A 126,517-nucleotide genomic window follows, 5' to 3' on the forward strand; every position below is an offset into this window, starting at 1 on the left:
AGGAACCAGGATCTTCCTCTAGGTCTTCCCATGTGGGTGCAGGGACCCAAGGACTTGGGCCATTTTCTACTGCTTTCCTAGGTCACAGCAGAGAGCTGGATTAGAAGTAGAGCAGCCGGGATGCATTCAGACCATAGCAACAAAATTCTGTGAGCTTTTTGACTGAGTCCTCACTATTCCTCTCTGTAGAGTGGCTTTCTTTCACTTCCACCTAACATCTGACCCTGAACATGATCAATACAACTAAAATGAGGCTTTGGTTTCCTTACAGAGTAGCTCTTTTTGTTTGGTAGTTATTAAATGACGTTATATCATTTTTCAATTCCCAAACCATGTTTGGGTTTCTACTAACTGTGTTGCAGGAATTCAGACTTAAGAAGACATGGCAGGCGGTACTCAGGGGTAAGCAGGGTAGTGAAGGCCAGGGTATCTGACAAGTTGAATGGGCTATCACGGAAATCCAGTGTGTAAGAGATTCCTGGAAAGAGGCTGGTCTCCCCGCCGGGGGCTGCCAGTTGAGCTTCGAAATCAGGGACAGACAAGATCTGACCTGGGGAAATGAAGCACACGCCACACCAGGCCTGGAGGGCACACAGCAGAAAACAACATCATTTTTTTTTTTTAAGACTTATTTATTTACTTGAAAGAGACAGAGATTTTTCACCCACTGGTTCACTCCCCAAATGGCTGCAATAGTCAGGGTTGAGCCAGGCAGAAGCCAGGAGCCAGGAGCCTCTTCAGGGTCTCCCACATGGGTACAGGGGCCCAAGCATTTGGGCCATCTTTCACTGTTATCCCAGGCCATTAGCAAAGAGGAGCAGCCGGGACACAAACTGGCACCCACAGGGATGCCTGTGTTGCAGGCGGAAGCTTCACCTACTATGCCACAGTGCCACCCCACAACATGGGATTTCTCCCTCCACATGGTTCCAGCGCTGCTCCTCTGGGCGCAGACTCTCTGAGCAGGACATCAGGGAGACATCCAGCAGGCCCTTGTCCCTGCTCGCCCCACGTCCTCCTTTCTGTCTACCACGCTCTAGCACAGACGTACTTCTCTAGAAGGCTTCCTCACATTGCTTTTCATCCACAGTGAGGTCCAGTGTCAGCTATCTAATCACCACATCCTTTTGGGACATATTCAGTCTTTCCTGCAGACCAGGCTGCTCAAACGCCTGGGAAGTGACCACCATTCCCTCAGTGGCTTTGCCTGGATAATGGTTTGAAAGTCCAAGAATGCTGGAACCAACCAGGCCCTTGGCCATTTATCGGCTAATCTGACCATCTGGTCCAATGACTGTTACACTGCCCAAGGAGACAGGCAAGTTCTGGCTGCATTTTGCCTGTGGCGATGTTAATCACTCCTTTCTTAAAATGCCTCTGCCTTGGTTGTGGATCCCTGCTCCTGGACCTTTCTAAATCCTTCTTCTCTCCGTTTCCATCCAAACCTGCTCTCTTCGCCCACTGGAAGCTGATGTTTCTCCTCTCCACCCCAACACCCCGCGCTTGGCACTCAGTTCACACTGTGTAAATGTTAGGGGTTCAATTAGGTCCAACAACCCCAGATTCATATGGTGACGTCCTAACCCCCAATGCCTCACAATGCGGCCCTATGTGGAAATAAGGTAGTTTCCAAATGGAAATGGAAATAAAGGCAGGTGTAACTGGTTAAGATGAGATCAGCTAGGCTAATCCTCCGCCTGCGGCACCAGTACTACGGGTTCTAGTCCCAGTTGGGGTCCCGGTTCTTTCCCGGTTGCTCCTCTTCCAGTCCAGCTCTCTGCTGTGGCCCGGGAGGGCAGTGGAGGATGGCCCAAGGGCTTGGGCCCTGCACCCACGTGGGAGACCAGGAGGACACACCTGGCTCCTGGCTTCGGCCTGGCCCAGTACTGGCTGTTCTGGACATCTAGGGGCTGAACCAACAAATGGAACATCTCCTCCTCCCTCTGTGTATGTAACTCTGACTTTCAAAATAAATAAGTACATGCTTACAAACAAAACAAAACAAGATGAGATCATCCTGGAGTGGGGTGGGCCCTGGTCCAATGTGGCGGGTGTCTTCCTGAAAGGGGGACCTGGACACAGGGACCACTGGGAGAGCACCATGCACAGGTTACAGTTACATTGCAGTGAGTCTGTTAGAGATCTGGGACTGCTGCAGGGGAAGAGATCTTCCCTGAGAGCCAGACCTCTGGTCTAGGACTCACAGCCTGCAGAACTGGCCGGCTGCACATTCCCGTAGTGCCAGCCATGCAGTTGGGGGGGTGCCCACGTTGCTATGGCAGCCCTGGCAAACTAACTCGGCGAATTTTCCTCTTCTCAGTCTTTCCTCTTCTACTTATAATCAGACAAGTGCCAAATCCATATCGCCCTGCCAGGGCACGTGACTGCCTTGTCTGTATTCATTACGTTTCTATAGCCCATGAAGCCTCCCACTCAGATGTCTAAACTCAACTTCTCCCTTCTCGCGGTCACACCTGCAGCTTCTCTTCCCTTGTTCTCTCAGAGAGCTGCAGCTCCACCTACCCACCCTGCTGCCCAAGGCAGAATCCTGGAGGATTGCCTGAACTCCCCCCAGCTCCCTGGCACCAGGCGTCAAATCCCAAAGGCTCTCCCTCTCCCTGTCCTTAGAGTCCCCTCCTCCCTTCCCATACAGCCCTCTGCTCCCTCCCCAGGTTAGCCTCTTTCCACATGCCTCCCGCAGTCACCTGCCTTACACACAAACCTCATCCAGCCACTTGCCCACTTCAGACCTCTGAGGACCCTCATGGCTTCGGACGAAGGTGACGTAACTCCTTCTGCTCGGGGTAACCCGACCCAAGCACCGCTTACATTTGCTCCTGCTTCCCACACACAGGGGCAAAGTTAGCTCTCCCCACCCCCACCTCTCTGCTCAGTCTTGAAAAATCTCAATCACAGGGCAGGTGTCTGGCCTTGTGATTGAAACACCAGCATCCATATCAGAGTCCCTGGGTTTGATGCCTCGCTCTGCTCCTGACTCCAGACGCCTGCTAATGTGCACCCTGGGAGGCAGCAGTGACAATTTAGTTGGATTACTGCCACCCATGTGGGGGACCAGGATTGAGTTCCTGGCTCCTGGCTTCAGCCTGGCCCAGCCCTAGCTGCTGCGGACATTTGGAGAAGGAACCAGCAGATAGGTGCTGTCTCTTTGTCTCTCAAAAACAGAATTCAGGAGTGGCATTTGGCATAGTGGTTTAAGATGCTACTTTGGGGGAGAGGGTGTGCTGTGGCACAGGAGGTTAAGCCATGGCCTGCAACACCAGCATCCCATATGGCTGCTGGTTCCAGGTCCCGCTGCTCCACTTCTGATCCAGCTCCCTGCTAACAGTACCTGGGAGGCAGCAGGTCTTGGCTGAAACACTTGGACCCCTGCTACCTATGTGGAAGACCTAGATTGAATGTGGCTGTTAGCTTCTGCCTGGCCCAGCCCCAGCTGTTTTGGGACTCTGGGGAGTGAACCAGTGGATTCTCTCTCTCTCTCTCTCTTTCAAATAGAAAGAAAATTTAAAAACTCAAACGCAGCCTCCTTTGGGAGGCCTTTCTTGGTTTTCAGCATGATTTACAAGCTGCTTCTCTGTTTCCGATAAGCGTCTGGGCATACGTCCTTATCTTAGGGATTTTACAGTGTCTGGAATTGCAGTCTCCACGACAAACCTTCCTCTTCCAGGCAGTAAAGAGAAGAGAAACCTCCGGCTGCTACAGGAGCGCTCATCAAGTGTGGAAAGAGGGGCGGGAGGCGGAGACCCTGTACTCCAAGCTATTTACAGGGTGAAAAAAACTAGAGACAGCGATGTGCCATTATTTTCGGTGCTGATGTATAAAGCGTTGACCCATTTACTAGAATTCACTTAAACGCGGAGGTGTCCCCCTCGCTCAGTCTCGGGAGTGTGCCGGGTTCTGATAAGGCTTTGGGGGGGGGAGGAAGGGCGGGCCCCGCTGGGCCCCCAGATTCCCGCGATTGGCGCGCCCCGGAGGCTGGCCGGGGGCCGGCAGTCCTCGCGTCGTGCGTCCCGCGCTTCTCCGGGGGATTAGCGGGCCTGCTGGGCGCTGGGAGTGCCTGGGAGCTGGGCAGCCCGTAATCCGGATCTGCCTCTGCCTTCGGGGCTTATGGAAAACAGATGTCTCCCCGCTCTGGGACCGAGCACGCCATGGGCGCGACCAGGCTGACAGCCACTTGGAACCGAGGACGCCGAGCGGCGGCCCCGCGGGATCCAGCCAAAAGGCAGCCGCTCGTCCTCGGGCCTGCGTGCGCCGCTCGGGCCAACCGCGCACAAAGCGCCAGGCCCTAGAGCGGCTCCCCCTCCGGACCCGCGCGGGCGGAGCAGCGAGGAGCTGGCGCCGGGCTCGTCGGCCGCCGCCTGAGGTCGCGAGCGAGCGAGCGTGCGAGCGGCGGCTGCCGGGCAGGGGCGCCCCGACGCCCCCTGCGGAGCGCGCATCCCCGCGGAGCCTGGCACCGTCTCGCAGTAAGTCCTGCCCCGGCCTCGCCTCCCGGCCAGGGCTGGGCGGCCCGAGGCGTGCGGGAGCCATTTGCAGACCCTGGCTGCGGGGTTGGAGCCGGGCGGCCGCGCAGGCTGCGGGCGCTGCGGAGGGGCCGAGCCTTGGCGCCGCTCCCGGGCCCCGCGCGCCCTGGCGGGCCTGGACCTGCCCGCCTTCCAGGTCACGTTGCGCCCTGGAGAAGAGATGCCGGGCGATCTTAAAGAGCAGCGGCGGCAGGAATGGTGTGGGAAAGACGAGCTCTTTTCAGAAAAAGTTGTGGTGGCTTTCCCGGGACTGTTCAGTAGATTTCTTTCCTGGTGGTCCCCACTCCTGCCCACTGCCCAGGCGCGAACGATGGAGGAGGAGGTGTTGGTGTTGAAGGGGTGGCGGGGCTCCGTGCGATGGGTGTATTTATTCTGGAAACATTCGCCCCCTGTCGAAAGCTGCACGCTGCTGACAAACTGGGGCTGGCGATGGAGGCTTGCCTCCCTACTGCCTGTCAGAGCCGGATTCGGCGCCACCGGCAATCCCACCCCATAGATAAACGGGTTTCCTTCGTCTACACCTTGCTCCTGCCCCGCGGGAGCCACCTGCTATAATCTGCGGAATGGAGACAGCTTGCGATTGACATGCTTTTCAGTAGTTACTGTGAGAGCGCTCAGAGGTCCACACTGAGGTGATGAGATCCGGCCCCAGTGGAGTGATGAGATCCGGCCAGGGGGGGTGGGGGGTGGAGGCGGGGGGGGGGGGCTGCTGTGCTTCGGTTGCACCCACGTCTTTTTTTTTTTTTCACGGTAGTTTCCAGCCTGTTTTTGTTCTGAAGGTGGAGTGCGCAGAATGTGGCTGAGCTAGGTGCAGGACTTGTGTTTCCGGGTTCCTTTCGCCTGCAGTGGCGGGAGGAGGAGGAGGAGGCATTGTGCTTGGGTCACTCCCTCCCTGCCCTACTTGACCTCTAGTCTCAGATTTCCACTTGATTTTACCCTTGGCCTTTGGCTTCGAGACGCAAAGAGCAGGAGTGATTCAGAATGCTTTGATCGCCACAACCTTAACCTAACTGCAAAGCCGTCTGATGGATTCTTTATGACTCACACTGTATTTCCTTCCCCTTCAAACACAGGTTCATATAATGATTAAGAATCAGTTGCAAAACCCCACCTCCCTCCTCCCTTAGGGCAAATATGCATGTGGTTGGGGTAGGCAGGGCCATCTGCACTAGTACAGTCATCTGGGCTGGGTACCCAAGGGTTAACACCACCTCTCCCTCTTAGCCTCCCTTTGCTGTAGAATCTCATTTAACTACCTACTGTGATTCTGTTTTGGATCCTGGAATCTAGGATTTATTCTAATAAACCTTTCATTGTCAAGGTTGGCTTACTTATCAGTGTCCCCTATCAGTGTTCTCTGAGAGCATTTTTTCCAGTCCCTGCCTTTATGTTTCTGGAAAAATCTATTAAGTCGCTCATTGGGAACTCCATTGTAGCTGTCAAAAATAAATGTGCCACTTACATCTGGAATTCTGTTTCTTGCATTATCGTTTTAAAAAAAGCTGACTTCAGTGGGTTCCTGGTTGTTTGGTCAGTTTGTCGTTTCTGCCTCGTGTTGGAGCAGAACTGGAAGAAACTTCTTCTAAGACACTAAATATAAACGGGCTAGAGAGTCTCTCTGAGAATTAGCCTCTTATGCTTTGACCTTCTCTTTGGTCTGCCGTTGGGTTGCATTCTGTCCTTGGAGTTTCTGTCCACTGATGACTCTGGATGGTTACTTTGTGGATCTTTGCTGGCCATCTCCCAGCAGCAGTAATTTACCATCTCTGGGAGTGCTATGTGGTGAGCAGCTGGCGGAGTGAATGGAGATGACCCAGCCAGGTAACATAGCAAAGCCCAAAGAAACCTGTGAAAGTGGTACCTTGAAATCCCCGGGGAGCTGACGTTAATAGGACTTTCTCTTCTCACCACTCCATTAAAAATGATACTGCTTGGTGTACGCCAAGATCTCCCTGGGCTTAGGAATTCTCAAAGGCAATTTTAGCTTGATCTGCACAGGCACTGACAGTCTGTGCTGGCAGGGGCTGGGCATATGCTTTTATATTGTTGCTAATGATAAAGACAGGAACAGTAGTTTTCCTTAAAAAATACATTCCAGGCGTTTGTTTGAGAGACCTCTCTGAGAGTGTTGTCTTAAAATGCTTGAGGCGAAGGCTGAATTTTCCTAATACTTCCGCATCACCAATAACCCCTCCATATCTCAGGATTCACATCATAAAATTTAATCAACTGGGTGAGAATTGTTACATTGTTGCTAACGTGTACCACCTAGGTAGGCCTGCAAAGGTTGATGAATTGGCACAGATTTTTTTCCCTTGTCATCATCCCCTAAACAATACAGTGAAACAATTACTTGGGTAGCAGTCACATTCTCTTAGGTATTGTAGTAATGCAGAGACCAGTTAGAGTAGGTGGGCAGGTGTGCGTGGGTTCTGTGCAAACGCTACATTAGTTTATGTGAGCGATTTGAGGGCATTCTATAGACAACTGTATTTCTTATGTTCTTCTGTACTGGGCCTCAGACTGAGTTGGCAAGTCTGAAAAGGTCCCTGCATGTCATCTATGAGGTTAACATGTTGTCATCCCTGGATAAAATGGTAGGTCCCTTGATATGGGTAGTGTTTAGGCTTAGAATTTAAAGAATTGGTGGGGCCAGCGCTGTGGTGCAGCCCTGGCCTGCAGCACCAACATCCCATATGAGAACCGGTTCGTGTCCTGGCTGCTCCATTTCCGATCCAGTTCCTTGCTAATGGCCTGAGAAAGCAGCAGAGGCCAGCCCAAGTCCTTGGGCCCCTGCACCCATGTGGAGACCTGGAAGAAGCTCCTGGCTCCTGGCTTCAGAACTGCTCAGCTCCAGCTGTTGCGGCCATTTGGGGACTAAACTAGTGGATAGAAGACCTCTCTCTCTCTCTCTCTCTCTCTCTTTCTCTGTAACTGTGTCTTTCAAATAAATAAAATAAATCTTTAAAAAAAAGAATTTAAAGAATTAGCAAGTATAGTCTAGAAGATAAAGAAGTAGAAAAATCAGGAGAGTGAGTCTAGTGACACTGAGCTTCTGTTGATTGGCCAGCCAGCTTTTATGTGATTTTAGAGGGTTTGGTGGAAATGCCATCTCAGAAACAGAACTTTTGTTGGCATATATTTTATGTTACTAATAATTGTTCCTTCCTATGTGAAATTATTATTTTTGTGTGTCCTGCTTTTGAATCTCCTCTGAACCTTGGATCAGAGAAAGCCTCTCCCTACAATTTTCAGTGCATTCTTGTTTTTATGTCACAACCGTGTGCCTCAATGAAATTCATTTCTGCCTGTTTTGGAGGGTTAGAATGTGTCCTTGAGTCAAACAAAGATTCTGCCAACATCTTTGTTACCTTCTGACAGCTATTAGACGTGCTGAAATAGTTGCTGTGGGGGCAGGTTTCGCTGGTGAATCAACCCACATCATGCTGCCTTTTGGAACCAGAGAGATTTATAGAAGTACACTGGGGACAGCGGAGTTCTGGGAGGTGATTAACCTTTTAAGTCAGCATCTCCGCCGTGTAGATGTTTTTCCGGGTTCAGAACGTCTGTGGTTTGAACGTCTATGCCTTTTTCTGGCTTAACTGTAGACATTCATTGATTTAAACTTAAATATCCCGAGAGGCCTAAGGCCTTGCTGACCTGCTTATCAGCCCATTAGGATCAGGGCTAGCACTCAAGGCTTAAGGGAGGATGGCTTCGAGGACTAGGAAGCGAATAAAATGGCAAATCTGTGAGGTGAAGACCCCCTGAAAAGGCAGATCTAATAAGAAGACCAAAAATGTGAAAAAGGAGAACAAGTTTTGCATTAGATTGTTCCACCCAGTCAGGCAGAAGGAAGGGAAGACACTGTCCAGTGCATACCCCAGTCTGCCAGCTGACACGGATTTATTGGGCCAAGATTCTGTTTTGAGGCCGCTGCTATATGACCTGGAAAGGAACGTGGCTTCAAATGGGGAGCCTAAGCCTTGAAGGAGTTTTCCGGCCTTGGGGGCGCCTTCGGATGTGTTGAGCATCCTTCTCCCACCTGCTCACCAGTTCCTCAAAGTCTTCCCTCGGCTGGGAATTCAGGCCTAGGGCTGTGGCAGGATCCTTTTGTCCAGCGACATAACACTGAAAGGTGTGTTCCTGGCTCTTTCAACTTGACCTGAGCGAGGTGGCATTTGCTACCTGCCTGCAAACCTTCTGCTCAGCTCATGGTTCTATTCCTATAGTGGTCCTGCTTCCCCAGCACTGTGCAGTTCAACAGAGGTCATGGGCAGCACCAAATGACCAACCAAGGGAGCCTCGCTGGGGGTAAATGATAGATACCCTGGAGTTTTGCATTACTTAAGAGGATGAGATCAGATCTCTTTAATCATGAAAAGAGCCACTCAGACTAAACAAAGATGTGCTGGTCTCTTGCGCTGACTACATGCAATTTATTTAAATTAGTGTTGCCCATCCAACAATGGCTGCGGGGCTATGTTATAAAACCAATGAAGAGCATGAGTTTTCTGGGCCTTTGCTTAGAGATAAAAAAGGCATTAACCACATTGAATGGAATTTGCATCTTGTTAGCCTGCCTCTATGCCCTTGACCATGGGACACAATGGAGGGTGCAGGTCTATCTTTTTAGTATGCAGTCTGCCTCAGTGACAATTCCGCTGGGAATTAGGATAGTGAACTGGAAGCATCAGTGGGGGAAGAGGAAGGGTGCTCCAGGGACAGGAAGCTTAGGGCAGGTGTGCTGCCTCCCTCAGGACTGAGGGTGCATTACAACAGCAAAGCCATCTCAGTATGTGGTGATCTGGTATTGGTGTGTGCATGATCTTGCAAATTTGGGACAATTGGCTCTCCTTTGCATTCAGCATATGTCCAAGGCTTCTTTCACTCATGCAGTACATTGGATCCTGCTTATGGAACGCAAAGTAACTACTCTGTTAGAGACAGATTATAAAAGCAAACCCTTTATGTGATATATGTCTTTTGGGTACTCCTTACTTAGCATGGCCAGTAAGAAGTCACCTACTGAAAGTGGGTGAAAGTGTTAGATGGTTGGGTCCAGGTTGTTGTCTCCAATGCAAAAAAGACATAGGTTGGCCGGCGCCGCGGCTCACTAGGCTAATCCTCCGCCTTTCGGCGCCGGCACACCGGGTTCTAGTCCCGGTCAGGGCACCGATCCTGTCCCGGTTGCCCCTCTTCCAGGCCAGCTCTCTGCTGTGGCCAGGGAGTGCAGTGGAGGATGGCCCAAGTCCTTGGGCCCTGCACCCCATGGGAGACCAGGAGAAGCACCTGGCTCCTGCTATCGGATCAGCGCGGTGCGCCGGCCGCAGCGTGCTACCGCGGCGGCCATTGGAGGGTGAACCAACGGCAAAAGGAAGACCTTTCTCTCTGTCTCTCTCTCACTGTCCACTCTGCCTGTCAAAAAAAAAAAAAAAAAGACATAGGTTAAGGTTAACAGAGGAGTAAGCTTTATAGTTATCAAAGCAAAAGTACAGGTTAAGCTGCTGTCTGAAACGCTGGCATCCCACATGAGCGGTGGTCAAGTCCTGCCAGCTCCGCTTCCATTAGCTCCCTGGAATGTACCTGAGAAAGCAGTCGAAGATGGCTCAAGTGCTTGGGCCCCTGGCCACTCACATGAGAGACCTGATTGGAGTTCCAGGCTGACTTCGGCCTGGCTCAACCCTGGCCATTGTGGTCAGATGGGGAGTGAGCCAACTGATGGAAGCACTATCCTACCCTTCTCTGTCTCTCTCCACCACCCCACCACCACCCCTGTATGTAACTCTGGCTTTCAAATAAATAAATAAATAAGTCTTTTTAAAAGATGTACACACTCAAGAGGGAGTGCAGGCATGTGTGAGAGTGAACTATACCCAGTGAGAGGTATTGTTATCCCTTTATATGATCAGACGAGATCGGGTGTGTTCAGGGTGGTATGGCCGTAGACCTCTTTATATGATCTGGGGGAACTGAATATTCATAGGGGTTGTGTTTGGAACAGGGTTTAATTTTATATTATAGGAGGTGGCGTTTGAGGTGGGATTTGAGTGCACACATTTTCTCACTTTTTTGGGAAATTTTATCGGGACATCATGGGAGTAGAAGTGTCAGCCATGATAATTTTATTGTAGTGCTATTATAATTAGCTGTAGGGCATCGTAAGGCTGCTGTTAGCAGTCACATTGGGTATTTTTGGCTGGCACAGAATCTGAGTGATGGTTTTTTAGAAATAGTGGTTTTCCACTGTACAAAAAGAAGGAGGTTTACGCAGAGTAGGCAGAGTCACAGGGGCAGGCCGCTGACCTCAGCTCTCTCCTTGTTAGCTACTTCTTTTTGCTTATTAAAAAAAAGTGTACTCTGGGACTGGTACCTGGCGCAGTGTGTTAATCCTCCGCCTGCAGTGCCAGCATCCCATGTGGGCGCCAGTTCTAGTCCCAGCTGCTCCACTTCCAATCCAGCTCTCTGCTGTGGCCCGGGAGGGATAGCCTAAGTGCTTGGGCCCCTGCACCCACGTGGGAGACCATGAAGAAGCACCTGGCTCCTGGCTTCGGATCGGTGTAGCTCTGGCCATTGTGGCCATCTGGGGAGTGAACCAATGGAAGGAAGACCTTTCTCTCTTTTCTCTCTGTGTCTCCCTCTCACTGTCTGTAACTCTACCTCTCAAATAAATAAAATCTTAAAAAAAAAAAAAGTGTACTCAAATGGGCTGAAGGGCACAGGGTCAGCATTGTGTGTATTAACCGTGACACCCATATCAACCCAAGACCTCTGCCTGACTCTCTCCCTTCTCCTTCCAAGTTTGAATCCTACTCAGCACTCCCATTTCTTCAGCACTCACATCCTAGCCATACGTAGTACGTGGTACCTGTGAGGCTTCCAGAACAGGTCCTCAGCCTCTGTGTGCCCCAGATGAGCAGACCTGAGTAGCTTTAAATGCCTTAAAGTTTAAGCACAAAAACCAACTCCAGAGAGGAGAAAGTACTGCTGACAGAATGCTCACGCTTCAGTCCGTACAATTTCGGAGAAGCCGTCCCGGCGGTTAGCGTCAGAACTGGCTGTCTTCCTCCTGTGAATCTTAGCCACTAGTGGAGTCGGCCACCAGCCACACGTGGCACCAGTGGCTGAGCGTGAGCTGCAGACTTGTGCCCCGTTACCCACAGCGCTGTTTGCACATTGTAGGAACAGGGCTTTGTCCATCTGTGGTGGGGCACACTCTGTGCGAGTGAGCCTTCAAGGATAGATTCTCTGCTGTGCACCCGGTCTTGGTACCATCACACAGGCAGTGTATAGTGAAGTGACCGGGTACCACGTGCTTACGGCATGAACCATACACTTGTTGTTTGTCCCTATTTGCTACCATCAAGTGGCACTCACCCCTTAAATGTCCTTGCCTTCCGTCACCCTCACCTCCTCCTCCCCTGCAGATGGCTCAAGCCAGCTGAGTAATTGGTGCCTGAAGGCAAAACCCCACTCAGGGCTGCCCCAGCAGCCAGGAAAGCAGCTTCAGGAAATGATCTGGGAGCTCCCCAGGGGAGGGGGGGTGCGCCTGTGCAGGCTGTTTTTTCTTCTGACATTAACTCTGATGTCTGCTTTGGCTCCAGATCTGGCACAGGAAGCAGGTTTTAGTCATCATTAATACAACTTCATTAAAAGACACAAAACAAAAAACTATTGGATTTCTCAGGGATTTCCTCTAAAAGGATTTTACTTGTAAACAGTTTTTGCTTAAACAAAGGTTTCAAATTGTAATAGGCGTCCGTTACATATTCATATTGCTTTCTAAAAAACCTTTAGACATCAAGGAGGGAAAATCGTTAGCTAAGAATGTGCTTGAGTGAAAGCAGTTTCCCATAGGAGGAGGACAGAATTTGTGGGGTTATGAGATTCAGAATTCCATCTGCAGGGGAGCCGGTTTTCATTTGTAATTCAGTACAAAATCTTCTCGGCATGTTTGGGGCTTATTCCACACGAGAGGCACCAGGCCAAAGCGAAATCTGATAGAAATAAATGGTAGAACTAATTTCTTTTCCTCCATGCGTGTTTTCCGGAGCCGTTTCCTCTCCATCGGGTTCCTTGGAGAAACGCATTTGCCCAAGTGCCGCCTGGGCTTCCTGGGAATGGTGGGGTCTGCAGTCTTCTGGGTCAGCCATCAGCTGCTCTCCATCCATGAGGTTCAAGGGCAGCAGGAGCTCCCAGCCGAGCAGAGGGAGAGGCTGTCTTTGTCCTTGCAGGTGGAGAAGCAGCCCAGACTGCCTGCCTGTGTGCTCGTCTATTTTTTTCCAGTCCCTGGAAACTCAGGGTCTGGCTTTCAGGGACTTTCACACGTGATGGCCACTACAGTGCTTAGAGTCTTTATGCGTGTGCTATGTTTGGTGCCCACAGCTTAAGAATGATCCCTTCATGATTCACTGGCCAGAGTCTTCTGTTGGCCAAGGTGTACAGTTTGTTGAACAGATACCAAAGGTGAAGTTTCAAAAAGTAAGTTAATGAAACTCCTTGAAAATAGAAACGGGGCCAGCACTGTGGTGTAGCAGGTAAAGCCACTGCCTGCAGAGCCAGCATCCCATATGGCTGCCAGTTCGAGTCCCGGCTGCTCCTCTTCTGATCCAGCTCTCTGCTATGGCCTGGGAAAGCAGTAGAAGATGGCCCAAGTCCTTGGGCCCCTGCACCTGTGTGGGAGACCTGGAAGAAGTTCCTGGCTCCTGGCTTTGGATCGGCACAACTCCAGCTATTGTGGCCATCTGGGGAGTGAACCAGCAGGGACATATGGGATGCTGGCCCTGCAGCCAGTGGCTTTACCCGTTACACCACAGGGCTGGCTCTGGAGGTGAGTGTCTTAATCCAAGTCTTAACCACTAGACTAAATGCCCGCCCCTCCTCCTTGGTTTGATATGCTCGTAGGATGAATCATATTGAGATTCTGAGCCGGATTCGTTTTTTTTTTTTTTTTTTGTATTGTAGGTACATTTAGCGTGGTAAGCTTTCAGTCTGACATCAGGTAGACCCTCCAAACATTAAGCTCTCACTTAGGTATAATGGATTTATTGCACACAAGCTGGTTATGTTTGGGAACTGTCAGTTACTGCCGAGAGCCTGGAATCCCGCGTGCCTAGAAGCAGATTGAGGTGGCAGTCTGCTCTGGACCTTTTGTTCATGAAGCCAACCCTGTGGGCCCCTGTGCTCTGCAGCTCCATCCATCCCTCCTACCATTAGAAATTTATGGGGCCCCATGGCGCGAATCCAGAACAACCTGTCACTCGGTTCAGGCCCATCATTTCATCAACACAGCAGCTGACTCGCTGAGCTCGCTTGGCACTAAGAGACTTATAATGATTTAATCTCACATTTGAGAAAAGCTTTAGCTTTTGAAAATTAGTTTCACCTAAATCATTCCATCTTATCTTTACAGTGACTCTGAGAGGCACTATATATATATATATATATATATATATATATACACACACACACATACATATATGATTTTATTTATTTATTTGAAAGACAGAGTTACAGAGAGAGGCAGAGAGAGAGAGAGAGAGGTCTTCCATCCGCTGGTTCACTCCCCAAATGGCCACAATGGCCGGAGCTGTGCCAATCTGAAGCCAGGAGCCAGGAGCTTTCTCTGGGTCTCCCATGTGAGTACAGTGACCCAAGCACTTGGACCATCTTCTTCTGCTTTCCCAGGCCATAGCAGAAAGCTGGATTCCAAGAGGAGCATCCAAGACTAGAACCGGCGCCTACGTGGGATGCCGGCGCCACAGGCAAAAGATTAACCTACTGTACCATGGCTCCGGTCCCAAAGCACTATATATTTTTTAATTATTTACTTTATTTGATTGAAAGGCAGCATTACAGAGAGAGAAGGAGACACACACAGAGAGAGAGAGAGAGAGAGAGAGAGAGAAATCTTCCATCCCAAAGGCCAGGGCTGGACCAGATGGAAGCCAGGAGCCTGGAACTCCATCTGGGCTGCAAGGTAATATTTTTTTTTTTTTTTTGACAGGCAGAGTGGACAGTGAGAGGGAGACAGAGAGAAAGGTCCTCCTTTTGCCGTTGGTTCACCCTCCAATGGCCGCCGCGGTAGGCGCGCTGCGGCCGGCGCACCGCGCCGATCCAATGGCAGAAGCCAGGTGCTTCTCCTGGTCTCCCATGGGGTGCAGGGCCCAAGGACTTGGGCCATCCTCCACTGCACTCCCTGGCCACAGCAGAGAGCTGGACTGGAAGAGGGGCAACCGGGACAGGATCGGTGCCCCGACCGGGACTAGAACCCGGTGTGCCGGCGCCGCAAGGCGGAGGATTAGCCTAGTGAGCCGCGGCGCCGGCCTGCAAGGTAATATTTTTAAAGATGAAAAGGAACCAAGGCTCTAAGAAGTCCAGTGAGAATTTCATCAGTAAAGGGGGAATCCGGATTCACCCCCGTTCTCAGAGAGCCTTGATTGGCTGATGTGCGATAAAATAATACAGGAATTGTGGGGTGCTCTGGATAAATGGATGCTTTGTGGAGAAGAATCCAAAGGTGCCTGGCAAAGCGGTTTCCAACAGAGATGAGCCACCTGACGTTTAACTCGAGGTCCAAGAACATCGTGAGAAACTCTGAGGGACCCATGTGAACGCGACGTGACCACATGTCCACTTAACAAAATGGGTAGCAAACCCAAGGGTGGTTCAGAGAGGAGAGAGAAAGCCACAGGCAGTGCTAATGGAGGAAAAGAAGCTGCAGCAACCTAGAGCTGGGAGGAATGTGGAAGACCCAGGTGGAAGACAGAAGGGGGAGGGCTCGCTGGGGTGTGGAAGGGGAGAAAACCACATTTCAGGGAGGGCCTGGGATGGAGGTACACCTGCCGGGGGCCTGGGGCTGCCCGGAAGGCCTAGGCAAGAAGGCCTGAGTGTTTAGGCCGAATAAGGAGATGGGCATGAGTTGGAGAGGCCTGGACTGATTTTGGGCACCGTGGAGTGTGAGTGCAGCACCAGTGGCTCCTGGGGCCGTGAGGGATCGCTGTGGGACTCTCCCAGCGTCTGGTGGCCTCGGGTGGCCTTGGCTGTACTGGGGTTCCCCCTGAGTCTTCATTGTCCCTCTGTCCAGTCCTATTGGAGTGGGGCCCAGCCTAATGATTTAATTTTGTTTACCTCTGTAAAGACCTGTTTCCCAGTAGGGTCACCTGCGGAGGAACTGGGAGACTTTCAGCACACATTGGGGGTGGGGCCCACAATTCAGCCCCTCACAGGTGCATCTGGAGAGTCCTGAGCAGCAAAGGGAGACAGAAAATGTGTTCAGGGAAAGGGGAACTGGCTGCCAAAGACAGAGGATGCCAGGAGCTGTCGGCCAGGGAGGGGACAGAGAACCCGTAAGTGAAACCTGGAGACATTTCAGAGGAGGCTGTGAGTGAGTGAGACTGCAGCGGGTGGCCGTGAGTGTGGAATGTGCTGTCCACACAGCGTTTCCATGCATGCTGCCTTGATCCGGGAGACTGATCCCCTGGTGAGTGGCTGCTGTCTTCACAGTTTCCAGCCTGCGAGAAGGACCCGTGGCAAGGATGTCCCCGCTGGCCAAGGCCAGGGTGCGAGATTCGGAGCTGCACCTGCTGGACTGGGGGCAGTGACGGAGCCACGTGGAGATGGCTGGAGGCCACCGGAAACTTGATCACACTGTCCTCCCTCTCAGACAGGGGATGGAGAGTCAAATCCCAGAGGTTGCTAAGAACAAGGCCAAGAACAGTTAAAGGAGAGGTGAAGCAGTGGTGTTCTCTCCCTCCAAAGTGAAGCAAAAAGTTTCCTGGGGCCAGCGCTGTGGCATAGTGACGTGACCTGCAGGCACCACTGCCTATGGTGCCGGCATCCCACATGGGCACCAGTTCAAGTCCTGGCTGCTCCACTTCCGATTCAGCTCTCTGCTATGGCCTCGGAAAGCAGTAGAAGATGGCCCAAGTGCTTGGGCCCCTGCACCCACGTGGGAGACCCAGAGAAAGCTCCTGGCTCCAGGCTTCGGATTGGTGCAGCTCCGGCCGTTGCAGCCAATTGGAGAGTGAACCAGCAGATGGAAGACCTCTCTCTCTCTCTGCCTCTCCTTCTCTCTCTGTGTAACTCTGATTTTCAAATAAATAAATAAATCTTAAAAAAAAAAGTTTCCTGCAGAAGTTTTGTTGCCAGCAGTCATAGGAAGGTGCGAGGACAGGCTGAGACGCGCTGAGGGTCGATTCGGGGAGACTTTGGTCTGAGCTACAGTGAAGACACTAGGAAGAAAGAATGCAGGGGAGGAAGGAATGGAATGGGGTGATGGTCACAGGGCGGGAGGACTGACAGAAGTGTCTGGGGGGCTTTCATCTGAACGTCATGCTTTTAGAAGTAAGGTTTTCTTAAAATGCTATAAAATCCACCCTTTCTAGCATTAAATGTTGTATGTTTTTAAAACATTTTAATTTATGTATTTAAGAGGCAGAGAGAGACAGATAGATAGAGATAGACCCCGACTACTGGCCAAATGGCCACAATGGCCAGCTCGGGCCCAGCCGCAGTTGACAGCCAGGAATTCAATCCGGGTCTGCAATGTGGGTGTGGCAGGAACTCAGCTCCGTGAACCATCACTGCTGCCTCCCAGGGTGTGCATTGGAAGGGAGCTGGATCCGGGAGCTGAGCTGGGACTCAGGCCTGGCTACTCCAGTAAGAGACTTGGGCGTCTCAGCTACTAGGCTAACTGCCAGTGCCTGTTCTGTGAGCTTTGATAAATGCCTAGTCGTGTAACCATGGCAACTATCAAGATGTAACCATGACAGCGATCAAGCCGTAACTAGTTACATCACACCCCAGATTCCCTCATGCTGAGGTTTTTTTGTTGTTTTTTTTTTAATGGAGGAAACCAATGTATATGTGAAGGCAAAAAGGAGAAGATGAAGTGTGGGTGTTTGGTGCTGTTAAGATGCTGGGATGTCTGTGTCCCATATCAGAGCACCTGAGTTTGAATCCTGCTCTCTCTCTCTCTCTCTCTTTTTTAAAGATATATTTATTTATTTGAAAGGCAGAGAGAGAGAGAGAGAAAGGTCTTCCATCTGCTGGTTCATTCCCCAAGTGGCTGCAACAGCCAGAGCTGGGCCGATCTGAAGCTAGGAGCTTCTTCCAGGTCTCCCATGCAGTTGCAGGAGCTCAAGCACTTGGGCCATCTTCCACTGCCTTCCCAGGGCATAGTAGAGAGCTGAATCGGAAGTGGAGCAGCTGGGACTCGACCCAGTGCCCATATCAGATGCTGGCTCTGCAGGCAGTGGCTTTACCTGCTACGCCACAGCCTAGCCCCTCCAACTTCTTCATGATTCCAACTTCCTACTAATGTGTACCCTGAGAAGCAGTAGCTGATGGCTGCAAGTACTTGGGCCCAACCACCCCGTGGGAGGCCCAGAGTGAGTTCGGGTTCCCTAGCTTTGGCCTGGGCCGGCCCTGGCTGCTACAGGTGTTTGGGAAGTGAACCAATAGATGGGATGCCTGTTTCTGTCTGTCTCTGTCTCTTTCCCTCTCTGCCTCTTGAATTAAATAATGAATTTTTTAAAGTTAAAATTATTTTTCCCATGAACTTGGAGGAAGGATGAATGCGTATTTTCGGGGTCTGTGATATATTTCGAGGGTGAGTTCCCAAAGTCCTGCCAGCAAAGCTGTTTTCTGCTGAGCAAGATGTTCAGTGTCATATTGCATAACTTCCACTCAGGGGTATAGTTTCCCCGCTTTACCTCTGTCTGCAGGAATTACATTAGAGTGGGTATGCAGGTGCAGGGCTGCTCGCTTTCAACTGTGTGCCCAGTCCTCCTGCCATGTGAAACTATAGCAACTCTAGAATTAACAGCTAAAATATTCTCCAATGTGAAGTGCACATGCCTCTTTTTCCGTACCTTAACTGGGGGAGAACTGGGCAGCAAAGATGGCTTCAGTCCCCAGAAACACGTGGCAGCCGTGAGTGACTCACTGTGGAGCGCTCTGCTTCCATGTGTCCTTGGGGCATGATTTGGTCCAAGGCTTTGCTTTGCATCGCATTATGCTCAGGACTTAAACTCACCCTGAAGTGCTCTCCTTAGCTTCTGCGTTGTCACTCAACATTTCTGTTGCCATCAGCCCCGGTTGGGGTGGGAGGCAAGAGGGTGCTGAACAGCCGTTCTCAAGCTGTGGGTTTCGTGAGTGGGCTGTGAGTCAATTAGCGAGGTGCCGTGAGTTTATTTTTAAAAATGAAATGGAGTAGAATAGAAAATAGTGGAGGACAGAGGCCAAGCGTGATCCCGTGCACGCTGTGTTTCAGTGAGATATGTCTGGACTGGACTGTCACATCAGATTTGTTTCTACTCTGCATCGCACTCACCAAAGTTTGGGAAATTCAGGTACAGACGTGCATGGATCCTTTACGACTGCTGTTGTTGGACTGTGTCCCTGAAATTTTGTGTGTGTTAGAAACTTGGTCCCCCAGTGCAGCGGCATGGAGAAGTGGGGTGGATCAGAGAGGGGGTAATTGGGTCCTGGGGGCTCTGCCCGTGTGAATGGATTCATGCATTCATGGAGTGATAGATTCACGGTTTATCCGAAAGTGACTGGGTTATGAAAGCAAGCTCTCTCTGGCACGCTTGCTCTGGCTCACAGTGTCATGCCCTCTGCCAAGTATATGGCGTGGCAAGAAGGCTCAGCACACCTGTACTCCACTCCCTGTGTGCCTGTCACACTGACCCTCTCTTTGGAAACATCTAACACCTTTCCTGCCTTTCTTTCGCTCACTCATCATCTATTTGCACAACCCTTTGAAGCCCTCCCAAATGCTAGCCATGACGATTCCAGAACTTTTCCCAATCTTTTTCTCACTTAAAAATTCTATGTATTGATTTATTTATTTTTGTGTCAAAGAGAGTTAGCCCAGCATGAAGCTGGGAGCTGGGAACTCAGTCTGGGTCTCCTATGTGGATGGCAAATGCCTACACACTTGAGCCATCATCTGCTGCCTCCCACAGTGCCCATTAGCAGGTAGCTAGATCAGAAGTGAAGGAGCCAGGTTTTGAACCAATGTGAGATGCAGGCCAAATGCGCACCCTTCGTCCACCTTTTTTTAAAAAACAAAACAAAAAAAAACAATTACTTTATTTATTTTGAAAGACGGAGTTACAGAGAGAAGTAGAGCCAGAGAGCGAGAGAGAGGTCTTCCATTCCACTAGTTCACTCCCCAAATGACCGCAACGGCCAGAGCTGGATCAGAAGAGAAGCAGCCGGGACTGGAACCGGCGCCCATATGGGACACTGGTGCTGCAGGCTGGGGCTTTAACCCGCTGCGCCACAGCACCGGCCCCCATCCACCTTTTAAGAAACAGAAGTAGATGCCCTCAATCCTGCCTTACACCTATGGCAGGATGGTGTAGATCTCTGTCGTGGAGAAGATTGTCCTTGCTCTAGTAATTTCTTGACATCTATTTATTTATTTTCAAGATTTATTTATCTGAAAGGCAGAGTGACAGTGAGAGAGAGAGACAGACAGACAGACAGATCTTCCATCCCCTGGTTCACTCCCCAGTTGGCCACAATGGCTGGAGCTGCGCCAATCTGAAGCCAGGAGCCAGGAGCTTCTTCTGGATCTCCCACGTGAGTGCAGGGGCCCAAGGACTTGGGCCATCTTCTGCTGCTTTCCCAGGCCATAGCAGAGAGCTGGATTGGAACTGGAGAAGCCAGGACTTGAACCAGCACTCTAGTATAGGATGCTGGTTTTGCAAGCTGTGGCTTAATCTGCTGCACCAGCATGCCAGCCCTAGCATATTTGTTTTTTGGTTTTTGGTTTTTGTTTTTGTTTGTTTGTTTGTTTGTTTGTTTTTGTTTTTGTTTTGACAGGCAGAGTGGACAGTGAGAGAGAGAGACAGAGAGAAAGGTCTTCCTTGGCCGTTGGTTCACCCTCCAATGGCCGCTGTGGCCGGTGCATCGCGCTGATCCGAAGCCAGGAGCCAGGTGCTTCTCCTGGTCTCCCATGCGGGTGCAGGGCCCAAGCACTTGGGCCATCCTCCACTGCCTTCCCAAGCCATAGCAGAGAGCTGGCCGGAAGAGGGGCAACCGGGATAGAATCCGGCGCCCCAACCGGGACTAGAACCCGGTGTGCCAGCGCCACAAGGCGGAGGATTAGCCTGTTGAGCCATGGTGCCGGCCATATTTGGTTTTGATGGCAAATTCTTTGAGTCTGAGGATTATGACAGAATCTAGAACTTTAATGTTGCTTGTTATTTCTTGTAAGTGTTTGAAGAAGCAAATAGAATTGAAAATCAGCTGGTTTGGGTTCTCCTTTCTGCTTGTTGATTTACTTCTGGGGTCTGGGAGATTAGAATTTAACTTGTTCTTCACCTCCATAATCCATTTCATCAACTTTACATTAGCACAGTTTTATAACCACATTGTACTAGGCATTCAATACAAATTTTTGATTAATTGATGATTAGTTGACAGTTTGGTTTCTTTTAGAACTGATATACCTTTTTTTAAAAAGAATATGTGTTTTATTTATTTGCGAAACAGATAAGCATAGAGAGACTAGGACAGAGTGAGCACCCATCCACTCATTCACTCCTCAGATGCCTGTAGTGACTGAACTTGGGCCAGGCTGAAGCCAGGAGCCAGGAACTCAATCCAGGTCTCCCACAGGGTGGAAAGGACCCAACTGCCTGAGCCGTCACCTGCTGCCTCCCTGGATGCATATTAGCAGGAAGCTGGAATCAGGAGCAGAGCCGGGACTGCAACCCAGGCACTTCCATCTGAGGTGTGGACATCCCACCCGCTTAGCCAAATGCCTCAACTAATATACCCTTGAGTCTGGTGTTTATGGTGCATAGTCACTCAGCAGTGTGCATCCTAATAAGAGTCAAAGTGTATGAAATGTGAAAATACTAATACACAGATTGATGGGTGGTAATTATATAAATACGTATATGCTTTCTTTTTTTTAAGATTTTATTTATTTATTTGACAGGTAGAGTTACAGACAGTGAGAGAGAGAGAAAGAGAGAAAGGTCTTCCTTTCTGTTGGTTCACTCCCCAAGTGGCTGCAACAGCCGGAGCTGCACTGATCCGAAGCCAGGAGCCAGGAGCCTCCTCCTGGTCTCCCATGCCGGTGCAGGAGCCTAAGGACTTGGGCCATCCTCCACTGCCTTCCCAGGCCACTGCAGAGAGCTGGACTGGAAGAGGAGCAGCTGGGACTAGAACCGGCGCCCATATGGGAGGATTAACCTAGTGTGCCACAGCGCTGGCCCCTGTATATGCTTTCTATATTATCAACCAATAAATTCATAATATCAGGATGGTCTGTGAATGGCCTTACAAATATTGAAGCCCAATTTTAGCTCTATTGTAAAGAATGGAAGGCTTGTCAGTAGTCTGTTCTGCAGCTCCACTCACCTGTGTCTTACACATTCCCAATCGTCCAGATGCGTCTGACTTGGAGTATGTGGTGCGTGGTGTGCCTTGGTGGGGAATGCCAGTGGTGTGACTGTAAGAGCCGCATTGGAGCCGGCGCCGCGGTTCACTAGGCTAATCCTCCGCCTTGCGGCGCCGGTCGGGGGCACCGGATTCTGTCCCGGTTGCCCCTCCTCCAGGCCAGCTCTCTGCTGTGGCCAGGGAGTGCAGTGGGCCCTGCACCCCATGGGAGACCAGGAGAAGCACCTGGCTCCTGCCATTGGATCAGCGCGGTGCGCCGGCCGCAGCGCGCTGGCCGCGGTGGCCATTGAAGGGTGAACCAACGGCAAAGGAAGACCTTTCTCTCTGTCTCTCTCTCTCACTATTCACTCTGCCTGTCAAAAAATAAAAAAATAAAAATAAAAAAAGAGCCGCATTGGGTCCCAGTGGATCAAAGCTCCGTTTCTTCAGTCCACGGGAACCTGAGCCACTTTCCTGCAAGAAAGCTAGCCCAGGATCTTGAGCCTGCTTATTTGTTTGTCCTTCTGCCCTTCTCCCCATGTAACCTCCAAGTGAGGGTGAGCAGTAAGGGGATGGTGACAGTCGCCAGCAAGCCTCAGAAAAAAGCTGACAAACCAACTAATGAGCACATAGGTTTTTGGGAAGGTCTGCCAGTTCATGGTTGTTTACCTGCTTTGTGGGTATTAGCCTCCAAAATTAATAAGGCCAGACACGTGGCATAGCACATTTCACAATGTGTACCCAAGCAGAGTTCATGGAGGTGAAGGTAGTGAATTGGCCGCTGCGACCGATGACTGGAGCCAGGAGAGCATGTCGAAAACTGACTCCTGATTGCTTTTGAGATTCTCCCTGGGAAACCACACAAGCAGAACTATAGAAGATCATTTATTTGGGAATCTAAATGGCAGAAGCATTCAAATAATAGGATTATTTTTAAAGACTTGTCTCATCCAACTTTCGGGAAGTCATGCCAACATGATAGTTGAAGAACATTTGCTCCCGCAACAATACAAGCGGTGATGTTCTGGTTCACCGGCTACAAAGACCAGTGGGTGGTATCCCAGAGCACAGTCTCCAGTGCAGACTGGGTAGAGTGGCTCATGGGGAGCGGCTTCCTGTTAATACCTTGTTGATGGCTCTTGGTCACTTACATGTTTTGGTACATACAAGCTATGCTACTATGTTGAATTTCAGTCTTACATATATACATGTTCCTTTCAAAAGCACCATTTTCAATCATTTTGCTTTTTCACTATTAACTAAGTTCCAAAAAATATTACCAACCCAAAATAAATCAGGAGAGTCTCTTGACATTTTGGGGAAGTACTCTTATTTCTAATAAGATGAGTTTTTGCTCTCTGTTTATTCGAAGTTGTCTTAAGAATCAAGTAGGGGAGCCGATGTTGTGGGGTGCCGGCATCCCATATGGATGCTGATCTGAGTCTTGGCTGCTCCACTTCTTTCTTTTTTTTTTTTTTAAGAGTTATTTATTTATTTGAAAGTCAGAGTTACAGAGAGAGAGAGAGAGAGAGAGAGAGGTCTTCCTTCCAATGGTTCACTCCCCCAACTGGCCGTAACGGCTGGAGCCAGAAGCTAGAAGCCAGGAGTTTTTTCCGGGTCTCCCACGAGGGTGCAGGGGCCCAAGGACTTGGGCCATCTTCTACTGCTTTCCCAGGCCACAGCAGAGAGCTGGATCAGAAGTAGAGCAACCGGGTCTTGAACTAGCGCCCATATGGGATGTCAGTGCTTCAGGCCAGGGCGTTAACCTGCTGCACCACAGCGCCGGCCCCGGTTGCTCCACTTCTGATCCAGCTCTCTGCTAATGTCCTAAGAAAGCAACGAAAGATACCCATGTCTTTGAGCCCCTGCACACATGGGGGAAAACCGGATGGGGTTCCAGGCTCCCGGCTTTGGCCTGGCCCAGTCCCGGCCATTGTGGCTGTTTGGAGAGTGAACCAGCCTGTGGCAGAGGCAGAAAGAGAGAGAGAGAGAGAGAGAGAGACCTTCCATCTGCTGGTTCACTCCCTAATTGGCCGCAATGGCTGGAGCTGTGCTGATCTGAAGCCAGGAGTCAGGAGCCTCTTCTGGGTCTCCCATGTGGGTACAGAGAGCTGGATCAGAAATGGGGCAGCCAGGACATGAACTGGCGCCCATGTGGGATGCCGGCACTGCAGGTGGTGGCTTTTTTACCTGCTACACCACAACACTGGCCCCCAGCAAAAGCTTTTTAAGGCTTGTTGGAGGGCAAGCCTGGAGTAGCCATTCCAGCTCCAACTGCATGCATTGAAGTTGCCGTGCCCGAATGTCCTGTGGGTGAGGCTGGGCTCTCCTGTGCCCAGCGAACTGAGGGGGCCTGAATGTGAAGGGGCCTGAATGCTCTGGTCGCTGTGAGGAGGCCCGGGAGACGGGCTCCTGGAGACAGAAGACACAGACCCTGTACAAAAACCTCAGAGCTCCCCCTTATGGACTGAGTGTCCGTGTTCCCCAAATTTCATGTAAGAAGCTGCTTCAAAAAGTTCCTGGGGGAAAAAATGGAACTTAAAGAAAAAATCAGTTTATTTTGGTGCCCAAAAGAAAATGTTTTTTGTAATATGTGACAAACAGGTATTGTGGAAAAAAAAAAAAAACAAACAAAAAAAAACCCTCTGCATAGATTTTTACAAGTTTTTTGCACAAAATAATTTTAATGTTTTTAATTCCATTTTCCAGGAACTTTCTGAAGTCCTCCCAGTTGGAGCCCTAACCACCAGTGTAGTGTGTTCATAGCCGGAGGTGATCAGGGTCAGATAAAGTCTGGAGTGGGGGGGTGGCTTTTGCAGGATTAGTGCTCAGTGTCCCCAGTGAGAAAATAACTCTGGCTTTGAGAGTTGTTTGGAGATCCTATCATAAAGATAGCCCTCTTTTCTTTTGCCTTTCTGATGTTCTCTTTCTATTCCCTTCTGATCTAGAGAAAACCTTATCTTCTTATTTCCAATTGCCAAAGAATGCAGTCACCACCATACTGTTGGGACAGTGTGGGAGCCCCCCGTGCCTCCTAAGCAGTGGCACGTACAAGAGGAATGAATGAGTGACTGTCATAAAGAAATGGCCTGCATCAAGTTTTCCTGTCGCTTTTTTCTTCAACGAACAACATGACTTTTGTTAGGTAATACTGCTGTTGTTCATCCTGGTCTTGATTAGGAGCAAAATTTTAGAGCACTATCAAATGTCCATGCATGACAGAGCGCTAACTTTAAATTATTATTATTCTTTTTTGAATTTTTAAATTTGAGAGCAGAGTTAAATGTGTTGAGCACCCTGGAAAGAAGCGGTGAGCAAGCAGGTGAGGTAGGGACCGACAGCTGGTGCCGCGTGCTTTTTGCAGGAGCAAATAGTCACTGGTTAGAAATTGAATATCATACCCCTGTTTCATTACTTGACTTAAGCAGAAAAGATGATTGCTGCCTAGCTGTGTATAAGGATTTTAGCTTATTTTTTTTTTAAGATTTATTTATTTGAAAGGCAGTGTTACGGAGAGGTGGGGGGGGGGGGGAGGGGTCCTCCAGCTGCTGGTTCACTCTCCAGATGGCCACAATGGCTTGAGCTGTGCCAATACAAAACCAGGAGACAGGAACTTATTCTGGGTCTTTCACATGGGTGCAGGGACCCAAGGACTTGGGCCATCTTCTCCTGCTTTCCCAGGCCATAACAGAGAGCTGGATCGGAAAAGGAGCAGCCAGGACTTGAACTGGTATCCATATGGAATGCCGGCACTGCAGGCGGTGGCTTTACCCGCTATACTACAATCTGGGCTCTTGTTAGCTTATTAAAAAAAAAAAAAATGGTTTCCTCTAGTAATACTGCAAATGCTTAAGGCCAAGCAATACAGAATGAGAAGACACAGTATCTTATTTGGCAGGGTTTTCTTTCCAGTATTGTTTTTAGATTCCTGCTTTGAAGGGAGAAGGTCTACATGGCAGTCTGATGTTTGCTTTCAAAGCTACTGTATTACATTATCGTATAAACTACATATATTTATGCATGAACAGTAGGGTTTCTTTCCTTAAAATAAAAAAAGAATATCAAAAACATGTAATGATGACTCTACCTTCTCCCACTGTGAAAGGACTTGGTGTGGGAGTAAGTGATGTCCTCTCCTACGCCACTTGCATCCTCTGTAGGAGGTTACTTTACATATTGAAAGAACTCACTAATGCAGAATCCGGGAAAAAGCAGCAGTGAATTACAGAACATGTCAGAGCTGTCTATTGTTATTTCTAATATTTGCATGTACCCACTAAGCAGACAACCATGCCAATGCACTCTGAACACATGTGATTGACTGGGCGAGACTGTTTTCAGTAAGTCCTATGGAGGGAGACCTCTCCCTGTAGACTCTGTGCCACTCTTACACAGCCTGTGCTGTTCTGGTGGTTCACCGTTTTCCCAATAGGTCCCTTCTACAAACAGGGCTCACAGGGGTGTGTGGCCGATGCCTGGTCCTAGCAAGTATTTCTCAGGTGTTTCACCTGTGAGGCTCGTTAGTGAGACTGTTCTCCAGCGCAAGGCTAGTCACATGGCCCTAGACAATGTCCAGGCAGGCCCAACTCAGTCATTCTGCATCACACACTGTTGCAAGCCACGTGCCAAGGTTGCATGTGTGTCGTGTCCTTGTTGGGGGGGAGGTGATTCTATCTCCCACCCCTTGTGGATTCCACAGGGTGGTGGGGGTGACAGCTCTGACCAATGGGGATCTTCAGAAACTTCATAGAGGGAGCCAGTGCTGTGGTGCAGCAGGTAAAGCCACTGTCTGCAATGCAGGCATCCCATATGGGCACCGGTTCAAGTCCTGGCTGCTCCTTTTCCCATCCAGCTCTCTGCTAATGTGCCTGGGAAAAGCAGAGGAAGATGGCCCAAGAGCTTGGACCCCTGCATCCATGTGGGAAACCCGGATGAAGCTCCTGGCTGCTGGCTTCAGCCTGGCTTAGCCCTGGCCCTTGTAGCCACTTAGGGAGTAAACCAGTAGATGGAAGGTCTCTCTCTTGTCTCTGTAATTCTAACTTTCAAAAAAAAATTAAATAAATAAATCTTTGGGAAAAAAATTTCATGGAAAAATGCATAATATGAAAAAAAATATGCCTGGATTTCAGAATTGTGCCAAAGTACAAATCATAACATCCCAATTTCAATGACCCCTTTGGAATACCCTCATGTCATTATAAACTGAGACAATTGTCATGGAGGATTCAAACAGGGTCCAATGATAGATAACAAAGGGGAACGCCCACTGGAGATAGGAGGGTCAGGAGGCCATGGGAGGAGGCACCATTTGAGCAGAGACAGGGAGCCGGGGCTGCAGGAGCAGGAACCGCGCACGAGGAGCACACCGTGGCCCTCAGGAAGAACTGTTAATTTGGCCATGAACTGCAGAGAGGTGGCCTCCTTGAGGTAATGGGTTGATGGATTTTTTTTTTTAATTTAAATTTATGAATGTATTTGAGAGGCAGGGAGAAAAAGAGAGTGAGAGCACCATAGACAGAAATCTGTCTGCTGGTTCCCTCCCCAGATGCCGGCAATGGCTGGGGCTGGGCCAGGCTGAAGCCAGGAGCTAAGAACTCAGTCTGGGTCTCCCACATGGGTGGCAGGGATCCAAGCACTTGAGCCACCACCTGCTGCATCCCAGAGTGTGAATTAGAAGAAAGATGGAGTCAGGAGTGGAGTTGGGTATTGAACCCAGACACTCTGATATGGGATACAGGCATCCCAGTGGGCATCTGGACCGCCAGGCCGAATGTCTGCCTGATGTTCAAAAAGCCAGAAGCAGTGGCAAGAGCAGAAGCAAACAGAAGCAAGAGCAGAAGCCCTGGAAAAAGTTCTCAGGATGCTGCCACCAGAGCCCTGAAATGGGAAAATAGGAATAAAAGCTATCTCTGAATGAGTAAGTTTTGTGGACAAGTTTAAGTGAAGACTGGGTTTTCGCATTCATGGGAACAAAGAAACATGTTTGGATAGGTTTTAAAAAATAGGGTAGAGGGGGCTGCGCTGTGGCATAGTGGGTAAAGCCACCGCCTGAAGTGCCAGCATCCCATATGGGTGCGGGTTCAAGTCCCGGCTGCTCCTCTTCCATTCCAGCTCTCTGATGTGGCCTGGGAAAGCAGTAGAAGATGGCCCAAGTCCCTGGGCCCCTGTACTCACATAGGAGGCCCAGAAGAAGCTCCTGGCTCCTGGCTTCAGATTCGCTCAGCTCTGGCCATTGCAGCCATCTGGAGAGTGAACCAGCAGATGGAAGACCTCTCTCTCTCTCTCTCTCTCTCCCTATCTCTTTCTCTCTCTCTCTCTACCTCTGCCTCTCTGTAACTCTGCCTTTCAAATAAATAAATAAATCTTTAAAAAAAATAGGGTGGGAATTCTACTGGAACCCATCAGGGGACAGGAGAGGGGTATCAGGTGCTGGAACGCGCAGGCCACCTGATGGCAGCCAGGTGTGAGTTCCTGGAGTAAATCTTTGCTTTATCCCTTCTTCCCGCTCACCAGCATGACTGCTTACTAGGCTGCATGCGCAATCCGTGTGACTGCTAATGCCCTAACCTCCACTCATCCATGTTTGTTTTAGCGTCAGAATTTTATTGTCAAGGTCATTCCGAGGCTACACAACTCCATAACTGCAGGAAGTTGGCATTTGGTCTTGGGCCGCTGTGCTCTGTATAGTTTTTCTTTTCTATTCCCAGGAGTCTGCCTTCTCCTGTGACTCCCCCTCCAACAGGATGTCATGGTTTATTTTTTTCCCCTGCCCTCTGCCCCATGGACGGCTGGATTTTTAACCTTTTAGGACTGCATGCCTTATTAGTACTCTCCTCCTTGGGGAGAGGGGGTCCCTGTTCCTCTGCTCTGCCTGGAACTCCTGCTGTTTGCCTCTGATGTCTGCATATTCATAGACTGTAAACCATTAACTCCTGGAGCAGAGCTGCTGTGCTAGAGAGCTTTTTGCAGGGGGTTCTGCAGCACAGTTTTCTAGACTCACTTGGCGAGACGTTTTCATTTCCAAGCCTTTCTGTTGTACAACAGTCTGGAGAGAACTAACTGAAATGCAACTCAGCCGGCCGACAAAGGGCTCCACGCCCAGGTCTGCCAGTGACAGGAGGACCGTGGGCCCGGTGGAGAGAGGCTGGCGCTGGGAATCAGGCCTGAGCTCTGTGAATGGCTGTGCCATGGTGTTGTGTGGCCTGGGGGCGGTCACATCATGTCCCCAGACCTGTGTTGCTTCCTCTACACAGTGCGGGGCGGGAGGGGGGTGTCATATGACTGAATATGTCCACCAAGCCCATGTCTTCTGCAGAGATGTAGGGGGTCCTGGCCTGAGTGAGAGGGGAGAATGTAGGCAGGGCCCAGCACCTGGAGCATTTTGTGGTCATATCATCTTTGAGGTGCTTTCTGACGTCAGAGGCCTCTGAGTCTAGGAGAGGATGGGAGCCTTGTGCCTCCCTGCGTCCAGCGATTGGTTGTGCAAAGGCCCTGCTAGGGCAAGGAGGGTGTGGATCAGGAGCCAGCTTGAGGGCTTGGAGCTTCCCATCAGCATCACCAAATGGAACTCATGTGCCCTGTGGGATTAGAAAGCGGGGGCGTTTATGACCTCGTCCAGCTTGTTGGGTCTGAGATGGAGCAGCCACACGCCAGGGGGTGACTCTTGCCTTGGGGAGTACCAGTGCCACAGCCTGAGGCAGCAGGCGGAGAGGAGAAGACAGTGTCGGGTTCTTTGACCTGAGGCCCGTGACTTTTTAAATAATTAATTTTTATCCATTTGAGAGTCAGACACACACACACACACACACAGATCTCCCACCGGCTGGTTGATGCCCACAATTGCTAGGGCTGGGCCAGGCTGAAGCAAGGAGCCTAGAACTCAGCAGCCTGGGTCTCCTGTGTGGGTGGTAGGGACTCATACTTGAGCCATCATCTGCTGCCTCCCAGGGTGAGCATTAGCAGGAAGCTGGAATCAGGAGCAGAGCTGGGACTTGAGCCTAGGCACTCCCATACAGAATGTAGGCATCTTAACCATTGCACAAAGTGCCGGCTTCTTGGTGGGTAGGGCAGGAGCACCGGGCAGCTGGGCTCCTTCCCAGATCACAGACTGTCCCCTTTCCCTTTCTAAAGAACCCTGGGGTCTTTATTCATTAGGTGCAAGTGGAAACAAAAGAGCTATTCTGTAGGGATCCAGCTGGTTACCTGTGACTCAAATCTTAAGGATGGAGGTGTCTGTTGTCTGGGCTTCGTTCTTCCCAGAGGAGAGTCCCCACGAAGGCAGAGGTGTTATTATAACACCTGACCTTGCCATTGCCCGACACCACAATCAAGCTGGCTAAGCAAATTCTTTATCTAGTAATATTGGCTGGACATGGATAGCATGCCACTTTCTAAAGATGTGTCAGGGTGGATTGAATTTTTGAAATGGCTTTATTAGAAAGCTTTGCCTTTCCTCTGGGCCAATGGAAACAGGTTTAATTATTAATTACAATGTCTCTGGAATATGTAGGCATTTTAATATTATTAAAGAAGAATTTTCTGATCTGTAAGGAATTTTGGCTCTGCGGTTAAGGCGCTGGTTAGGAAGCTTGCCCCCCCCACCACCCCACCCCCCCCACCCCACCCCACCCCACCCCCCCCGTCAGAGAGCCTGGGTTCAATTCTTGGTTCTGGTTCTGGAGTCCAGCTTTGTGCTAATGTGCACCCTGGGAGGCAGTGTGATGGCTCAAGTACCCGGGTTCCTGCAGCCCATGTTGGAAACCTGGATTGAGTCCTGGCTCCTGGCTTCCACGCCCTGGCTGTTATATCCATTTGAGGAGTAAAACAGTAGATGGGAGACTCTCTCTCCCCTCTCTCTCTCTCTCTCACCCCTCGCCCCTCGCCCCTCGCCCCTCGCTCCTCTCTAACTTTCACATCCATACGTAGTGATCAGCTTTCTATGTCGGTGCTACCCCTCCTGGTTCCAGCAGATTCCTCCTGCCCTCTTTTCCTCTATCTTACTTAATTCAGTGCACACTCTCTCTTCTGCCATTCTCGGGGCTTAAGACCCTCTGCACTTCTCTGCACCCAGTGCTGAGAAGCAAAGTACACACATAGCCAATGCTTGCACCTGTCAGGAGCAGCTTCCTCTGTGTGCAAAACACAGGGTGTTGGTGCATTTAAGGAACTGATTGACTTTTCCAGCTCTTATCTTGTGCACACAGGTAAATGGTGAGTATCACTAACTGGCTTGTGTTGGCTTCTGCACAAGGGAGCTGTAGGTATTGTTTTTCTTTATGAGGTGTTCGCTGTCCTTGGGTTAGTATATAACCTTGTTCGTCAATCCAGCCTGTTGTCTTCATGTCCAGATGTTGAATTTTCTGGTATTATGGACCCAGCAAATGGATTTTCCTCTAAAGCAAGATCCACAAAGGGAAATGCCAGCACTTTCATTAGGTTTGAGCAAGAATAGGCAAGCTCTGGCCTGCAGGCCAGATCAAGGCCACTGCCTGTTTTTGCCATAGCCTGGGAGCTAAGAATGGTTTTTACATTTCTTAATGATTTGTAGAAATCCAAGAGAAAAATGTTCTATGATGAGAAAATCATACAAGATTTCAAATTGCAGTGTTTATAAATGCAATTTTACTGGAATGTAGCTGCAATAATTCTCTACTTATTTTCTCTGTTTTTATACTACAGTGGCATTGAGAGGTTGCAACAGAAACTGACCCTTCCCAGAAAAAGTTTGCTACCCTCTGGGCTTGAGTCATTAAATCAGCAACAACAATTGGCATGTTTTGAGCCATTCATACATTTCTTTTCTTTTTTCCTTTTTTTTTTTTTTTTTTTTTTAAAGGCAGAGTTACAGAGAGAGAGAGGGGAAGAGGAGAGAGACATTCTCAGGCTTATTCCCCAGATGGCTACAATGGCCAGAGCAGGGTCAGGCCGAAGCCAGGAGCTTGGAGTTTCTTCTCAGTCTCTCATGCAGGCACAGGGGCCCAAGCATTTGTGCCATCCTCCACTGCTTTCCCAGGCCATTAACAGGGAGCTGGATCAGAGTGGAGCAGCTGGGACTTGAACCAGTGCCCATAGGGGATGCCAGTGTCACAGACAGTGGCTTAACCTTCTAAGCCACAGCACTGGTCCCCAGACACTTCTTGTTTAAGCCTGTAACTGCCCTGTGAGGTGATTCTCTTTTTATCACCATTTTACAGATGTGGAAAAGGAGTTCTGAGAACTTCGGTGATTTGGCCCAAACCACCACACTGGTCAGTGTCAGAGCTGGCATTTGTACCCACAGTCAGCTGATTTTAGAGCCTAGACCCTTATCCCTACCAGACAGCACCCCAGTCAGCTGGGGCAGCATGCACACCTCTGCAGGGGCTTAGGAAGTTTGTAGAAAGATGGAATTATAAGGTCAGAGGCAGGCCTAGTGGTTAAAACACCAATATTCCATATCAAAACCTGGGTGGAACACTTAGCTCCGCTTCCCACTCCAGCTTCTTGCTAATGCAGACTCTGGGAGGCAGCAGGTGATGGCTCAAGTATTTGAGTCCACGCCACTTATGTAGGAGACCTGCACTGAGTTCCTGGCTCCCAGCTTTAGTCTCTACCCAGCCCTGGCCAATTTTCAGCATTTGGGGACGTGAACCAGTGGGTGAGAGATCTCTATCTCTCTGCCTCTCAAATAAATGGAAAATTTTAAAAGGACAAGTTTATCTTGGTGCAAAAAGTTTTGAAAGCTGTGCACAGTTTTTCCATAACATGCATTTTTCGTGTATTTTTTAAGACTCCTCATATGCATGGGTTTCAAAATTTTTTGCACTGAAATACGTTTATCTCTTAACTCCATTTTCCACAAAATTTTAAAGTGTGAGGTAGAAGGAACCCATCAAAATAGTTTACTTGAAATTCCATTTGTTCACGAAAGTAAGTGCTTTACACACAGAAGCTAAATTAAAAAGTTTGTTGAATGAAGTGGGTGGAGAGGAGGGAAGAGAGCAGGACAAAGGGGCCAGAGGACAGATGTTGACAAGAGTCAAGGTGCCCTTGGCCTTGGCTCCCGGGTGGCTCTGCTGGGCCCTGCAGCTCACCCTGCACCAGGGCTCCCAGGCACTGGCAGACCCAGGCTGGCCTCTGTGCATACTTCTGCTTTCTTGTCCCTGGCCGGGACCCAGAGCAGTCCTTGAGGGGAGAGAGCAGGGTGAGTGAGAATCGCTATAGACCGCGCCCATTCCCAGGAGGATGAGAAAGCTCGGCCTCCCGGCCACACCACCGGGCATGATGCCCGGCGTCAGAGGGCAAACCCGACTCTGGGAAGCGATCAGACGGAGTTGTTGGTCTCCGTTTCTTTTCAAGAAGGCTGCTGGCTCTCAGGGGGAGATGCTGGCATCAGAGGGCTCATTTCCGGTGACCAGTGTGACCTGCACAAAGTCACAGCTCTCTTTCTCACAAGAACAAGGGGCACGGGGGTGTGAACAGAGACCCTCTCCCTTCCTGGGACTGGCCTGGCATTAGTGAGTATTTGGATTTATCTAGAGCAACAAAGTAGCCTCCAGCCTCTCGACCGTGTCAAAATCAGCTGGGAGTGGGGTTGAGAGAGGGACGCACGGCCAAGAGGAGGCCGTGCCATTGGATCTGATGAAATCGAATAGGCCGTGCCTTCTTTTTTGCATCATTCTGCCCACTTGAGTTTATTGGTTTATTTATTCTAAGAAAAGGGACTGGGGAGAGACACATTATTAGTCTATTCATCCATTCAAAAAGCAAATGTTTATTGAGTACTTAAATGAGCCCAGCTCTAGGAGTTAAAAAAAAATCATTAGGCCGGCGCCGCGGCTCAATAGGCTAATCCTCCGCCTAGCGGCACTGGCACACCAGGTTCTAGTCCCGGTCGGGGCACTGGATTCTGTCCCGGTTGCCCCTCTTCCAGGCCAGCTCTCTGCTGTGGCCAGGGAGTGCAGTGGAGGATGGCCCAAGTGCTTGGGCCCTGCACCCCATGGGAGACCAGGAGAAGCACCTGGCTCCTGCCATCGGATCAGTGTGGTGCGCCGGCCGCGCCGGCCATTGGAGGGTGAACCAACGGCAAAAGGAAGACCTTTTTGTCTCCCTCTCTCTCACTGTCCACTCTGCCTGTCAAAAAAAAAAAAAAATCATTAGTCATTCCTAAAGGACCTCATAAATTTAGTTGTGTCTCTGATAACGTAGGAACTAATTGCTTACTGTGTATCTGACACTGTGTCAGATCCTTTCAATAAATGAAGCCATTTACTTCTCACAACAGGAGTTCCCATTATGATCCCATTACACTGGCAAGGAAATCGAGGCGCAGAGGTTTTAACTTCCTTACCAGAGTCATACTCTTGGCCATGGCTAAGCCTTGCCTCTGGGGCCTCTTCTTAGCCCCTGTGCCACACGGCTTCTCAGTACACAAGGACACTTCAAAAAGCCTGTGGAAAATGGAATGAAAAAGATGTGTGTGTTTTGGGGGCAAAAATGTTTAAATTCATGCATAATTTTTTTTTATCATACACATTTTAACTTTTCAAAGACTTTCGTAGTTACCTGAGACTGTGTGTTAGGCGTGGGGCTAAGGCACTTATACACTAGACCATTTAACCTTAGAAGGTAGCATTTTTTTTTTTTAAGATTTATTTATTTGAAAGGCAGAGTTACAGAGAAAGGGAGAGGGAGGTCTTCCATATGCTGGTTGACTCCCCAAATGGCCTCAACTGCTGGAGCCGGGCTGAGCTGAAATCAAGAGCCAGGAACTTCTTCCACGTCTCCCATATGGGTGCAGGGGCTCAACGACTTGGGCCATCTTGTACTGCTTTCCCAGTCCATAGCAGAGAGCTGGATAGGAACTGGAGCAGCCGGGACTCCAACCGGTGCCCATCTGGGATGCTGGCACTGCAGGCGGCAGCTTTACCCACTGTACACAGCGCTGGCCCCAAGAAGGTGGTGTTTTAACCAACTGAGGCAAATAGCAACCTGAAGACCCAGTAGTCTCCCTTTAAGCCTGATTTTGCTTCCCACTTTTTGAGTTGCCCTTGGCCAGCTGCATTCCAAAATACCAAATGGAAAATCTCAGAAGTAAATAATGCATGTATTTTAAATTTTATGCTACGCTGAGTAGTACAGTGAAATCCTGAGCCATCCACCCCATCCCACTCTGGACGTGAATTGACCCATCGTCCGGTGTATCCTCCGTGTATACACCATCCGCCCAATAGCCACTTGGTAGCCATCACGATTAGTAGTTGGACTGCCGTGGTGTCAGCGTTTGTGCTCAGGTAACCCTTGTTGTGCTTTTTTTTTTTTTTTTTTTTTTTTTTTGACAGGCAGAGTGGACAGTGAGAGAGAGACAGAGAGAAAGGTCTTCCTTTTGCCGTTGGTTCACCCTCCAATGGCCGCCGCGGTAGCGCGCTGCGGCCGGCGCACCGCGCTGATCCGATGGCAGGAGCCAGGTGCTTATCCTGGTCTCCCATGGGGTGCAGAGCCCAAACACTTGGGCCATCCTCCACTGCACTCCCTGGCCACAGCAGAGAGCTGGCCTGGAAGAGGGGCAACCGGGACAGGATCGGTGCCCCGACCGGGACTAGAACCCGGTGTGCCGGCGCCGCAAGGCGGAGGATTAGCCTGTTGAGCCACGGCGCCGACCCCCTTGTTGTGCTTTCTAATGGCCCCAACGTGTGAGAGTAGTAACCCGGGCAATTCAGGTACGTCCTGGAGATGCCATAAACTGCTTCTTTTAAGTGAAAAGGTAAAAGGACATGAAGGTATCTTGAGAAAGAGGGAGGGGAACCACACACGCATAACTTTTATTATGTTTTGATGTATTTTATTATTAGTTGGTGTTAACGTCTTACCGGGCTTTGTCCTAGGTGTTATTTATATGCATAGGAGAAAAACAGAGCATATATAGGGTCCTCTTGGCAGCTTCTGGCATCCCCGGGGGGCCTTGGAACTTGCCCTGTGGGGATGGGCTGGGGTACTGCTGAGCAAGCTTGGCTAGGTCTCTGGGTCACAGGTGCATGCTGATACTCTGATTCGGAAAGTGGGGAGGAAGCGAGGCCTGGTGCCCTGTGGGCGGCCTTGGGTGCATGATGGCAAGCTCCCCGGTCCTCAGATTAATCTCCCTCTGTCCGGGTAAACCCAGGCCTGTTAGCCTCGGGGAGGGAGAGGCGGTGCCGGGACCCCGAGGGCCGCCGCCCAGGGGACGGGGGAGGGCCGCAGCGGGGAGCGCGCACGGCGGTGGCGGCGGGCGGGCGGGCCCGGCCGGGGTCCCCACGGCGCCCGGCTGTGAACGCCGGCCTGACTCCCCTCCCCACCCCACCTCGGGCGTCCGTTCTTCGACAGAATGGCCCTGCGTCCCGGTAGAGAAGGGGGAACGGAGGCTCCGAGTCTCGACATCTCGGTGGGGCGGCCCCGGCCTGTTTTCCGGAGCCGGAGCGGAGCCGCCTCCCCGGGGCGGTGCCTGTTGCCGTGGAGACAAGGACCCGGCTGTGCCGCCGCCGCGGTGAACGCTGTCGGGGCTCCGGCGAGCCTGGCGACCCGGGGCCGTCTGCAAGTTGGCCGCACCTGTGATTATTGCCGTAGCTGACTGTCACCTGATGGAAGCACTCCTCACGGGCTTAAAACTCGTCCATTTTAGGGGCCAGAGCGGAGAGCCGGAGAGGAACAGGAAGTCGGGAGCTCAGCTAGGCATTGCTAGCCGCGCGCCCACCCCGGCCGCCGCCTCCCGGCGTCCGCGCCCGCTGGTTCCGCTCCGCTCTGTGGAGTCCCTGACTAACATCCAACTGCGTGGCCGGGACCACCGCGGGCGCAGGCGGGAGCCTGACGCCGCCGTGACTTTAAAGAGAAAAGTGTGATCCCGAAACCGCTTAGGAGAGGAGCCTCCCTCCCTGGATCCTGAGGCGAACCTCAGTGGAGGCCGCCGGCCCGGGTAGTGAGGAATCCAGAGTCGGGCCCGGGAGCGCGGATTCCTGGAGTCCTCAGGGTGGGCGGTCAGCTTGGGCTCGTCCGGGCCCACCCGCGGCAAACAAAGGAGCGTCTGGTGGGTGAATTTGGCTCTTTGTGCTCTTACAGTCTGCTCACGACAAAGAGAAGGCAGGGTGGCCTTGCGGCTGCAGGCAGTCGCTGGGGCGGGGCAGAGCCCTGGGCTTTGCTTCAGGCTGAGAAGGGGCTTCTGGAAGTTCCTGGGATAGGAGCTCAGACCCGCCCGGTTGCGGTGTGCCCAAACAGGCTGTACCCTACCGTGGTGACTGAGCCTCAGCGAAGGGTGGAAGGCAGGAGAGACAGCACCTTGGGGGACCCAGAAGCTACCTTTGCCCTTCACGCATTCAGCGAGGAGATCCAAGGTGCGGGGATCACCTTGACACACACACAAGTTACAGCCTCCTTCCCACCAGTCTCTCCACACAGCTCCATCCGAGGCAGACACAGCATTTCTCATTGTCTTACCTCTACTGTATTTCTGGGGACCAGGTCATTCTGAGGCATCAGCCCAGGCCTTGTGCTAACCTTTTACCCACAATAGGCACTCTGGGTTGAATTGCGGACTCCAGAAAGCTATAGATTGCAGTTTTAAATCCCAGTACCTGTGAACGTGACCTTATTTGGAAACAGCATCTTTGCAGGTGTCATCAAATTAATCATGGTCATGTAAGAGTGAGTCCTAGTCCAATATGACCCATGTCCTTAGGAGAAAACAGAGACTCGGGGAGAGCGCCATGTGAGTACGCAGACGCCCGGGAGGAAGAGGCCAGGTAACAGCAGAGAGAGTGGAGGGCTGCGTCTTCTTGCTGAGGCATGCAAGGGACAACCGGGAGCTGGGAGGTGCAGGGAAGGTCCTCCCTCAGAGGCTGCAGAGGGAGCATGGCCCAGTCAACAGCTGGACTAAGGACTTATGGGCTCCAGAACTGTAGGAGAATACATTTCTATTCTCTTTAGCCAGGCCACTTTGTGGTTCTTTGGTTTACTGCAGCCCTAGGGAATGAATACAAAAGGGAAAAGTGATTTAAGAGAAAATTCAGTTGTTCTGAATAACTTTGTGTCCTGGCTTCAACAAACCACATTCCAGGTTTCTGAGAGAATCTATAGCCAAGATTGCCAGATCACAGTCTCTCATTAGGGAAAGAAAAAATTCACTAAACGTGGACTCCAGAAAATGTACTTTCTTTACCAAAATGAAAACAATGAGACCCACAAATGATAGATTAAGGAATTCAATATCAGGCCTAATTATAGAGAAGAAGCATTAACAGCATGGTTTGTAAGCACCTAGAAAAGACAGCATTATAAGTTCCATAAGAGTGCATTACAACAGACCCGTGGAAACTCCTTTTTGGTTAGCGTTTCAGGACGTGAATTTTTGTTGCCTGTTGGGTATGAGTCAACATGAGAAAACTGCTTTGATAAGTACAGTGAATGCCAAGGTCTTTAACAAAAGAATAGGCCTGGAGCGAGGAAATCGATGGTCTCGCTTTGCTCTGTGCTGGGCAGATCCGACCTTAGTCTCTCTCCAGTTTGGGGCAGCACCTGTGGAAGCACTCTGATGGGATGGAGGGAGACTGAGGGGGTGGGGCAGAGTCAGGGGCGATTGACCTGGGTCACCTTTACTACACACACTGCCTGGCTGCCAAGGGCTGTCCTGATCCCTCAGCCCTAACCACTGCACCTGCTAATTGGAATCAGTGAACTCCGCCTCCAGGCGTGATTTCGAGACGTTCAAGTCATGTCTTTTTTTTTTTCTCAAGTCATGTCTTTTTTTTCTTTTTGTGTCATCATTACCTTCTGCCCCAAAGTGCACATAATCGTTCGTGAAAAATGTAACTTTTATTTTACTTTATTATTTTTTAATGTGTAACATTTAATGGCAACCCCAAGGCTGGCCCAGTGCTGGTGTGAGAGTTCTTGGGTTGGAACTGGCTCAGCTGCTACCTCAGTTTATCCACATAATCCCAGTAGGTTAAGGCCAACTTGGACCTTCTCTCTTCCTAAGGACACTTAGGGAAAAGATACTTTCTGCTTCATCCGCCATAATTTTTCTGCCATCTTGTTTGCTCTAGGACCTCCCAATAGCTTCTAAAGAACTTCCTCAATGCCCCTGGGTGGGTGGGCATTAGAGAAGAAGCCACCTGGGGTCCACTCCAAACTACTCAGACCAACTGGCTGCAGAGGCTCTGGGCTGTCTAGAAGGAGTTTGATCTTGAGGGGCCACACCTGGAAAAGCAGAGTCTGAAAGTCAGCTTAACAATATCTCATCTCCAGTTGCTCGTGCCTGCACCCCAGGCTGAAAATAAGTGTCGTCTACCATCCTCTTTCATGAGACCATGGGGCAGGAAGTTTCATGAAGCTCTTTGAAAGCAGAGAAAAATGAAATAATGATTGCATTGGGCAGCGTTTGTAATCTCCTGATTTCAGGTTTCCTTCTTCTAGTTGATTGTACTTACTTCTCAGTGAGACACTTCACCTATCTAATCAGCTGGCTTTGTTTCACTCTGGAATTACCTGATTACTGTTCCTGTTCTTTCCCATTCCGGAGGGACACTGAACACTGAAAGGCGAACTGGCTCAGCCATAAGACCTGGACTCTGGGTCATCTTGACTACATAATGGCTAGTCCACCCTGGGCTGGCCACTTAACCTTTCTAAACTTCAATTTCCACTAAAATAGTAATGCTCACTCTACACATTCCTGGGTTTGCTTTGCGGATCAAAGAGAAAATCTATTATGAAGGCAAATTTTAAATGAGAAGCCAATGATCAGAAACGAGGAACTGCAGGGCTGCATTGTGGCAGAGCATGTAAAACTGCTACATGTGACACTAGCATCCCATATGGGTTCATGTCCGACTACTCCACTTCCAACTCCACTTCCCAGTGCTAATGGCTTGGGAAAAGCAGTAGAAGATGGCCTAAGTGTTTGGGCCCCTGCCACCTGCATGGGCCTAGATGACCTAGACCTAGATGAAGCTCTTGGCTCCTGGCTTTGGCCTGGCCCAGTGCTGGCCTTTGCCACCATCTGGAGAATAAACCAGCAGATGGAAGATCCTCTCCCCCTCCCCCACTCTTTGCCTCTTCCTTTCTCTGAAACACTTTCAAAATAGGTAAATATTAATTTAAAAAAAAAAAAAAACAAACAACTGAGGAATTGCTTTTCCCAACTGCTCTCCAGTCCAACTATTTTCAAATTCTGGAACAGACTCTTACCTTTATGTCATAATTTGTCATACTCATCTTTCCAGGAGTTTTTGTCATTCTTTCATCATTGGTACCTACTTTGTGATGGGTGTTGCACTAGAAGTGGAGAGATACGGGAGAAAGTGGATGGACTCTTCAGCAGTTTTCATGCAGGAGTGCTTTGGAGCACACAGGAGTGCTACCCCGTCTGGTTTGGGGGTAGAAGGGTCTGGATGTTGAAGGACGAGTCAGAGAATTCTCCTCAGAGTAGGTGGTGGCTTTGCCGAGCTCTGGAGGAGTCAAAGGAGTTCATCAAGGGCAAGAGGTGGGAGAGGATGAGAGGTTCTTGGCAGAACAAGTGCTGTTTAAACCTAGAGATGGGTGTTTCTCACAGGGGGTGCATGGGCAATATGAGGAGACCAAGGACCTGTGTGAAACTCTCCCAGCCATGTATTGGCAGGTGTTTGGCAAGCCTGGCCCCAGGCACTCAGTGTTAGTAGTATAGCCTTCCCTCACCCACACACACAGTGACAGCCAGGAACACCCCTTTACATTTCCACGGGCATACCCTACCACTACAGGGAAGGGATTGGTACCTTCCTTTGTTGGGATCCATTGCTAAAAAAGCTCATGATGAATGTCTTAGGAGCTGGGGTACAATGGGGGAGGGCAGGAGGTGGAAACAAATGAGAAAGAGGCCAGACCATAAAGTGCCCTGTGTGCCATCCTAAAGAGTTTCCTTTCTGCAGGAAACTTCCTCCATCAGGCATAGGTAGACTGTATATAAAGTGTTTTGGATCAGTCAGTCAGTTTTGGATTGCTCCCAGGATCCTGCCACACCCAATTTAGCAGCTTATAGGCTGTTCTCATGCATATGCACTGTCTGTATGCTTTCCATGTCAAACTGGCTGATGACCTTTAAGGCTAATGGCCATTCAGCCGGGGGAAACAGTGGAGAGGAGCAAGACAGCTCCAAGAACTCAGCAGGGGGTGCAGCAGCCTTAATCCCAAAGATTTTAGGCTCTTCTCTGCTCCTCAAATCCCACATTGGCCCTTTGAGGTCTTCATCTAGGAAAACTCCAGCTCATTGAGAAACACACCATCAACCACTACCACCATCTACCTGTGGCCAGGGATGCCAAGGGGAAGATGCTGTGGCCTGCTAATTGTCCGACAGTAAGCAATGTAAACTGTGATTGCTAGGTTCCCAGCCAAGCCCTGAAAGCCCATGTAACCCATACAGTAGCAAAGACATAATGATAAGGGTATTTGGAACACAACCAGCCTGTGTAATCCTATTTCCACAGAGGAGGAATTCCCAACTCCAAATGGAAGACAAGAAACAAATATGACCCCCAGTTGTTCTGCCTTCACCCCACTCTGCAGCTATTCTTTGCTTATGCTGTGTTCTGTGTCTTAAATGTGCCCCCACCTCACCCTACCCAACATAGCCCACGTGTGGGCACCCAAAGTATCCATGTTCTCTTGCTCTCAAATGCTCTCCACTCCACGTTGCAATTTCCTGGTTACTGATCCATCTCCCACCCTATAGCCTAACCTTCCTAAGGACTCAAAAAACATTCAACTCTTCTTTGCATCCTCAATGGCTACTCAGTGCCTGGAATACATAACTCAACAGTGTTCTCTGGAATAAATGATTGAATCAGTAAGGGAAGCTTCTCTGTCTTACCAACCCAGCAACAAGACCAAGAATCTCTCTTCTGATAACAGAGACTTGTTCCAGTTGTACATGCCAAGAATTTGGGTTGTGGGAGGAAGAGAAGGAGGAAGGTCAGAAGAAAGGATGTGCTGGGGGAGGGGTCAGCATTCGAGGAATTTGGCTTGGGCTGGGCCCAGCAGCAGGATGGGAAGAGGGCACCCCTATCCTAGCAAACCAGACACCCCTGTGATGACCTATCTTGGGAGGAGATCTTTATGAAACCAAGTGGGAGCAGCCCAACTGCCTGTAGGAGTTAGGTCCTAAATAAACTGTTCTTTAAGAACAATTATTTAATTATTTGAAAAACAGAGACAGAGTGAGAGGGAGACACACACACATACACACACACACAGAAAGAGAGAGAGAAATCTTCCATCCACTGCCTTACTTCTCAGGTGACAGCAACTGCCAAGTCTGGGCCAGGCCAAAGCCAGGAGCCAGGAACTCCATCTGGCTCTCCCACATGGGTGCTAGGGCCCAAATACTTGGACCATCTACCACTGCCTTCCTAGCTGCATCAGCAGGAAGCCGAATCAGAAGTAGAGCAGCCGGGACTCAAATAAGCACTCCCACATGGGAGGCCAGCATGTCAAGGGGTGGCTTAACCTGCTGTACCACAACACTGGCTTCCCTAACTAAAGTATTCTAGAGCAAAACGTATGTCCAAACTAAAGTTTGGACACAAATATTCACAGTGATATTATTCAGAATAGCCAAATAATTCCAAAGTCCATTAACTGATCAATGAATGAGCAGAAGGTGCTACATCTGTGCAGTGGATCAGCCATCAAAAGGAATGAGATATTGATGCATCCTACAAGAGGGACAAACTTTGGGAGCACAGTGAAGCCGGCGAGACGCAGATGGCCACATGCTGTCCGACACCATTTGTGTGACGGTCCACGACAGGGGGATCTGTAGGGACAGGAAGTGGACTGGTGGTTGCGTGGGGCTGTGAGGTTAAGACAAGGAAGGGTGTGATGGCCAAGGGTGCCACCGAAAAGGCATGTAAAATTGGCATTGCCAGGGTGCCTTGATTTCCTTGGGTTCTCTGTGTCCGCAGGTGATAACCATCACTGCTCTTCAGAACTGTATCTTCAAGGCACTGCTTGACTACAGGGAACAAATGTGATAGATATGCATAGTCTTATTTAAATAAAAATTATTAATCATCACTCTTAAACTGGTAACTGACTGGGGCCCACATTGTGGTGCAGCAGATAAAGCTACAGCACCAGTTTGAGTCCCAGCTGCTCCAGCTATGATCCATCTCCTTGCCAATGTGCTTCGGACAGCCGTGGGAGATGGCCCAAGTGCTCGGGCTCCTACCACCCTCTTGGGAGACCCAGATGGAGTTTCAGGCTCCTGACTTCATACTGGCCTAGCTCTGGCTTTTGTGGCCATTTGAGGGAGCGAAGCAGTGGATGGAGGACCTTTCTCTGTCTCTCCCTCCCTCTCTGAAACTTTGCCTTTCAAATAAATAAATCTTAAAAAAAAAATACTAAGTTAGTAACTGACCACCAAATAGAACACAATAATATTGCCTGCCTTTATTTCTGTAAAAAAGAGAATGATTATGAATTCCATTCTAATACATGTAAGATTTTCTTCATTCAAATTCATTATTTGTCATAAGAGGACCTACTCTTCTTATCATTTTATGCTATTAATGCCTTTTAAAATTTAATTGAATGACTGTAGGAAATCAAGCTATATGTATATGTAAAGTATGTCAAATTTCCCAACCTTTAACTGAAAGCATCATCAGAAAAAGAACAGAATCTGGTTATCCTCTGAATCAACTTAATGTACCTTTTTTTGTTTGTTTGTTTTGTTTTCTGATAATGACTGGAGCCACAGAAAGCAGAGAAATGTCGTTTGTATGTTTGGCCTGTGGCTCTGTATTTCATAGACCGTTTTCTGGGAAAACACCGTGAGGAGGAGAGGCAGTAGAGACTGGAGTTTTTGCATTTTTAGAATTTACTTTTGTGTTTCCGGCGACTTGAGATACCTAGGGAAGCTGCCTGCTCGCCTCTTCCGTCAGCGTGTGCTCTCGCACCCACCCCCGGCACGCCTCCAGATGCAAACTTGTCCCCTTGGGGGTGTGCGCTCGCCCTCCTGGCCCTGCGTCGCGCTCCGAGGGTCGCAGCGCAGCCGGCCAGCCCCGGGCTAAACCGGCTGCCGCGTTCTGGGCTCGGGAGCGTGGCAACAGCTGACTGCTGACTCAGAGGGGAAAGCGAGCCACCCGCGAATCTCAGCGCGGCTCGCTGCTGCATCCCCATCCCATAATCCCTTGCTTGGTTCGCTGCAGTCTTTTCAACAGACGCTGAGTGAGAGCGAGATGTTCTGTAAGATAAAGATGGATCGGTGTGACTACCGAAGGGGGTCTCCCACTTGTTAATGACCCGGGAACACTGCTGCCTCCTGAGCCTTCTCTGGTTTCCTCCATTTTTCTCTTCCTCTGTTCTGTTCATGAGCTGGCACATCACTACTTAGAGCAGAAGATATGCTGGGCTTCTGATGATGGCTGCACTGCATGGTAGGGAATTTTAACCAGTCTGTTTGCATGGTGCTTCTAAACTTGAGTCGCTAGCAGAAATGTGCATTGTTCTTTTGGATTGCCACGGGGCTGCAGCGACAGGCTTGGGAGGGTCTCTTCCTTTTCCTGGTGGTTCATCTGTTTGTCTGCAGAAATGGGTAGGTCTCCCTGCTTTTTCTGTTCTATCGGCCCTCCTCTCCTTCCCTCTCTGGGTGCTACTTCATGCTCTGTAACTGTAAAATAGCAGGAGACTCACTCTTTGCCTAAACAAAGACACCAGATTTAACAAGTCGGGGGAGAAAGTCATGAGAGATTTTTCTTAGGAAGTTCTAATGCAATCTCTCTGGGTTCCTTTTTTTTTTTTTTTCACTAGTTTTTATTTTCGTGTGTATCTTGGCCTGTTTTAAAGAGAGGAATATTTCGCTGTGTTGGATAGAAAAATGAGGATGAGATATTTAATTTGCAGGATTCCTCCCTGGCTCCCCCAGGGTGGAGGAGCTCCGACCCTTCCCCCACCCACCCTCTGTTGGAGAACCCTGGGGTTGAGTTCCAGGGCTGTCAGTTACCGTTGGAGACCCGTTCATTATGAATGCATGACTGGACCCTCTGCATGCTGAATGCCAGTGAGGGCTGGCAGACAGATATGCAGTCAATGATTTGCTTTTTTTTTTTTCCCTGACAATTTCCCCCTGCCTTTGAAGTGCAATCAAATCTGGGTGGAGCTCAATGGTAGCATTGCACAGAAGAGGGAAGAAAAAAAACCCTCCAGTTGGCCCTTAGGTTTGCCTCCTGAAACCACGGGTATTATTTCTGTGTAGAGCTTTTTCTGAAAGTCTGCCCACCCTGTCTTTATTCCTGATTTTAGGGGATTGGAGAGCAAGTCGGAAGGCTGTTTTAAACGAAAAACTGAATGTTAATAAATGGATTCCTGAACCAAAAGATAAAGTATCTTTGTCTTAAGAAAAGATGGTTTCCATGTCATAGCTTCAGAATGGAGATGAGACATTTAAAAATTACCAGTTTATTGCTTTGGCTTCGATTGCATGATGGCAGTTTTGCTGCTTGTGAATAAATTGTTGGAGGTTAAGAAAAACACAATGTGCAAGGAGAGCTGCTTGTTCACCCAGATTATTAAATTGCTTTCTTAAGTATTAAGCAGCAGTTCTGCCTAGGTAAGCCTATTTTCTGGTGCCTTTCAGTATCTGGGGGCAGACATTTGGGCAGCACTGTTTGTAACCCACTGTCATGTTAAATAACACATACCCCTCCCCTGTGAGCCATCGAGCAGGAGCACACAATGAGAAGTTTCCTGTGTGCTGTGGTGTTAGAAAGCAGCTTTCTGTCTCAGGCATCTGCCGTAGCCCTTCCCAAACCCCTAAGTATTTCTTTCCAGTCTCCTCCTAGAAAGACAGTAGCCAGTTGCGTGGGAAAGGTTAAAACACAGCTGAATGTAAAAGTGCCCTCTGATTCAAGATGTATGAATGCAGCAGACTTAGCCTACACATGTTTAAATATGAGAATAAAACCTAGACACGTTTTCTGACACAGTCAACGGGATAATCCTGACATGACTTCAGATTTTAAAACGCATGTGATAACAAAAGATCACCGGATTTGGATGCTTGTGAAATAAAGTAAAAACAGCCAGTCTTTGTCTTATTAAGAAACAAAAATGTTCGTTTGGATTTTTAAGGTGTTAATTTCTTCTAACTCATGACTTTCTTTTATGTGTCTTTATTAAATAGAAAATAATCCTAAGTATGTAGCAATCTTTAAGAATGTAACTAAGCTAATTTCTAAGACTCTGTTAGTTCATTCTCTCTCCTATAAAACCAACATGAAGATTCTCATGACCACTGTTACTGAAATACACAGAAAGGAAAGACTTTCAAACTTTAAATCATTTACTGCCAAATTATTTACTATCGTAGCTCTGTCTTCCAAAACATGTATCAGTTGCTTCTAAATTGTGGCAAAATGATAATTTGCACACACCTATAATTTTTTTTAATGTTTGATGTCATCTGTGTCCCTTCATTACATATGTAAGGTTTTAGTGTCACTCTATAGTGGGTAGGTTATTAGGGTTCTTTGAATGTTTTTGCTGTGCAGTTTGTCTGAATTGAACAGGTTTACTCCCACATTTGGAGTTTTAGATCAGAGAGCAAGAACAAATGAGCTAAGTATTCAGCCGTCATCACTGGGGGAAACGTGTGTTCCTGGGTTTTGTTTGCTGGTCTGTCTCTCCTCTTAAACTTCACCCTCTTCTGCCTTCATAGTCTCCATTCAATGCTTTGCGTTATTTGTCAACAGCAGAATGAAAGAGTGCTTTCAATACTGCTGGAGTGAAAAAGGGTTTACAATAAGCTTGTGTCTTTTGGAATTCTAATGGGAAATTAGTTTTTCTTCCTCCTTCTTACAAGTCTCTCCCAACTCCCAGAATTGGTCCTTGGGGTTTGTGGCCCTGGGTGCCCCTGCCCTTCTTGTGGTCCCATAGTGTTCATCCTCTTTGTATTATCCCCAAAGCAAACAAGGAAGACTTGGCAAGTGATGCATGTGTGGGCAAGGAGACCCCACTCACCTTGACCACCCCACAGTCCTGTAAGGTGAGTGTCAATTAGCCTGACCACTTAACACTATCACACAGACACAGGCTTCTGGAACTTAGGCAAAGCTGAAGAACTTACTACAGGAGGACTTCTCACTATCTAGCAATCCTAAGCAAAAAGGCAGGAGAAATAGGCACACCTATCGTAAAGACAAGTTGGAGGTGCAGCTTGCAAATTAACGTCCACGTGGTGAAAGCCTACATGTCCAGGGAAGCTGCCATCCTTGAGGCCGTGGAAATATGAGAAACTTGGAGAGTCTGGGCACGTCCTTGCCTGGAGACAGAAGTCCAAGTGGGTGACTTCAGACTCCCTCTCCCCAGACACACACACACAGATACACACAACACAGGAACACACGCACACAACACATACACCACCAGGAAAGAGAATGCACCCAGTCTTGTAATTTACCAAAGGGCCTATCTGGGATGGAGGCTTGATTAACTGGAAATGGGTCACCCTGTTTTAATGTCATGGAAGATTGTCCTCTTTTCATTCTTCTGGTTGAGTCCTTAGTAACATTGCAAGTTCAACTGCAGGTGACTGACAGTAGGCTCATAATGTAAAATCGTTGAGAGCACCTTGACTCTTGAATTGTGTTTTAGCCTGTGGCTTGAGCTCTAACTGCTGCCTGTCTTGGCAGGTCAAGGCAGCTTGTCATCTGTTACGGATAACCCTCATGGTTCCTGTTATAAATGGACCAGTACATTTGCATCTGCTTGGGAAGCTGATTTTTTGCATGACTGAATCATTGTCTTTGTTCCAAGACAGTTCATTTTTAGATATTTATTTATTGAATTGAAAGGCAGAGTAAAGAGAGTGAGAGAGGGAGACAGAAAGAGAGAGAGAGAGAGAGATCTTCCATCTCCCCAAGTGACTGCAATGACCCAGGCTGGGCCAGACCAAAGCCTGGAGCCTGGAACTCCATCCAGGTCTGCAACATGGGTGCGGGGGCCCTAGCACTTAGACCATCTTCCACTGCTTTCCCAGCAGCATTAGCAGGGAGTTGGATCGGAAGTGGAGCAGCCAGAACTCAATCTGGTGCTCATATGGGATGATGGCAACACAGGTGGCAGCTTAACCCACTGTGCCATGATGCTGCGGCCCCCCCCCCAACATATTAATTTATTGATTCAACTAAAGTGGAAAAAAGAAGCAGCAACCTCAGAATGCTGTGAACCACGATAGACATGGAATTGGGTTCTTCTAGGATGATGTATAATCAAGCACGCTGACGTTTGCCCACAAATCACATGTTAGATTCTCACTTTTCAGAGGAATCCTGGCGTCTGTTTCCAGACTGTGTTCCCTAGACAAGCCGGACAAGTTTTGCCAACTCCAGGGTGGTTTCACTGTGGCTTTTCTCTTCCTTTCTCCGTTCCTGGTCCTCCTCACTCAGTGTCAGCAGCAGAGAGTTTGGGTAGTCTTCTGAGCTAAGCGGTATAATCTGGGGTGAGAACTGTGGTCTAAATCTCAGAATTGTGGACACTGGCATTTTTCTCCCATTTCATCTCCCGCTATCAAGTTCTCTTCCATGGGGACAGTCATTTCCCCCAAGTCGTAGGAGATTTGGGAAAGGGGCCAGGAAAAACCCAGAGATGCTGCGAGGGAGGGAGTGCTGGGGCCCGATTTCTCTGTGCCCAAGGGTTCTGTGATGGCTGCATTGTTTTTTTCCCCCAACAACAAGCTGTGTCTATTGCCAAGTCCCCATTAATGAGGAATCGGTGCGCCAGCTTCTCAGACGCCTGCTTCCATGCACATGTGTTCACAGTAGCTCCCAGTTGCCTTTCCTGCACTTGGAACGTGTTAAAATGTGTCACTGAGATTTACTGTCTGGGTGACGGCTGCCGTTGCTAATATTTGGACTATCACACGGAAGGCGGGGAATGTCTGACATCAAGTGACGCCAATACTCTCCGTGGTGGAATTCAGCAGTGCCGCTCTTTCCTGCTGCTGTACCCAAGTCTACTTCCACGTTATAGGTCACTGGTTTAATTCATTAAAAAAAAATAAGCAGTGTCCACCATGTGCCAGGCACGGTGCTGGGTGCTGGGACTCCTGCAATGGGAAATTGGACAAAACCCCGGGTCACATGAACTTTATATTGAAGCAGGGGGTTCCGGGGTAGAAAGACAACATGGAGAATAAATGACGTACTGCCTGTGTTTCACGGGACGGGGAGGGTTCCAAGTTCAGCCTGATACAACCCGATTGGGTAGCTTAAGCAAAACAAATGCGTTGACTCGGTTTTGGAAGCCGGCGATCTGAAGGCAAGGTGGGAGCTCTCTTCTGGGTTTTGAGTCTAGTGGCTCTTTCCTCATTGTAACCTCCGTGTCAGGGAGCTGAGCGAGCAAGAAGGCACTGTCCCTCCTTCTCTCCCACGGGCAGTGATGCCGTCCTCAGCTAGGTGCTCCCAAAGGCCCCACCTCCCAACCCCATCACGTTGGAGGCTCAGACTTCCGCATAGGAACTTTGAGGGGGTCGCAAACACAAGGGCCTAGGAGAAGGCGGCCAGCGAGTGCTATGGAGGAAAACACAGCAAGGGCAGGGAAACTGGGAAACTGGGACCAAGAGAAAGGCGGGACCGAGCAGGTGACCCAGAGTGGAGCGCACACCTGGCCCCCCACCCCCGCACCTCCCTGGAACCCGAGCTCTTCTCCCCACGTGAACCCTCTTAGGCTGGTGAATGTCCACATCAAACTCCCTGCAACTATGGATGTCTTTCAAAAATGGCTCTTCCCACCTTCGCTCTGTCAACATCCAAAAGCACTCGGGCTCCTCCCCAAAGCCCACCCTGGTGTACCACTGCGCTACCCTGGGGGTCTGTGGGGGTGGAAGCCTTCTGTGTCGCTCCTGGGAGTTCTAAATCACCCAGATGCCTTCAGCAGGTCACTGGTGACAGAGATGTGATATTGTGATTTTCTGTCAGTGTTGATGAGTGGAGGTCATTAGTTTGCCATGTCCATCAAGGATACTATCAAAGATTTGCCCTCACTCCCCATAACTATCATAAAATTAGACTGAAATGTTTTCATTTTCATCTTTAAAGCATAAAAATGGCACCTTTCGAAATTTCATTCAGTCAGCATATACGAAGGGTCTTCAAAAAGTTCATGGAAATGTTTATTATGAAGAAAAAAACAGTTGCATGGATTGTTTTAAAAATAGCCCCAAAATAAAGTTAACTTTTAGTTTTTCATTCATTTATTTATTTCATTTTATTTGAAAGGCCGAGGGACAGAGAAAGGCAGAGTTTTTCTGTTCCCTGGTTCACTCCCAAGTGCCAGCACAGCCATGGCTGGGCCAGGCCAATGCCAGAAGCTGGAAGTTCAATCTGGGTCTCCACATGGGTGGCAGGGACCCAAGTACTTGAGCCATCACCTGCTGCTGCCCCCCAGGGTGTGTATTAGCAGGACACTGGAATGGGAAGCAGAGCAAAATCCAAACCCAGCCCTCTGACGTGAGATATGGGCACCCCAAGTGGCGTCTTAATGTTGCACCAAACTCCTGTCCCTGTCCCCCCATGTATTTTTTTTTAACTTTTATTTATTTATTGACAGGCAGAGTGGACAGTGAGAGAGAGACAGAGAGAAAGGTCTTCCTTTTCCGTTGGTTTATCCTCCAATAGCTGCTGCGGCTGGCACATCGTGCTGATCCGAAGGCAGGAGCCAGGTGCTTCTCCTGGTCTCCCAGGGGTTCAGCGCCCAAGCACTTGGGCCATCCTCCACTGCACTCCCTGGCCACAGCAGAGAGCTGGCCTGGAAGAAGGGCAACTGGGACAGAATCCAGCGCCCCGACCGGGACTAGAACCCAGTGTGCCGGCGCCGCAAGGCGGAGGATTAGCCTATTGAGCCGCAGCGCCAGCCTATCCCCCCACGTATTTTAAAGTGCTATGTATCATTCAATTAAGACAGATGTTTTTCTTGCCTCAAATCACAATTTCTAAGGTTAATAAAAAGAGGAAATGATGTTTTCTCTTTGCCTACTTCAAACTTGGTGTGACTATGATTATTTCGAAGGATAATGTGACAAACTTTAAAAGCTATTCAAAATCAAATTATTTTTAATTGGTTTCAATTGAAAAGTTAATACCATATTTTAGGGAAAAAAATGAACCACTTTACAGCCTTGCATACCATCCTTGTACATGGGCTATACCAATCTTCTCTGGATCGTTCAAATTTTACTGCTGCCAGGGTGAGCACCCTGTCATTTTCAGACCACACACACACACACACACACCCCTCAGCAAAGCGTTAAACTTGTTTCAGATTAGGTATCCTCAGCTTATTGGGTAAGAAGGAAAACGTGAAATCAGAGCTTTCTGACTTCTGATTTTACTGCATGACCTTGGACTGCTCATTCAAACCCTCAGCTTGGGTTTCCTTATCTCCATCACAGGCGAATCCACCCCTCCCCTGTGCTGACGTCATAAGGATGTGGTTAAAAGGGCAGACAGTGAGCCAACATCTCGTTCTCCTGAGACAGGGGCTGCACGTAACCCAATCACTGAATGGCCCTCCCCACTCTGGCTCTCTGCAGACACACACCGTGCAGCCCAGCAGACCCCTCCCAGCCACACTGTTCATGCAGAGTTCTGCCCAGCGTGGCACTGCTCAGGTGCAGGTGCTTCCCCAAGTTTCTGCCCGTCTATTATCCATCCCTGTAGTGAGATTATGCAGAAGGTAAAGGGCTGGAAAGTAGGGGTGTCATCTATATGGCTGTATTCAAATACGCAACAATTTTCCTAATACAAGTTGAAATGTTTTTCAAAAAATTTGGTGATTTGGTGGAGAGTAAGAACTGTCATTAAGATTTTGAAAAGAGTGTTTCTTTTAGAAGCATAGAATTGTTGATTCCGTGACTATGTTGTGTTTCCCAGCTTCAAACACAGGTCCCAGGCCAAGTGAAAGCGTCCAAGCTTCCATAGCATAGCCTTCTTCTTTTTTTTTCCCCAAAGATTTATTTATTTATTTATTTGAGAGGCTGAGTTACAGAGAGAAAGAGAGAGAGACAGAGACAGAGAGGTCTTCCATCCACTGGTTCACTCCCCAAATGGCCACAACGGCTGAATCGGGGTCAATCTGGAGCCAGGAGCTTCTTCTGGGTCTCCCATGTGGATGCAGAGTCCAAAGCATTTGGACCATCTTCCACTGCTTTCCCAGGAACAATAGCAGAGAGCTGGATATGAAGAGGAGCAGCCGGGACTCAAGCCAGCGCCCGTATGGGATGCCGGTACCACAGGCAGAGGCTTAACCTACTACACCACAGCTTCAGCCCCCCATAGTACAGCCTTCCTAAAACACAAGGGTCAGGCCTGATGATGATTTAGGGAGTGGAAAGTCCATAGATTTAGAGACAGACACACCTGAGTTTACATTCTGGCAAACCTCTTGACAGAGTCTGTTTTTCTAAATCCAAAAAAATGGGAATAATAATATTACCTCCTACCAAGGTCATACTGAAGATTAGTCTTGAAGATGGTGTCATCAAGAGTTTGGAGCTGGCATTGTGGTGCAATCAGTTAAGCCGTGGCCTATGAGGCCAGCATCCCAGATGAGCACTGGTTCGAGTCCCGGCTGCTCCATGTCCGATCCAGCCCCCTGCTAATGTGTCTGGAAAAGTAGTGGAGGATGGCCAAGTCCTTGGGCCCCTGCCACCCATAGGGGAGACCAGGATGGTGTTGCAGACTCCTGGGCTTTGGCCTGGCCCTGCCCTAGCCGCTGCGGCCATTTAGGGGAATGAAGCAGTGGGTAGAAGATCTTTCTCTCACTCTGTCTCTTTCCTTCTCTCTCTGTCACACTGCCTTCCGAATGAATAAATAAATCTTTTCTTGTTTTAAAGAGTATTCTACTGGGAATTGGACGGCTATGGGTACCTTACCAAATACTTAGAAAATTGAGAAGTGAATTTTAGCTCAGCTTTGGTTTTCCTTTTTAGGATCGAAGCCACAAGTTCTTTCTGTAAATTGTAAATGGAGCAGTGTTTTTAAAAATAAAAAAAAAATATTTTAAGCTTATTTGAAAGGTAGAAAGAGACAGACAGAGATATCCAGAGATATCCTTTATCCATTGATTCACTCCTCTAACGACAGCCAGAGGTGGGGCTGGGGCTGAACCAGGCTGGAGCCAAGAGCCAGGAGCTCAATCCAGGTCTCCCTAAGGGTGCAGAGAGGCAATTACTTGAGTCACCACTGCTGCCTCCCAGGGTGTGCTTTACCAGGCAGCTGAATTGTTGGGGTAGCCAGGACTCGAACCCAGGCACTTGGATATGGGATGTGGATGTCCCAAACACTGTCTTAATTACTGAGTCAAATGCCTTCCCCAAGCAGAGTTTTATGTTGTAACTTTCCCCTCCCTTATCTCTTTGCTTCCTTCTCTATTGCCCAATTGGTGTTTTCCTTTTCTGGAATGATTCCTGACATTTTGAAACTTTCTCCCAATTAATTCACTTCATCTGGCCCTGCAAATGCCTGTGCATGAATCCCAGTGGACATTTCTTTACAACCATGGGGATGACTGATACAACTTAGACTCAAATCTGCAAACCTTTGGTTCTGTAGAAAACTCTCTGAACCACATATGATGTTCTTAAGTAAAAAATTCTAGTTATCACCATCATACATATTAATAAGGTATAAAAGATGAGAAGCTCTCCTTTGGTCCTTTTAAATTGTTTGGCTGGGGGCCGGGGCTGTGGTGTGGTAGGCTAAGCCTCGGCCTGCAGCTCCAGCAACCCACGTGGCACCAGTTAGTGTCCTGCCTGCTCCTCTTCCAAACCAGCTCTCTGCTTATGGCCTGGGAAAGCAGCAGAAGATGATCCAAGTGCTTGGTCCCCTGCACCCACATAGGAGACCCAAAAGAAGTTCTTGGCTCCTGGCTTCGGATTGGCTCAGCTCTGGCCATTGTGACCATTTGAGGAGTGAACCAGCAGATGGAAGACCTTTCCTTGTCTGTGTCTCTCCATCTCTTTGTCTATAACTCTACCTCCAAATAAATAATAAAATCTTAAAAAAAAAAAAAAAAAGTTTTGTGCCTGGTACCTGTGAATTAAAGTGACAAAAGACAAATTAACAGAAGAAAAGGAGACAAGAATTTTATTGATGTTAATCTTCTGCATCTTACAGAAACAGGGACTTGACAGAAAAGGAGTGAAAACTCAAAGATGTGGTTAGACCTGGAGACCTATATACCATTTTAACAAGAAGTGATAAATTGCGGAGAACTGATGAGACAAAGGAAGGAGGGGTTCGGACTCTGAGGGGCAGTGAATTGTGGGAAGAGGAATAGGAAGTGTGTGGCAGATAGATTTGTTTAGCAAAGCTGGTGTCAGACTTATGTGTGTATTCTCGATTAAGTCTTTTCCTGGTATCAGAGAGAGGGGCGTCTTTAAAAATAGAGGTTTCCTTTACAAAAAGGACATTGGTGCCCTGCTTTTAGACAGATGGAGGAGGATAGAGAGCTCCCCTGGTGTCTGCTGTTTCTCAGTAGCTTTCAGTTCAAATTAATTCTTAATGCCAAAGTGTCGTATGTTGGGGTGGCATAATCTGATGCCTTCAAGTATGACAACTGGAATAACATAATGAATTTAATAAGAATATAAAAGGCAAACATGGAATAAAATATGGTCACAGCTGGAGACACAAACATAGCCAAATAAGTATTTATTCCCACAGCCACCACTGCTTTGAAACATTATATATGTACCTCTTTACTTTTTTTAAAAGATTTATTTATTAAATTTATTTATTTATTTATTAAATAAAATTTATTAATTAAAGAGTTACAGAGAGAGGAGAGGCAGACCGGGAGAGAGGTCTTCTGTCCACTGGTTCACTCCCCAAATGGCTGCAATGGCTGGACCTGGACTGATCCACAGCCAGGAGCTTCCTCCAGGTCTCCCACTCTAGCGCAGGGGCCCAAGGACTTGGGCCATCTTCTACTGCTTTCCCAGGCCATAGCAGAGAGCTGGATCGGAAGTGGAGCAGTCAGGACTTGAACTGGCGCCCATATAGGATGCTGGCACTGCAGGCAGCGGTTTTATCTGCTACTCCGCAGTGCCAGCCCCATGTATCTCTTTATACCACACATCTTCCCTCCTCTTCCTCCTCCTCCTCCTCCATCTTCTTTTCATTTGAAAGGCAGAGAGACAAAGAAACAGATGGAGAAAGATCTGCCATCCACTGATTCATTCTCCAAATGCTCACAACTGCCAGGTCTGGGTCAGGCCAAAGCCAGGAGCCCAGAACTCAATCTGGGTCTCCCACATTGGTAGCAGGGACCCAAGTACTTGAGCTGTCGACTGCAGAGGGTGTACATTAGTCGGAGACTGGATCAGAAGCAAAGTAGCCAGAACGCAAGCCAGGGATGCAGGTGTCCCCACAGGTGACTTAACTGCTGTGCCAAACACTCGTTCCCAAAACAGCCTCTTTGTTCTGATGCGTGGTGATCGTGTGCTTATTTTATTGCTGTATAAAACAGACAACAAGCATCTCACTGTATCCTTGTACCACAATGAGGATTGGCGATGGTCAGGTTGAGATGGCTGATGTTAACCACTACTGTGTTTATCAAGCAGCACCTGTATTGAAAGAGCCAGTGACTGGTTTGCCTTTACAAATTATTACATATTTTCCTTTTTTTCTGTCTGACAGCAGCAGCGTGCAGGGTCAAAGACAGCCGGCCCCCCATGTCAGTGGTCTAGGATGGCCAGTGAAGGCGCCAGCATCCCAAGCCCCGTCGTGCGCCAGATTGACAAGCAGTTTCTGATTTGCAGTATATGCCTGGAACGGTACAAGAATCCCAAGGTTCTCCCCTGTCTGCATACTTTCTGCGAAAGGTGAGCCTCCTTTGTGCTCCAGCGAGGGAGCTGTGCACATTGACCTCTGACACCTTCCCCCACCCCGTGCTTTCCCAGAATTCTGTGGTTCCCAGTGGGAGACGCTGAACCTCTTCTTGTGGATGTCTAGAGGCAGAATCACCAATGGCAGTAATTTACTTTATTTCTAACAGTTCCAAGTGGGAGGAAGCAAAGCAGTAACTCTTGTTGATTCATTTCTACAAGAGCATTAGATAAATATTTGAAGAAGAAAATTTTTATTTTAATTTCCTTTTGTTCTTTTTTTTAAAAAAAGATTTATTTATTATTTGAAAGGCAGAGTTATAGAGAGGCAAAGGGGGAGAGAGGGAGAAAGAGAGAGAGAGAGAGAGAGAGATCTTCCATCTGCTGATTCACCCCCCAAATGGCCGGAACAGCCAGAGCTGGGCCATTCCAAAGCCAGGAGCCAGGAGCTTCTTCCAGGTCTCCCATGGCAACTTTACCCACTGTGCCACAGTGCGGGCTCATCCCTTTCTTTGGGAAACAATTTTTGCCAGCAGCAGCTCCCTCGCAGAGAGGGTCTTTGGTGAGGGTTAGTTAAAGACCTACCATTTCCTTCCATGTAACAAGTTGGGGCATGCATCCACATGGATGAAATAGCGCTTCCTCCCCAAAGACCTCCCATGTATACTAATGTCACACTTGAACACCAGGATGTTTTAGATGAAGAAAACGTGACATACCATATACAAAGTAATGATAAATTTCCTCACTATGTCATTTGCTACATATGTAAAGTAATCCATAGAAGTAAAATTGACACTTGGAGATGTGATGACTTTGAACAGCCCTTGACTCCACTGGTGAAGAACAGTATATTTTGTTTGTTTTAATGCTATTTGTTGAACTCTGTACTTAGTGTAGGGTTAATATTATGTGTATAAAGTTAATTGAAAATAAATCTTAGTAAAAAATAAGAATGAGAATAGGAGAGGGAGGAGGAAGAAGGGTGGGAGTGGGGGGGGGGGAGGGGTTGGGAGAATCACTGTGTCCCTAAATTTGTGTTTGTGAAATGCATGAAATTTGTATACCTTAAAGAAAATATTTCTGGGAAAAGAAAAGATACTTCCTTATTTATCCTTTTTTTTAATCTTTCCTTTTTTAGAAAGATTTATTATTTGAAAGACAGAGTTACAGAGCGAGAGGGAGAGACAGAGAGAGAAAGAGAGAGAGAGAGGTGAGAGCGAGAGAGAGAGCTCTTCCATCTATTGGTTCACTGCCCCAATGGCCACAAAGGCATAGGCTGGCCCAGCTGGAAGCCAGAAACCTGGATGCCATCCAGGTCATCATATGTATAGCAGGGGCCCAAGTACTCAGGCCATCTTCTGCTTTTCTGGCGCATTAGCAGGGAGCGGGAATGGAAGTGAGCAGCCGGGTGCAGGAGGAGGCTCAACCTCCTGCCACAACACCAGCCCCATGTTTATCCTTCTTAAGAGGATATCATTTTTTGGAAAAAGATGTTAAGTAGTTATCAGAATATACTTTTACTCATTGTTTAACTCACCATTTAAGCCACTAAGCATAAGAAGTTTATTAGTAATTAGTTTATGACCTAATTGAAGTATTGTTTATTAAGGTTACATATTTTTCTTAAAAGTAAATATATTATTGGGGCTGGCACTGTGGCATAGTAGGTAAAGCCACCACCTGCAGTGCTAAAATCCCATATGGATGCCGGTTCGAGTCCTGGCTGCTCCACTTCCAATCCAGCTCTCTTCTATGGCTGGGAAAGCAGTAGAAGATGGCCCAAGTTCTTGGGCCCCTGCACCCATGTGGGAGACCCAGAAGAATCTCCTGGCTTCTGGCTTCTGATTGGCGCAGCTCTGGCCATTGTGGCCAATTGGGGAGTGAACCAGCAGATGGAAGACCTTTCTGTCTCTCCTCTCTCTGTGTAATTCTGACTTCCAAATAAATAAATAAATCTTTTTTTAAAAAAGTAAATATATTATTAGGTGTTATAATATTTTGTTAAATACTTTTCCTATTATATTCTAAAAATTATTAATTTGTTTTAAGGGTTTGTTTTTTTTTTTTTTTTTTTTTTGAAAGACAGAGAAATAGACAGCCATCTCCCATCTACCGGTTCCCTCTGCAAATGCTTAAAACAGCCAGACTGAAGCCAGGAGCCAGGAACTCAATCCAGGTCTCCCACATGGGTGACAGGGACCCACATACTTGAGTCATCTCCCATTACCTCCCAAGGTCTGCCTTAACAGGAAGCTAGAATTGGCAGCAGAGCTGAGACTTGAACCCAGGCATTCCCATATGGGACGCAGGTGTCCCAAGCAGCATTGCCTGTTCCCTTTTCTATTGTTGGTTAGCACTTTACTTCCTGCTGTGGAGCACAGGGGGTCAGTATTTCCAATGGTTTTACATCTGTGTTGATTGCATTTACCTTCTGAGCATTCTCAAGTTGATTTACTTTGGAAGTCTCATGTGCAAAATAACAGCCACACTCTTGGTGGTGGTGATGAATGGAGGGAAAAGGTAGATTTGTCATTGTGGCTTTTTGAGTTGTGGGATTTTCTGTGTGTATATGTGTGTATGGATATGGGTTTTTGTTTTTTTGCTTTTTAGTTGTTGGTTTCTTTGGTGATATATTAGGGCCCTAATACTTTTTACTTTATTCATTTTGTACTTTGGCTTAAGTGCTTTGTCATTCATGTTCCAAACTAATTAAACAGAGTCTGATTTCCCTCCCTTGCTTAATGGGTGTAACTAAAACATGAACAGCAGCTAATTGTGTGTGTGTCTGTGGGCACACATGGTGAGGTCACTTGATTCACAGCAGTCGGCACAGCCTGGCACGGTGTACACAGCGCTGAGAGCCACACGGTCTGGCCCTGGCAGAACCGCACCAGTCCCCACAGTTAAGTGCCCAGTCTGTGTTTTGGGTCCTCTTTCCCTACTCTGGCTGCCCTGGGTCTGGGCCCAGCTACCCTCTGTTCCCCAACCAATAGCTAACTAGTGGCACAGATTTGCAGGAGCCCGTCACAGTGGTGATAGGACTAAAATGTCTGAGCATCATGCACATTAAGATGATTTCCTTCTAGAGGTGCCGGCAACTTTCCTCAAAGTGGGAAATGGTTGGCGCTATAGAGACAGATCTTCACAGATCGCCTCACTGTCAGGAGACCAAGCCCTGTCAGACGTACACACTGGCTGCTCCGTGAACCTCTGCTCACAGTCCCCCTCCTGCTGCCCCATCTTCCACAACACCGTCATCAAGGCTTGGGAGGAGAGCAAAACCAGGCAGACGCTGGCCTAGTGGAGCTTACTGCCTAGCAGCGGAGCCAGTCATGAATCTCCTAATCGCAAAGATTACTGTGAAATTAAGCCAGGGACAAGTGACACTCGCCAGTTCATGGGAAACTTCATAATAAGACGATGTGTTTGTATCAAGGAAGGCTTTCCTGGAGAAGTGGTGATTAAGGAGCAGCTCCGAAGATGAGTGGCAGTTAAATAAAGGGGAATGAGTAGGCAGAAAGAATTCTGTGGTGAGAGGGACCAAGATAGCTGGGAGAACTTAGGGAAGCCCCTGTGACTGGCACGCAGCTAATGGAGGGAAAGGCAGAAAAGGTACAGGTACTAGATCCTATAGGTGGGTGATCCATGCTGCCGTAAGTGTCTTCATGTAAGAGCAGTGGAAGTCATGGGAGGGTTTCCAGCTCAGATGGGAGTGGAGGGAGATTGGTTGATTGGTTCTGCATTTTACAAAGGTCACTGTGGAACGTGGAGAAGAGTTAGAAGGTACAAAGTTGGAGGACAACAAAACAGGTTAATGGCAATTGCGAATGTCTAAGAAAGGATGGTATGATAGGGAACAAGAGACCTGGAGAGGTTAGGAAGATAGTGAGGAACTGGCAGACTTTGCTGATGGGTTGGTGTACAAATACGGGGGCCCAGGAGAGACATCTGTGGAAAGAAAGGTGAGTGTGGGACCGTGGTCCTTAGAGCCATGCACATGGATATATTATCCCAGGGAGAGAAGTCTGTGGTAGACCTTTGATTAATCCAAACTTGATGAGCTCAGAACAGACAGACATTTGGAGGACCAGGTGAGGGTTGTGTTATAAAGACAAGGGGGCCAGCAGCTGGTTAAGGTGCTGGTTAGGATGCTTGTGTTCCACATCACAGTACCTGGGTCTGTGCCCAGCCCTACTCCTGACCCCAGCTTCCTGCCAATGCACACTGTGGGAGGAAGCAGTGATGATCCAAGTGACCAGGTTCCACATAGGAGACCCGGATTGGCTTCCTGGACACTGACTTTGTTCTGGTCCTGGCATGTTGTGGGTAATTAAGGAGTCCATGGAGTGGATAGGGGCTCTCTGTCTCTGTGTCCGTCACTCTCTTTATCTCTGCCTCTCCTTTGTGTCTTGACAAAGATGAAAGTGCAAACCAATGAGGGCGGGGGAGGGCAGTGGTGATACTGAGGACCTGGTTAGGCAGGACTGGATTAGATGCCATTTGTGACCTTAGCAGAAGCTGTTTCACTTCTGAATTGATTCAGCACTAGCTACCTCCATGGCACAGAGAAGATCACTGAGCCTCTTCATGTTAGTTCCTCACCTGCACCATGAGGGGAATGGGGCTAAATCCGTGGTTTTCTAACTCTGTCTAAGCAACTAGAAAGCACTGGATAAGCTCCTTGTTTAATGCTTAGATTATAGTGTCCAGTTGCCTGGGTCTGAATTCCTGCTCCACCCGGGGCCAACTGAGGACCTTGGGCAAGTGCCTTGGCCTACTCTGCCTGTGTTTCCTCATCTGTCCTAGGGGATCATGACAGCACCTCCTTCAGAGGCACACTGCAAGTACTTTGAGCTCATGGAACAGTAAATACGTCAGTCATGAAGTGTTCATTTCCTTAATGAAATTAACTAAGTTGACACCTGTTGAGGCAAGGCAAGGAGACGAGGCCCTGTCCACTCTGACTCTGGATGGCCATCCCGGCTTCAACCAAACGTTTCCACTTTGATGAGCCCTTAAAGTCCAACTATGATTTTCTATGTAAAGAGCGTTTCATTGCTAACAAAAGCACTTGCCATGTTTCTCCCAATTGTGAGAGTCCACACGTTCATGAGCCAAAGCTGGATGTAGACCAGTGCCTCTCCAAGCTGACTGTGTATAGGAGTCACATGGGGCTTGGCTGTGGTAGGCGCTTGGGCTGAGGCCTAGGAGTCTGCATTGCTAAAAACCTCCCTGATGGGGCCAAGGATGCTGATCCATGGATGACACTTTGTCTGCCCAAGCTCTAGAAAAGGCTGCAGAAGCCAATGACCTTTTTTTTTTTTTTTTTTTTGGCCTTGAGCATAACCATTTGCCTGGTTGGTTGGCAGGGCCACTGTAATACAGGTTGCCTCTTGGTTTTTGCCATTTTTCTTCAAGATTTATTGGGTGTACATATGAAATTTGTATTCATTAAATAAAAAAAAAAAACTTAAAAAAGAAAGATTTATTGGGGCCAGCATAGTGGCATAGCAAGTAAAACCAACACCTGCGATGCTGGCATCCCACATGGGTGCCAGTTCATGTCCTGGCTGCTCCATTTCTGATCCAGCTCCCTGCTAATGTGCCTGGGAAAGCATCGGAAGATGGACCAAGTGCTTGCACTCCTACCACCCACATGAGAGACCTGGAAGTAGCTCCTGGCTCCTGGCTTCAGCCTGTCCCAGCCCCAGCCATTGTGGCCATCTGGGGAGTGAACCAACAGATGGAAGATCTCTCTGTCTTTTCTTCTCTCTGCATAACTCTGACTTTCAAATAAACAGATCTCTTTTTTTTTTTTTAACATTTATTTATTTGAGGAAAGAGAAAGAGAGATCTTCCGTAAGCTGGTTCACTCCCCAAATGGCTGCAACAGCTGGGGCTGAGACAGGCAGAAGCCAGGAGTCTGAAAATCCACCCCATTAGCAAGGTGCATTAGCCAAGAGCTGGATGGGAAGCAGAGCAGCCAGGACTCAAAACAGCATTCCTATGAGATGCCGGTGTCACAGGCAGTGGCTTAGCCCGCTGCACCAGGACACTATATCCCCTGAAGTATTTTCCTTATGAAGGAGATCATCTTCAAAGTCTGTGAGAACAGGGTGGTACCTGGGAGACCTGGGGCTCTGTCCTGTGCTGTCCTGCGCGCCTCTGACCCTCCTCCGCCTCTCCCTCTGCCTCAGGTGCCTGCAGAACTACATTCCCGCCCACAGTTTAACCCTCTCCTGCCCAGTGTGCCGCCAGACCTCCATCCTGCCCGAGAAAGGGGTGGCCGCGCTCCAGAACAACTTCTTCATCACAAACCTGATGGACGTGCTGCAGCGAACGCCAGGCAGCAACGTCGAGGAGTCGTCCATCCTGGAGACGGTCACCGCTGTGGCTGCGGGAAAGCCTCTCTCTTGCCCAAACCACGATGGCAGTGTAAGTGAAGCCGATGGCAGACGCTGCCCGGAGCCCGGCGGTTTTGGCCTTGGGGAATTTGGGGGCACATTGTTGATTAGACATTGAAATAGGAAGCCTCCTGGAAAATGAGTAACTAAAGAAGGTTTTTGCCACCAGCCCTCAGACTGTTTTGCATGCTCACTTTCTCTGGCCAGAATGATTTCAGTGATAAACATCAGTCTTCCTTGTGTCTGCTTCGCGCATGTTATTGGTAGCTCCCAGCAGGGCTACCCAGTAGCTTTGTGCAAGCCGGGCACACGTTGACCTACATAAACATCTGTGTAGTAAATTATGGATATGGATTTAATAATGGATCAGTGCTGCAGATGGAGAATGATTATTAAAATGTTAGAGCTCTTTTTCTTGTGAGGGAGATCTTTCTCTGCTCCCTTCGACCTTATCCCTTAATAATAAATAGAATGTGAAGCCGTGTGGATCCCTGAAAATAGACTACAGATTATGGATTGCAAGCACATCTGTGCCACAAGCAAGCACAATAACTGTTATACACTCGGGAGGATCTGTGTGCAGATAACGAATTCAGGGGTGGGGGCAGAGGGTTGGCCTGGCAGTGAAGCCACTGGTTAGGACATGTGTATCCCATATCTGAGTGTACAGGCTTCAATCCTGCCTCCTGCTCCCCATTTCACTTCCTGCTAGGGTAGACCCTGGGTGCGTGGTGCGCCGGCCGCAGCGGCCATTGGAGGGTGACAACGGAAAAGGAAGACCTTTCTCTCTGTCTCTCTCACTGTCCACTCTGCCTGTCAAAAATATATATACATTATATATAACATGTGTAATATATATGTAATAAATAGCTAATTCACAATAGCCTCATAATCTGGAGAGGCAGTATTGTGTAGTGGCCAAGAGCACTGGCTTTGGAGTCAGACTGCCTGCCTCAGAGCCTCCTCTTAAACTTATTCCCTGTATCTGCTTTGGCAAAACTTTATTAACCTCTCTGTACTTCTGTCCAAAGGAAGCAAAAATAGTACTGCCCATCTAGGATTAATAGGAAGATCCAGTGTTTAAATCATGTGAAGCACATAGGACGCTCTTGATAAATGTTGGCTCTGAAAATTATTTCTGATTGAGGACGCAATCACTTTTTTTTCTTTCTGTATTGGCCACTTCTAAAAAGTGTGAAATTGCTTAGAAGAAAAGCCCCGTGTACAGTGAAACCACGCAGGCCAGCCAGTGAGTAATGATCAGCTGTAGTATTGTTTCTCTCAGGGCACCCCCTCCTGTTTGCCAGCTGTGCTATGCTGCCTCCCTGGCCTCCTGGACCTGGCCATGTGGTTTTCCACCTCGGGGCCTGACTGTCCTGGTTCTTCCTCCAGCACTGCTCTTTGTTCCTGCGCTAAGTGACCGGCTCATCTTCTCACCCTTGAGGTCTCAGTGCCAAGTTCTCCTGCACAGCCAGGCTTCTCCCATCTGCGTGCTAAGTTGGGCCCTATCTTGCTGAGCTTTCAAGCTATTCGGTGTGTGCAGCGTGCTGTGGTCTAGGCCACCTCATGCACCCAGTCACCCTCTGTCACATCGCTCTATTTCCCCCGTGGCACTCAACACAATCTGCCTGCCTGTCCTTTGTGTCTTCCAGCTTTCCCTGTGGGATGTGAGCCACAGGAGGACAGGGACCATGTCCACTACACCGCTAGCCTTGAGTCCAGTATCTTATACCTAGAAGCCAATCTGTACATCCTTGCTGAACAAATCAGCCAGGCACCATCCTGGGCTCCGTGAACACTGCTCTGCAAAGCTGTAGTTCTCTACGGCATCTCTAGGTGGAGACACTGCGGATTGAGCAGTTCAAGTCACAGAGCTGCTTGACTCATTATGGAGGAAGTAGCATCCTGAGCTTTGTGATGGCCAAACTAAGAGAGAGAGATAGTAGGTTACGTTATCTATGATGACTTAATTGAAAGCACCCTAGAGTATTCATAATTATGAGATTTTTCCATACATTGCACTCCAGGGGAGAGTTGCCGCGTGAATTTTGTAATAAGGACTTTTAGGGGCTGACCTCTGGCCTAGCAGTTAAAGACATGCTTGGGATACCCAGACCCCTATTGGAGTGCCCGAGTTCAAGTCCTGGCTCTGCTCCTGTCCCAGCCCCCTGCCGACGTGCACTCTGGGAGGCAGCAGGTGAAGGCTTAAGTAATTGTGTCTGCCACTCATGCAGGAGACGGTGCAGGAGCCTACTACTGTTGTGGGCACTTGCAGAGTGAACCAGCAGGTGGGAGCTCTGTCTCTCCTTCTCAAACGAATTTTTTTAAAAAAAGCACTCTAACGCCTTTCAAGGCAGTTCGAACATTCTTCTTGTGTCCTTTTCTCCCACACAGGCTCTCAGGGAAGGCTGTCACTCTCCATCTGCAACTCACATTCTGATACTAGCTCTGGGAAGGCACTTTTGTCAGGTGCAAGAATCCTCTCAACACACCCTTAAAGGGTCCCCTTAAAACAGGGCTCTCTGGAGACCTGACCCGAGACAGAAACATTAGGAGACCTCCGGTAGACTCTGGTCTCCATGTGGGATGTGATGAGCCTTCCTGCAGAAGGAGGAGTAACAACAATTGGAAACGTGATATCAATAAGCAAAGTAAGAATGTTGTAGAATTCAGGAATAGCTCCTAGCTCAGGGCAGCTGGAGCATGAAGCAGGGCAGGTGAGGTTGGAGACCCAGGTGAGCAGGACGATTACAGTCGCGGGCCTAGGAGGGTGATGGGGGGAGATTGTGAAGAGCTATGGATGTCATTAAAAAATGGTTTGCCCTCAGTTCCACAAGCTGTTCAGGAACCTTAAAAACTTCAAGGGGCTGGCATTGTGGTGTTGCGAGTTAAGCCTCCACCTGCAATGCAGTATCCCATATGGTTGCGATTGGAGTCCTGGCTGCTCCACTTCCAATCCAGCTCCCTGATAATGCATCTGGGAAAAGGAATGGAAGATGACCCAAGTCCTTGTGCCCCTGCATCCACATGGGAGACCTGGAAGAAGCTCCAAGGTCCTGGCTTTGGCCTAGCCCAGCCCTGGCCATTGCAGCCATTTGGGGAGTGAACCAGTAAATGGAAGAGCTCTCTCTCTCTCTCTTGCTCTCTCTCTTTGTCTCTCCTTCTCTCTCTGTAATATTGAATATATTTATTCAAATAAATAAAAATAAATTAGTCTGCTAAACAGACATCTGCATTTTTCATATTTATTAAAAAAAAAACTTTGGGCCGGCGCCGTGGCTTAACAGGCTAATCCTCCGCCTTGTGGCGCCGGCACACCGGGTTCTAGTCCCGGTTGGGGTGCTGGATTCTATCCCGGTTGCCCCTCTTCCAGGCCAGCTCTCTGCTATGGCCCGGGAGTGCAGTAGAGGATGGCCCAAGTGCTTGGGCCCTGCACCCGCATGGGAGACTGGGAGAAGCACCTGGCTCCTGGCTTCGGATCAGCGCAAAGCGCCAGCCACAGCGGCCATTGGAGGGTGAACCAACGGCAAAAAGGAAGACCTTCCTCTCTGTCTCTCTCACTATCCACTCTGCCTGTCAAAAAATAAAAATAAAAAATAAATAAAAATTTTTTAAAAATGTATTAAAAAAAAAATCTTTGAAACAGGAAGTGAATACTTTAGCAGCCCATATGGGAGAATGGAGTAGCAGAGACTAAAAGCTGAATTTCCTGAGTTATGCAAATGAAGGGTAAGAGGTGGAACTGGAATAGTGTTGCTGGGCCTGGAGAAGATGGGATGAATTTCAAACAAGAGAGAATTCCTTTCGAGATAACTGCCTCCCCAAAATGAAAAGGCAGGTGCTATAATCTTTTAAGCTAGACTATTAGGGTTGTTGAGAACTTGAGCAGTTACAGTTGATCATATGCCAGGTCACAAAGCAAACGCCACTTTATTTTCCCATTGTGTAAAGCGAATTTCTGCACCGCCATGCCTAAAATCATATTAGAAACACTTATTTATGGAAAATTCCCAAAATGTCATTTAAAAGCTCATAATTATTTAATTAAAGGAAAAAATATCAAAATCGGGCTGTTTATAAAATGTGGAAGTGGCAGCTTTATCTATTGAATGCATGAGGCTAAAGTCAAATCTCTATCCTGGAAATTTGTTTGGAATTTCCAGAGACAGAAGGAGAGAGGTAGACACAGAGAGAGCACACTCATTTGCTGGTTCCATGCCCCAAATACCCACACTGACCAGGGCTGGACAGGCCTACGCCAAGGGCTGGGAACTTAATCCAAGTCTCTCTTTGGGTGGCAGGGACCTAATTATTGGAGCCATCACCACTGCCTCCCAGCTGTATAAGTGGAAAGCTGGAATCAGGAGCTGGAGTTGGGTAGTGAACCCAGGTACTCTAATGTGGGACACGGGCATCTTAACCCCCTCATCGTTTTTGCTTTTCCAAAGATTTATTTATTTATTTGAGAGACAGAGTTACACACACAGAGAGAAAGAGAGAGGTCTTCTATCCACTGTTCACTCCCCAAATGGCTACAATGGCTGGAGCTGGGCCAATCTGAAGTCAGGAGCCAGGAGCTTCTTCTGGGTCTCCCACACAGGTGCAGGGGCCCTTGGGCCATCTTCTACTGCTTTCCCAAGCCATAGCAAAGAGCTGGATCGGAAGTGGAGCAGCGGGGACTCAAACTGATGCCCGTATGGGATGCCAGCACTGCAGGAGGCAGCTTTAGCCGCTACGCCACAGCACCAGCCCCAACCCCCTCATCTTAACTGCTAAGTCTAAATGCCCACCCCAACCTAGGAAATTTTGCCGGTTAAAGTCTTTTCTGTTATTTGCAAAGAATCCAATTCAAGAAGTTAGAAAAACAGTACCAAATAAATATATGACAGAACAAAAAAGAAAATGACCTCATGATTCTTAGCATATATATTTGGATCATAAGAAAATATACAAAGGTCCTCTATTCATTTATGATACACTCATAACCCTGATAACAAAATCTAGTAAAGATAGAACAGGGGCCGGTGCCGTGGCTCACTTGGTTAATCCTCCGCCTGCAGTGCCGGCATCCCATATGGGCGCCAGGTTCTAGTCCCGGTTGCTCCTCTTCCAGTCCAGCTGTGGCCTGGGAGGGCAGTGGAGGATGGCCCAAGTCCTTGGGCCCCTGCACCTGCATGGGAGACCAGGATGAAGCACCTGGCTCCTGGCTTCGGATTGGCGCAGCACCAGCCGTGGCAGCCATTTGGGGAGTGAACCAACAGAAGGAAGACCTTTCTCTCTGTCTCTCTCATTGTCTATAACTCTACCTGTCAAATCAATTAAAAAAAAAAAAAGAAGAAGAAGAACAAAAAGAACACTGTTCAGAATTCAACTTTTAGGGCAGGCATTTGGCTTGATGGCTAAGTTAAGGCACCTGTGTCACCTATCGGAGTGCCTGAGTTTGGTTGCTGGCTCCATCTCTGTCTCCAGCTTCCTACTAATACAGACCCCGGAGGGCCCCACTGACGGCTAAAGTAACTGGGGTCTTATTACTCACATGGGAGACCTGGATTGCATTCCCAGTTCCCAGCTTCAGCCTGAGCCAATCCCCGCTCTTGTGGATATTTGGGTAGTGAATCAGTAGTTGGAAGTATATGTGCTCTCTCTTTCTCAAATAAAAAATACATATATATATATCAACTTATGATAGTAACTGTAAAATTCATAATTAAAATACTCCAGAAAATCCTTAATTCAAATTAGTAAAAAATATGAACATCAGAAAGATAGTAAGCAAAGAACATAGAAAATTCACAGGGAAGATCTAAGTGACCAATAATCATATTAAAAATTGCTGGGGCTTGCTCTGTGGTGTAGCAGGTGAAGCCACTGCCTGCAGTACCGGCATCCCAGCTGCTCCACTTCTGATCCAGCTCTCTGCTATGACCTGGGAGAGCAGTGGAAGATGGCCCAAGTCCCTGGGCCCCTGCACCCAAGTGGGAGACCTGGAAGAAGCTCCTGGCTCCTGGCTTTGGATCAGTGCAGCTCTGGCTGTTTTGGCCATTTGGGGAGTGAATTAGTGGATGGAAGACTTCTCTCTCTCTGCCTCTCACTGTCTGTAATTCTTCCTTTCCAATAAATAAATACTTTTTAAAAAATGCTAAGCGTCACAAATACTGACATTTTCTCAAATTAGTTGCAGTTTTCAGAACAGATAACAACCAGGACTAATGAAAGTGTGTATGTTGAGATGTTTTCATAAGCTTTGTGTAGAAGGATAAATTACTTTTCAGAAAATGTGTCAGTTTGACAAAATGTAATGAATGTTTTACACAGCTTCTCATCTTTTAATCTAGTGATACCACTAGCAGAAAGATTTCTAAGAAAATAGCCAGAAGTGAGAATAAAAATTTGATTTACAAAGTTAATGGTAATTTTTATATTCTAGTAAAAATTGAAGGAAATAATCTAAGTGGGCAATATTAGCGACATGATTACATTTTGTTAAGGCCATAGGTAGCTCACTGTTTGATGACCATTGAATCTGATGTTTTGAAAGCAACTGACATGTATGTGAATATATTTACGAGTTTCTATGAAGTTGTGTGTTTTTAATTCATAGGACCACAGTTTATACAGTACAAAGGGAGGCTGGTATTCTGTGCAGGAGGCACACAGTTGTAGGGAGAATAGAAAAATTGAAGAGACTGTCATTATCGTGTCAGCTCAGAGTTCCTGGGAGCCTGGGAGCCGGGGAGCCGTGATGATGGCTTAGTGAGGTCCGCGTGGAGGGTCCGGGTGCCGTTGAAGGATTTTGAGTGCATCCTAGGTCGTGGAAGTTGCTGTAGGATCTTAAGCATTGGAATGCCCCGGCTGGATGTGCATTTAACTCCTTTCTAAGTAGCCAGAGGTGTGAGGTAGGGTGCATTCAGAGGAGATGAACCCAAGACACAGCCAAATGGGAACCTGCTAGAATAATGCACAGAGGGGCACTGACCCCGGCCAGCAGGACTGTCAAGGAGGAGGGGATGCGCTGGGTGGCCAGGTGAACTGAAGCCCGTAGGGTGACTCCCAGGTGTCCAGGCTTGGGTTCTCTGGGGACCAGGTGCTACCAGCAGAGATACGTCAGCTCTTTAAATTGCTGTGCACTTGTATCAACTAGCACCGTCCATCTTAGAGAAGCTTTGGGAAGAGAAATCTGTTGTTGCTGCACGAGGGAGAAATGAGAAAAGAATTCCTGCAGATGCATTGGCTGCCTTTACTGCAGAGTGAAGACTCGTGGGTGCCACAGGCTGCCCCACAGCCTCACTCTTAGAGATGCTGCTGCTGTCAAAGCAGCCGTCCATTGAAGATCTTCCCCCTGCTTTCTAGCAGGTGCGTCTCATCAAATCACACTTAAGATTTGTCCGAAGAGTTCGAACCTCCTCGAGGTGAATGAAGCGGTATAGATTGCATTTTGAGCACTTTCTCCACATTTTGAGCACTTTCTGTATGCTCAGTCATTATGGTTCTTTGGATTCATACAATTTACAAATCAGCAAGAGGCCTCAGAAAATTAGCAGGTGTGTGCATGAATGTGCTCTATTGTTCCATCTTGGATTGTAGGAATTCAATGATGCCGCTTAGAAACAGGGGTCCTCATTGCGTATTCAAGCCAAATGCATGCAGTATTCCAGATAAATTGCTGAAGTTAATTGCCAGGGGTGAATCTTTAAAAACAACTCAAGCAGCTGAAGGGTGATAAAATCGGGTAATTAACAACAAGGCAGGATGCTGCCTACTGCTGACTGGCACGTTTGGACGGAAGCCTGTCATCTGCTTCCTGTGCTCTGACACTGTCTTCTCCTTAGACTGCCAGGGCGGCATTGTCCACGTTCAGAAGGAAAGGGGGAATAGTGGTGAGTGATCTAAGAGGTTCTTTCCACTTAAAGCAGCCATTTGAGTCCAGGTCTGTGGTCCCAGGAACACACATGATAATGAAAGCCTATAGTTATTGCTTGCCAAGGCCCCTTGCTAATGAGAACGTTCAGGGGTGCAGAGGAGAGGTGCTCATACCACTAGCAAGTGTCCTGCCTCTAGCAAGTCCCCACTGCTGCTGCCAGGATCCACTGCTAGTGCTCACGCAGAGCCTCAGAGCTGGCTGCAAGGCCCTGACCACTCTTTGCATGCTAGGGATGCGTGTGGCCCCTCCAGGCTCCCCTTCTGGTGAACACAAACTGCGATCACCTGTCAGCATCAATAAACTCCTGGCCTCTGGTCTGTCCTGCACCCCCCCCACCCCGAACCTCCTCCCACTGGAGAGCTGAGCTCCACTGGGCCGCACACCTCACACACAACTAGCTCTCAGTCTGAGCCGCCGCCGTCTGAACCCAAGCAGGAGCATCTCAGAGTGACTCGCGGTTGATGCTTCAAAAGGATTTCAGTCAGGGCCTTTGCTTCCCAAGACGGCCTTAGGACAGTGAACCAGCCGCAGTGACCCAGATCTGCTCTCATCTCTTCAAAACCAAAATCAGACTTTTAAAATTGAGGGTAGACTCACATAATACAAAATTCAACCTTTAACAATTTTTTGTAGTAATGTGTAGGGTATTTACAAAGGGTGCAAACTATTCCCAGAACACTTTCATCAACCCTAAAAGAAACTAAACCTGTTAGGCAGGCCCTGCCCATTGCGTTCTCCCCTGCCCCCTGACCACCACCAGTCTCTGGCATGTCTGTATGGATTTGCTCATTGTTGACTTTGGATATAAATGGAATCATATGATACATGGCCTTCTGAGTCTTGTTCATATCACTTAGCATGTGTTCAAGGTTCATCTGTGTTATAGCATACAATGGTACTTTGAAAATGTCTTGGAAAATGCATACTATGACAAAACTATGCATGCATGACTTCAGAAATCTTTTTGACCAAAAGAAACATTTTTTTAATGCTGTATTCCTACAAAGTTTGAAGTGCCTTCATATCGGCATTCCTCTTTGGTTTATTCCATTGGGTAGCCATTAACAATGTATTTATACATCCATCAGTCATGGACATCAGGATCGTTTTCACTGCCCAGCTATTATGAATAATTCTATGAATGCCCATATACAGTTTTTGTGTAGACGTATGTTTTTATTTCTCTTGTGTATATAGCTAGGAGTGGAATTACCAGGTCTTTTAGGAGTTTTGTGTTTAACTTAAGGAACCAGCAAATTGGTTTCCCAGTGGCTACATCATTTTACATTTCCACTAGCAATGGATGAGGGTCCTGATTTTGCCCCATCGTTACAAATACTTGGTATTATTTGATATCTTGATTCTGGCAATCCTAGTGGGGGTGAAGTGGTATCTCATTGTGGTTTTGGTTTGCATTTCCCTGAAGAATAATGATGTTGAACGTATTTCCATGGGCTTGTTGGTCATTTGTAGATTCAAGAAACATCTATTCAAGTCCTTTGCTCATTTTTGAATTAAGTTGTTTATCTTTTTGTTGTTGAGTTATAGGTCTTCTTTTTTTCCTTTTTTTTTTTTTTGAGATTTATTTATTTATCTGAGAGGTAGAGTCACAGAGAAAGGGAGAGACAGAGAGAAGGGTCTTCCATCTGCTGGTTCACTCCCCAAATGGCTGCAATGGCCAGAGCTGAGCCAGTCTGAAGCCAGGAGCTTCCACTGGGTCTCCTTGGGTTCAGGAACCCAAGCATTTGGGCCATCTTCCACTGCTTTCCCAGGCCATTAGCAGAGAGCTGTGTTGGAAGAGGAGCAGCCTGGACATGAACCAGCGCTCACATGGGATGCTAGCGCTGCAGGCAGAGGCTTAGCCTGCTATGCCGTGGCACTGGCTCCAAGCTGTAGGTTTCTTTATATGTTTCAGATTCTATACCCTTACCCAATCCATGACTAGCCAATATTTCTTTACCCTGTAGGTTTTCTTTTCATTATTTTGGTAGGGTTCTTTGATGTAAAAGTTTTTAATTTATTGAAGTTCACTTTATCTTTTCATTGTTTTGCTTGTGCTTTTGATGTCATGTCTAAGAATTTGTTGCCAAACCCAAGATCATGAAGATTTATCCCTATTTTCTTCTAGACCTTTTATGGTTCTAGTTTACATGTAGGTCTTTGATCTATTGAGTTAGTTTTTGCATGTCGTTTGAGGTAAGAGTTTAATTTCATTCTTTTACATGTAATTATCAGGTTATCTCAACATCATGTGTTGAAAAACTTATTTTCCCCATTGAGTGGTCTTGGCAGCCTTGTCAAGATTCAGTTGACAACAGAGGTGTGAGTTTATTTCTACACTTTCCATTGTATTCCATTGATTTATATGGCTATCTTTATACCTGTACCACATTATTTTGATTACTGAAGCCTTGCAGTGCATTTTGAAATGGAAAAGTGTGAGTCTTCCAATTCTGTTCTTTCTCAAGATTGTTTTTGGCTATTCAGGATTCCATGTGATTCTATATGAATCTTAGGGTTTGCTTGTTCAGTTCTGCCAAAAGGAAGTTGGAATTTTGATAGATATTTCATTGGATTTATGTATTGATTCGGGGAATATTGCCATCTTAACAATATTAAGTCTTCCAGTTCATAAGCCTGGGACATCTTCCCATTCATTTCAGTTATTTAGGTATTCTTTAATTTCTTTCAACTATTTTGTGAGAAACAGAAAGAGATACATTGAGAAGGGGGGAGAGAGAGTCAGAGAGAGAGAGAGGGAGGGAGAGATCTCCCATGCACTGTGCTGGGAGCCAGGAACTCAATTCAAGTCTTCTAGAATAGTGACATGAACCCAATTACTTGAGTCATCACCATTGCCTTCCAGGGGTCACACTAGCAGGAAACTGGAATCAAGAGGTGGAACTGAGAATCAAGCCCAGACACTCCAATATAGGACCCTGGTATCCCAATTTGTGTCTTAACCACTAGGCCAAACACCTACCCATGAGCAGTGTTTTGTAGTTTTCAATATTTAAGACTTGACCCTCCATGGTTAAACTTATTCCTAAACTTTTTGGTGCTATTATAAATAGAATTGTTTTATTAATTTCATTTTCTGGTTATTTCTTACCAGTGTATAGAAATAAAATATCTTTCAACCTTGCTGAATTTATTTACCTAATTGTATGTGTGTTTATGTGTGTGTGTGTTTTTTAAGATTTTCTATATATAAGACCTTGTCATCTCTGAATAGAGAAATTTTTAAAAATATTTTGATTTATTTATTTGAAAAGCAGAATTAGAGAAAGAGAGATAGAGGTCTTTCTTCTGCTGTTTCACTCCCCAAATGGCTGTAACAGCCAGGGCTGGGCCTATTCAAAGCCAATAGCCAGGAACTTCTTCCGGGTCTCTTACATGGGTACAGGGACCCAAGCACTAGGGAAATCTTCCTCTGCTTTCCCAGGCACATTAGCAGGAAGCTGGATCAAAAGTCGAGCAGCCGGGACTTGAACCGTTGCCCATAGGGTATGCCAGCATCGTAGCTGTTGGCTTTACCAGCTATGCCACAGGCGCTGGTCCGTGAATAGAGAAAGTCTTAATTCTTTTCCAATAAATAACTGACATTTCAAATTTGCTTTCATTTTATTTCTTTTTTTAGCCTAAATGCCCTGGCTAGAACCTCTGGTACATGGTTGAATAGAAGTAATGAGAGTGAACATTCACATCCTCTCCCCGGTCTGATGTTAGCTGTGGGTTTCAGTAGATACTCCTTACAAGGGTGAGGAAGTCCCCTTCCAGTTCCATGTCTGCTCTATCAGGAATGGGTGCTGGATCTTGTCCAACACTTTTTCCATATCAGTTCAGATGATCATCTTGTTTCTCCCCTTCATTTTATTGATATGACGTATTACATATAATGATTTTCATATGCAAACCTCTCTTGCAATCCTGGGATGAATCCCACATGCTCACTGTGTCTGATCCTTTTACTACGTGGCAGGTCTCATTTTGCTAGTAGTTTTTGAGGGTTTTCGTCTGATTTATGAGAGATACTCGTCTGTAATTTTCTTGTGATATCTTTGGCTTTGCCATCAGGGAAATACGGACCTAATAGAATGAGTTAGGGAGTATCCCCTGCTCCCTTTTGTTTGTTTGTTTGGAGGGGCAGGAAGATTTAAGAATAATTGATGCTTGTTCTTTAAATGTTTGGTAAAATTTCTCATTGAAGCCATGTGGTCCTGGACTTCATTTGTCTTCTTTGAGTCAGTTTTGGTAGTTTGGGTGTTTCTGGGAATTTGTCCATTTCTTCTAGGTTATTCAGTTGGTTGGCATCCAACCAGTATTCTGTCAATACTCTTCATGTTTCTATGATAATAGAAATTTCCATACTTTCCTCCCCAGTTTTAGTAATTTGAGTCTTCTTTTTTCTTGGCCAGTCTAGCTAAAGTCTTTTCTTTTTTAAAGATTCATTTATTTATTTGAAAGTTAGAGTTACACAGAGAGAGAAGGAGAAGCAGAGAGAGAGAGAGAGAGAGAGAGAGAGCTCTTCCATCTGCTGGTTTACTCCCCATTTGTCTGCAATGGCTGCAGCTGTGCTGATCTGAAGCCAGGAGCCAGGAGCTTCCTCCGAGTTTCCCAAAAAGGTGCAGGGGCCCAAGGACCTGGGCCATCCTCTACTGTTTTCCCAGGCCACAACAGAGAGCTGGATGGGTTCGAGCTGGGTCTCAAACCGGCACCCATATAGGATGCTGGCACTGCAGGCAGCAGTTTACCTACTACGCCACAGCGCTGGCCCCTCTAGCTAAAGTTTTATCAAACTATGTAATGATTTTTTTGGGTCAATTTTATACTTCCTCCTTCCCTTTTTTTTTTTCTTGCTACCCATTTTCATTGTTTTGGTTTGGTTTAGTGACTTTTCTGAACTGATTTTTGTAAAACCTATATTTTTTGGTCAAATTTTGCCACTGAAGCCTCTTCCAGTAGCTCATTTGTCAGTATGATGACAGGGCTTTCTCTAATCTGCCATTTTCAGCAACACCCTGCTCCTGCAATCAATTATTTTAAAACAGAAACTTTAAAAGGATTCGCACTAGTGACGGGTGCTGAGTCTTTCTCTTAGACGATCAGCTCTGGTGTGAGGACTTTGCTCGTTTTTCACATGCGAGAACTTTATTAATTTTTATTTATTTTCATTTTATTTGAAAGGTAGAGAGATAGAGACTGATAGACAGACAAAGGTCTTCCACCTTCTGGTTCACTTCCCAAACCAGGAGCCAAGACTCAAGCCAAGGTCTCCCATGTGGATGGCAGAAACCACTGCTGAAATCTGGAGTGGAGCTGACACTTGAACCCAGGCACTGTGATATAAGACACCTCCCAAATGGCTTTTTTTTTTAAAGATTTATTTTATTTATTTGAAAGAGAGGTAGAGACAGAAAGAGAGAGAGAAGTCTTCCATCCTCTGGTTCACTCCCCAAATGACTGCAATGGCCAGAGCTGAGCTGATCCAAAGCCAGGAGTCAGGAGCTTCTTCTGGGTCTCCCACACCGGTGCAGGGGCCCAAGGGCTCAAGCCATCTTCTACTGCTTTCCCAAGCCATAGCAGAGAGCTGGACCAGAAGTGGAGCAGCTGGGACTTGAACTGGTGCCCGTAAGGGATGCCAGCGCTGCAGGCTGGGGCTTTACCCTGCTGCACCACAGTGCTGGCTCCTGGCATTTTTTAAAAAACTTTTTTAAAATTTCTTTGAAAGGTAGCTACAGGGGAGGGGGTATTTTCTATCCATTGTTTGATTCCCTAAACAGCCACAACAGCCAGAGCTGGACCAAGCTGAAGCCAGGAGCCAGGACTCCATCTGAGTCTTCTATATGGGTAGCAGGGGCCATCTTCTGCTGCCTTCCCTGGCACATTTACAGGGAGCTGGACTGGAAGCAGAGTGGCCAAGATTCAAACTGGCACTCAGATATGGGATGCCTATGTTGCAGGAGGCAGCTTAGCCCACTGCACTACAATGCTTGCCCCAGCCCAACTGGCACCTTGACCACTGTGCCACAGCACTTGCCCCTGTACCTTTCAGTGACTCCGTGTTCCTGTGCACCTAACATGATGTAGTCCTTGTGACTTCTAAATCCAGTATGGACAATGATTCCCAAATGTATACTGCCTTTGGCCCATAGACCTGAGGCCATGCTCCTGTCTCCTGAGGACAGTATGAGAACTGGGTCCCAGGCTGTATCGACTTGGGGAGTGTGCGGTCCCCAGCCAAGAAACATGCATGAGCCCCAGAACCCTGAATATCCAGGGGAAGAAGTCTCTTCACTTTCTGTTCTTGGTTGTTGGCTCACCTCTGCTGCACATGGCTGACAGTGACAGCCAGCTTTAGAGGGGTTTCATGAAACTGATTATGAAGTTGAAATATTAGTAAAAATTAATCTGGCTTCGGGCAGTCTAAAAATAAAATGTTCTGTTAAAAGGCAGCCACTTGTGTTTGAAGCCAGACAGGGACAAGGAACTTTGGCCTTCACAGTCATTGTATTCCACAGATGAAGTTTGTCCGAGAAATTCCTAGAGTTTAATGAGAAATACTCCTGTATCCTCCCATTCGCTGGCTCTTTGCATAATGAGTAAAATATTTTTGATGTAGGTTTTATATATTATTACCAAAGATTTGCATTTCCAAGAAGAAGTCTAAAAACTTAAACTAGGAAGTTTCCTATGGCACTGCATGTAATTTTAGGTAATTCCATTTCCTAAACACAGAAAGGCAAGCAGTGTAGTAAAATGCCCAAAAGCTACCCACAAGGAAGTCTTCCATCAGCTAGCGCTGCCTCTCCCTGGAGAAAGAAGGAAGCATCCCTTAACTCACACAAAAATCCTTTAGCAAATAATCGTCAATAGTTGCCATGTGCTGGGCCTTCTGCTTAATGGAATCAGACCTGAATAAAATTAAAGTCTTCCCATAGGGTGTTTGGTTTTTGTTTGCTTTTTAACTTTTTATTGATTAGTTTGTGAGATGCAGGGAGAGAGAGAGGGAGAGCAAGAGAGACAGAGAGAGATAATCTCCCACCCACTTGTTCATTCCTCAAATGACCACCATGCCCACACACCCACCAGCTCCGGCCAGAGCCTGGAACTGTGAATTCAATCCATCTCGCAGGTGGGTGGCAGGAACTCAACCACTCGCGTCATCGTCACTACCTTACAGGGCCTGCGTTAGTAGAAAGCTGGACTCAGGAGCTGGAGCTGAGAGTAAACCCAGGTACTCTGGCGTGGTATGTGGGCATCGTAGCCCGTGTCTTCACTGGGAGGCTGAATGTCCACCCCTCCTAGAATATTTGAATTTTCACTTGAGATTATTTATTCAAGTACATGTTAATGGAATGTGTGGAGAAATGTTTTTGAGTAGAAGGTGGATTTAAAAAAGACAACTGTAGGGGCAGGCAAGGGACACAGTAATTAAACAGCCCCTTGAGACAGCCGCATTCCATATTAAAGTGCCTGGTTTGACTCCTGTTTATTCCAACTATGATGCAGCTTCATGCAAATACTCACCTTGGAAAGCAGCAGATGAAGGTCTAAGTACCTGGGTCCCTGCCACCCATCTGCAGGTCCAGACTGGGTTCTGGGCTCCTGGCTTCAACCTGGCCCAGCCCTGGCTGTTATGAGCATTTGGGAAGTGAATAAGGAGATGGAAGATTCTCTCTCTCTCTCTCTCTCTCTCTCTCTTTCCCTCCCTTCCCCCTCCCCCTTTCTGCCTCTTAAATAAAGTGAAAACAAAATAAATTTTATAGAAGAAACGAAACTTTCAATGATAATCCAACCACATTCTCAAAAGGTCTGTAGAGGAATAGAATTAATCTTTATATGACAAAAAAAAAAAAAAAAAAAAAAAGAATGTGTTTTCAAACCCCTAACTCAGAATCTGCCTACTTCAGACTATGATGGCATATGACATATAAAACTGTCTTGGAGATGGTTTGAAGGACTTTCATCTGAACTTGGCAAAGATTACTTCCAAATCTTATCAGCAACCTAAGTGCTTTATTCCTGGGAGAATCGGTTCCAGAAAGTACTGTGTAAAATACGGAGCCCTAGGAAGGAAGAACTAACACCTGCCATCCAAGTCATGACAAAGAGTGTCCTCCCATTCACTCATTCAGCAGTAGCATTGAGTACTCACTATATGCAAGGCGTTACCTAGGCTCTGGGTTACGAGTTGGTTGCTATTGTGCTCAGGAACTTAAGACCTCTTGTAAATATTTCATGCATGGGGTACAGAGAAAAGTGCTTTGGGAATTCACAAACTAGAAAGAACAGGGGAGTATCTTACAAGAAAACCAGTGCTCAGGCTTGATGCTATATCGTTACTAAGAGTTGTTAATCAAGATAGGTAGCTTTATTTTCAGGTAAGCACATGACGTCATCGGTGGTATCATCATCATCATCGTGGCAGCTGCTACTTGCTGAAGATGTATCTCGGGCCAGGGCCAGGCATCATTGGGTTCTTTATGCAAACTAACCTATTTAATACTCAGAGTAGCCCCGTGAAGTCGCTGACTATTGTAATCTCCATTTGACAGAGGCAGAAATGGCAACACAAAGAAGGGAAGTCGTTGGCTTGAGGTCATTCAGCCCAATAAGTGGAGACAGGAAGTATACTGCCCTGTCCAGCTCTTATCCAAACAGCAGTGATTTTCAGAGTGTGGTCCAAGCACCCTCATGGGTCCTACGGTCCTTACAGGGTGTTCACAAGGTCAAAACTGTATTTATAGTGCAGTCATACAAAGACATGGTTTCCTTTCCCACTCTCACTCTCTCAGGAGCGTACCATGGAATTTTCCAGAGGTTGTATGTGACTAGGACAGACTGAATGCAGGAGCGGATATGAGAACCCGGCTATCTTTTATTAACTCAGGCACTGCAGAGATTTCACAAACAGGGGAAACAATGCTATCTTCTCACAAAATGTTTTGATTCACAAAATGTAGGTATTTGCCATCAGTTATGTCATTCACATTAATACTTAAAGGGCTTATCACTTCGTTCCCAAATATTTATTATTTGAAAAGCAAAGTGACAGAGAGAGAAGGCGAGAGATTGCCCATCTGCAAGTTCACTCCTTAAATGCCCACAACAGCAAAGGCTGAACTAGGACAAAGCCAGGAGCCAGCAGCCCCAGGGCTCCCACATGGGTGGCAGGAACCTAAGCCCCTGAACCATCATCTGCTGCCTCCCAGGGTGCTCATTAGCAGAAGGCTGTATTGGAAGCAGAGACAGGATTTGAACTCTGGCACTCAGATATGGGATGCCGGCGGTGATTTAACTCATTGTACCACAGTGCTGCTGCAGGTTTATCACTTTTTTTTTTTGACAGGCAGAGTGGACAGTGAGAGAGAGAGACAGAGAGAAAGGTCTTCCTTTTGCCGTTGGTTCACCCTCCAATGGCCGCCGCGGCTGGCGCGCTGCGGCCGGCGCACTGCGCTGATCCGATGGCAGGAGTCAGGTGCTTCTCCTGGTCTCCCATGGGGTGCAGGGCCCAAGCACTTGAGCCATCCTCCACTGCACTCCCTGGCCACAGCAGAGAGCTGGCCTGGAAGAGGGGCAACCGGGACAGGATCGGTGCCCCGACCGGGACTAGAACCCGGTGTGCCGGCGCTGCAGGCGGAGGATTAGCCTAGTGAGCCGCGGCGCCGGCCAGGTTTATCACTTTTTATAATTAATAGATACTTGAAACTTTTTCTCAGTTTCAATTTTTTTTCAAAGATTTATTTTATTTATCTGAAAGGCAGAGTTACAGAAGAGAGCGAGGGACAGACAGACAGAGATCTCCCATCTACTGGCTCATTCCCCAGATGGCTGGGCTAGGTCAAAGCCAGAAACCAGGAGCTCCTTCTGGACTCCCACGCCAGTGCCAGGGACTTGGGCCATCCTCCCCTGCTTGTCCAGGCTCATTGGCAGGGAACTGGATTGGAAGTAGAACAGCCGGGACTTGAACTGGGACTCACATGGGATGCTGACACTGCATACAGAGGCTTAACCTATGCCACAGCGCCTGCCACTCACTTTCAACTTTTGATACGACAAATGTCTATAGATATAATCCCCATACACAAACGCTATAATTTGTAGAGGATAAAGAGGTCCCGAGGCCAAAATGCTTGAGAACCACAGTCCTGCACTTGGGGAAGTGGCCACCGAGATGCTGGTTTGCTGGCTACGGCAGCAGCTTTGGAGGCAGAGCCACCTCTGTTCGAGACTCAAGGCTTGTCTGCCCTTTCCTCTCGTGAAACTGGACATCACGATGGGGGACATCCCGGGGTGGCTGTGAGAATGGAACGACGCAACACCAGGACAAGTGCTTGGTGCAGCCTGTGGCCCTGAACCTGGAGCTTTCTTTGTGTTACCCACAGGTGATGGAATTCTACTGCCAGTCCTGTGAGACCGCCATGTGTCGGGAGTGCACGGAGGGGGAGCACGCGGAGCACCCCACAGTCCCACTCAAGGACGTGGTGGAGCAGCACAAGGCCTCCCTCCAGGTCCAGCTGGATGCTGTCAACAAAAGGTGTGGCCTCCCTCCCCAGACCCCCACCTGGCCCGCTCGGCTGCCGCAGCTCAGGCCGACCTCATGGTCTCTCGTTTCCTGCGACAGTCGGTTCATGTCACCCTTTCGGGAATAAGTCTTTTTGGGCCATAAGTAAATTCTCCTGGGATTGTGGATGTGTAGTGCTGAAGGCCACCCCCCTGCCCCTTAGAAAAGTCCGACCTCCTTAGCTTAAGCTGGTGGCATTTAGTGCCTCAGCAGGAGAAAATGAATTAAAGTAGGCTGCACGGAACTCTCTGGGGAGCTCCTTGGCAACACACAGGCCCACTCAGGTGGCCGGGACTGGCCCCTTTCCGTTTGCTCTGAGCAGAGATTGCCCCGTTTTCCTGCTTCCAGGTTCTTTCTTCAGCATGGAAATGAGGGGACCGAGTAGCTGTTGGGTGCAGGAGGAAGCCCAAAGACAGGGAGGTTAACAGCCAGCTGAAAAGCAGGCAGAGCACTAAATCTCTCACCCGTAGTCCACAGACATTGGGCAAAAGCAGGTCCTCTGTGCTGACTGAAAGAGCATACAAGAAGTCCCAGGAGCAGAGTGTGGGTGTCCTTTACCTGGTGGGAATAAAAGCTCCAATATTTAATGTGTGTGTGTGTGTGTGTGTTTGGAACAGTGGTTCTCAACCATGGGACCCTGTACCCTGCAGGGGACATCTGGCAATGTCTGGAGACATTTTTGGTGTCACTGTGTTCCGAGATGCCGTTGGCATCTTGCAGGGGACAGGATGCTGCCCAACGTCCTGCAATGCATGGGACAGTCCCCCAACAAACACTGACCACAGTGGCCTTTCAGAGCGCTTCGAGTCTATTAAAATGAGATGGCTAAAGTGAAACAGACATGAACCCTCAAAGTCCCTTCTTTGAGAGGCTGTGCTTGTCACATCCCACGGCCGCTCTTCCGTTAGTGGCTTGTGAAGATGACGAAAGGCATAGTGGAAACGTTTGCTTACAACACAGAATGTGTGCAGATTCTGCAATATTTCCAGCGGGGGTGTTCCATAATGATCTCTAACAACTTGATCCCCAGGCTCCCGGAAATTGATTCTGCTCTCCAGTTCATCTCGGAAATCATTCATCAGTTAACCAACCAGAAGGCCAGCATCGTAGATGACATCCATTCCACCTTCGATGAGCTCCAGAAGACTCTGAACGTGCGCAAGAGCGTGCTGCTTATGGAGCTGGAAGTCAACTATGGCCTCAAACATAAAGTAAGACCCAGTCCTCCTTCCCCACATCCTGGGAGAGACCCGGGGGTCCTTGGCATTTATTCTAGCTCAGTGTGTTCTTGGGGGACTCAGGTGCGTCCTCACGTGTCTCCATTGTGCGCTAATCCCTAATTTTCCTTTAATGAAATACTGTTTCCTTGTTGGCCTTCCTATTTCTTTTTTTCTTTTCTTTTTTTTTTTTTTTTTTTTTTTTTTTTTTTTTTTTTTGACAGGCAGAGTGGACAGTGAGAGAGAGAGACAGAGAGAAAGGTCTTCCTTTTGCCATTGGTTCACCCTCCAATGGCCGCCGCGGCTGGCGTGCTGCTGCCGGCGCACCGCACTGATCCGATGGCAGGAGCCAGGTGTTTCTCCTGGTCTCTCATGTGGATGCAGGGCCCAAGCGCTTGGGCCATCCTCTACTGCACTCCCTGGCCACAGCAGAGAGCTGGCGTGGAAGAGGGGCAGCCGGGACAGAACCGGCGCCCCGACCGGGACTAGAACCCCGTGTGCAGGCGCCTCAAGGCGGAGGATTAGCCTAGTGAGCCGCGGCGCCGGCCTGGCCTTCCTATTTCTGGCACAGCTCTATCCGTGACCTTAAGTGCCAGTTTGTACATCGACAAAAGGCGAGGTTGAATACAATGGCATGCTTTCGAGATTTAGGGTTAAGAGGGATTGTTTTCCTTCCTTAATTATAAAGTCCAATAGGCTCTTAATTGCTCTCACCCACACCAACCTGTTTTCCAACTTCAAAGTGAACCCTGGCTGCAGCCTTTGTGTAACTCTGCCAGGCACATCACAAAACCAGGCATGCAAAGCCTCTGATATTCAGGTGCAGAGAGTTTTCCTTTGTTCTGGTTCGTGTTGCTTTAGGTGGGTGGTGACGGGGAGCTTTGGTTATTAGGGAACATCTACTGAATAATGATTATTTCAGACGGCAGGCGGCAGCGCCGCGGGTTTGGCAGGCTCTTGGCAGGGATGTTTCTGTTTGCCCCTCTCCAAAACACATGACCCAGGAAATATTTGTGTGGGAGAGACAGGGCGGGGCAGAAAGGAACTAGCCAAAGCAGGTGCTGGGGCTGCGGTGTCGGATCCCGAGTTAGCACTGGGTGTTTGGGGCTCGGCCCTCCGGACGGAGCCTGTGCCCCGCCCCGCCGGCGGCACTCACCCACCGCGCCTCCCGCCTCCCCCCTGCCCGCAGGTGCTGCAGTCCCAGCTGGACACCCTGCTCCAGGGCCAGGAGAGCATCAAGAGCTGCAGCAACTTCACGGCGCAGGCGCTGCACCACGGCACGGAGACCGAGGTGCTGCTGGTGAAGAAGCAGATGAGCGAGAAGCTGAACGAGCTGGCCGACCAGGACTTCCCGCTGCACCCGCGCGAGAACGACCAGCTGGACTTCATCGTGGAGACCGAGGGCCTGAAGAAATCCATCCACAACCTGGGCAGCATCCTCACCACCAACGCCGTGGCCTCCGAGACGGTGGCCACGGGCGAGGGCCTGCGGCAGACCATCATCGGGCAGCCCATGTCCGTCACCATAACGACCAAGGACAAGGACGGCGAGCTGTGCAAGACCGGCAACGCCTACCTGACGGCCGAGCTGAGCACGCCCGACGGCAGCGTGGCAGACGGCGAGATCCTGGACAACAAGAACGGCACGTACGAGTTCCTCTACACCGTGCAGAAGGAGGGCGACTTCACGCTGTCGCTGCGGCTCTACGACCAGCACATCCGCGGCAGCCCCTTCAAGCTGAAGGTGATCCGCTCGGCCGACGTGTCGCCCACCACCGAGGGCGTCAAGCGTCGCGTCAAGTCCCCCGGCAGCGGCCACGTCAAGCAGAAGGCGGTGAAGAGGCCGGCGAGCATGTACAGCACCGGCAAGCGAAAAGAGAACCCCATCGAGGACGACCTCATCTTCCGCGTGGGTGAGCCGGGGGCGCGGTGGGGAGGGGTCGTCGCCGCGGCTCGGGACCCCATCCCCGGGTCTGGTCCCCGCTTCTCCGCCTCTGGAGATGTGCCTTCACCTCCCCCTTCCCCCCCTCCCCCTCCCTCTCCCCCTCCCCCTCCTCCTCCTTCCCCTCCTCCTCCCACCTCGCTTCCTTCCCCTCCTGCCCCCTCCCCCACCTCCTCCCCCAAAAGAGTTACAGTAGAAAATTGGAATCTGAATATAAGTGAAAAAGAGAAATAGAAAATTCAGGGCTTCTGCGGTCTGGATGCTTTAAGGAAAATGCTGGCCTGTCCCCCAACCCAGCCCCTGGGGGTATGGGGGGTAGGGGGTGGGAGGTGTGGCCCTAGCAGCCTCCAGCCTCACCCCCCTGCAGGCAGCAATCCCTGGCCCCCTGCAGCCCCCTGCTGCTTCTCTGCCCACTTGTCCAGGGTGGGGCATTGCCTTGGTGATGCCCCCAGCCGCTTCCCCTGGGAGAGCACCCCATAGGGGAGGGGCTGGGTGGGAACTGGGAACAGAATGGGGTTGGGGCGGGGTTGAGGCAGAAGCCAGTAGGTGTGGGTTGAGCCAAGGATCTGGGAACTTCTCAGCCCTTACCTCATCTGATGTGTTGCCTCTGAGCACTGTCTCTTTTTTAACTGTTTGCTTCCTGGACAGAAAGCAAACTAAGTAACAGAGGGCTTGATCCTCCTTAAGAGAGACAAAGTCTGCCTTTTGGTTACCTTGAGAAAGTAGCTTCTTGCCAGCACCCCTTTCCCTGGGGTCCGCCCTTCCCTGCAGTGGCCCTGGAAGGCTGCTGCAACTGACACGTGTAGAAAAACAGTTCTGCAGATCAGCTACACTGGGGGGAGCTTTGGCCGACTGCAGGAAAGTAAGGTTTGTCCTGCAGAACTTTCTGGAACCTTTAGAACCAGCAAGTGCACACTGTGCTGGGTAGGAGGCAGGGAAGGGGTGTCAGGTGGCACCCTTCAGTCTCTCCTCACCACCGCTGCAACTTGGCCCCGGGAGTGTCTTGGGAAACCAAGGCTCCCAAACGTTCCTGGTTTGCTGTATTGATGCTGCAGGGTGAATCCTGGTCCAAGGAGGCCCTCATACTTTCACTGGCATGTGGGCGTGGAGTCGGCTATTGATGCACCTGCCAAAGCAGAGCTAGGGCAGGGCGGTGGGAGCCTCCCACTTGCTGGATCTCTTGGCTCCTCTGAACTTCACTTTCCGTGTCCTTAAAATGAAGATGCCACGATACGCAAGTTCCAAGCCATGTAGGAGGAATTTAAATGAGAACCATTGTTTTTGCAAGGGTAATTGCTAAGGCTGTTAGAGTCTCTCTACTCCCTTTTCTCTTCAAAAAAGAAAAAACCCTAGCTTGCTGCTTCCTAGTGATCCGAGGACAAATTCATTTTCCCAGTGTGACTCCCGGCTAAGTGATTCCAGGCGACTTCTCTAGACAGTGTGCCGTGGTAAAAGGCTTGATCTGGAATTGGGCAAATCTGTATCCGATCCAGGTTTTTCTTGAGAACTAGGCAACTGGCTTACCCTTTTTGAGCCCTGTTTTCCTTCGCTGTAAAATATAAGGAATGAAATATGACCTAATCTGAGGTTGCTGTTTGGGGTGAAAGGAGAGAATTCCTGGAATCTCCTGGGCCCTCACCAGAGAACAGTAAATTCTCCGTTAATGGTAGCTAAGATTTTACTCTTGGGGCTGCCATTGGTGTACCGGGTTAAGCTGTGCCTCTGACATCCCATATGGGCACATATGGTTTGAGGTTCAGCTGTGCCACTTCTGATCTAGCTTCCTGCTAATGGGCCTGGGGAACGCAGTGGAAGATGGCCCACATGCTTAGGTTCCTGCACCCATGTGGGAGACCCGATTGAAGTTCCTAACTCCTGGCTTCAGCCTGGCCCAGCTGTGCCCATTGCAGCCATTTGGGGAGTAACCAGCAGATGGAAGATTCTGAATCTCTCTCTCTCTCTCTCTCTCTCTCTCTCCCTCTCTCCCTGTAACTCTGCCTTTCAAATTAAAAAAAAAAAAAGATTTTACTCTTACTCATTTTCATCATGTCCACCTCTGATACCACCTAAGCAAATAGAAATGTCTCATAGGGTCCCCCCCAGCAACGTGCGCGCACACACACACACACACACACGCAGACACTCCTGTGTTGTTTTCATTAAGAGGCGAGACAGAGCGCTTGCACTGCCATCTGCTGGCTCACCCCTGAATGCTCACAGGGGTTGAGGCTAGGCCAGAGCCAAAGTCAGGAGCTGGGAACACAATCCAGGTCCTGCCGCATGGGTGGCCGGACCCACACCAGTTCCTTGAACCATCACTGCTCCCTCCCAGGGTATGCATCAGCAGGAAGCTGCAATCAGAAGGTACAGCCAGGCATGGAACCCGTACACTCTGATGTGCAAGGTTCAACGGCCTCTCCTGTGTGAGTTTTTAGCTCTCAGCTCCTACCCTAGGAGGACAGGGGTCTGCTTTCCTCCTCCTACCCATTGAGAAATTGATTGGCACTGGTGGAAAGGTGTTTACATGGTAAAACATTGGTAAAGAATTTGGAGTGGCGCCTAGTATATAGCCTCAGGTCCAGGTTTATTAATGAAGTAAAGATATTCTCTTAGTTTGCCAGAGCTGCCAAGGTCTGGAGGGTTTAAATGACAGAAACTTATTTTCTCACAGTTATAAAACTGGAACTGTTTTTGGAGTTACAAGTCCAAGATCATGGTGCTGCTGTGGTTTTGATTTACATTTCCATGACGATTCTTGAAGTTGAGCATTTTTCACAGACCTGTTAGCAGTTTCCATGTCTTCAGAGAAATCTCTATTTAGGCCCTTTGCCCATTGTATTGCTATTGAAAATGTTTGTTTATTTTCATCTACTTGAAAGGCAGAGCAACACAGAGAGAGAGAGAGAGAGAGAGAGAGAGAGAGAGAGAGGTATCTTCCATCTGCTAGTTCACTCCCTAAATGACCATAGTAGCCAGATCAGAGTCAGGCTGAAGCCGGGAGCCAGCAACCTCATCCTGGTCCCCCAGATAAGTGGCAGGGGCCCAAGTACCACCTTCTGCTGCCTTCCCAGGCACATTAGCAGGAAGCTGGGTTAGAAGCAGAGCAGGCAGGACTCAAACCAGCACTCCACTATGGCGTGTTGGTATCACAAGCAGATAACTCAAGCACTTGGGCCATCCTCCACTGCCTTTCCAGGTGCACCAGCAGGGACTTGGATCGGAAGTGGAGCAGCTTGGTTTCGAACTGGTGCTAAATGGGATGCCGGCACTGCAAGCCAGAGCTTTAACCCACTGTGCCACAGCACTGGCCCCCATATTCCTCTTTAACCCTAGGTTCTAATCCATATTCTAGTCAGAAAAACAGCACTCAGTATGCAATAATATAGCTAAAAAATGTTAGTGCCTGCCAAGTATTACGATAGATGCTGGGAATATAGAGATGAAATGAATGAGATCTCTTTCCTCAAGGAGGTTACCATTTGGGATGACAACTGTATACTCACCTACCTCTAACACCAGGTGATGGAAAAGTATAGTAATGAGAGGGGATTTAAACCAGGATGGTAAGCAGGACTTACAGGAGTTGGCAGGCAGAAATGGCAGCCTCCAGACAGAGGACCAGCAAGAAGAGAAAAGGAAAAGTGAATGGAAGAGACCATGGTTGTTCTAAGGGGCACATCTTGTGAGATGGTGCACGGTGAGCAAAGATCAGAGGAACCAAAAGTGATGACACTGGACACATTGGTGGTGGAGCTCACTGTACCTTGGATGCCAGCTGTGCTGCTTCGTTGGTGAATTTAATCTTTCCCTTAAAGCACCCCTTCTTTTTCAGAATCCATTGAGATTATCATTAGTTAGGCCTGGGTCTTATTACCTGGCAAGTCTATAATTTCTTTGCGTGTCGAGGATGACGTCTTCAACCATTTATGTCCCCAACAATGAGCAGAAGAATACTTGGCACGTGCACTTTGTCCATTTGAAGAGGATCAAGTCATGGCCTATGCCTGATTTAATTTCCCTTTCACCACACCCATTTGGAGGTCCAGGGACACACAGCCCAGGGGCAGAGCAGTGAGCTGCAAGAGCAATCCTGTTGCCAGTACCATGCGGTTGTATCCTGCATGTACCTGAGGGAATACATGGAAATAGAGGCAAGGAGAAAGGCAGGTGCGTTCTCTGAGCCAGGCGCTGTGGTGTGGCATCTCAATTAAAATCCTTAGTACAAGGGATTTCCATATGTACCCGGGGGTACTTCAAAAAGTTGGTGGGAAAATGGAATTAAAAGATAAGTTTATTTTGGTGCAAAAATGTTTGAAGTCCACACACATAGTTTTTTACAATTAGCATTTTCCATGAAAATTTTGAAGACCCCCCCCCTTATACTTTCAGTTCCTGTATAATTTGATCTTTAGACCTTATAAAAGGGATGGCTAACATTTTTCTGTAGTAATAGCATAGGCAAAATGAGAGCTTAAATTTTGATTCCACAGCTAGATTTACTTTGCAGTGGGCACTGTAAACAGATAATCCCACAGTAGGATAAAGATACCGCAGTATGGTGCATGGTGGGTTGGCGCCGGCTCCTACCAGCTGTGTCAGGGACTCCGTATTAGGAGCTTGATGTCAGCTGTGATGGGAGCACTCATAACCTAGCAACTAGTACACGCAGGAAGTCACAAACTGCCCCAGCCTCCCAGCCGAATTGCCAGGACAGCCCCTAATTATTCTAACTGTTGAAGGAAGTGAGGCTTCCAGAAGTGAGGCCCTTGCCTATTTGATAGCTCTGTGATTCCTTTGCGTTGAAGATGTCCTTTTAATTCCTGTGGTTTTCCCGCATTGGGGTATTCAGTGCCTGTCGAGCCTGAAAACTTACGTGTGTGTCCCTCTGAGTGAGCTGCGGTGTTAATAATACTGCACTGGAACACAGTCCTGCGTAAATGTAGAGAAGTAGCTTAGAACCTCTGTGGATGGTGATCGCCTGGAACTCGGCAAGTAGTTTTCACTTTTAAGACTTTGCTGGCTGGAAGCTGTGAACTCAGCTGTCAGCTACTAAAGAAAGCCACGGAACAAAGGGAAAACCAGAACGCGTGGGCGGGAGTGAAAGAATTCCTGTTCAGTTCCTTCAGGTTCTGTAATTCACGCACCATATCTTAGTGAGTAGAAGAGAAGTTGAATGAAATACTCATTCGTACTCTGGAACAGTGTCATTTAAAACGGATGTGTGGGCGCAGGTGTTTGGTGGAGCAGTTAAGATGCCCCATGGGATGCCTGCATCCCATAAGAGAATGCCGTGGTTCAAGTTCTGCCTTCACTTCTGATTCCAGCTTCTTGCTATATGCACCCTGGGAGGTAGCAGATGATGGCTCAAGTCCTTGGGTCCCTGACACCCATGTGAGAGACCTGGGTGGAATTCCAGGCTCCTGGCTTTGAACCTGGCCCAGTCCTGGCTATTGTGGGCATCCGGGACATGAACCAGAGGATGGAAGATCTTTGTCTTCCTGCTGTTCAAGCAAAAGGAAAACAAATCAATTAGTTAAAAAGCTGGATGTGTAAAACCATGTAGCCTGAGTTCAGAGGCTTGCAGGAAGATGTAGTACTATTTCACGGCCCTCCCTGCCTCACCTGTGCAAGCCACCTCCTTCCCTCCGTCAAATGTCCTGCTAGTTTGGCATCTGAGGTCATTATAGGCACTCCACCCTGACCCCTCTCATCCTTGGGCTCTCTTCTTGACTAAGTGGACCAAAGCTGCCTCTGACGCTGAGTACAGGCCCCGTGCTGCGTCCCTGGGTGCAACAGTGAGCAGGGCAGACACCGCTCCCACCTCAGGGAGCTTCCGCTCAAGTGAGGGCCACAGGCAAACAGTTGAAACACTGTGTTAAGAAGAAGGGACGGACTCCTCGAAAGGATCTTGAGCAGAAAGCGTGATCCACGCAAGCCCAAAGGTTAAGTATCTTCATCTCCAAAACCGGTTATTTTAAAGTCCAATTAGGAAGACGCAGGTGTAACGGGACAAAGGTGATGGAAAGCATCAGAAGAGGCAGGCGTTAGTCTTTCCCTGCACCCGCTGCCCTTGTGATGTGGCTAAGCGTCAACTCTCTCATCCTTAAAATGGGAACAATAATATCTGTGCTGCTAGCTCAGGGGCTGAGAGAATGCACACTGTTGTTCAACATCTCATTTTCCCATGACGTAATGTGCATGTCATTTACTCTGTCAGTCATTAATAATTCACTCATTCAGTAGGCATTTCTTTTTAAGCTTTTATTTATTTATTTGAGAGGTAGAGTTACAGAGAGAAGAAGAGATCGAGAGAAAGGTCTTCCATCTGCTGGTTCACTCCCCAAATGGTTGTAACAGCCAGAGCTGGACAGAAGATTCAAAGCTGAGAGCCAGGAGTTTCTTCTTGGGTCTCCCACATGGGTGCAGGGGCCCAAGCACTTGGGCCATCTTTCACTGCTTTGCCAGGTCATAGTAGAGAGCTGGATCAGAAGACGAGCAGCCAAGATAAGAACCGGTGCCCATATGAGATGCCAGCACCGCAGGAGGAGGCTTAGCCCACTACACCACAGTACTGGCGCAGCAGGCATTTTTTTTTTTTTTTTAGGTTTATTTATTTATTTGAGAGGCAGTGTTACAGACAGAGAGAGGGAAGACAGAGAGAAAGAGATCTGCATTCTGTGGTTCACTCCCCAAATGGCCGCAACGGATGGAGCTGGGCCCATCTGAAACCAGGAGCCAGGAGCTTCATCCAGGTCTCCCCCATGGGTGCAGGGGCCCAAGGACTTGGGCCATCTTCTGCTGCTTTCCGAGGTGCATTAGCAGGGAGCTGGATTGGAAGTAGAGCAGCTGGGACTCAGATTGGTACCCATATGGGATGCTGGCACTGCAGGCCAGGACTTTAACCCACTGTGCCTTCAAATGAAATCTTTTGCACTGAAGTAAGCAGGAAGAGATTTTGTAAGTACTGAATGTGTTCTGTGTTATATTTATTACGGAAGAACTACTTTGAAGGATGTATTTGAATACTGTAGAGAGGGGTGGGCACTTTTCTGTAGACTAAAGAGATTCTACTAAAGACCTTACAGAGTTAAGCATGATCCCCAGTTATGTCTACTTCTGGAATTCTATTGATTTTTGTCCCAAGATTCTTTTTTTTTAAAAGATTTATTTATTTATTTGAAAGTCAGAGTTACACAGAGAGAGGAGAGGCAGAGAAAGAGAGAGAGAGAGAGAGGTCTTCCCTCCGATGGTTCACTCCCCTGTTGGCCGCAACGACCGGAGCTGCACCAATCCAAAGCCAGGAGCCAAGAGCTCCTTCCAGGTCTCCCACATGGGTGCAGGGGCCCAAGGACGTGGGCCATCTTCTACTGCTTTCCCAGGCCATAGCAGAGCGCTGGGTCGGAAAAGGAGCAGCCAGGACTAGAACCAACGCCCATATGGGATGCCGGCGCTTCAGGCCAGGGTGTTAACCCACTGCGCCACAGCGCCGGCCCCCCCTCCCCCAAGATTCTTTGTAAACTTGGGAACATTCCAGCATAAGGACAATACACTGTAGTTCATTACTCACCTCCAAGATTTTTCTAGTTTAACTGCTAATAAAAATAGAAGCCTGGAGCTGGTGTTGTGGCACAGCCGGTTAAGCTGCCTCTTCTGATGTCAGCGTCCCATCTCCTGATCCAGCTCCCTGCGAGAGCATCTGGGAAGGCAGCAGATGGTCCGAGTACTGGGGGCCCCTGCACCAATGTGGGAGACCCAGAAGGGGCTCCTGGCTTTGATCCGGTCTAGCTCCAGCCATTGCAGCCATTTGAGGAGTGAACCAGCAGAGTGAGCCTTCTGCTTTCCCAGGCCATAGCAGAGAGGTGGATCGGAAGTGGAGCAGTCGGGACTTGAACCCGTGTCCATATGGGATGCAGGCACTGCAGGTGGCAGCTTTACCCGCTACACCACAGCACCGGCCCCAATATTTCATATTTTTTAAAAGCAAAAAAAAGTAAAATTAAAACGACAGGGTCTGTTTCATCTAGCCTCTTTTAAAGACGTACAAGTGATGTTAGACAGGCAGAAGTTTCTCCGTCTCTGGGATGTGGTTTACACATGGGGCCTCAGCCTGACGCTGACTTGAGACCAGGAGGAAGAGCTGGGCTGGCTCCTCCCCCAGGGGGCGTCTCAGAGGCGGGAGAACCTCTTCCCAGCGTCTGCCCACAGCTGCACGGTACCTTCGCTTCCCTGCTCAGTGTTGGGCGCTTCTGAGCAGCTCACACTGGTGGCCAGCTGGGCCAAGTCTTCCTTCTCCTTGTTCTGAATCAACATGGAGTCTGACTACATGTTTCCACAGGTTGCAAAATGACAGCCCCAAATAGAATGACTGCCCATTTCCCTGGCCCTTAAAAATGTGTATTTCTTCCTGCAAAGAAAGAAGAGAAGTATCCAGTGTTTCGCTCATCTATTTCCCCTCTTTCTGACTTCTGTTGAGGCACTCGTTTGTCCGTTTTCTGTCCTTGCTTTCACCTCTGCTGCCACCTGTAATGTCTACGTTGAGTAGCAATGGCTTTGGCCAGAGCAGGACAGACAGAAGCTTCAAGGAAAGTGAACTGTAGTCTCTTGTGTCCCTCTCTGGACCAGAAGCACAGCAAATCAGTGTTCGTCAGCTCTGTTCAGGTGCATCTTAGCCCTTTCCTCTTCATTTTCCATATTTCTTTCTCTACCTGAATGGCCTCTAGCCATGGACACATTTCCAGTTTTATATAAGCAAGATTCTATATCAGCCTGGGTTGTTGTTTTGTTTTACTTTTTTTTTTTTTAATCTTCTAATCTCAGTTGTACCGAATTATGCTTCTTTAGTTGGTCCTCAGCTCCTTATCTAGCTGCATCCATGCTGTTGTTTATCAAATTTTTTTTTATTATAAGTTTTTATCCTTAAGAGATCCTGGCCCTGCCCCCACTACTTTTTATATTATGATTTTATTTATTTGAGAGGTAGAGTTACAGACAGTGAGAGGCAGAGACAGAGAGAAAGGTCTTCCTTCCGTTGGTTTACTCTCCAATGGCCACAACGGCAGGAGCTGCGCTGATCTGAAGCCAGGAGCCAGGTGATTCCTCCGGGTCTCCCATATGGGTGCAGGGGCTCAAAGACTTGGGCCATCTTCTACTGCTTTCCCAGGCCATAGCAGAGAGCTGGATCAGAAGAGAAGCAGCGGGGACTAGAACTGGTGCCCAAATGGGATGCTGGTGCCACAGGTAGAGGATTCACTTACTGCGCCACAGTGCCGGCCCCTAAAATATATTTTTAAAAATTATTTCTTTCTTCAGTTCTTCAGTTCTATACCCATTAGCCAGCTGTTCTTCATACCGCTGGGAAATGATCAAAAACAAAAACAACATTAGTACACATCTCCTTCAAGGGCCAATCACCCCTTCCTTTGCCTCCAGCCCACCAAGAACCAACATACCTTATTTATTTATTTATTTATTTATTTATTTATTTGCAGAACTATACAGTTTTACAAGTTACAGACTTCATAATTACAACTTTAGGAATGCAGTGATTCTTCCCACCATGTCCACCCTCCCACCCCTCCTCCTCCTCCCTCTCTTATTCCCACTCTTATTTTTTACTAAGATCTATTTTTAATTGACTTTATACACATATGATTAACTCTGTTAAATAAAGAGTTCAACAAATAGTATGAAAAAAATAGTATGAAAAAAAAACTCTTCCTCAACAGTCAAGACTAGGCCTGTTCAAGTCATTGCTTCTCAAAATGTCAATTTCACTTCTACAGCTTGCCTTTTAGGTGCTCTATTAGTTATCACAGCTCAGAGAGAACATATGGTATTTGTCCCTTTGAGACTGGCTTATTTCACTAAGTATCATGTTTTCCAGATTCATCCATTTTGTTGCAAATGACCGGATTTCTTTTTTTTTAACCACTGCAATACATCATCTTTTTTAAAATGTATTTTTATTTTCAATGTGGGCATTGTGGTGTGGTGGATTAAGCTGCCTACAACACCTGCATCCCATATCAGAGCGCTGATTCAAGTCATGGCTTCTGTGTTTCCAGTCCAGCTCCTTGCTAACGTGCCTGGGAAGGCAGTGGACGATGACCCAAGTACTTGAATCCCTACTGCCCTTGTGGGAGACCCAGATAGAGTTCCTGTCATTGACCTAGTCCAGACCTGGCTGTTAAAGGCATCTGGGGAGTGAACCAACAAATAGAGGATCTTTCTCACTCTCTGTCTCCAACTCTGTCCTTGTTGTTCTGCCTTTCAAATAAGTAAATAAATCTTAACTGTGTGTGTATATATATATATATATTTCTAATTTACACATATTAGTTGCACATATTTATAGGGTCTAATATGCCATTTCAGTATATGTGTACAATGCCAACCCCATAGTTTTATTTTGTTGTATTTTAAAGATTTATTTATCTGAAAGGCAGAGCATCGGAGGGAAAAGGAGAGAGACAGAGAAGAGAGACCTTGTAAGGAAAAGAGGTGCAGATTGGTGCCTCTTCACATGGGGCACCAAATTTAAGAAAAAGGGAGGAGACATAATACGAACTCACAGCCAGACTGAATTTATTCAAAGAAAATAAACTCGCAGAGGCCAACCGACAGTACAAGACTGCTCTTCTTCAATCAATCCGATCCCGAATATAGATCCTTGCCCCATGTCTGTGTCCCGGATCAGCAGGAAGTAGCCAGCAAGAAACAGGTGCCCTATCTCCTTATCTACACTCAGAGTCAGGACTGATAGGATGAAGCCTCAGCCGTTTTGGGTTCTTGTTACCCCGACTTAACCCCCACTCCTAGCCCACCTAAGATATAAAAAGGCCCAGCCTACTGGGATCTGGGCCCTCTGCCACATGTTTGGTCTGTGTACATGCTGGCAGTTGGTCTACCTCTGCAAGTTTATTTTCTTTGAATAAATTCAGCCTGGCTGCGAGTTTGTATTCTGTTTCCTCTCTGTTCTACCCCTTTTTCCTTACAGACCTTCCATCCACTGGTTCACCCCCCAAATGGTTGCCAAATCCAGGTTAGGGCCAGGCTGAAGACCACCCTAGTCTGCCGCATCGGTGGCGGTGGTCCGAGCACTTGAGTCATTGTTTGCTGCCTTCCCAGGCACATTTGCAGGAAGATGAATCGGAAGCAGAGCATCTGGGACTCCTGGGCATGCCAGCATCACAAGAGATGGCTTAACCTGTGTGCCACAATACCACTCCAACACTCCCGTTATAAAGAATATCGGCTGATACCCGACTCATCGTGGAGCCGATGTAAAAGATCCTCTCTTTTGACCCCTTGTGATAAAATAGCATATTTGGCTTCATGGTGTGGAAGAGACTACTTTGAGGATCTGGCTCGCAAACCTTGCTTTCCTGTAGTTCAGAGTAGATGAGACAGAGAGGTACCAAGTAAACTGATAGGATCCTTTATTTCAGTAAAATGAGAACCTAGTGTGTCCAGTGAGAACCAGGTCATCTGAGATGGGGGTGCCCAGCAGTTGTGTTGCTGATTGTATTCTGAGTTTAAGTCACCACCAACTTCGCTTCGCTAACCCAAAAATCCGCTTTGGGAGAGTCTGCCCCTGGCAGATCCCCCGCGTGTGTTCCGTGTGGCCCAGCATCAGTGCATCCTTGACTGCTCTTTCCTAAGACATTGAACCGATGTCTAAAAGCATCAGGTTATCCTCTGAATATAAATGAAACTGTTAAACTAAGGAATTGTTTTGTCTTTCTCTCTCTTTGAAAATTTAAACCTTCCAGGTCATTTTTGAGCAAAGTTCATGATGTTTCATTAACTTATTTAAAAGTCTTCTTTTATTATTATTTTTTTTTATTTTTTTTGCCAGGCAGAGTTAGACAGTGAGAGAGAGAGAGACAGAGAGAAAGGTCTTCCTTCCGTGGGTTCACCCCCAAAATGGCCGCTACAGCCAGCACACTGCGCCCATCCGCAGCCAGGAGCCAGGTGCTTCCTCCTGGTCTCCCACGCAGGTGCAGGGCCCAAGCACCTGGGCCATCCTCCATTGCCTTCCCAGGCCACAGCAGAGAGCTGGACTGGAAGAGGAGCAACCAGGACAGAATCCGGCGCCCCAACCGGGACTAGAACCTGGAGTGCCGGCACCACAGGCGGAGGATTAGCCTAGTGAGCCGCGGCACCGGCCTTAAAGTGTCTTTATTTGTTTATTTTAGAGACAGAGAGAGAACTCCCATCCACTGATTCACTTTCCAAATGCCTGCAGTGGAACTGGGAACTCAATCCAAATCTCTTGCATTGATGGCAGGAACCTGACTGAGCTGTCACGGCTGCCTCTCAGGGGCCACATTAGCAGAAACCTGGAGTCAGGAGTTGGAATGGGGTATCAAACCCAGGGATGCTGATGTGGGACATTAATATCTTAACTGGTGCTTAACCACTAAGCACCTGCCCCAATCCATTAATATTTAGATACTCCTACTGAAATAAGTAGTAAAAACTTCCTTGGAAACAAAAGCTGAAGTCTCTTAACCTGTTTTTCTGACCCCTGCTTCCTCTTTTCCTTAAAAAAAGGATAATGCTGTTTTCCTTGGGTTCAGTAATTGCCTTTTGCTTTATTTATTTTATCTAGACAGTACCCTGTCATGATATCCTCTATACTTTCAGGAAGAATACACAGTGTATTGATCAGATCTTTGGAAAGAATGCATAAGTAAAGCCAGTAAGTGAAACCCAGCCTGCTATTTTTATAATATCGATGGCCAAGTGGTTTATTAAATGCACAGAAAGTCAAGTGTCCTGGTGTCAGAGCTAAGAGCAGCTGAGTGAGAGAGGAGGATTTTGGCAAAGCCCTAAAATAGGATCCCTCTCCAAATGCATCTCCTAGTTTTTATTTTTATGTCTTTGTGGAATCTAAGTGTATTTTAATCATGTTGATGTGCACTGACAGATTAATAGGAGGAGACTTGCATTTGTCTTAAAAAGTGATTTTGCAAAGACTTTATTGATCTGGAAGAGAAGTTTAGTAGCATATGGACTAGGTTATGGAGGAAAGAGAGGTTCTTAAAGTATATTTTAAAAAATGTATTCTCAGACCACCTATAGGTGGTTGAATTATTCTTTGGCTGAAACTGAGAAATCGTTCTTTAGTGCTTAATGTCTGTGGTTTTATCATTTATTTTTAGGCACCAAAGGAAGAAATAAAGGAGAGTTTACAAATCTTCAGGGGGTAGCTGCGTCTACAAGTGGAAAGATTTTAATTGCAGACAGCAACAACCAATGTGTACAGGTATAGTCCCTAGTTTTATACCTTTAATTGCTTACAAGAAAGATACAGGTGCATATTTTCCTACTTTAGACTTCAGATGCGTGGTGTGTATAGATTTTTCCGAAATAGAGTTTGCACTTTCTGAGCTGAAGTTCATGAGACAGATGTTCCTACCGCGTCCTCAGCAGCTCCTGGGCTACTTCACACCCCAATAACTGTGATTTGCTTTACAGATATTTTCCAACGATGGCCAGTTCAAAAGTCGTTTTGGCATACGAGGCCGCTCTCCCGGGCAACTGCAGCGGCCCACGGGGGTCGCCGTGCACCCCAGTGGGGACATCATCATTGCCGACTATGATAATAAATGGGTTAGCATTTTCTCTTCAGATGGGAAGTTCAAGGTAAGGTTGACCAACAGTTGGCCCCTGAATAGTAGTGAGAAGGAACTGGAAATGCCAGAATTGTCTTTTGCTTCTTTAAGTTCCACATTATTATTCAGCAATTCCGTATACACAAAGACATCTTGTCATCTAAGCGTTACAAAGTGAGAGCCACAAGGCTGATTTCATAGATCTGCTCATACCGTGTCTCCTAAATGTGACTTTGTGTTACAGCAGTGTGAGATTCTCGGTCACTTTCTTAAACCACAGATTTATAGAGGAAGTTCCTGTTACTCATCCAACCTTTTGAAAAGGGTTAAGAGGCAGTTTATATTTCTCCAATTAACCTGCAGTTGCCACTTGTGAGGTCCCTGTCTTTTCTCAGGCCTGTGACAGATGACATAGAAGAAATAGAATTGTCGGCCAGTGCCGCAGCTCACTAGGCTAATCCTCCGCCTTGCGGCGCCGGCACACCGGGTTCTAGTCCCGGTCAGGGCACCGATCCTGTCCCGGTTGCCCCTCTTCCAGGCCAGCTCTCTGCTGTGGCCAGGGAGTGCAGTGGAGGATGGCCCAAAGTGCTTGGGCCCTGCACCCCATGGGAGACCAGGAGAAGCACCTGGCTCCTGCCATCCGATCAGCGCGGTAACCGCGGCAGCCATTGGAGGGTGAACCAACGGCAAAGGAAGACCTTTCTCTCTGTCTCTCTCTCTCACTGTCCACTCGGCCTGTCAAAAATTAAAAAAAAAAAAAAAAAAGAAATAGAATTGTAAGGTGCAGTTCCTGCCCTTTAACGTTGCTCAGGCTCATTGTGGAAGAAAGGCTAATGCACAGGACAGTTCATGTCAGCCTGCAAACAAATGGGTGTAACCTAAAGCCACAGCCGTAGAGTGTGTGGTAGCAGGGTTTGGAAGGGAAAGAAAATCGAGCCTTAGTTCAGCGAGAAAAGTGTGAGCTGAACTTGACCTTGAGGGCCCTCCTCATTTGATGTGTTTAGTGTTCCTGCCGCCATCAACTGCATGGAAATGCAAAACCAACTTCTGTTTCCCCAGCAAGTAAATATCTGACTCCTAGAACTTGAGTAGAGTCTAAGTGAGGTTTTATTTCGGGTGCTATGTGTCTCATCCAAAACAGGCAGCTAAGCCATGTTCCTTTGCATGCCTCTAGTAACCCTGTCTAAAAAAGGAAGTCTGCTTGATCAGCTGGGATTCAGGCTTCCTGACCCCTGGTGTTACTTCCTAAAGTCCAGAGATGCTGCTCTTCGTAATTCATCCTGGAATCCTAATGACTACAGGAGCTCACTCAATGGACTGTTCACTTGATCTTAGCCAAAAGGCCAGGAAGTGATCGACAGACTCTTACAAGAGCAATTTATATTTTCCTTTCTAACGTCTTTGGCTCTCTTATGGTCACCTCATTGCTTTTATTAAATGAGTTACTTCCGTCATTGGTAACCCTCAGATTGGAGCCTCTGGTTTGTGTGGCGTAGCATCTTCTCAGTCTAGGAGAGCAAAAAGCTGTCGTTTTGAGTTCCATAATATTGCTCATACTTTTTCAATTGCCCTTGAAGTTTTTGTTCCACTAGAAATCTGATGGCTCGTGGGTTGGCCATGTATACAGAAAGATCTCCTGCCTCTGTATCCCAAACTTCCTCCCCTTGTTCTGTTTTCATAATTGCATTGGTGCTAAGACATACCCAAATAGGACAGCTTTAATCAGAAAATTATTCAAGTGATATCTTGAAAGCATTTGTGTAGTTTGGAAGCAAGCCACTTGTTCCTGTTTCATACTCTAGCAAAGCCACCAGTCTATAAATTCAGCAGCTTATGCTAAAAACAGGCTTTGTATATTGAGATAACAGTTTTGTATCTAAGAGACCTCTCAGAATTAATCGTTTTTCATTCAGTGGTTCATTAGTCGGCCAGTAATGGACATGATTCTTGGAAGAACTGGATTCTTAAGGTTGGAATACTGTGGCTCTTAACTGGAATAAACACAAAGCACCCCACATCCCCAGAGGGTTGGGGAAATGGAAATAGTATAGTTTCCGCAGCACCCTTTCTTATGATGGGTGTTGACCAAAACCCCAAGCGAGGGTAGAAGCACTGCAGGTGGACACATTTTAGTACCATAGCAGGAGTTCGTCCACGGGCAATGTCCATGCCACTAAATACCCAGAGATAATTGTTTTCCTCTTGGGTGGCACTTTGTAAAATTAAACAGGTGCTGGGAAAGACATGCCTTTACCACCAGTTCGGATTATTTGTGTTTGCCCCTCACGGTTCCAGAGATGGAACGCCTTGTCCCCATCTCTTCCTTTTACTCTCCAGTTTCTTAGCTTCCCTTTTCATTCCTCTCTGCCTCCTCCAGTTCTTCGCCCTTCCTCTTGCTTCCTGACTTATGTCTTCCAGCTCATCTCAGAACCTTTTGTGATGAGAACAAACACAGAGGCCTCAAGCGGCCACCATTTTCCAAATGATCTCTTCCTCTTCAATTTATAAACCTCTTTGTTGAGTTCAGCACTCTGATTCTTGACCGTTCCAAAGCCAGAGGCGAAGACATTTTTGTGTGCTGTTCTGATTTAAGGTAGGAGACAGAGCAGGCCAAAGGCAGTGATTCCGATTACACTTGGTAGGATCCACTGTGGCTAAACCAGGAGTGATGGAGGGAGAAGGAAAAGGAGTTTTGGTGAAGTGTTTAAGTTGTTCTTTTTATCTGTCCTACCTGTTACTACACCACCATGTGATAGAATGGAAGTCAGCCTTTATTTTCTGTTTTATTCTAGATGATTATCCATTCTGAGGAACTGCTCGAGTCCCTAATGCTAGGTGGTGATCATATGCTTAGTTTTTTTTTTAAAGAATTATTTTATTTATTTTGAAAGACAGAGAGTTACAGAGAGAAGTAGAGCCAGAGAGAGGGAGAGAGAGAAAGATCTTCCATTCTGCTGGTTCACTCCCCATATGACTGCAGTGGCCAGAGCTGAACTGAATCGAAGCCAGGAGCCAGGAGCTTCTTCCGGGTCTCCCACGTGGGTGTAAGGGCCCAAGGACTTGGGCCATTTAGTTTTAAATTTTCTAATTCAGGAATGAGGGCTTTCCTACAGTGGGGAGGGAATGACTCTGTATCACCCTTTACTCTTGTAAGTTTACAAACGCGCGAGATCCAGATATGATCTTGTGAGAGCAAAGCGACATGGTCACCTAGGAGAGAACAAGGGGTTTCTTAGCAAGGACATCTGCTGTGTAACGTTGTCTCTGATTCTGTGTTCTCCAGCCCCAAGATCAGAGAGGCCAGGAGACTATCCTGTTACTGTCACTTGTTTGTCACACGACGGCAGGTAAAGAAAGGGCTCTGTGAGAACATTCTTGCCGGAATGTAAGAGGTCAGAAGGAAGAGGTGGCACTCTGATTATTGAAACTAAGCATGTAGGGGCTGGCGCTGTGGCACAGCAGGTTAAAGCCCCAGCCTGCAGTGCCGGCATCCCATATGGGTGCTGGTTCGAGTCCTGGCTGCTCCTCTTCCGATCCAGCTCTCTGCTATGGCCTAGGAAAGCAGTAGAAGATGGCCCAAGTCCTTGGGCCCCTGCACCGGTGTGGGAAGACCCAGAAGAATCTCCTGGCTTCTGGCTTCAAATCGGCACAGCTCCTGCCATTGTGGCCATCTGGGGAGTGAAGCAGTGGGTGGAAGACCTCTCTCTCTCTGCCTCTCCTTCTCTCTCTGTGTAACTCTGACTTTCAAATAAATAAATAAATCTTTAAAAAAAAAAAAGAATATTACTTTTCACGGTGTTATAGGCTACCACTAATGCACTTTCTAAGATGTGGCCTCTCGGTATCCATGGAGATTTGTTTCCAACCCCCTGCAGATACCAAAACCCACCCTGGATCAGCCTGGACCAATAATGCTAGACCTTTTTTACTAAGATGTTCAGCAGACACTTGCTGAGGACTTAGTATAGGCCAAGAAGTGTGGTAGGCTGTGAGTACACAGTGGTGGACACAAGACGTCACTCCCACTCAGGTGCAACTTAATGCTAGCTAAGTTCAGTGGTAGATGCCTGACAACTATGCTGTATCACAGTGCCAGTGATGGCTTCCTGTTGCTGACTGCTTACTATCATTCCTCTCAGTAACTTCTTAGCATTAGTTTGCTAATGCATATTGCAAAAATACCACTGGGAGTTATGGAGGTCAGTTTTTGTTTTTCTTTTTTCCATTTTTCAATACTGTATATAAGGAATCTGAAGTTTTGGAAAATTAAATTCATTTGTGTTGTATCAGGTATGTTCAAAGCAAGTGACAATAACAGGATAGTCTCTTCATTGGTGACTTTTTGCTATACAATGCTGCCTCTTTTTAAAAAAAAAAAATTTATTTATTTGAAAGTCAAAGTTACACAGAGAGAATAGGCAGAGAGAGAGAGAGAGAGAGAGAGAGAGGTCTTCCATCCGCTGGTTCATTCCCCAATTGGCCACAATGGCTGGAGCTGCACCGATCTGAAACCAGGAGCCAGGAGCTTCTTCTGGGTCTCCCATGTGGCTTCAGGGGCCTAAGGACATGGATCATCTTCTACTGCTCTCCCAGGCCATAGTAGAGAGCTGGATTGGAAGTGGAGCAGCTGGGACTAGAACCGGTGCCCATATGGGATGCCGGCACTGCAGGCAGCGGCTCTACCCGCTATGCCACAGCGCCGGCCCCTAGTGCTGCCTCTTTAGAAGGGCACTGTGACCCCAGTTTGAGGAGGTTCTAGAATATTTTTTGATGGTGATGCCAAGAATTTCCTGTAACTGTCAATAGCAGATAATGGGTGTGTTAAAACCACTTTTCCAAGACAGAAGATCCCTGTGATACGTGAGTAGCTGAGCACCTGTGTTCAAGTGTTGACTAAAATGTCTTTGTGTCTTCAACTGTGGCATCTGTACTTCATTTCTGCTCTTGTTCCTAACAGACAAAAATTGGATCAGGAAAGCTGATGGGGCCCAAAGGAGTTTCTGTGGACCGCAACGGGCACATCATTGTGGTGGACAACAAGGCGTGCTGCGTGTTTATCTTCCAGCCAAACGGAAAAATAGTCACCAGGTTTGGTAGCCGAGGAAATGGGGACAGGCAGTTTGCAGGTACACTCGATGGTAATATGTAAACCCCCTTTTCTACGCTTCTTCTGCTCACATTTGCATGGTGTTGGAGCATGTTGAAGATGCCGCGTCCCCAGTGTGTTTGCTGGCTATGGGAAAGATACTGGGGACGAACTTGGAGCGAAAGCATGGTCAGCTGCTCCTCAGCCCCTCCACCAGCTGTAAGCCGAGCTGCCAGCCTGGAAATCTAATCTTCCGATATTCACGTTCAGCACAAAGCGAATTTTAAAAATGAAAATTTTGAAGACAAAAGTGTTTTGAGAAACAATGGAGTAGCTCCTGTTTCCACTAAGCTGTGGTTTTATTTAAAGACCCCCGCCTCCCCCCCCCCCCCCCCAATGAGAAGTTTTGTTACCCTTCTAAGGTTTCCTAAGAGAACAGGGGTCGGGAATATGTGCTGGGCGCAGGAAGGGCGGTCTTTCCGGTGCCGCACCTTGCAGTGAGGCGTTCCCTTAGACTTCCATGGCTGCAGGAACAGGCTTTGACAGCAGTTTCCTTTGGAAGGGCTGCCTTGGGCGTTGAGAACTCATTGGCATCATCTTTCTCTGTGCTTTGTCTCCAGTCCCACCAGCTTCTGAATGTCACCCAAAATTAGAAGTGTGCATTTTCGCTCAATTTTCCCTCCCCTCCCCTCCACTCCCTCCCCTCCCCTCCTCTTCTTTCTCTCCCTTCCTCTTCTTTCTCTCTCTCTCTTTCTCTTTCCCTCTGTCTTCTCTCTCTCTTTCCTTCTCTTTCTCTCTCTCTCTTTCTTTCCCTTCCTTCCTTCCTTCCTTTCTCCCACGTTGGAGTTTCTTTCCTGATGCTAAGAGTTGCGGGGTCCTCCTAGTGGGAGATGATGGCCCCAAACTAACACATATTGAAGGATGCTGGCAGGTGTGACCTCCAGATGATGGTGTGGAGAACAAACTCTGATGCTTCCTGCTCTTCTCACTTCATCAGGGCTGCTGGGGCCTTTAGCTTGGTCTGCCAGGAGTCAGTGGAGAGCCGCAGGTATAGAATCACCAGTAATCTGGGGCCAGTGGCCTGGCTGGCTTTCCTTTCAAGGACTGGTTCTCTGATCCTTTGTTCGCATAAGTAACTAAGTAATATGTGAAGCGTGTTTGTTTCTTGTTACAGTAACTGCGATGCTGATGGAGTTCTCACCTTTTTTTTTTTTTCTATCTTTATTGCAGGTCCCCATTTTGCAGCTGTAAATAGCAATAATGAGATTATTGTTACAGATTTCCATAATCATTCCGTCAAGGTATTTCAGGCACCTCAATGGTTGTAAATTGTTAACTGCTTTCATGGAGAAATCAAGCAGGGAGAAAAGAATATAATGCTAACATACACATATAGGATCAAGGGGGTTAACCTGGAAGGGTGGACTTTGTTGCTGCTGACAGGAGCAAGTTTTAACCTAGACACACCGACTTGGGAGAGTCAGGGATTTAAACAAAATATGGTGGTAGTCGTTTCTTAGTTTAAAACGTGTAAATTAGGGTGACTTGGAGATTACATTAAGAAAATTTGCTTTCACACATTTGGTGTTATTTAGAAAATAACATACTGATAATATAGTACATCTTCCTTACTAGGTACAGGAGGGGCAAGATTCAACATTTTTAAAATCAGGATATTATTATAAAGTGATTGAAAAGGAATTCCCCATTTACTGAAGTGATGAGGAAAGGTTCAGTAATATTCTAGAACTGTCTCCTTAGGGTGTGATGTGTGTTCTACCACAGGTGTGCCAGGTGGCCATGGGCACTGCACTAGTAGACATTTTTATTTTCAGGGCTCTGTGTTAATTTTTAGGGTTCCCATCTGCTTACATCAAGTAATACTGGCTTGCATTTATAGAAGTGATATAAAGCCTTCTTTATAAGTAACTTCATTTAAATTTCAAAAAGCGAGCCATTTAATGGAAAAATAGAGCCTAGGGTGATAGGCCATTGGTGAAAGTTTGTACTTAGAGACAACCATGGCACACCCAAAGGTATGGAATGATAGATAAGAGGTAGGATTGGGTTTTTGAGTAGTGGTAGTAGTTTGAGAGAGGCAGGGAGGGAGAGAGTGCCATCTGCTGGTCACTCCTCAAATGCCCTCAACAGCCAGGCTGAGCAGGGCTGAAGCTGGGAGCCAGGAACTCAGTCCAGTCTCCTCTGTGGGTGTCAGGGACCCAAGCACTTGACCCATCAGCTGTGCCTCCCAGGGTGTGCATTAGCAGGAAGCCGGGATGAGAGAGGAGCCGAGACTCAAACCCAGGCTCTGTGGTATGGATACGCACATCCTCACTGCTAGGCCAAGCCCCCATCGCAGCAATGGGACTTTGAACACCCGAAGAGGCCTCAGGAATGAGGCTTGTGTGTTTCCATCCATAGACCCTAACTGTGCAAAGCTGAGCAAACGCATGGCGTAGGCTGTGCCCACCCCCACCGGCAGACAGCGGTGGTTCAGGGAATTGCCCTGTTTCACTGCGCACCGCTGTGGCCCCCAGCTCTTCCTGTAGGGGCGCCAGCTGGCGCTGTATGTGGGACGGCTCCTGTTGACCAACCCTGGCTGACTCTGCAGAAGGAAAGAAAACACTCAGAAGTAACCCGAATGCAAGGCAAATGGCAATACAGGGTTTCAGAAGAACAGGGACACACAAAGTTCTATACATTCCCAGAAGAGCTTCTCATGATTAAGGCCGTCAGGCACCCTTCCAGCTGGAGGTGGCATTCGACATGAGCAGGAGTTTGAAGCTGGGAAGGGATTATCATCCAGAGATTTAGAAGAAAGCTTCCTATAAATACTTACAAAGAGCAAAGCTACAAAAGCAATTTCAGCTCATGCTCTTGCGTATGTTTTCATATTAATTCATATAGATTACATATTGATGTAATTTGTAAGTGCTTAAATGACATTTTTAGAGGAGAAAAGGAGACATATGACAAATTTATAATTCATGAGATTCTAAGACCTGTTTAAGTTTTCAGTCCAGGAGAGGTAGATTATTTTAGGCATTTATTTCAATGCTATTTTCCTCTTATTTAATAAAGTCATAGCCTTGTTTTGTTTTCCCTCTTCTCCATGACAGCTATTGCCATGTAACTTCTATGAGAAACTTGTACTTTTGTCTCTGATAGAACAGCAGCTAGCAGTTCTGGATTCAGGGCTCTTTTGGTAAATGTCAAAACAGTGTAGGTCAGGCTAACAATTAGTCTGTTGTCATTACTTTTTTAGCTGTCTGCAGTGCAGTGTCTGTGGAGAAAGTGTTCCAAGAACCCCAGTAGATGCCAGAATCACAGATAGCACCTGAACCTATGCATTCCATGTTTTTCCCTATACACACATCCCTATGGTAGAGTTTAATTTGTAAATTAAACCCAGCAACAGACTAATGGCAACAACTAAGAACAAAAGGAACAACTATACTCATGTGCTACAATAAGCATGTATTTCTAGAATTTTCCATGTCAAATCTTCATGCTGCTGTCATGGGTAGCTGAAACAACAGGAAGTGAGACCCTGGGTGAAGGGGGACAACCACCTGTGGTCTCTTTTCATGGCAGAGCAAAAGGGACAAGATAGGACATTGTCCATCATTCCAAAATGAAGCAGATGACCTGAGACTGTTTGGATTATGCCAAGGAAAGCATGCTGATGAAGACGTTAACACACACACACACAAAGATGAGCCGTGGGAATTAATAATGGAAAGAGCAGAGATTAATAACTTGTGTCCTCCCCTACATAAGCACACTCCTGTTGGTCTGTGAAACCCAATGCTGTCTGTAAACAGGGACTGAAAGAGTCAGGGAAAAAGAGTCTGAAGCATAATATCTTAGTAAGAGCTGGTTGTTCTTATCTGTCCACCCTGAAGAATCAGTGAGGGAGGGCCTTTGGCATTGTGATTCACATGCTGGTTAAGATGTCTGTGACCCCATCAGAGTGCCTGGGTTCAGTCCCCGGCTCTGGCTCCTGACTCCAGCTTCCGACTAATGCAGACCCTGGGAAGCTGTGGTGACAGTTCACCCACAAGGGAAACCTGGATAGAGTTCTCAGCTCCCAGCTTTGGCCCCACCCCCCACCCCAAGCCTTTGTGGGCATCTGGGGAGTAAAACCAGCAGATCTTTCTGTCTGTCCCTCTCTCTGCCCCTCACATAAATGCATTTTTAAGATATGTGTTTTGAAAAAAGCACTAGCAGGATTCTCCAGGCACCTTCAGATTCGATCTGTGCTCGGTTGTGGTGAACTCTCGCCCAGTTCCACATCTGTAAAGGTGCCTTGCACACGACACTTTTGCTTTGCTGATGAATATTTCTAAGCATCTAGGCAGTATGATAATGGAAGCTTAATATACATCCTAGAGACCTTTCAAAGCGAGTAAATATCTGAATAAGTATAAACTAGTGCTTACTGTGTTATCATTAAACACGGTAACAATTCTCTCAAGATCAGTATTCTGTATTTGATACATGTATGGTAACTCAATTAAGAAGAATATTTAATTAACCACAGAAATCCATTGCTTGACCACATCAGTTACGTAAGAGAATTTGCTTGAGATCAGTCTAGCCCTTCACTTCTCACAGCCTTTCTTCTCTCGGTAGTTCTGTTCTGCAAATCCTTAGACTCACAAAAACTCTGCTTTAACTAACATTTTCTGGGGGTACACAAAAAAAGCCCCTTTTCTTATTCTTCTTCCACTGCTGTGTCACTCACTTACACACACGCTGTGAATTTTCCCTTTTCTAAGCATGAAGTCCAGCCTACCCTTTCTTGTTAAATGGGTATAGTAGTAAGACAGCAATAAATTCTGAGCACCTACCTTCACACGAAATTCCTACTTTCTGATTCAAACTGGATGATCACCCCACCTGTTAGACATACCATGCCCGTTTAAAAGTTAACTTTACTTAAAGGCAGAAAGAATAAGACTTTTGAAAATTGTAGCTCTCCTCACTCATACCACCTTATATTTGTATAGCATTTTATAATTTACAAGTATTTTTCATATAATTAATAATCAGATGTAAACAAAAAAGCAATTTAACAATTGACAAATCAGACTGACATAGTAAATTGGGAAACGACAACTGATGTGGATCTAGTTTGCAGATTTTTTTTTCTATGTCTTAAGTCAAAGGTTTTGTAATAAATAACCTGCTCAGGTAGATATTTTTAAAATCTGTAGTGTTGGGCCAACTATTTTTAATTGAAAATAAATTTATTTTTAAATCTTTGATACAGGTGTTCAATCAGGAAGGAGAATTCATGTTGAAATTTGGCTCAAATGGAGAAGGAAATGGGCAGTTTAATGCCCCAACAGGCGTGGCAGTGGATTCAAACGGGAACATCATTGTGGCAGACTGGGGAAACAGCAGGATCCAGGTAGGCGAGCATCCCCGGGTGTATGTATAGAGTGGTTGCTGTATATTAAAAGTGATGAATTGGCTGTCCTCCAACCTGCAATGCTTTTCATTCTGCATTGGTTGGATCCTAAGACCATAGATAATCTCACCAGAAGGACCAAACTAAGCAGGGTCCTAAGCAGCAGATTACCAAAATGAAGGGGTTTTTAACATGCACCCCACACTCTGCATCCAAAGGGCTTTTGGATGTGATTCAAGAGATCCATTGAACAAAAAATTACTATATTATTTTTACTAACTTCTTTTATTTGTTATTTCCCTTCATCATGGTTAAAGGCAACAATCATAGTAATTTTAATAATACCCTTGACTCTGTCACCAAGGAAAATTACCAAAATTTTCATGTCAGATTACATGTTGTAGACATCGTGAATTATGAATTATATTATCACAACTTCAAAATCATAGTTATCATTAGACCCATTACTACTTGTTACATAATGTGCTGATTTAAAAAGCACATATACCAAAACCAGAGTCACAACAATAACAAAAAAGCTACAAGCAATATCCTTGATGATCACAGAAGCAAAAATCCTAAACAAAATACTAGCAAACGGATTCCAAAACACATTTTAAAATTATTCACCATGATCAAGGGGGTTCCATTTAAGGGATGCAGGATGGTTCAACATGCACAAATCAAAAAAACTGTGATATGCTACATCAACAGAATGAAAGACAGAAATCATATGATCATATCAAAAGGTGCAGAAAAACCGTTTGATAAAATCCAATATCCTTTTATGATAAAAACTCTGAAGTATAAAAGGAACATACCTCAATATCGTAAAGGTCATATATAACAAGCCAACAGCTAATATCAGACTGAATGGGAAAAGCCAAAATCTTTCTCTCTAAGATCTGGAACAAGAAAATGATGTCCACTTTCATCTTTTTTTATTGAAGTTAGTACTAGAAGTCCTAGGCTAGACTATTAAGCAAAAGAAAGACATAAAGAGTATCCAAATTAGAAAGGAAGAAGTAAAAAATGGTCTCTGTTTCCAGATAATGTGGTCTGATATATAGAAAGTGCCAAAGACTTCACTGGAAAGCTGTTAGAATAAGGAAGTTCAGCAGAGTTGCAGAGTACAAAATCAATGTGCAAAAATAAGCAGCAATTGTTATACACCAATAAAGAATTATCTGAAAAAGCTATCAAAAAAGCAATCCCATTTCTAATAGCTACCCCAAAAAAAAAAAAACCACCTAGGAATAAATTTAACCAAGCAGGTGAAAAATTTCTACAATAAAAAGTATAAATCATTGATAGAAGAAATTGGAGAGTACACTAAGAACTGGAAAGACATCCCACGTTCATGATTAGAAGAATCTATGTCACTAAAATGCCATATTACCCAAAACAGTTTCCAGGATCAGTGAAATTATCAATCAGTGATATTTTTCACAAAACTAGGAAAAAAACACTACTAAACTTTGTATGGAAACACAAAAGGCTCTGAATGGCCAAAAAGAATCTTGAATAAAAAGAACAAAGCAGGAGGCTATATACCATCTAACATTAAGGTACATTTAAAAAAAAAAAACTACAGTAATTAAAATGGCATGGATTTCACATAAAAACAGATCTATAGATCAGCAGAACAGCATAGAGACTCTAGAAGTAAACTCATGCATCTTTCCCCAGCTGATCTTTGACGAAGGTGCAAAGAACATCTATTGGAAAAAGGAATCTTTCCTGTTACTCATGCTGGGAAAATTGGATGTCAACATGCGGAAGAATGAAACTAGACCTGGAGTTAAAAATACACCATTTCACAATTGCTGAACAAAACAAAATACTTTGGTATAACAAAGCAAGTCCAGAATTTGTGTACTGAAAACCATAAAATACTGCTTCAAGAAATCAAATAATATATTTAAATAAGTGGAGAGATAAACCATGTTATGGATTGCAAGACTCAACAAAGATATCAGTAGGCCCCAAACTGATATATAGGATTAATACAAAATCCCAGCAGGATGTTTTGGTAGATATAGAAAAGATTGCTTTAACACTTATGTAGCTAGGCCAAGGAATTAGAATAGCTAAAACAATTTGGAAAAAGAATAAAGTGAGAGAAGTCCCTCTGTCAAGTTTCATGATTTACCATATGGCTGCAGTAAGACTGTGATGTTGGTGGGGAGACAGACACATGCATTAATGGAAGAGAATAGAACATATAAAAATAGCTCCCACACATGTACAGCCAAATGACTTTTGACAAAAGCACAGAAAGCAATTCAAGGGAGGGATGATAGCCTTTTCAACAAATGGAAGTTGGAGCAATTAAAATAACCACAGCACTAAAAAGCAATAGACTAATGATATACTCAAGAACTTGGATGCATGTCAAGTGCAGTATGCCAGGTGAGAAAAGGCACTTTCAGAAGATCAAGTAGTGTATGATTCCATTTATGTAACATTCTTGAAATGATAAAATTACAGAGAAGAAAAACAGATTAGTAGTTGCAAGGGTTAGAGATGTGATGGGGATATGAGGAGGAGATAGGACTATAAACGGGTAGCATAAGGGAGATCTTTGTGGTGATGGAATAGTTCTGTACACTGATGGTGGTGTTGGTTACACAAATCTACATGTGGTAAAATGACAGCTATACATAGACACCACAAAGTCAGTTTATTGGGTTTTATGAGATTCTGGAATCATAGAAAATATAAACATTGGACGAACTGGATGAAGGGGATGCAAGACCTCTCTCTACTATCTTTGCAACTTCCTATGAATGTACAATTATTTCAAAATTGAAAGCTAACAAAATAATAATAATGAATTTATGTTTTGATCATTTAGGAATCATGAATGACATTGGCATTTTGTTTAAAAAATAATAAGACTGGTTATATCCTGTGGCAAAAAAACTTTAAGCAGAATTCTAACATGGGGTCTACATGGTCTTTGCCAGACTGTCAGGGGGGTTCAAGGAGAGTTCTAGACCGTTCTTTGCTTTGGTTTCTCAGTGCACACACCTGCACGGCTGTAAGCATGCATTTATAGACAGCTCTGTTCACCCTTGCTGACATGGCCCTGTGTCATGCACCAGAGTTCATAGCATAGCTAAGTCTGGTGGCTTTTAGATGTCTCCATGAGGATAGCAGTGATCAACATTTCAAATCTAACATAGTTATCTGCCTCTCAGAAGAAGAGTTGATGTTATCAGTGTAACACAAAATGCTTTTATTTCTCCAGTTTATTGATCTCAATTATTCCAGTGGCTGTCTGCCCTGAAGGAGGCATTCATGAAGACTTTGATATGCTATAGAAGCCAGACAGGGAACTAAGTTCACAAAGCAGTACTATCTGGGATCACAGATGCTCTACTGTTTGGATTGTGACCCCTATAACACCCACCTAGTTACACTGCCTTTTAAAACACCATGCAGGCCACACCAAATGGTCAGAAGACCAGACTGGGTCATGGGAAGGGGACATGTAAGGTCCTGAACTTGCTCCTTTTATTTCCTCATCACAGAAGCTTCCAGAGCAGCAGACGACCTTGGTGTATGAAATGTACATACTGCGCCATTGACTTCTTACAACTCCTTTCTGAAAAGGAAAAAACAATCTCTTATTTTCTCATTGCATGCACTCAGGACCATTCTTTGTGATCTGGTTGCTGACTCTTCTTCCTTGTGATTGGGGATGGAAGGGAGATACGAGGCTTGAAGGGGAAAAGAAGGTGTAGCGTGAACAATGAGGGCCATTCGTTTTACAGACACCACCCAGGACCATGAACGTCAGATCCCTGAGCAACCACTGTAGCGCAGGAGTGAGATCTGGCACCCAGAAAAGGAGAAATTCATGGAAGAATGGAATGAAGAGAGAAGTTTGTTGGGTGCACAAATTTTGAAATCCATGCATGGTTTTTTAGTAATACGCATTTTCCATGAATTTTTTGAAGAAAAATTGTATATACCACAGTGGCCTAAGCAACCTTAGGATGTACATGCTTTTTTGTTTAAAAAAAAAAAAAGGCATCAAGCATTTTCTAACCGATGTCTCAGCACATTACTATAACCTTCTCTATAACACGACTGTATTTTTTGCAGGTTTTTGATGGAAGCGGATCATTTTTGTCTTACATTAACACATCTGCTGACCCCCTCTATGGCCCCCAAGGCCTGGCCCTGACCTCAGATGGCCATGTTGTGGTTGCAGACTCTGGAAATCACTGTTTCAAGGTCTATCGATACTTACAGTAACCATGGGCAGCTGGACACCCCCTTCCCAAGGTCTTGCACTACAAACTGGAATGGATTTCTCCACGGGGGACCAGATCATGACTGGACTTCATGTCAGAGAGAATCGATGGCGAACTTTCCAAGGTTATTTCTGAATGTAACAGTTTCCTTAAAAACTGCTTATCCAATTTCCGTAATTCACCTTTAGGGTTTGAAAAAGAAAAAAAATCTCTTCTACTGAATCTGTAAAAACTGCAAAGTTTTACACCTGTGAACTATGGCTTATAGGACAGGGATTTATGTAGTTAAACTGATTTTGCAAATCATGCAAGCATTAAAAAAAAACACAAAAACTAGACTACATAAAGGTATTTATTAATCCTGTGAATGGTAGCTTTTGCACAGAGCTTCCAGAAACAAAACAATGACAAAACCTGTTGTCGTTATATTCTTTATTGAGCCTAGGTCACAGGACCTGGGGAATGTTCTAACCTCACTTTTACAGGAGGTATTACTCTTGTGGCATTTTTTGGTTATCAACAGCTCCACATAAATTATTTTAGAAAAAAAATAAGACAGTCTTGCAAAATCATCCTAGCTTGATCAGCTGGCCTCTTGAGTTTAGCACTTAAGAATCAATGCAAATTTCCCTATCTTTCTGGGTTAGATCAAAGATCCTTTGTGTGTGTTCTTTCCACCTTCTCATTCCTGCTCACAGAAAACCAAGTACATTTCCAGGGAAGCCTGAAATTCCTCGTGCTTTGAGAAGCATATTCCAAAAGTGATTCTACCTTTTGGTGAACAGACAGCCTTGTCATCTCCAGATGGCTGCACTGGAGTGCAATCATGAAAAAGTCACATTTTGTGTGCCATGTTTGCACATGTGTCTTTCCTCTCCCACTTCACGAAAGCGAAAGCTTTACCTCTTGCAAAACATCAGCACATGTGATAGGACACCAGGATCCTAGGACAGAGAGCCATAAGTAGCCCTTTGGAGGACTGATGGTGTCAACCAAAGGCATGTGATTGATGGATTAATGATTCCCCCCTTAGAAAGCAAGTGTTACCAAAGTTGTGTTATCTTGAGAGCATTACAGGTAAGGGCATGTTATGGTTATTTATCATTGTTTAATGACTAGTAGAGGTGTTAAGGGACTATGTATATGCGATTAGGGTAAGATAGAATGTACAATATATACACATATATATTATAGCTGAGTCTTTGGTGTATTGAGATAGGCAGCACTCTGAAAGACAGAGGCATCGTCCAGCCATTCTTCACATTCCTTCACTGTGCAGTTGAAAACCGTCCTAGAGCCAACCCTCAAGCAGATTTCATTCTTGCCATTTTCTAGGAGTGATGGTGGTGGCTGACTTTGAGTCAGAAAATAGCCTTCTGTGCTTTCTAAGCAAAAAAGAAAAAAAAAAAAGGCAGGAAGGCAGGTCAAAAGAAAAGTGGAACTTGAGTTACATTGAATTTAAAATTAAGTATAAGTGCATTTTGGGAAATTGTTAATCAATTGTTAATCTGTCATTGATACTGTAAAATAAGATGCAGTCTGTTTCCACTGTTTAATTTGTTTAACTCAGTTCTACCAAAAAGATGTTGTGTTTGGCATTTTTGATAATGACTTTAGGAACTTTTTCACTGGAAGCACCTTAGAACTGTACTATAAGAAAACATTTCCCATATGTATGATTATTTGAATGTGATGTCTCTTGCTTATTAATTTAGACTTCATTCTCTCTATAGGACTTTTACAATTTAGAAGGGAATCTAGCTACTTCCAGTTGTCTATTACATTTAAAACCAACCATTGAGGGGAAAACGTTTTCTTGGGAAGATTTTCATTTAGGGTCAGTGGTTTGTTTTTCTAGCTAGGTAGAGTTTTTAATATGTTTGAGCCTGTTTGAGATAAGCCTGTCAAATCCAGTAACATTTTTTAAAATGTTAAACCAAGATACTGTTTCCTAACATCAGTGAAATAAGCCTTTCTATTTAACCACTCATATTTTCTGAGTGCCTGCTAGGTTCCAGGCACTGGGAATACTGTAATGAAACAGACAGAAATCCCTACCCTTGTGCAGCTTACATTCTGGGAGGTAAAGTATTTTTCCATTGACTAACACTTTGCCTGGAAGATAGGCTAGACTGTTGATAGTTCCTGGTTATACTCTAAAAAGAAAACTTTCTAAGTTATTCAAATTAATTTTAGTCTATTTTCACAAGTAAAAAATGGCTTCCTATTTTAATTCTGTCACAGGCCAGTGACCTTAAAATTAGCTTACTCTAAGAGGATTTTTGCACATTTGTATCTGTGAACTTAGAAACTGACTTATAAATGAACCAGCCGCCATGTCATGTCTGTCCAGGCTAGACTGGACACAATGCTCATTGTTTTTCATGTCCATACTGACACAGTCTGGAATGAAACAGGACAGCCTTTGGTTTGGACCTGTTCCATTGTCCAGAGCTGAAACATGTCCTGTGGGCACTCCAGGAAACTCTGACTTTGGTCCCCCAAAATATGTACTCATATGTGTTAACATACAGAGAACATGTCGCACTTGGATATACATGTGCATTTACTATATTTCTTGGTAAGCATATTTTGGGGGACAGTGCTGCTTATGAGATACAAATAGACAAGGTTTAAATGAAATTCTGTCACATTCTATGGAAGATGGTTTCTGGTAAAGTGAGAAGGATATTAAAATAAGTGGCATTTTTTTTCTAGACTACCATATTTGTTTGATTTCGCATTGTCAGGTGTATAGAATCTGTCATACGTTCATGATAAGTAGCTCTGAAAGGTTCAGATTTCCCCTGGGCACTTACGGCAAACCATTGCCAGTTAGGGTTGCAAGGTCAGTGATGACGCAGTCCGTCCTGGGACAGCCCCTCCCTGCTGGACGCAGGAAGTTAGTCACCTGGCCATCCAGAAACACATGAACTCAAAGCTTCTGTGACTGTTTGCCATTTTTTTTTTAAGTACTAACTAGTATTTTGACCAAACTTGAGTCTCCAGAACTAAGCGAGCCCTCACCTTTCCTTATTTTAGTTTACTCTAACTAGATTCGAGGCAAACACATCCTCCAGAGCCACGCAACTAGAACATGCTTGCTTCCACTACGAAATATACAGGGTATGTACAAACATGGAGTTAACTGGAATAGTAGTGTAGTGGCAAGTACTGATGAATTCCTAACCCCGAAGGGTTAACAAGTGCTTTGGTGATAGCACCGAGTTAATTGGAGAAAATGGCAAAGAAATATGGGGTAGTCTTCAATAACTTCAGTGGGAAGAATCTTTTTCTAACTGGGATTCAGTAGTATCCTGTCTACTTAACAACCTCTGAGAAGGGAGGCGTGTTTTTAGTTAAATAATTTTAAAACAAGACAAGTTCCCAGTAGTATAAAATTGAAGCTATTTAATGCAAACATTATCTAGTTTTACAGAAAACTGAAAATCGTAATACTGTTGCTTTCTGTAAATGTTGCAGGGTTTTAAACTTTACAGTTATTTTAATATTTTTGATAACTAGGAACCTAGTGTTGCCATAAAGGAAACTAAGTGCCCATTAAAGATTTGTTTAGTATAAATAAGTATCTTGCTTTGTTTTAATGACAATAGGCTACAAATCATGATGCTAATCTTAAAACCTTTCTAAAGATGAATGGTGAGGCAGTGGTTGTGTGTTTGTGGAGAATGTATGAAAGCTATTTCCTGTTCTAGAGTAGACTAACACATTGGCCATGTTGTTCCAATGAATGTACAGCACTTCCATTGACTTTTGAAAGGAACACAGCCTTAAACTCAGTGCTTTTGCTTTATGACATCGGAATGTTCTGTCATCAACAGAGTGTGTTCTTGTACTGGAATTCCTTCTCTCATTCTCAGTTCTGTCACCTTCCAATCCTGTGTATGAGTAGGAAGGCTTTTCTTTCGGCTTCTTTTTTTCTTGGGTTTTGTACATTCCCTCTTCGTAGACCTGTTTGGTACGTTTTGTGTCTAGAACACTAAGTCATGCGCTCTCTGACATTGACACTGATGTATTCTCATTATTTGTTCTTTTATGAATCAAATTGCTGACTGCCTATTTAAAGAAAAGAATGAACGCTGTGCATCAAAGTGGGTGTTTGTAGCGACATATGTACCACAGTATTTTGGATGCTTTAGTCTACAATAAAAACTTTAAATTAATTCTGTCTTGAAACGTAGGAGAAACAAGATTCATGTGTATATCTTTACCATGCACAAATTCTCAAATCGTTATAATAAAGCTTGTTTTCTCCAATTCCAAGGTGAATGGTTATTTATTTAACATTTGTTCTCTAAGTGAAGGGAAAGGAAGAATGTTCCAGAACATGTGGAAATTAGCAGTGCCTCAGCCAAACTGTACATCCTAGTTAGCAAAGTTTGCTATGACGCTAATAATCTGTTAGCATTTAGGAAGTACCTTTTATAAAAAAAAAAAAAAGATTGATTTATTTATTTGAAAGACAGAATGCCAGAGAGAGGGAGAGTGATAAAGAGAGAAAGAGAGCTTCCATCTATTGGTTCACTCCTCAAATAGCGACAACAGTCAGGGGCTGGGCCAAGTCAAAGCAAGACTCAGGAACTCCATCCGGGTCTTCCCATGTGGGCGGCAGGGGCCCAAGCACTTGGGCCATCTTCTGCTGCCTTCCCAGGCACATTAGCAGGGAGCTGGATCAGAAGTGGAGCAGCTGGGACTCCCAGATGGCACTCATCTGAGATGCCAGTAACATAGGGGCAGCTTATGCTGTGCACATACAGTGCCTACCCTGAGGAAGTACCTTGAACAGGAATTTGGAAAATCCTGGCACATTGGTAGAAGCATGTACATTTAAAGGTTATAAAAGTAGATCAAAATCACTATCTTTACAGTCTTGAAATAACCACAAGATAAAGAGTCCTTCTGAGGACGATGGCAGACACAGTTCTGGGGAGTGAAGTGCACTAAGGAGGGATCCCACTGCAAACCTTTAGGGACTGGCATCTAACCAGATGGAGTTCAGAACAGTAAAACTATCTACATTATATCAAGCAGTCCTCAAAGCACCTACAGAACATGTCTGCACTGCTGTGGGGTTTCAGGCTCCAGAGCATCCTGAAACAAAAGTCATGTCTGTTCCAAGAAGTTAGTCTACATGGTCGTCAAACCAAAGGGAATGTTCCTAATCATAATCTCCATTCATGGTGTCAAAGTTGTCCTTTAAAAATTTTTAGATTGATTTTTATTTATTCAAGAAGCTTGAAAGAGAGACATAGAGAATTCAAATCTGATGGTTCACTCCCCAAATGCCTGCAACAGACCCAAACTGAAAGCCTGGAACTCAATCAAGTCTCGCAATTACTTGAGCCATCACTTGCTGCCTTTTGTGTTAGCAAGAAGCTGGAACCGGGGGACAGAGCCAGGTCTCAAAGCCAGGCACTGCAAACCTTGTCAAAAACACTAAGTCAGGCCGGCGCCGCGGCTCACTAGGCTAATCCTCCGCCTTGCGGCGCCTGCACACCGGGTTCTAGTCCCGGTCGGGGCACCGATCCTGTCCCGGTTGCCCCTCTTCCAGGCCAGCTCTCTGCTGTGGCCAGGGAGTGCAGTGGAGGATGGCCCAAGTGCTTGGGCCCTGTACCCCATGGGAGACCAGGAGAAGCACCTGGCTTCTGCCATCGGATCAGCGCGGTGCGCCGGCCGCAGCGCGCCTACCGCGGCGGCCATTGGAGGGTGAACCAACGGCAAAAAAAGGAAGACCTTTCTGTCTGTCTCTCTCTCACTGTCCACTCTGCCTGTCAAAAATTAAAAAAAAAAAAAAAAAAAACACTAAGTCAAATACTTGAATTTGCCATTTAAAGTCCCTAACCTACAGCTGCCTTCCCATGGTCAGGATGAGTGTCTGTACTTGGTGTTTGTCTTTTTGTTCCACGATAAAAGAATATTGTCACTGTTCCTTGCTGTAAACAAATCACTGGTTTGTTTTGTACAATTACATGCAGTTTTTTCTCTGGTGTATTTATAGGCTTTTATGCACTAAGTTTCTGACTTGTATCTTGCTGTGATGGCATAAATGCTAAGATTTATCTTAATTCAAGATGGAGCGCTAAGGACCCTTCTTGAACAGTGAAGAAACACAATAAAATTTGTTTTGCTTTCTGGAGAGTTAAAAAAAAAAGCCTTCCAGAACAGATTGGAAGAGGTGTCCTTGGCTTTGGGAGAACAGCTGAAAAACAGGAACGAGAAGACAACCAAATACGACTGCTGACTGCCGACTGTCGACTGTGAATATTCATGTTGTCAGATGCAACTGTGAGAAGTAAACATTTGGTTCATTTTCAAAGTAAGGTATTTAGCTATAAGTACACAACTAGCTAACATAACAGCTTGCAGATCTGTAGAAAGTTACAAGTAGCTAGCTAGCATAACAGCTAGATTACATGCACCTGGAAAGTTCTTAGGCAACCAGGATGTTAGGAGTGGTCGAAAGAGCTGGTGGAGGCCAGCGCCGTGGCTCAACAGGCTAATCCTCCACCTTGCGGTGCCAGCACACTGGGTTCTAGTCCCAGTTGGGGCGCCAGATTCTCTCCCGGTTGCCCCTCTTCCAGGCCAGCTCTCTGCTGTGGCCAGGGAGTGCAGTGGAGGATGGCCCAAGTGCTTGGGCCCTGCACCCGCATGGGAGACCAGGAGAAGCACCTGGCTCCTGCATTTGGGTCATCGCGGTGCACCGGCCGCGGCGGCCATTGGAGGGTGAACCAATGGCAAAGGAAGACCTTTCTCTCTGTCTCTCTCTCTCTCACTGTCCACTCTGCCTGTCCAAAAAAAAAAAAAAAAAAAGAGCTGGAGGAAATGCTGGGAAGATTGTAACCCCATAGTACTCAGAGGCACTCTGAGCTGTACCCTGCAGCTGAGACTCATCCCACACTTGTGGTAAAAGAGAGTATGGATTGTCTTGGGAAAAACAAATATTGTGAAACTATAGAATGCTCATGAAGAAATGATGACAGATGAGGCGAAGTTACTGCACCTGCTCTTAAGGAGTTTACATTCCAGATGGAAAGCTTAAGTATCTGGGCAGTATTATGGTACAGCAGGTTGAGTCATCACTAGTGATGCCCCCTGCATCCCATATCAGAGTGCAGGTCTGAATACTAATGGCTCTACTTTTGATCCAGCTCCTGCTAATGTGCCTGGGAAGGCAATGTATGACAGCCCAAGCACTCAGGCTCCTGCCGTCCACCAGGATGGAGTTCCTGTCTCCTTGCTGTAGGCTGGCCCATCCTTGGCCACTGGAACCATCTGGGGAGTGCACCAGTAGATGGCAGGTCTCTGTCTCTCACTTTCATTCTCTCTCTCCACCTGCTCTGTCACTCTGCCTTTCAAATAAATAGGTAAATCTTTCAAAAAATAAAAATAGAAGAGTGTTGTATAGAGCAAATCAAGATATGAGCTGTGGAGCAGGGTTAATAAAGGATGAAGGAGGTTCCAAGTTCCCACAAAATTAGGGGATGCATCATGACAGTTGTATCAGTGTAATTATGAGTAGCAAATCCCTTTGATTTTCAGAAGTGCCCCAGTTTGGACATTTTCAGCATACTCTAGTGTTTCTCAAACTTTTCTCCACCATCATCCCCCTAAGGAACTTTTGGACATTTTTCCCCTAATCACACCCCTATCCCCATTTGGTGAATTGTTTAATGCCAGGGGTATATTGTATATCTGTTTATGTACTAAGGGCCACAAACCATCATCCCACCAATGATCCAAGATCTTTATGCCCCCCAGGAATCAGTTTTGGTATCTCCTATTGAGAATGATGCTCTACACAAATGACATAATAGCACTGTCATTTCTAACTCAGCATCTGTACTGTGATTGAGAAGTTAATGCTGTTTCTTCCTTGAAATTGTTAGACTAAAAGAGCAAGTGCTTGGGCTCCTGCCATCTGTATGGGAGACCAGGATGGTGTTCCAGGCTCCTGGCTTCAGCCTGGTCCAACCCTGGCCATTGTGGCCACTTGGGGGGTGAACCAGTAGATCTCTTTATCTGGGGCCAGAGCTGTGGTGTAGTGGATAAAGCCACTGCCTGCAGTGCCCGCATCCCATATTGGTGCTGGTTTGAGTCGCAGCTGCTCCAGTTCCAATCTAGCTCTCTGCTATGGATTTGGAAAGCAGTAAGATGGCCCAAGTCCTTGGGCCCCTGCACCCATGTGGAAGACCTGGAAGAAGCTCCAGGTTCCTGGCTTTGGATGGGCCCAGCTCTGGCCATTGCAACCATTTGGGGAGTGAACCAGTAGATAGAAGACCTCTCTCTGCCTCTGCCTCTGTAACTCTGCCTTTCAAATAAATAAATAAATAAATCTTTTTTAAAAAGTATTTTTTTCTGTATCTCTCCCTATCACTTTGCCTTTTGAATAAATAAATTTTGGGGCCGGTGCTGTGACATAGTGGGTAAAGCTGCCGCCTACAGTGCCGGCATCCCATATGGGTGCCAGTTCACGTCCCAGCTGCTCCACTTTCGATCCAGCTCTCTGCCGTGGCCTGGGAAAGCAGTGGAAGATGGCCCAAGTCTTTGGGCCCCTGCACCCGTGTGGGAGACCTGGAGGAGACTACTGGCTCCTGGCTTCAGATCAGCACAGCTCTGGCCATTGCGGCCAATTGGGGAGTGAACCAGCGGATGGAAGACCTCTCTCTCTTGACCTCTCGACCTCTTGACCTCTCGACCTCTCTCTGATTCTCCTTCTCTTTGTAACTCTGACTTTCAAGTAAATAATTACATCTTTAAAAATAAATAAATAAATCTTTAGAAAATAAATAAAAATAAAAGAATAACTATCAGACAGAGCAAATCAAGGTATGAGTCATGGAGAAAGGTTAATTGGCCTGAGGCTGCATCCTTACTCTGAGTTTCTACATCAGTAACCGTGTAGGACAATTATAACAAAGAGTATGACACACAGCCAAGTCCCAGCCAATCACAAGCAGCTAAATGCCAGCCAATCATCAGCTACCAACTGATCAAACTATGGCCAATTAAGAGCTGTGATCCATCAAGCCTCATTTCCTTTTTCTCTCTGTAACATCCCTGCCCACATTGCAGAGTTGAGCTTTCCAGACCTCTTTAACTTCTAAAGTCAGGGCCGGTGCTGTGGTGTAATAGGCTAAGCCTCCACCTGTGGCGCTGGCATCCCAAATGGGCGCTGGTTCAAGTCCTGCTTGCTCCTCTTCCGATCCAGCTCCCTGCTAATGGCCTGGGAAAGCAGTGAAGGAAGGCTCAAGTGAACCACTGGATGGAAGACCTGTCTCTCCCTCTCTCTGTAATTCTTCCTCTCAAATAAATAACTTTTTTTTTTTTTGGACAGGCAGAATGGATAGTGAGAGAGACAGAGAGGAAGGTCTTCCTTTTTGCCGTTGGTTCACCCTCCAATGGCCACTGTGGCCGGCGCATCTCGCTGATCCAAAGCCAGGAGCTAGGTGCTTCTCCTGGTCTCCCTTGCGGGTGCAGGGCCCAAGCACTTGGGCCATCCTCCACTGCCTTCCCGGGCCATAGCAGAGAGCTGGCCTGGAAGAGGGGCAACCAGGATAGAGTCCGGCACCCCAACCGGGACTAGAACCCAGTGTGCTGGCGCCATAAGGTGGAGGATTAGCCTGTTAAGCCATGGCCCGGCCAAATAAATAACTCTTAAAAGAAAGTTATAAAGTCACCCAATTAAACCCTGTGAAATTCAAGTTGGCTCAAGTTTTTCTTTTAATATAATCTCCTCTCTTGGTTTTGTGTTCTCATACTTATTCTTGTCTCTTTCAAACAACTGCTCTTTCTTTTCCTACTTCTTTAATCTCTTAGATAGGTCATGCTTTTCAGAATCTCAGGGAAGGGCCCTGAGAAAGTTATCTGTGGTTTGCGGTGTACACTGCAAATGCAGAGGAACCAGAGACAATGGAGGACGTTTCTCCTTGGTGGTGGGCATTCTGACTTTGTATCCTAAGGCTGTGGTGTGCAGGAAGATGCTCAGAGAATTGTAACCACAGCTCAGTGACATCTGGGACACAGATGCAGCCCACATGACCAACCCGCTCTATGTGCGTTCAGCATTCCTCTCTCCCAAGAGAAGACCTGATTGGGTCTGTTTGTCACTGTCCCAGGGCATGGCTTTGCAATGCCACCTCAGAGGCAGGTGTCCTACCCCAGGTCCCTCCTGTACACATTGGTTTTGGCTTGAACGTCTACTCCTGATCCAGTCAGGCACGACCCAATGAGCAGGGAATTTTTTGACAGCGATGGCAAGAACCACAGCTCTGTGAAGAATGCTGGGAGTTTAGCTCTGGAACATCCGCGCAAGTGGTCATCCGTCCCCCTGCTTTCTTCCTCCACAAACTCTTCCATCCTCTTGGGCAAAGAAAGATAGGTTTGTAAAGATTTTTTTCAGTCCCTAAACTGAGTGCAAAGTGCATTTTCTGCTTCAAGGCCTCCTCAGAATAGCAGCTGCCCAAGAGCAACTGAGCCCAGAAATGTCGATTTCTCCTGGAACAACACTTAACCAATGGGATTTGAGAGGGAAATGTCTCAGCCTCCCATTCTTCAGCCTGACAATTCTGGAATGTGTTCTGGAAGCTTCTAGAGTTCCCACAGGGTTGAGTTCCCTTTATACAGTAATGTCTATGGTGGGTTTTCCTCCTTTCCTGTCCATGGTTTCCTCACTCTGACTGCAAATACCCAGCACACCTCTGTCTCAAATTCTTTTTTTTTTTTTGGGGGGGGGGGGTAGGGACTCAAGCCGGGGAATCTGGTGTAGAAGGTAGGTGGTGGGGAACAGGTGCGCACGGCCCTGTGGTCCTGTAGATGGCTTGCCGGCAGGATGGAAGACGACAAGAAGAGGGTCAAAGTGTCTCTCTACGGAGCAGGGCCTAGGATGAGTCCTGTTGCCCAGACTGAAAGGCAACCCTAACAAGAATATAAGCTCCTGAAGAGTGTGCCTGCCTGCCTCACTTCACAAACTCTGCAGACAGTAAGTACCCAAAGGCAAATGAATGAAATTCATCTCTGTTACAAGATTTTTGTAAAAAATTTGTTCAACAAACATTTGCCATTCAATCACTCTAGCAAGTGTTAGATGGTGGTTACACAATCCAAGTTCAGGGGTATTTAGCTGCTACTAATATTTATTTGCCTTCATCTTCTTTTTAAAAATATTTCTTTTTTTTTTTAAATAGAGGTAGAGTTACAGACAGTGAGAGAGAGAAACAGAGAGAAAGGTCTTTCTTCTGTTGGTTCACCCCCCAAATGGCTGCTACAGCCAGAACTATGCCGATCCGAAGCCAGGAGCCAGATGTTTCCTCCTGGTCTCCCATGCGGGTGCAGGGCCCAAGCACTTGGGCCATCCTCCACTGCCTTCCCGGGCCACAGCAGAGAGCTGGACTGGAAGAGGAGCAGCTGGGACTAGAACCCGGTGTCCATATGGGATGCTGGCACCTAAGGTGGAGGATTAGACAAGTGAGCCATGGCGCCGGCCCCTAAAAATATTTCTTTCTTTCTTTTTTCTATCTGAGAGGCAAAATGAGAAAGAGAAGAGAGAGAGAGAGAGAGAGAGAGAGCGAGAGCGCTTTCATCTGCTGGTTCACCCCCAATAGCAGAAACAGCCAGAGACAGTATAGGCAGAATCCAGGAGCTGAGAACACTGTCAGGGTCTCCCATGTGGGTGGTAGGGGCCCAGGTACTTGGGCCATCTTCAGCTGTCTTCCCACATGCATTAGCAAGGAGCTGGATCAGGACTTGAACCAGCATTCTGATACGGGATTCTGACAGTACTCACAGCAGCTTAACCCACTGTGCCACAGTGGCGGCCCTTGCCCTCATCCTTAATAACCTATATACTACATCTGTCTGCTACTATCAAAGTGCAGAACTTCGAGCATCTCAAGACATAGGAATGATGTAAGAATTTTACTACTGGGGCTGGTGTTGTAGCACAGTGAGTTAAGCCGCTGCCTGCAACGCCGGCTTCCCATATGGGTGCCAATTCAAGTCCTGGCTGCTCCACTTCTGATCCAGCTCCCTACTAATGCACCTAGGAAAGCAGCAAAGGACAGTGCAAGTGCTTGGGCCACTGTCACCCATGTAGGAGACCTGGGTGAAGCTCCTGGCTCCTGGGCTTCAGCCTGGCCCATTCCTAGCCATTGCAGCCTTTTAGGGAGTGAACCAACAGATAGAAGATACCTCCCACTCTCTTTCTGTTTCTCCCTCTCTCTGTGACTCTGGCTTTCAGGTAAATAAATATTTTATATATATATAAAAGATATATATATATATACATACACATATATGTAAGATTTATTTACTTATTTTTTAAAGATTTATGTATTTGAAAATCAGAGTTACACACAGAGAGAGGAGAGGCAGAGAGAGAGAGAGAGAGAGAGAGAGAGGTCTTCCATCCACTGGTTCACTCCACAGATGACCACAATGGCTGGAGCTACTCCAATCAGAAACCAGGAGCCAGGAACTTCTTCTTGGTCTCCCATGTGGCTGCAGGGGCCCAAGGATGTGGGTCATCTTCTACTGCTTTCCCAGGCCATAGCACAGAGCTGGGTCAGAAGTGGAGCAGCCGGGACTCAAACTGGCACTCATATGGTATGCCAGCACTGCAGGCAGAGGATTTACCTGCTATGGCACAGCGCTGGCCCCCAAGTAAATAAATCTTTACTAAAAAAAAAAAAAAGGATTTTTACTGGTGAGAATGCTAATGGGAAAGTGCTAATCAATGTAACAATTAGCTTAGAAAAGAAAAATATCCTTCAGGTTTTATTTGCAACTGAAAAGCATCCTTAGTCATCTTTAAATTAATGATAAAATTATGTCCTTGTATACCTAGCACATGCTTAAAAATTTTTTTTCAAATGTATTTGAGAGGCAGAGAGAGAGAGAGAAAAGGGAAGAGAAGGGAAAGGAAGGGGAGGAGAGGAGAGGAGAGGAGAGGAGAGAAGGAAAGAGAAAAAGAGAGTGTGTGCACACTTCCATCCACCAGTTCACTCCCTAAATGCTCACAGTGTCCCAGACTGGGCCAAGCTGAAGTTTGGAGGCAGAGGCGTAATCCCGGTCTCCTGTGTGTGGCAGGGACTCAATTACTAGAGCCTCTCACTACTGCCTCTCAGCAGCTGCATTGGTCAGAAGCTGGAATCAGGAGCCAGAGCCTGGCATCAAACTCAGGCACTCCCGTATGGGACACCGGCATTGTAACCACTGGACCAAAGACCAGTCCCTGCAGCATTCATTTATACACATTCATTGTCATTGTCAAGCACTAGGTCTTGGTGAAACCAAGATGGGTTTGATGATGAAGGCAAGATATATATAAATGAACGTGAAGTGCTGTGATAAAAACTACAGAGAATGCCACGGGGGGAAGCTGTCTGCTGCAGGGTGGGAACAGGAAAACAGGAAATAATTTCTAGAGTTACTACCTGAATGGTCTAAGAGCATAAATCAAAAGGTAGCTGCACCAGATGGAGCAGTAGGCGCTGGCACTGCTTTAGCCATATCTTGACCATTAGAAGTCTGAATAAAATGTGCTAATTACCTTTTTTCTAGTACATATTAAAACATGTATTAAATGATTACCCGTCTACTGCTTTGGAGTCTTGTCCTGTATTTATCAATTGTGTTGTACAACACAATCTAGGAAAAACCAAATTATTGGATCTGTACATGCATTCCAGTATATGCCTTTCCTGGCTTCCAAGAGAAGCAACGACTACGAACTTTTATTTCAGATGCTCTTCTTTAAAAATATAATTATACTTCACAATACACAAAATAATAAATTTCAATATAATTGAAGCCTTAATGCGCTATTTTCACAACTTTCGGGGAAGGAACCCAAACTTTTGTTCTGAATCCGCATCTATTGTCATGAGGCAAGATACCGTCGACAGAATGATGTGAAATTCACATTGCTGTTTCTTTGGTTTTAAAACCTAAAGGAAACGCCAACCATTCACCCGGGCTTTTTAAAATCCGGAACGGTAAGTGCAAAGGGGCTGGGGAGGAGATAAGGAGTGACACCAGAAGGCGGGAAAGGAATTGGGCCCGCCCCGCACCGGACAACTCCGGATGGATGGAGGCAGCGTTTCCTTCCGGCAGCCAAATGGGCTCTGTTTGTTAAGCCAAATTTAGGTCAGGTTTCCGTGGCGGCGAGAAAACTCAGGGAAAAGCAAGCGCTCACGACTTCCTCAAAAAAGTCAGTCGCGTTCAACACACAAGCGCCAGGAAACGGAA

At 47.0% G+C, this 126,517-nt stretch overlaps 1 protein-coding gene and 1 non-coding gene across 4 annotated transcripts; one reads left to right on the top strand and one right to left on the bottom strand.

Annotated features, from left to right (window-relative positions):
* Positions 1 to 4,419: 4,419 nt before the first annotated feature.
* Positions 4,420 to 116,510, top strand: TRIM2 (tripartite motif containing 2). Of its 3 annotated transcripts, none has more exons than XM_062199461.1 (12): positions 4,420 to 4,481; positions 55,628 to 55,809; positions 62,013 to 62,250; positions 80,529 to 80,680; positions 81,738 to 81,918; positions 83,114 to 83,837; positions 97,033 to 97,136; positions 97,349 to 97,516; positions 102,443 to 102,611; positions 103,802 to 103,872; positions 107,847 to 107,987; positions 112,101 to 116,510. In XM_062199461.1, exons 2-12 carry the CDS (start codon positions 55,676 to 55,678, stop codon positions 112,251 to 112,253), a joined length of 2,235 nt encoding a protein of 744 aa, XP_062055445.1. In that variant the 5' UTR covers positions 4,420 to 4,481; positions 55,628 to 55,675; the 3' UTR covers positions 112,254 to 116,510. The 3 variants fall into 3 exon arrangements, with proteins under 3 accessions (XP_062055445.1, XP_062055444.1, XP_062055443.1); XM_062199460.1 differs by having other exon boundaries at positions 4,424 to 4,481; positions 55,625 to 55,809; XM_062199459.1 differs by lacking the exon at positions 4,420 to 4,481 and adding an exon at positions 44,158 to 44,362 and having other exon boundaries at positions 55,625 to 55,809.
* LOC133766109 (U6 spliceosomal RNA) lies at positions 51,076 to 51,181 on the bottom strand. Its single transcript, XR_009866663.1, has one exon. It is a non-coding gene; the product is annotated as a U6 spliceosomal RNA (small nuclear RNA).
* Positions 116,511 to 126,517: the final 10,007 nt, after the last annotated feature.

Source organism: Lepus europaeus, chromosome 8 (genome assembly GCF_033115175.1).
Source record: "Lepus europaeus isolate LE1 chromosome 8, mLepTim1.pri, whole genome shotgun sequence".
NCBI lineage: Eukaryota > Metazoa > Chordata > Mammalia > Lagomorpha > Leporidae > Lepus > Lepus europaeus.

What these genes read in the sequence shown, in the direction of transcription:
- TRIM2 (XM_062199459.1), top strand. An exon ending in CGACCTCATCTTCCGCGTGG is followed by an intron (nt 83,838 to 97,032) that starts GTGAGCCGGGGG and finishes ATTTATTTTTAG; the next exon opens with GCACCAAAGGAAGAAATAAA. An exon ending in GGGGAAACAGCAGGATCCAG is followed by an intron (nt 107,988 to 112,100) that starts GTAGGCGAGCAT and finishes TATTTTTTGCAG; the next exon opens with GTTTTTGATGGAAGCGGATC.